The sequence below is a fragment of the Netta rufina genome, assembly GCF_964035555.1.
Source record: "Netta rufina genome assembly, chromosome: 2".
Taxonomy (NCBI): domain Eukaryota; kingdom Metazoa; phylum Chordata; class Aves; order Anseriformes; family Anatidae; genus Netta; species Netta rufina.
Window position 1 is genome coordinate 593,813 of NC_140124.1, and position 132,262 is coordinate 726,074.

Here is a 132,262-nt window from a genome sequence, read left to right on the forward strand (position 1 = left end):
GAGGCTGTGCCAGGCTGTGCACTGCCAGGCAGCACCATGCCATGCTTCACAGAGATGTGCTGTGCCAGGCTGTGCCATGCCAGGCTGTGCCGAGCTGTGCTGTGCCGTGCATCACGGAGGTGTGCCATGCCAGGCTGTGCCATACCAGGCCATTCCAAGCTGTGCTGTGCCAGGCAGCACTGTGCTGTGCATCACGGAGATGTGCCATGCCAGGCTGTGCCGTGCCAGGCTGTGCCGAGCTGTGCCGTGCCAGGCAGCACCGTGCCATGCCTCACAGAGGAGCACCGTGCTGGGCCGGGCCATCCATCCCCGAGCCGCACGGAGCCGTGCAGTGCGCAGCAGCAGGACTACACCTCCCGTGCTGCACTGGTGGCGGCGAGGCCCAGCAGCTGACGCAGCCCCCGGCTCCTGGGGCTGCCTTTGTCCGTGCCCACGGCCGTGCTGGGTGGGAGGCGCAGGTAGGGGCTGCGGGATGGGGCTGGGCAGGGGCACGGGGCTGTGGTGGGGGGCTGAGAGTGGGGCAGATCCCGCTGCACGGGGGGCTCCTGGCCCCGACCCCCCGTGTCTGGCCGGGGAGTGCAGTGGTTGATGGGTGGGCCGGGTGCCGCCTCCCTTTGGTTCCTTAACCAAAATTTCGTGTTTGGCAGAACCCGCGGGGCCGTCTGTCGCTGTGCGCCCTGGGGCTGACCCTCGGCACGGGCCCTCGCCGCAGACCCCGAGCTCCCGACCCGCATGGACCGATGGCTGGGCGCGCTCCCATCCCCCCCCTGAGAGCCTGCAGGCGGCGGCTGCTCGGGCAGGGGTCGGGGGCAGCCGGGGCCGCACCGGTGCTCACGGTAAAGCCGCCCGCTGGCCCCTGAAACGCTCCCATCCCATGGCACCGTGACTCCGCGCCCACCCCTGGGGGTTTGGGTGAAGCCACGGCCGGGATCCCCCCGTCTGTGCTGCGGGGCGCAGGGGCTGGGTCCCTCAATGGCTCCCCCCAAGGGCTGGGACAGCCGGGTCCCCAGCGCTGCTCCTGTGGGACGGGGGCACCCCGCACCCAGGGCGATGCCCTGATGGTGAGAAGCGCTCTGGGACCTGGTCCCGTGCTGGGGATGTTGGTGCCTGGCGCTGAGCTGGGCCCGGTGAGAGTTTCCCCTGCTCTGAGCACTCAGCACCCACCCGCCGTGCCTGGGGCCAAATTTTCCTCCAAGCACAGCGGTGGGGAAGGCGGCGAGGCAGCACGGGTGGCGTTTTGCAGGGCTGCTGGGGACTGGGGTGCTCAGCGACCCCGCTGCACCTCCTGGCTGTGGTACCCGAGCCCCCACAGCCCCCAGGGCTCCTGCAAAGCAGGGCTGGGGCAGGATCATGGCAGGGAGCTGCTTTGCTTCGCCCCCTGCTCCACGGTGCTGCGGCCGTGGGCCGCAGGGCAGCAGCGGCAGGGGTCGTGGGTTTTGGTTTGGCGTGGCGCAGCGTGCCGAGCTCCTGGCCTGTCGCTGCAGATGCCGGTGACGTTCGAGGACGTGGCCATCTACTTCTCCCCCGAGGAGTGGGCAGAGCTGGCGGGCTGGCAGCGGCAGCTGTACCGCGAGGTGATGCTGGAGAACTTTGAGGCGCTCGCCTCGCTGGGTGAGGAGCGCGACGGAGCCGCGGGGCCGGGGCCGAGCCGTGGTTCTCCTCTGATGGAGCTGGGGTCCTGGACACTGCCCCCCTTCCACGCCTGGACGCTGATTTAGTGGTTATACTTCAAGGTTTATAGTGCAGTAATCTGAGGACAGCAGTCCTGGTGGAAAAGCTGGCCAGGAGCAGGTGAAAAACGGGGGCGCAGAGGCGGTGCCGAGGGCAAGGCAAGGAGAGCTGGCAGCGAGGGGACGGGGGCAGGCTGGCAGGGGCTGCCTGGCATCACCACAGGGCCACGCAGCTGGGGCAGAGCAGGAGGAGATGAGGGGGGACACGGGGGGGCTGTGGGACTGGCAGCAGGGTGGGGGCATCGCGCCAGGGGTCCCCTCTGTCTGCCCCACACAGGCTGCCCCGGCGCCAAGCCCGAGATCATCTGCGAGATGGAGCAGGAGGAGATGCGGAGTGCAGGACGGCACCAGGAGCCCGCGGCGGGGAGGAGGCACCCGGCCCCCTGGCCAGGCGGGTACCGGCGGGGGGGGAGCTGGGGGGCAGGCGTGGGGACGGCCCCGTCCCCTGGCCCCCGCACGCCCCGTAAGGTTTGTCTGCGGGGGGCTGCTCCCCGTCAGCCCGGCGGGACGGGGGCTCGGGGCAGGGGGCGCACGCTGTTCCCCCGGGGGTGGGGGCTCCCCTGTGCCACCCCGGGGGTGACACCCGCGCTGCCCTCCCCGCAGACGGTGACGCTGGGGCCAGGCAGGAGGTGGAGGAAGGCGCGGAGCAGCCACGGGCACCCGGCGCCTCCAACCCATGGACACCCCGGCGGTGCCAGGCGGGCAGGAGAGGGGGGGTCCCGGCGGGATGCCCCTGCCCCCAGCCCCTCCCGGCCCCCCCGCTGCAGAGGAAGCCGCCCACGTGCCCGGAGTGTGACAAGAGCTTCAAGAGCAACACGGCGCTGACCATCCACGAGAGGAGCCACACGGGCGAGCGGCCCTTCAAGTGCCCGCGCTGCGGGAAGGGCTTTCCCTCCAAGGGGGACCTCAAGCGGCACCAGAAAACCCACGAGGGCCAAGGGGAGCCCCCCAGCCGCGGGCTCTGCCTCCCAGCCCTGCCTCCACCGCCGCCAGCCCGGCCTCACCGTGGCCCCCCGGGCCCCAAACGCCCCCACGCCTGCGGCGAATGCGGGAAGAGTTTTGGCAAGAGCCGGGACCTGCGGAAGCACCGGCAGACGCACACGGCGGCGCGGCCCTTCTCCTGCCCGCAGTGCGGCAGCAGCTTTCGGCTGAAGCAGATCCTGGTGTCGCACCAGAAGGTGCACGGCAGCGAGAAGCCCTTCGGCTGCGCCGACTGCGGGAAGAGCTTCGGCCAGAAGCACCACCTGCAGAGCCACCGCCGCGTGCACACGGGCGAGAAGCCCTTCGGCTGCGCCGACTGCGGGCAGCGCTTCAGCCAGAAGCACCACCTGGTCAGCCACCAGCGCATCCACACCGGCGAGCGCCCCTTCGCCTGCGCCCGCTGCGCCAAGCACTTCAAGGACAAGAAGACCCTCGCCGTCCACGAGAGGGTGCACACCGGCGAGAAGCCCTACAAGTGCGGCGAGTGCGGCAAGAGCTGCAGCCAGAAGCAGCACCTCAAGAGCCACCAGCGCACCCACCGGGGCCCGCGGGTGCCACAGGACGGGCGGCCGGGCCCCCCGGCTGTGTTTCCGGAGCCCAAACCCTTCCAGTGCGCCGGCTGCGAGAAGCGTTTTCGGGACGAGGGCATCATGTTGGCTCACCAGCGCACCCACGCCGAGCAGGGGCCGCAGCCGGGGTGGGCGCAGGGCTGCGGCGCTCCCCAAAAACTGCCCCCCGCGGCCCCGCAGGCTGCCAGGGGGCCCAGGGCGTGTGGTGACTGCGGGAAGGCGTTCACCCAGGGCCGGTGCCTGCAGCTCCACCACACGTGAGGGGGGAGCACGGCTCCGGGAGCTGCTTTTGCCACCCCAAGGAGCACCCGCAGCCACCTCGCCGTGCTCCTGAAGCAAGCAGGGCAGTGCTCGCCTCTGCGCCGTGTCCCCCTGCCTCCCCGACATCCCCCCCAAAAAAACCAGACTGGGCTGAGGTGCAGCAGCAAAGCCCGGTGCTGTGGGCAGCCGGAGCCCCCCCCCTGTGCCCCTGGGCTGAGCCCCCCCGGCGGTGAGCATTGTGGCAGCTCCTTGTCCCTGCCGTGCTCGAGTCGCACCGCGGTGGCGGCACGCTGCTAGAGGGAGCTGCTGGCTGGCAGCCGGCTGCTTGCGGCAGGAAAACACAAATAAAATTTAAAAATATATATCAAAATCCATCAGGAATGTTTTGTAGGAAAGGAGGGAAGATGCCTCTTTCTCCCCCCCCCACCCAGCACGGGGGGAAGCTGAGGGATTTTTCGGGGCAAAGCCCAGCCTGTCGCCTCCCCGCCCTCTGAACTGTGCGTCCCCACAAATCTCTGTCCCGGACACAAAGCTGCAATTTTCCACAAATGAGTTCTTGGAAATCCCTTATCTGAAGGGGCGTGGAAGAAGCGAGGCTGCTTTATCAGGATGCAAACACCTCGCAGTGTGTGGTGTTTTCTTCTAAAACTTCTAAAAGTGCACACGGAAGGGCAGCGAGCGCGGTGCTGGCGGGGCCCCGGGCTGGCGTGTCCCCCAGGATCATAAATGCTGAAAATCCCATTTGTGCTCGGGGGTTTGCTATATTAACCCCCCCCAAACACCCCCAGACGGAGGGTGGTGGTCGTGTACCCGCTTTGCTGTGGGCTGTGGTGCTCTGGGGGCTGTGCCCCCACCAGCACAGGGTGCCAGCACCACGGGCCGGTGGCTGTCCCCGCTGCCACCCCATATCCCGTGGTGGCTTTTGGGGTGAGGGCAGCAGGTGCCAGGCTCGCCATGGGACAGGGGCTTCACTGGGGGAGCTGTGTGGGGCAGCCCGGAGCCCCCCGGGTCTCGGAGCCTGGCATTGTCTCTGGGGGCACCCGGGGGGCCCGGGGATCTCGGAGGTGCCCAGGACCCTCTGGAGCTCTCCAAGCACCCCAGCCCCTCTCCTTGCAGCCACCCCCATCCCCATTTACCCCCCCGTGCAGCGCCCCGCTCCCTCCCACCCCCCCATTTCCCACTCCCACCAAGGCAGAGGCGAGCCGGGTGTTGTGCTTTTATTGCTGGGCTGGGGGTGCAGGGAACCGGGGAGCCGTGGGGTCCTCCTCCACCACCACACACAGGAGGGGAGCGTCCAGGAGGGGACATCAGCGCTTGGAGAAATCCCCCCCTGCGGGACAGGGCGGTGAGGAGAGGCCGGGGACGGAGCGAGGGGGTCCCGGGGCTGCTCAGGACCCCCACGCCAGCCCCCCCGGCCCCTGCTCACCCTGGCAGCTGCTGCACTCGCAGCTGTGGATGACGGGCAGCACCACGGGCTCCGCCGTGCCGCCGGCGCAGGGCAGGCTGAGGATGCGGACGGGGCTGGCGGGGTCCAGGCGGTAGCTGCAGCACTCGCACAGCGTCTGCAGGTACGGCTCCTGCACGGCCGCACCGTCACCGCGCTGCGCACCACGAGACCCCCCCGGCACCACGAGACCCCCCCGGCACCACGAGACCCCCCCAGCACCAAGAGACCCCCAGCACCAAGAGACCCCCGGTGCCGCGAGACCCCTGGTGCCACAAGACCCCCAGCACCATGAGACCCCCAGCACCCTGAGACCCCCAGCACCATGAGACCCCCAGTGCCACAAGAACCCCAGCACCCCGAGACCCCTGTCATCACGAGACCCCCGGCACCCTGAGACCCCCAGCACCCCGAGACCCCCAGCACCACGAGACCCCCAGCACCACGAGACCCCCGTCACACCAAGACCGCCAGCACCCTGAGACCCCCGGTACCCCAAGACCCCCACTGCCACGAGACCCCCAGCACCATGAGACCCCTGGCACCCTGAGACCCCCGGCACCATGAGTCCCCTGGCATCCCAGGACCCCTGGCACCCCGAGACCCCCAGTACCCTGAGACCCCCAGCACCATGAGACCCCCAGCACCACGAGGGGGGGTGAGGGTAGGGGATGGAGGGGGGGGTCTCACCTCGGGGGTGACGGCGGTGCGGGAGCGGCAGCGCCCGCTGCAGAAGCTGACCTGCACCCCGGGCAGGGAGCAGGGCCCCTTGGTGATGTTGCGCAGCTCGGTGAAGAGCCGGCACATGGAGGATGGCTCCTCTGCAAGGAGAGGGGGGGGAGGCAGAGCTGGAGCACCCCCGTGGCCGCCTGGCCAGCCCCATGTGGGTGGGGGGGTCCCAAGATTTGGGGCAGAGCCTTGAGGGGGGGGGTCTCTGGGAGGACCCTTACCCGGCCACTCCATCCTGCAGACGGGGCAGCAGCGTTCTGGCTCCTTCACCTTCACCTCGCCCTGCAGAGACAGCGGCATCAGCCTCTCCCAGAGCCCCGGGGGGGGCATCTGGGGGGGCTGCTGGGGGGCTGCTGGGTGGGCTGGGGCTGTACCTCGGGGCAGGAGAGCGGGGGGCAGCCGTCCGTGCAGGCAGCCCTGCCCTCCACGCAGCGGCACCTCGCGCACTCCTCCTGCCACTCGCTGCCGGGCTGGGGGGGAGGAAGAGGGTGAGCAGTGCAAGGTGGGGGGGGGTCCCCAGGCTCCCCCAGGCTCCCCCAGGCTCCCCCAGGTACCCGCAAGTGGCCGTGGCCCTGCTCACCTCGTGGATTTGCCCCCGGTGCAGGCACTCGCAGAGCGCGGCGGGCACGCAGCGGCCGCTGCTGTTGCGGTAGCGGCCGGGCTCGCAGGCGCAGCCGGGGGCTGGGGCCGTGCTGCAGCCAGGGGGGGCCTCACCGGGGATGTCCGTGCAGCTCTGATCGCAGCCGGGGGGCACCCCGGGGCCCTGCACCCCGGGGTCCTGCCAGCGCTCACCCTCCGGGCAGGCTGGGGGTGGTGCAGGACACGTCACCGGCACCGGCCACGCACCGGCCGTGCCCTCGGGCATGTGGCAAGCAAGGTGGCTCAGCCGGTGGAGGACAAACCCAGCGGGGTGCTTGGGCACTGCCAGTGCTTCTGAAGCCCCCTCTGGGGCTGGCATCCCACGGGTGACAGCTCTGCCCCTTCCCTCGCTGCCCCCCCGGTGTCCCCAGGGCTGGCTGAGACCTCGTGGAGCGACGTCCCCATAGCCGGACCCACCGTGGTGCCTCGTCCCCCACCGTCCCCAGCCACCTCCCTGGGACATTTGGGGGCACTCACCGCAGTCGGGGAGGCTGCAGGGAGCCCGGCGCAGGGGGGGCCCCAGGCACTCTGCCCCCTCGTAGAGGCGCTGCCGGAGGGGGTGCCTGCGGGAGAGCCGCTCGCCCGCCCCGCACGTCACCGAGCAGGGGGACCAGGGCGACCACGGGGACCACAGGCAGTCCACTGCAGGGAGGGGGGGACACAAGCAGGGCCCGGCTGTGGCACGGGGACCACGGCACGGGCACGGGGACAGGGACGGAGGGTGTTGTCTCACCACTGCAGTCCTCCTGGGAGCAGTTGAAGGCGCCGCGGACACAGACGCTGGGGACAGAGCGCGGCTCAGAGCCCACCCAGACCCCGGCACCCCCCAACGTGGGTCTGGGGGGGTTCCGTGGGGTGGGGGGCACCCACCAGCTGTTGCAGCGGTGCCGCAGGAGGCTGCCTGGTGCGTGCTCCTGCTCCTGCTCCTCCTTGGAGAGGTTGAGTGCCCAGGGCACGGCGGGGGCCAGCACGCAGCGGCACCGCTCGGGGGGCACGCAGGCGCCGTCCTGCAGCACCTGCGGGTGAGGGGGGAACCCTGAGGCCGCTGCCCCGACCCAAACCCACGTCCCCCGTGCCCCCGGGGGCTGCGGCAGGACCCCACCTGTCCGTGAGGGCAGGAGCAGCCGGGCTGGCAGGGCTGCTGCAGGCACTGCGTCCCCGGGCGGAGGTGGGCGCAGGAGCGGGGGCAGGCGTTGGCGCAGTCCCCGTACACCAGGCTGTGGGGGCACCCTGCGGGGCACGGGTGGGGGCTGGAGTCAGCGGGGACGGGCAAATCCCACCGCCCCCAGACCCCTGGGACCCTCCGTGGGGTGCCCACGCTGGGGCTGCCCTACCCGGGGTGCAGTTGTGGGCGTTGCAGACGCGGAGCTGCCGCAGCACCGGGAGCGGGCACGGCTCCTCCTCGCCTCCCTGCAGCTCCCGGCGCCTCTCCGAGCTGCCCCCTCCGCAGCTGGCACTGCAGGGGCTCCAGGGGGACCAGGGGCTCAGCTGGCAGCCGGCTGCGGGGGGCAGAAGGGGGTCAGCGCCACCCCAACACCCTGCCAGGCCCTGCCCGGTGCCGGTGGCGATGCTGGGGGTGCCGGCGGGCGCTCACCGGGGCAGGGCTGGGGGCTGCACTCGGCGGTCTCCCGGGTACCGGTGTCCGTGCAGGGCACCCCCCCGGGGCTCGGCAGGCAGGAGCGGTGCCGGGAGGTGCGGCCGCCCCCGCAGCTGCTGGAGCAGGGGCTCCAGGAAGCCCAGGGCCCGTAGGACGGGCATGGCAGCACCGGGCACGCCAAGGTCCCGTTCACACAGGTGCTGAAACCGGAGAGGGGCTGCGTGAGGAGGGGGCCCCGAGCCCAAGCACAGGGCGGTCGGTGCCCCCCGGGGCTGTGTGACGGGCACAGCACGGTCCTGCCCATGCCCCCCCTGCTGTCCCCTGTCCCCCGGCACCCACCAGTTGTGGCACTCCACCTCGGCCACCTCCCCTGGCCAGAGCTCCTGGCTGCTGTTGGCCCCGGGCAGCCCGCAGCGACATTGGGTGATGGGCACGCACGCCCCGTCCTGCAGCAGCTGCCCCGGGGGGCACCGGCACCCTGCAGGGACAGGAGGAGCCGTGCACCCATGGGCGCTGCATGCACCCAGCGGGAAAGGTGCAGGGAGGCGTGGGTGGGGGGGCCGTACCTGGCTTGCAGCCCCCCTGCACGCACTCCACGTGGGGCCAGAGGTCGGCGCAGGCGCGGGGGCAGCCGTTGGCACAGGGGGCGGCGGGCGCCTTGCCCCGGTCCTCGCACACCTCCCCTGGGGGCAGCAGCAGGGTGCTGGGGGGGGCTGGGGGCAGCCCCCGGATGGGTGGGGGTCTGGGGGTGGGATGGGATGGGATGGGATGGGATGGGATGGGGATGGGGATGGGGATGGGGATGGGATGGGATGGGATGGGATGGGGATGGGGATGGGGATGGGATGGGGATGGGATGGGATGGGATGGGGATGGGGATGGGATGGGGATGGGATGGGGATGGGATGGGGATGGGGATGGGATGGGGATGGGATGGGGATGGGGATGGGATGGGGATGGGATGGGATGGGATGGGGACATTACCAGGGCAGACAGCAGTGTTGCAGCTCTCGCTCTGTGACCATGCCCCCGGGCAGTGCCCGCTGCCCGCCGGGTTCTGGCGGTGTCGGTGGCGCAGGCGGTGTCCCCCGCTGCAGGGCTGCTGGCAGGGTCCCCAGGGCCCCCAGGGGCTCCAGAGGCAGAGCTCTGCGGGACGAGGGCGTCACCCACCTGCAGCGGGGACCCCTCAGCCCCTCACCCCGCAGCACCCCCGGTACCTCGGCACACGTGGGGGTCGGGGCAGAGCCGCTCCTGGCGCAGCTCCGCCGTGCAAGCAGCCGCATCGCCAGCCCAGGGCAGGCCGGTTTCGGGGTCCAGGCAGGCTCGGTAGCGGTGCTGCCGCGAAACCTGGGGCACCACGTCCCCCGGAGCCTCCTCGGGATGGGGCAGGGGCAGGCAGGGGCTGCAGGGTCCCCACTCCGACCAGGGGCTCAGCGGGAGCAGCCCTGCGGGGACACGGAGCTGCTGGGGGGGTGGGAGCCCCCTGGGTGCCCCGCAGGGGTTATGGGACCACGGGCACAGCCCATGGGGCAGGAGGATCCGGGGGTCCCGTCCCAGTATCGGGGGGCACACTCACCCTGGCAGCCCTCGCTGCTGCACCGCAGGGCCCCGTCCTGGCACACGCTGCGAGGAAACGGCGGTGAGCCCCCGGCACCCACGGCCCCCCATGTGTGGGGGCGACCCCCGGCCCCCCCAGCAGCCCCCTCTCACCACTTCTTGCAGCCCAGCAGGACGGTGCTCCCCGCAGGCAGGGCCACGGGGCCGCCGGAGCCGTTGGTGTGCAGGCAGTCGCACTGCTCGGGGGGCACGCAGGCTCCGCGCTGCTCCAGCAACCCCTGCCCGGACAGGGGGATGTGGAGGGGGGCACATGGGGTGTGCCCTCAGCATCCCCATGCAGCATCCCCATAAAGTCCCCGCAAAGTCCCCAGTGTCCCCCCAGCCATCCATTTGCACCCAGGGCACCCTGCGGGCACCAGGCTCTTCCCAAGCCCTCCCTGACCCCACAGAGCCCACCCGGGTGGCCCCCACCCCACAAAACCCACCCCATCCACCCCTTCCTGCCCTTGCCTGGGGGCAGAAGCAGCCGGGCAGGCAGCGGGGCAGGGCCGGGCAGAGCTGCGGGCGCTGCAGGGAGGAGCAGAGCCGGGCACAGGGGGGGGCGCAGGGCTGGAACTCGAAGGGGGGCTCACAGCTGGAGTCTGCGGGGAGAGGGGACGCTTCGGACACCCCCGGAGGCACCAGGACGGGCAGGGGCAGGGCAGGAGGCAGGGGCAGGAAGGTTTGGGGAGGGTGAGGGCACCGGGCAGTGCCAGCACAGGAGGGTCCCCGGCAGCCCCCTCCTCACCCGAGCACCCCGAGGTGTCGCAGTCGCGGAGCTCCCCGTCCAGCCCCACGCAGGTGCCGGGGCCGTGCCGGTGCCGGTGCCGGTGCCGCAGCGGGGAGCTGCAGGAGCAGGGGCTCCAGGGGCTCCAGGGGCTCCAGGAACACTCGTCTGGGGCAGAGAGGGGACGAGGGTGAGGGCTGGGGACGAGCCCACCGCCCCCTGCCCCTGCCCACCCCCCTTACCTGGGCAGGGCTGCAGGTAGCAAGCCTCCAGCTCCCGGCGCAGGCTGGCACCAGCCCCGGCGCTGTCGTTGCAGGGGGCACCGGGGGTCCCGGGGGCTGGGCAGGGGCAGGAACCCTCCCGGGTGGCCAGGCCGGTGCCGCAGGTGTGGGAACAGGGGCTCCACGCGCCCCACGTGCACTGCTCGGGCCCTGGGATGGCGAGGTGGCACGTCACGGGGCACCGTGTCCCCCCCGTCCCCTCCGCCCCCCGCCTGGCCCCAGGAGGCTGGCAGGGGGCTGGGGATTTGCGCCCAGGGGTGCGCAGCACTCACCGGCACAGGGGGTGTCCCTGCAGACCGTGCCCTCCGGGGTGCAGGTGCTGCGGGAGGGGACAGGGAAGAGGGTGCCATGGGGGAAGAGGGTGCCCATGGGGTACGGGGTGCCCATGGGGTAGGGGGTGCCCATAGAGCAGAGGGTGCCCACAAGACAGGGGGTGCCATGGGGTACAGGGTGCCCATGGAGTATGGGGTATCCATGGGGGCAGGGGATGCCCATGGGGCAGGGGGTGCCAACAGGATGGGGGATGCCCATGGGGAAGGGGGTGCCATGGGACAGGGGGTGCCCACGGGACAGGGGGTGCCAGGGGGTGCCCACAGGACAGGGGGTGCCCATGGGGAAGGGGGTGCCATGGGACAGGGGGTGCCCATGGGGTAGGGGATGCTAATGGGGGCAGGGGGGTGCCCACGGGGCAGGGGGTGCCCATGGGACAGCTCATACAGGAGCAGCCCCAGCCCCTCCCGGCCCCCTGCCCACGAGGACACTGACCACTGCTGGCACTCTCCCTGCCTCCACGTGTCCCCCAGCCGCCTCTCCCAGCCCTCCTGGGGGCACAGGGGCGGGCAGGGCCCCTGGGCGCAGCCCCGGCTCTCCGCGTGCTCCCCTTGGCACTCCTCATCCCACGAGCCTGACGTGGGGGTCCTGCCGGGGGACAAAGCAGGGGGGGGGGAAAACGCGTGGGGGGCAGCCCCCCGACACCGCCTTGCGGGGTCCCAGGGGCCGCGTCCCCACCTGAAGCGCGTCTGCTGGCCGTCCCCGCAGGTGACGCTGCAGGGGGGCCCAGCGGGACCAGCGGCTCCAGGAGCAGGGGGGCGGCGGGCAGGGGCGGTGGGTGCAGCGCAGGCGGCCCCCCCGGCACGTGCAGTTGTTGCAGCCGTCGTGGTGGGTGCTGCCCGGCACCCAGCCGTGGCCCTGGGCGTCGGTGCACTCGCAGTGCGCGGGGGGCACGCAGCCCCCGTCCTGCTCCAGCGTGCCTGCGGGTGGGTGGCATCAGTGCGGGGGGCCACGCCGGGCCGGGCAGTGCTCTGTGCGTGTGTGTGTGTGTGTGTGCACACGCGTGTGTGTGAGCGTGAGCTGCGTGTGCACCGTGCACAGCTCAGCCCTCAGCTGGACGTGCCCAGACCCCTCCGTGGGCGCATTCGCGGTGCGCACCCGGCGCTGCCTGCCGGCACCACGCAGGACAGAGCCCCGCTGCCACCCACGTCTCGCAGGCACCCCACAGACCTTGGGGGGCTCAGGCTCTGCCCCCTGGCACCCCCCCAAGTCCAGCACTCACCGTTGGGGCAGCGGCAGCCGGGCTCGCAGCGCTCCTCGTCCCCGCAGGCGATGCCCTCCTGCAGGTCCTCGCAGCGCCGCGGGCAGCGGTTGGCACAAGGCACCAGGGCCATGCCGGGGGGGCAGCCGGCCCCTGGGAGGGGGGCACAAATCAGCACAGCACCAGGGACCCCTTCCCCATCCCCGTCCCCGTCCCCCCGGCTCCCTACCGCAGGGCTGGGGGTTGCAGAGCCGCAGGTGGTGCCGCTCTCCCGGGCAGCGCTGCCCCCCGTTCTTGGGGGGGGGACGGGTGCAGGAGCGGGAGCGCACGGCGCGGCCCCCCCCGCACGTCCTGTCACAGCGGGACCAGGGGCTCCAGGCCGACCAGGCGCCGTCCACTGCCACGGGGGGGGGGGACACGAGGGGGTGGGCGTCACATCCAGGTGCCCAGCCAGGGCCAGGAAAAGCCCCCGGGGTGCTGGGGACCCTCCCTGGGGTGCTGGGGACCCCCTCCCTGGGGTGCTGGGGACCCTCCCTGGGGTGCTGGGGACCCCCTCCCACCTTTACAAGCCTGGAGGTTGCAGAAGCGTCGCTGCACGTAGGCGCTGAGGATGCCCGGGGCACCATCGGCCCCCCGTGCCGGGGGGGCTGTAGGCACGCAGGCGCTGCTGCACCCCCACGCCGCAGCTGCGGGAGCACTCGGCCCACGGACCCCACGGCGTCCACGAGCAGTTCAGGCCGGCACAGTCCTCGCCCTGGCACGGGGGGACGTCTGCGGGGACATGGGGACAAGGCGCATGGCACCACCCGTGGCTGCGCCGCTGGGTGCTGGGTAGGGGCGCAGGGGACGGTGCCCGGCCCCCGGGCAGTGGGGCAGGGCCCCGGCCCCACCTGAGCAGTGGGGCAGGTTGCAGGGCTGCTCCTGGAAGCTCTCCCCGCTGCAGTTGGCGGCCCCGCTGCAGAGGCGCTCGCGGCTCTTGGTGGCCGGGCGCTCGGGGCGGGTGCAGGTTTTGGAGCAGGGGCTCCAGGGGGACCAGGGGCCGAAGCCCTCCTCTTCCTCAGCACCTGCGCAGGGCGGGGGGGTTGGGAGCAGGGCTGGGGCTTGCCAGGAGCACGAGGCTCCCCCGGTCCCAGAGCCCAGCTCCAGGAAGGGGCCCCCATAACACCCAGGGCAGCGAGACCCCCCCATGGCACAGCCCTCACCTGGGACACCGGGGCTGGGCTCCTTCGTGGGGACGGCCACGGCTGCAGGGAGCAGAGCAGGCGGTGACACCCCCGCACCCCCAGCCCCGTGCCCACATGGGTCCGGTCCCCGTGGGGCAGCCGGACCCCCGGCAGGGCGAGGGGAGGGGGCTGTGACCCACCGGGGCACTCGGGGCTCTGGCAGTACTTGCTGTCGGAGCGGGGCCCGGCGCAGTCGCGGCCCCCCCGGGCAGGGGGGGGGCTGGTGCAGCCCCTCTGCCGCGTCCTCACCCCCAGGCCCCCGCAGCTCCGTGAGCAGCTGCTCCAGGGACCCCAGGGCGCGAAGCCCCCGTCCCGCGGGCACAGGGGCTGCGAGCAGTTCAGCCGGCCGTGGAGGCAGGTGCTGGGCGAGAAGGGGCTGGGTGAGACTGGGAAGGGGCAGGGGAAGGGGCTGGGATGGGGATGGGGACGGGGAGGGGAGCAGGGTGCGTGGGGAGGGGTCCCCCGGCGCTCACCAGGTGGTGCAGGAGGAGTGCAGGGTGCTGCCGGGGGGCACCTCCTGGTCCAGCGTCAGGGGCGGCCCCTGGGTGCCCAGGAGGGTGGGGGTCTCCTGGGGGTCCGCGGAGCTGTTCTGGAGCTCCCGCAGGACCTCGGCCGTCAGCACGCAGGGACACTCCTGCACGGGGCATCGGCATCGTGCCCGCAGCCCCAGGGAGCCCCCATGGCACCGGGGGGCACCCAGAGCCCTGCGCACCCACTCCAGGAGCACCCCAGGAGCAGGGCGAGCCCACACCACGAGGCACCCATGGGTGCGCAGGCAGCACAGGGGACGCAGCCAGGGGCTTTTAGGGGAGGGGAAGGGGCACGGGACCCCCGGGTGTGGGGAGGGGGGGTGGGCACTGACCTGCAGGCAGTGCCCGTGGTGCAGCAGGGTGCCGGCGGGGCAGTGGCAGCCCTCCTGGCACCCCCCAGGGAAGCAGGCGATGTGGCCGGCGAGGTGGGCGCAGCTGTAGGGGCAGCCCTCGCCCTGCTGGCACTCGCGGTACAGCCGCCCCCCCGGGCAGCCCGCCTCTGCGTGGGGACGGGGGTGAGGACTGTGCCGTGGGGGTCCTGGAGCCCCTGCGCCCTCCCCACTCCACCAGCAGCCGCAGCCCCGGCTCGTGCGCAGGGACGTGGTTTGGGGGTGCCACCCCGTGCCTCTCCATCCACCCCGTGCCACCCCAAGGACCCCATGTGCCACCCAGTGTCCCTCCATCCACATTGTGTCACCTCTTCCTATTAATGCCACCCCGTGGACCCCATGACACCCTGTGCCACCCCATGCCCCTCTATCCACCCCCTGCCACCCCAAGAACCCCGTGTGCCACCCCATGCCCCTCCATTCACCCCTTGCCACCCCTTCCAATTAATGCCACCCCAAGGACCCCATGTGCCACCCCATGCCCCTCCATAGACCCCTTGCCACCCCATCCACCCCGTGCCACCCAAAAGACCCCAAGTGCCACCCCGTGCCCTTCCATCCACCCTGTGCCAGCCCTTCCCATTAAAGCCACCCCAAGGACCCTGCGCCACCCTACACACCCCACACAGCTCCACCCCCCACCCCACACAGCTCCATCCCCTCCGTGCCACCCCGAGGACCCCCGGGCAGGGCAGGGCACTCACCCCGACACACGTGGGTGTTGCAGGTCTTGCTCTGTAGGGCCAGCCCCGGGCACCCCCCTGGTGGGGGGCAGTCCCGCCGGCGGAGCTGCTCGCCCCCACCGCAGGAGACGCTGCAGGGCCCCCACGGGGACCACTCGCCCCACGGCTCCTCTTCTGCAGCACAGGGGAAGCAACGTGGGGCACGGGGGGACCCCGAGGGATGTGAGCAGCACCCACGGTGGCACCAGCACCCACACCCCGTGGGGAAAGAGCCCTGGGCAGGACCTGCGCTGCCCCAGCTGGATCACCAACACCACACTGCACTGCACCATGTGGCACTGCACAGCACCACGCTGTGCCACGCAGCTCCATGGGGCAAAGACCAGCAGCTCGTGGCACGGCACGGCACGGCACTGCACCAAACTGCACGGCACGGCACGGCACGGCACAGCACCACACTGCATGGCACAGCGCTGCACAGCACCACACTGCATGGCACGGCACGGCACCCCCAGCAGGGCAGCACATGGTGCCACACACCATCCTACAGGCATCCCGTCCCCATGCCACCCCGCACACCCTATGCCATCCTGTGCACCCCATGCACCCCGTGCACCCACCCCATGCACCCCAAGCCCCCCATTCACCCACCCCATGGCCCCGTTCACCCTATGCCCCCCGATCACCCACCCCACGTGCCCCGTGCCCCCCGGCCGTGCCGCTGTCCCCACCTGGGCATCCCTCGGTGGCAGGGCAGGGCCGCTGGCGCTGGCTGTGCCCAGGGCATCCCCGGCCCCCGTGCTGCGGTGCGGGGTTGCTGCAGTGCCGGGAGGATGCCTGGGTGCCGGCACTGCAGCCGGGGGAGCAACGGGACCAGGGCCCCCACGGGCTCCAGCCCCCGTCCACGCGGCACTCGGGGTCGGCGCGGCACCGCAGCGCCCCGGCCTCACACGTGCTGGGGGATAGGGGGACGGGGACAGGGGTCAGGGCTGGTCGGGGGGCTCCTCCTGTGCCACCCCAATGCAAAGGGATGGCCCCGTGGGGTTCCCTGTTGGGGCTGGGTGTGGGGTCGGGGGCACTCACCAGTTCTGGCAGGGTCTCCGCAAGGTCTCACCCGGCTGCAGCTCCTGCTCGGGGTCGGCCCCGTCCCAGCTCCCCTCCTCGGGGGTCCCTGCGGGGGGGCGCAGCCTTTGCCCCCAGCCCCACCCTGCCCAGCACCTCCTGTGCCGTCCCTGTGTCCTTGGCACATCCCTGTTCCTGCGCCCCTGCCACCCCATTAATACCCTACACCCCATCCCTGTCACCCCATTGCACCCTCTAGCCCATCCCCATCACCCTATTACGCCCTGAACCCCATCCCCATCACCCTATTATGCCCTGTACCCCATCCCTGCCACCCCACAGCACCCTGCACCCCATCCCTATCACCCTATTACACCCTGTCCCCTATCCCCACTACCCCAGGCACCCTGCGCCCCATCCCCACCACCCTATTATGCCCTGTACCCCATCCCTTCCACCCCAGGCACCCTGCACCCATCCCCATCACTCTGTTAACACCCTGTACCCCATCCCAAGAACCCCCCAGCACCCTACACCCACCCCCACACCCTATCTCACCCTGTACCCCCTCCCTGCCACCCCGTGCACCCCGCGCCCATCCCCACCACCCAGGGGCACCCAGCGCCCTCCCCCCTTTTCCACCCCGTCCCCGCACCCCGTGGGCAGCGGCAGCGCTCCGGGGGGACGCAGGCACCGTCCTGCAGCAGGCGGCCGGGGGGGCAGGCGCAGGCGGGCTGGCAGCGGGGTCCGTCCAGGCAGGCCGTGTCCTCCCGCAGGTCCGAGCAGGAGCGGGGACAAGGCTTGCCGCAGGACAGGGCCACCAGGTCCCCGCCGCACCCTGCGGGCAGCGGGCACGTCCCAGGGGGCCGGGGATGGGGCACGCATGGCCCCACTGTGCGGGGGGTTGGAGGGGGTTTTGGGGAGGGGTCCATGCGCCCCGGTGCCGTGTGGGCTCACCTTGGCAGCCGGTGGCACCCCGCGGGCAGGGCCGGCTCTGTCGCGCCTCGCCGGCACAGGGCCGGCCACCGGAGCGTGCCGGGGGTCCGGAGCAGGAGCGGGTGCGCACAGCCAGCCCCCCGCAGCCCCCACACGGTGACCACGGCCCCCAGGAGCCCCAGACCCCATCCTCTGAGAGCAGGAGAGAGAGCGAGACGGGCACTGAGCCGTGGGGTCACCCCACACCATGCCCCCTGCGCCCCCCACCCCGATACCCACCGAGGCAGGGGGGGGCGTTGGGGCACTCCTTGCGCTGCAGCTGGGTCCCGGCGGCCCCGAGCCCCTCCTGCCCCCCGGGGCAGCCCGGGCCCCCCTGCTGTGGTGCGGGGCAGGAGCAGGCGCGGTGCCGCGTGGAGCTCTCCTCACCGCACGTCCTCGAGCACGGCGTCCACGGGGACCACTCGCACCAGCCGCCGGGCACTGTGGGGTTATGGGGGGTGTTTGTGGTGTCCCTCACGTGGGGACAGCCCCGTCCCCATCCCTTGCCCCCTTTTGGGCACCCACCAGGGCAGGGCACGCCGGTGCAGAGCAGCTTCCCCTGGGTGCAGGTGCTGTGGGGTAGAGCAGTGATGGGGATGGGATGGGATGGGATGGGATGGGATGGGATGGGGATGGGGATGGGGATGGGGATGGGGATGGGATGGGATGGGGATGGGATGGGATGGGATGGGATGGGATGGGATGGGATGGGATGGGGATGGGGATGGGATGGGGATGGGATGGGGATGGGATGGGATGGGATGGGATGGGATGGGATGGGATGGGATGGGATGGGATGGGATGGGATGGGATGGGGATGGGATGGGGATGGGATGGGGATGGGGATGGGGATGGGATGGGGATGGGATGGGGATGGGGATGGGGATGGGGATGGGGATGGGATGGGATGGGATGGGGATGGGACGAAATGGGGATGGGATGGGATGGGATGGGATGGGATGGGGATGGGATGGGGATGGGATGGGATGGGATGGGATGGGGATGGGGATGGGATGGGATGGGGATGAGGCAGTCAGGCTCCTCGGGTGCCCCTGCCACCCCATCCCATCCCATCCCTGCTGACCAGTTGTTGCAGCCGTCCCCTCGGGGCTCACTGTGGCCGGGCGGGTGCCGCTGCCCGGTGCGGAGGTCGAGGCAGGAGCAGTTCTCGGGGGCCACGCACTCCGTGCCCGCCGCGTCCAGCAGCGCGCCCCCGGTGCAGTAGCAGCCGGGCTGGCAGCGCCAGGCGCAGTGCTGGGACCCGCAGAGGTCAGGGAGCTGGGGACCCCGGCGGGGTTGGGGGGCTCGGGGGATGTTGGCGGGGGGGGGTCAGGGCTCACCGAGATGTCATCGCAGGAGCGGGGACAGGGGGGGCCGCAGGGGCTGAACACCGAGCCCGGCACCGCGGCGCAGTCGGGAGCTGCAGCAGGATGGGGACATCAGCACGGGACCCCCTGTGTCCCCCACGTCCCCCCCCGGCCCCCCAGCTCACCGGGGCACTCCTGGGTGCCGCAGGGCTCCAGCTGCACGGGGGGGCCCTCGCAGAAGTCCCCCTGGCCCTGGGGTGTGGGGTTGGAGCAGGCACGGCTCCGGCTGCGCACGCCGGCCCCGCAGCTCCGGCTGCAGCCGCTCCAGGGGCTCCAGGGGCTCCAGCCACCCGGCCCTGCGGCACGGGGGGGCTGCTCAGCACCTGGAACGTCCCCCCAAGGACCCCAGCCCCCCAGGGGGGGCTACTCACAGGCACAGGGCTGCAGGAGGCAGGGGTGCTCCTGGGACTGCGGCTCGGAGCAGGGTGCCCCGGGGCGCGGGGCGCAGAAGCGGTAGCGGCGCTGCTGGCCCGGCCCGCAGGAGGCCGAGCACTCGCTCCAGGGGGTCCAGGGGGTCCAGGGGGGCTGGGGCTCACCCTCTGCCCCGGGTAGGGGGCATCAGCGTGGGCCCCAGGAGATTTGGGGGCGCTGGTGCAGCCCGGAGCTCGCCTCGGGGCAGGTGTCCCCATTTTGGGGCACATTCTTCCTTTTTGGGGCAAATTCCCTCCTCCCCCCAGTTTGGGGCACATCACTTCCTTTAGGGGCACATCCCCCCATTTCGGATACATCCCTACCTTTTGGGGAACATCCCTCCCTTTTGGAACAGATTCCCTCTTCCCCCTCCCACAGTTTGGGGCACATCCCTCCCTTTTGGGGACAGATTCCCCCCTCCCCTCCATTTTGGGGCAGACCTTCCCTTTTGGGCACATCCCCCCATTTTGGGCACATCCCTCTTTTTTGGGGCACCTCCCTCCCTTCTGGGGTAGATTCCCCCCTCTCCCCCAGTTTGGGATACATCTCCCCCAAATTTTGGGCACATCCCTCCCTTTTTGGACATATTCCCCCCTCCCCTCCATTTTGGGGCAGATCCTCCCTTTTTGAGCACATCCCCCCATTTTGGGCACATCCCATTGTTTTGTGCACACCCCTCCATTTTGGGGCACACCCCTCCAAGTGCCACCATCCTCAGGGGACAGCAGGGTCAGGTCCCCACAGGGCCACCAGGGCAGGGTCGGGGCTGTCCCCGCAGCCACCCCACGCGCGGGGGGCACAGCAGAGGCTGGCGGGGGTCTTACCGTCACCACAAGCCACCCGGGAGCAGTTGGTGACCCGGCCGGCGATGCAGGAGCTGGGGACGGAGGGTGAAGGTTTTTTGGGGGGCAGCAGCAGCCGGGTGTCCCCCCCCCCGGGTGGGCACTGACCAGTTCTGGCAGCCCCGGGGCACGGTGTCCCCGGGCAGGTAGAGCGCGCCGTCCGTGGCACAGGGACATTCCTCCTCCGCCACGCACTCGTCATTCTGTAGGATGTGGCACCGGGATATGGCTTTGGGGGGGTCCCCACCACCCCCGTCCCCACCTCCCCGTCCCCTCTCACCAGCAGCAGGGCCCCCGGGGGGCAGGAGCAGCCGGGGTGGCAGCGCCCACTGGCCGTGGGGGCCGCGCTCAGCTCCGCGCACGAGGCCGGGACGTGGGCGCACGGCTGCCACTGCTTGCCGGGGGGGCAGACACCGGGCTCCTCGCCTGGAAGTGGGGGGGGGGGGACACAGACACCCCCTGAGCACCCCCCCAGCACTGTAGGGGGGTGTCACGGTGTTGGGGGGTGGTGGCATGGGGAGGGGGGGACACGGCTCTGCGCCCCCAGCACGCCTGTGGGGTGCGCCGGGGTGCGGCGCAGCACGGGGTGGGGTGACGAGTGACCAGAGGGTGGGGTGCTGGGGTGGATGGATGGACAGATGGACAGACAGACGGACAGACAGATGGATGGACAGACGGATGGACAGACGGACAGACAGACGGGGCTCACCAGGGCAGGGCGCGGGGTTGCAGGTGCTGAACTCGAGGCCGCGCAGCGGGGACCCCCCCCGCGTGCGGTTCCTGTAGCCGCCCCCGCAGGGCACCGAGCACCCCGACCACGGCCCCCACAGCGCCACGGCCCCTGTGTATGTGGGGGAGGTTTGGGGTGCTGCCCGGTCCTGTACTCCCTCCCCCCGGGGAGCACCCCCCAACAGGGACACCCCCCAGGAGACACCCACCTAGGGCACCCATCCCATGGAAAAGTGTCCTGGGGGGTGTCCTCTCTAGGGGCACCCACCCCAGAGAAGCCACCCCAGGGACACCCACCCCAAGGGACACCCACTCAGGAGCACCAACCCTGGGGGCTTCCCTCTGGGGGCACCCACCCCAGGGACACCCTAGGGACACCCACACCAAAGCCACCCACACACAAGGGACACCCACCCCAAAACACCCACCCGGGGGGGGCACACATCCCTGGGACACCCTCCCCAGGGACACCCCCCTGGGGACACCCCAAAGGGGACACCCCAAAGGGGATCCCCTCCCCATGGCACCTCCCTGGGGACACCCCCCTGGGGACACCCACCCCATGGCACCCTCCCCAGGGACACCCCCTGGGGACACCCCAAAGGGGACCCCCTCCCCATGGCACCCCCCCTGGGGACCCCCACCCCAGGGTCCTGGGTGCCAGGGGCTGCTCACCCCGGCAGGGCTGCAGGCTGCAGAATTCCACCTCCATGCTGGGTCCCTGGCAGGGGGGGCCCCCCTCGGCCTGGGGGGGCACCCCAGGGACCCGGTAGCGCCGCCGCGTCCCCACATCGCAGCTGCGGCTGCAGGAGCTCCAGGCCGTCCAGCTGCTCCAGCCACAGGGCACTAGGGGGGGGGTTTGGGGACTCGTTGCACCCCCCCACCCTCAGCCCTCAGCACCAGGAGGCACTGGGACCCCCCCTCATCTCCGTGACCCCCTCTGGGTCGGTACCTGGGCAGGGCTCCGTGCCGCACACCATCTCCCCGGCCACGCAGGTGCTGCACGAGAGGGGATGTGAGCAAAGAGGGGGGGGCGAAAAGCAGGGCTGGGCCCCCCCAGGACCCCTCCCAGACCCCATCCCCGGTGTGACCCCCACCAGTTGTTGCAGGCGTCGAGGGCGGCGGTGGCACCGGGCGGGTAGAGGTGGCCGCGGTGGTGGCAGGGGCAGCGTCCGGGTGGCACGCAGCTCCCGTCGTCCTGCAGCAGGAGCCCGGCGGGGCAGTGGCAGCCGGGCTGGCAGCGCGTGGCACACACCACGCCGGGCTCCAGGTCCCGGCACAGCCGCGGGCAGGGCCCCCCCTGGCTCCGGCACTCCTCGGCCGTGCGGTACCGCGTGGTGCCGGGGCACTGCGCTGCGGGGACAGCGGGCGGCAGGGCTCGGTATCGGCCCCCCCCCGTGGAGCCACAGCCCCGCATCCCGCCGTGCACGCACCTCCGCAGGGCTGGGCGTTGCAGTCGCGGGTCTGGAGGAGGGGGCCCTCGCATTCGGCCCCCCCAAAAGCCGGGGGGGCACAGGCCCGGCTGCGCGTCTGCACGCCGGCGTCGCAGGGAGCCGAGCACTCGGACCAGGAGGACCAGGGCATCCAGACGCCTGCCACTGCGGGGAGAAGGGCTCGTGACCCCCCCCCCCCCCAAACATCCCGGGACCCCCTCCTGCAGCAGGGGCTCCCCGGTGGGTCCAACCTCCCCCAGACCCATGGCCCTGGTGGCACCAGCAGCCCCCCGCATCCTCAGCGTGCCCCAAGCTGTCCGGGGCACTCACCCGGGCAGGGGGCCGTGTCGCAGGGCTCCTCCTGCGCCCCCACCCCCGGGCAGGTTCCTGCTGGCCCCTCGCAGTGCCGAAATCGCCGCCGCCTCCCGCGGTGGTCCACGTGGTGGAAGCAGCTCCGGGAGCAGGGGGCCCAGGGGGTCCAGGCGCTCCAGCCACTGCTGAGCTCTGCAGGGACAGACGTGGCACCGGAGCAGCCCCCGCGGGCACCCCCACGTCACCCCCACCGGGGGCAGTGTGAGCAGAGGGGACGGCTGCCCTCCTGTCCCCGGGGTGCTGGGGGTCCCCGCAGCAGCCCCCATGTCACTGGGACTGGGGGGTGCACGTACCGGGGGCGCAGGGCGTGTGGCACTCCGCGCACCTCCCGGGCGTCCCCGTCGCAGGGGGCTCCGCCGTGGGCTGAGGCAGGGTTGGAAGGGGACCTGCAGGGATGGAGGTCCCCTTGGTCCCCGTCCTCACCAAGCGCCGTGGGGCCGGGAACCCCTCCCCAGCCCCACACCTGAACCTCTCCTGCGTCCCCACGCCGCAGCTGCGGTCACAGGGGGTCCACGGCGACCAGGCGGACCAGCCGCAGGGGATGGGACAGGACAGCTCCTCGCATGTCACTGCCCCGTCCTGGCACACGCTGGGGACAGAAGCCGGGCTTGGCCATGGGGACAGAGACAAGAAGCAGCCACGGGGCAGCGTGCGGGGCGTCCCCGGGCACAGGCAGGCAGGGGACACGGCGCTGCCGCTCACCACTGGCTGCAGTTGTCCCGCAGGAAGACGTGGCCGGGCAGCCAGCGCTGCTGGCCCAGGTGACAGTGGCACTGGCTGGCGTTGACGCAGGCGCCCTCCTGCAGGAACAGCCCCGGCGGGCACCGGCAGCCTGCCCGGAGGCACCGGCTCAGCCCCGTTGTGCCCTCACCGGCACCCTGTGCCCACCCCGTGCCACCCTGTGCCACCCCGTGCCACCCCGTGCCACCCCTGTGCCACCCCGGCCCCCCACTCACCCTCTTGGCAGGGGCTCTGGCAGCTCGTGGTGGCACTCAGGTCCCCGCAGGCTTGGGGACAGGGGGGCACCAAGCCCCGTGCGCAGTCCTCTGCCCGCACCAGCACCATCCCGGGGCCGCAGTCTGGGGGCACAGGGGATGCTGTGAGGGTGGGGTGCTGCCCGGTGCCCCCCCTGCCCGCAGCACACATCCCCACGCCCCGGCACAGCGTCCCCATCACCCCCCCCAACTCCGTGTCCCCCTCCTGCTGTCCCCCCTGTCCCCTACCTGTGGTGTCCCCGCAGGGCTGCAGGTTGCAGGGCTGGCTCTGCAGGGCCTCCCCGGGGCAGGGCTGGCCCCCGTTTTTGGGCGGGGGGTCGGTGCACCTCCGGCTGCGGCTCCGCACCCCTCCCTGGCACTCGGCGTCGCAGGGGGACCAGGCGCCCCACGCAGCCCAGCCACCGGGCACTGGGGGGGGCAGCGGGACGGGGGCACTGCGGGCACCCCCTGCCCACCCACCCCCATCACCCCGCGGTGTCCCCAGCCCCATTCAGGCTTGGGATGTGACACAACCCCCTCCCCATGTCCCCCCCGTGTCCCCTGCTCCAGCACGATGGCCATGCCTGGGGGGCTGGGGTGTGGGATGCGCCAGCCACCCTCCCGTGCCACCGTGTCCCGTCCCTACGGGGCGCAAGGTGCCCCACCACGGTGCCCCCCGCCACGATGCCCCCAGGACAGAGCCCCCCCAGCAGCGTGGGTCCGGTGGGGGCCGGTACCTGGGCAGGCGCGCAGGAAGCAGGAGCGGGCGTCGAGGTGGGGGCGCGGGCAGGAGCCCCCCGGCAGGGCGCCCCGCAGCAGGACCCGCTGCCGGGCGGTGACCCCCAGCCCGCAGGAGCGGCTGCACTCGCTCCAGCCCCCCCACGGGGACAGGATGCAGTCAACTGGTGGGGACAGAGCGGGGTCAGGGCTGCCCCGGACCCTCCCCACGCCTGGGGCTTGTCCCCACAGGGGTCTCATGGGGACAGAGCCGATGCTCAGCCCTGCTTGGTGTCCCAAGACCAGTGTCACCAGCCCCGGTGTCACCAGACTTGGGGTGTCCTGGGGTCCCCAAAGGGGCAGAGGGCTGGAGCTGGCCGGGCACAGGATGCTCTGGGATGAAGGGAGACCCCGTCCCCATTCCTGCCCACATCCCAGTCCCCAGCCCCATCAATGTCCCTGTCCCCGTCCCTATCCCCTTCCTTGTCCCCATCCCCATCCCAACCCCATCCCCGCCCAATCCCTGTACCCACCCCATCCCATTCCATCCCATCCCCATCCCATCCCCATCCCCATCCCATCCCCATCCCATCCCCATCCCATCCCATCCCATCCCCATCCCATCCCCATCCCATCCCATCCCCATCCCATCCCCATCCCATCCCATCCCCATCCCATCCCCATCCCATCCCCATCCCCATCCCATCCCATCCCCATCCCATCCCATCCCATCCCATCCCCATCCCATCCCATCCCCATCCCATCCCCATCCCATCCCCATCCCATTCCCATCCCATCCCCATCCCATCCCCATCCCCATCCCCATCCCCATCCCCATCCCCATCCCCATCCCCATCCCCATCCCATCCCATCCCCATCCCCATCCCCATCCCCATCCCCATCCCCATCCCCATCCCATCCCCATCCCCATCCCCATCCCCATCCCATTCCCATCCCATCCCCATCCCATCCCCATCCCCATCCCCATCCCCATCCCCATCCCCATCCCCATCCCCATCCCAACCCATCCCCATCCCATCCCATCCCATCCCAACCCATCCCCATCCCATCCCATCCCATCCCATCCCCATCCCATCCCCATCCCCATCCCATCCCATCCCATCCCATCCCCATCCCCATCCCATCCCCATCCCATCCCATCCCATCCCCATCCCATCCCCATCCCATCCCATCCCCATCCCATCCCCATCCCATCCCCATCCCCATCCCCATCCCCATCCCCATCCCCATCCCATCCCATCCCATCCCCATCCCCATCCCATCCCCATCCCATCCCATCCCCATCCCCATCCCATCCCCATCCCATCCCCATCCCATCCCCATCCCCATCCCATCCCCATCCCATCCCATCCCATCCCCATCCCATCCCATCCCATCCCCATCCCCATCCCCATCCCATCCCCATCCCATCCCATCCCACCCCACCCCCCCCACCCCCCGTCCCCCCGCACCGCAGCCGCTCTCGTCGGTGCCGTCGGCGCAGTCCCGGTGCAGGTCGCAGCGCTTGGCCAGGGCCAGGCACTCGCCGGTGCTGCAGGAGAACTGCTTGGGGGAGCAGGTGGGGGGGGGGCCCGGGGGGCCAAACCAGGGGGGCCGGGGGGCTGTTGGAGGCGGGGGGGGTCCCTGTGGGGTGGGCGGGGGGCAGAGCTCAGCCGGGGGTCGCCTGCCCCCTGCCCCCTGCCCCGGGGATGCCATGGGACCCCTGCCCCCATGGCATCCCCCAGCCCCACAGCCCCCCCAGCAGCAAGCCGGGGATCTGTCCCCACATTGCCCCAGGGACACCCGTGTCCCCCCGCGGTGCCAGGGGAGGGGGAGGTTTTGTGTGCCCCCCCCTGGGTCTGGCACTGAGCAGTGCCCCCTTACCTGCCGCTGTCGGGGTGGGGGGCGCGGGCAGAGCAGGCAGTCCCGTGGCAGGGGGGGTGACGGTCACGGCGGCCATACCCGGTACCGGGGGGCTGGCAGGGGATGGCCCCCCGGGGGACACCGCGGTGGCGGGGACAGCCGGTGGCCCGCTCGTTACTGGTCCCAGCACAGTGGGGTGGGGGGGTCTGGTGCTGGTTGCACTGGGGGGCTCCATGGGGGGCTCGGCAGGGAGCAGCCTGGCTCCTGTCCCCGATGTCCCCTGTGCACGGGGAGGTGAGTGTCACCCGCTGCCACCCCCCGTGCCCCATCTTGTCCCCCCCCCATCCCCGGGGCTCACCAGGATGCCAGCGCTGGCGGGGGCCGGGGGGCTGCAAGGAACAGAGCCGGGCAGTGAAGGGTCCCGCACCCCAAACCCCGGCTCCGGTGGGGGCGCAGGCTCCGAGGGGACCCCAGCAGGGTGGGTACCTGGCAGGACGGGTGGGCACCGCGGTGCTGGGGGGCTCGCAGCCGGCCTCGTCGGCACCCCCGGCGCAGTCGGCGACGCCGTCGCACCTCCGGGACGCCCCCCACGCAGCCGTCCCCCGCACCACAACTCGCCCACGCCACAGGGTGGTGGGGTCAGCGTCGCCCCGAGCGTTGCAGGGTGCACTTTGGGGAGGGGGAGAGGTGAGCAGGGGGGTCCTGGCAGCGGGGGGAACCCCCACGGACCCCCCCCCCACTGGCCGCGGTACCTGGCGGGCAGCCCAGCAGCTCGGCGCGGAGGACGATGCGGTTGTGGAAGCGGCGCGGGAGGATGCGCACGTGCTGCGCCTGCACCATGCGCCCCAGCGGCTGCACCGCCGGCGTGACGGCGTCCCAGTTGCCCTGGAAGAGCTGCGGGGAGAGCGGGGGTGCAGGGCTGGGTGTGTGGGGGTGCACCCCCATGCGCACCCGGGGTGCTCCAGCACCCCACATCCAGCCCTGCGCATTCGCGCGGGTGCGTGCCAAAGGTGGAGGGGAGGTGACACGGGGTCACCGCATCCCTGGCCGAAAGGGGACACTCAGAACCAGTCTGGGGGCAGCTGAACAAGCTCTGTTCGGCCCCCCCTGTGCACACTCACACCCTCACACACCCTCACACACACACCCGGCACAGGCAGCACCTTGGGCTCCGGCTGGCTGCCGGCGGAGACCTGTCGGTAGTCGTGCCAGCGCGTCCCGTCGGTGCTGAGCTGCAGCTGGAAGGCGGTGACGAAGGCGTCGCCGGCACCTGCCCCCTGCAGCACCACGCCTGGAGGCAGAGACGTGGCACACGGTGGCACCGGTGCCGGCGCAGTGCCCGGGGCAGCGGTGCTGGTGCCACGCAGCACCCACCGGTGAGGTTGGTGGGCTGCAGCAGGTCCAGCTGCAGGAAGGGCGGCTGCGAGGGCAGCCCAGGGAAGACGTCGGCCGGGGGGGCCCAGCCCTGCAGCTCCTGCCCCGGGGAGACGTGGTGCAGGCGGCCGGCGGGGGCCGGGTGCCCCTCCTGCGAGGCCGAGGCGCTGAAGCTGCTGTCGGGCAGGGAGGCGATGCCCAGGGGGCTGTAGCAGGGGTCTGCAGGCAGCGGGAAGGGGGTTGGGGGGAGCAGATCAGGGTCGGCCCCTCCTGGGAGGCGGTGACACCGCAGGGCTGGTCCCCAAGGGGACACGCTGTGTGAGCGGGGGTCTCACGTACCGCCCGGGGGAGGCAGTGGGAAGGTGGCCAGGGGGCTGCTGGGGGGCTCTGCCGGCACACTGGAGGGGGTGGGCTCCGTCGTCAGCCCCGTGGGGACGGCCGTCACATTGCCACCTGCAGCGGGGACAGACACCGTGTGGCACCCAGGTCCTGGTGGGCACCCGGGGGGAACACAGCCCAGCCCCCGAGCAGCACCCTGAGGACCATGGGGCCGTGCCCCCCCTGCGCCCCCTGCGCCCCGGGCTCACCTGGCCAGGCGCAGAAGCAGCAGGAATCCCCCTGGCCCTCCACCAGCACCTGGCCCTGCACGAGGGGACCCCGTCACCACCGGCACCACGCTGCCACCCGCCGCGCCCCTCCCCTGCCCAGCGAGCCTGGCGCAGCCCCCCCCAGGGACCCTCACCTGCGGGCAGCCCCCGGCGCTGTGTGGGCAGTAGGGCGAGCACCGCACCCGGGGGCCGGGCAGGCACTGGCAGACGCGGCAGGGCCCCGAGCGCCAGCGCTCCCCGAGCGCAACGGGAGCGGCCCTGGTGCTCGCACGCCTGGCACGGCTCCGTCTGGCACCTGCGGGAGGGGACGTGGAGGGGACCTGCTGCTGCCACCACCCTCCCCGTGCCCGCTCACCGTGGCCTCACCTGCGTGCCTTGCGGTAGATGCCGCGGCACTGCCGGCCAGCCCCGCGCGTGCCGGGGTGGCTGGGGCTGCGGAAGGACCACTGGATGCTCTGCACGCCGCAGGGACCCAGGCACTCGCCCCAGGGCGACCAAGGGGACCAGCTGCAGCTCACTGCGGGCACAGAGGGGGGGGTGAGAAGGGGGTCCCGGCACCCTCCCCGAGGTGGGGCGCGGCGCAGGGCGCACCGGTGCAGGCGGGGTTGTGTCGGCAGCGCCGGGGTTGGCCGTCCAGGCAGGTGCAGAGGCGGCAGTTGAGCTTCACGCGCTGCCCCGGCCAGTAGCGCAGCCCCTCCACCTCGCAGCGGCACTCCCGCGGGCGCACGCAGCCCCGCTCGCCGTCCAGCACGAGGCCCTCCGGGCACCAGCACCCTGCGGGAGGGCGGCGGGTGGGTGGGTGGGCACCCACCGCGGAGACCCCCGAGCCCAGGAGGTTGTGGCACATCTGGGGAGGGGGCTGGTGGCCGGGGGTCGGTGCCACCCTGCGGCCCCCGGACTCACCTGGGGTGCACGGCTGCTCCCGGGGGCACTGCGCGCGGCTGGCGAGGTCGGCGCAGGACGCGGGGCAGGGGGAGCAGGGACGGTGCTGCAGCCCCCCGGGGCAGGAGGCGGGGGGGCACCCGTCCTGCTGGCACGGGCCTGGGGTGGAGAAGCGGGGTCAGGGCTGTGGGAGCCCCCGGCAGGAGGAGCTGGGGGCTGGGGGGGGTCATGCACCTATCTCCAGGGTGGCGGGGGCCGTGGCGGGCAGCGCGGCGCAGGGCTGGCCCCCGTCCCGGGGGGGCAGGCAGTGCCGCTGGCGCACCACCACCCCCTCGCAGCCCCCCGTGCAGTTGGACCAGGTCGCCCACTCGCTCCAAACGCCGTCCACTGCGGGCAGAGGGAGGGGTGAGGGCAGGCGGCCCCCCCCGGGGAACCCCAGATTTGGGACTCCCCTCCTCCACAGCCTCCCCCCAGGCAGCCCTGGCTGTGGGAACCCCGCTGGGCGCACCAAGCGACCCCCAAATCCCCTGGGCAGCCCAGGTCATGGGGACCCCCAGGTCCCTTGGGCAGCTGCAGCCATGGGAAGCCCCCCCCCAAGCAGTGCTGGCTGTGGGAGCCCCCCCAGTCCCTGGGGCAGCTCTGGCTGTGGGACCCCCCCAGATCCCCTGTGCACTGGGAACCCCCCGGGTGTTCCCAGCAGCCATGGACACGGGAACCCCCAGACCCCCTGGGCATCCCCGGCCACGGGCACCCCCAGATCCCCCAGACACCCCAGCCACACGGACCCCCCAGCCCCCCCGCCCCACGCGCAGCCCCTTGCCCACTCACCGGGGCAGGCGGTGCTGAAGCAGGGCCGTGCCTGCGTGGCCTCGCCATGGCACTGGTGCAGCACATCGGGGCCCTGCTGGCTGCAGCCCCGTGCACGCAGCTGCTGGCCGGGGCCGCAGGAGCGGCTGCAGGCACCCCAGGGTGCCCAGGGCCCCCAGTGCCCGCAGTCCCTCTCATCCGAGGGCACCCATCCTGAGGCCGCGTCCCCGTCCCCGCAGTCCGGCATCCCGTTGCAGACCTGCGGTGCGCGGCGATGCTGAGCCCCCCCGGCAGGGCAATGGGGAGGACCCCACGGGGCCCCCACCACGGCACAGGGCACGAAGGGGGGGTCCCCGTCCCGTGGCCGTACCTGCTTGAAGGCGACGCACTCGCCGTCCCCGCAGGCGTACTCGGTGCAGGGACCCCCCGTCCGGTTCCTCCCCTCGGTGGGGACGTGGCTCTCTGCGACAGGGACAGGGCTGTGGGCACACACCGGGCCCCCCAGCCCCAATACACCTCCCACCCCCCCTTCCCTCACCACAGGCCAGCTCGTCCTCGCCCTGGGGACAGTCGAGGCTGCCGTCGCACACCCTGGACGCGTTCACGCAGACGCGGTCGTTGCACACGAAGTGCCCCGGGCATGGCGGGATCTGGGTAGAGCCTGCCCCAGGGACACAGCCCCATCAGGTGTCACCGCGCTGGGACGGGTCCCCTGCACCACTCTGGGGACCCTAGGGGGGTGCGGAGCCTCGCTGTGCCCCCCCAGAGGGCGTCCCAGGGGATGGGGACCCTTGGGGACCCGCGGTGCCTCACCGCAGGTGTCGGCGCTCTCGTCGGAGTGGTCAGGGCAGTGGGGGACGCCGTCACAGAGGTGGCCATGGGGGATGCAGTGGGCGCCCAGGGCGCAGGGGAATTGCCCCAGCCCGCAGCTCCGGTTGCAGCCCAGCTCGTCGCTGCCGTCCAGGCAGTCGGCCTCGCCGTCGCACAGCCAGCCCCGCGGCGTGCACTCCCCGCTCCGGCACGGGAACTCGTAGGGACCACAGGCGGGAGCTGGAGGTGGCACCCCGGGGTGCCACAGTGAGCAGGGACCCCGTGCAGCGTCCCCACGCGTCACCCCCCGGAGCTGCAGGGCCTCTCCGTCCCAGCCACAAGTGGGGTGCTCCTGGTGAGCCCCCCAGACACCAGGACATAGCAGGGTGCAGGGGACACTCATGTCCCTCACCTGCTGTGCCGTTGGCAGGCGCCGTGGGCAGCTGGGCAGGCACGGGAGTGGCCCAGGACACGATGCAGCGTGCGGGGCTCTCGTCCCAGCCGTCCCTGCAGTCCCAGACGCCGTCACAGAGCTTTGCCTGGGCCATGCACGAGCCGTCGGGGCACGGGAGCTGTCCTGGGGCGCAGGTCACCCGGCCTGCAGGGAAGGGGACGGTCCCCTGGGGCGATGCCACCACGGCGTGCTCATCCCCGCGGGTGGCACGGCCACGTCCCCTCACCTGGGCAGAACGCCTCGTCCGTGCCAGCCGTGCAGTCCTCCGTCCCATCACAGACAGCAGCCAGGGGCAGGCAGAGGCCGTCGGGGCACTGGAAGCGGCCGGCGGGGCAGACGCAGTCCCGCTCGTCGCTGAAGTCCCCGCAGTCGTCGTGCCCGTCGCAGCGGTGCGGGTAGGGCACGCAGCGCCCTGCTGCGCAGCGGAACTCCCCGGTGCCGCAGGTCGGGCTGCAGCCTGCGGCGACAGCGGGCAGACCCCCACCATGGGGCAAGGACCCCCCCCCAAGGGGGACAGGGGCGTTGGGGCACCCTCACCACAGGGCACGGGAACACGCGGAGCCATCCGCAGCGTGCTGGGGCCGCTCACCTGCCTCATCCGAGTCGTCGGCGAAGCCGCAGTCCAGCTCCCCGTCGCAGACACGTGCCCGGGGGATGCAGCGGCCGCTGGCGCAGCGGAACTCCGGGGGGGCGCAGGCGGGCGGGGGGCAGCCGCCCTCGTCGGAGCCGTCGGCGCAGTCGGGCACGCCGTCGCAGCGGGCGCCCCAGGGCACGCACTGCCCCCCGGCGCAGCGGTGCTGGTGGGGGGCGCAGCGCGGGGCGCAGACCTCGTCCGAGCCGTCCCCGCAGTCGTCCTCGTTGTCGCAGAGCCAGGCGCCCGGCACGCAGCGCCCGCTGGTGCGGCAGGGGAACTCCGAGTCGGGGCAGCGGGGCTGGGGCGGGCAGGGCTGGGCGGTGGGCGCGCATTGCCACAGCCCGGCCGCGCACGTGCTGCGGGGTGGCCAGGGCTCAGTCCTGGTGCGTGGTGCCCGCCTGCCTGCTCTGTACCCGGTGCCGCGGCGGCACCAGGGATGGGGACACCCCCCACCCGCACCCCACTCACCAGTTCTTGCAGCCCTGCTGCACCCCGGCGCCGGGGGGGAAGGCGATGCCCTCCCAGACGCACGGGCACTCGGCGGGGTCGATGCAGCTGCCCTCTGCCCCCAGACAGAGAGGTGTTGGTGAGCACGGCGTGGGCCATCCCCACGGCAGCCCCACGGCGGCCCCACACTCACCGTGCAGCACCTTCCCCTCGGGGCAGAAGCAGCCCTCCAGGCACGACATGGTGTCGCAGTGCTCGGGCAGCTCCAGGCCGAAGTTTTGGCAGGTCTGGGGGCAGGGGGGGCCGCAGGCGCTGTACTCCTGCCCCCCGTCACACTGCATGGCTGTAGAGGCAGGGGGGTAAAGGGGGCTGTATCCTGACAGCCCTGGGGCGAGCAGGACCCCCAGCCCGGACCCCCCCAGCCCATCCCTGGCGCTGGGGACGGGGACTCACGGCACAGGTCCTGGCTCCTCCATCGGATGTGGACGCCGCGCTGGCCGCACTCCTCAGCGTAGGTGGCGATGGCCGTGCACAGGCACTCGCAGTCCCCCCCGGAGTCACAGCTGCCAAAAGGGCACAGCGGGGTGGTGCTGCGGTGGGGACAGGCAGGAGGGGGCTCGGGACCCCTCCCAGGGGGTGTCTGCGGCCCAGCACCTACCCGCAGGCATCGAAGACGCACCAGTCGTAGAAGCGCTGGCACGGCACCTCCTCGTGGCAGGGCGCAAAGAGCCGCTGCGTGAGGACGCTGCAGCGCTTGCGGGCCCACGTTGCCCGGTGTGGGTTCTCCTAGGGGAAAGCTGTCACCACCACGGGAAGGAGCCCCCATTCCCACACCATCACCCCCAAGCACCCTTCCCTCCCCCTCCATCCACCCGCAGCGGGCGCCTCCATCCCGTCCCGCTCCGTACGGTGCAGGGGTGCTGCGTGTCCGCGCCGTCCACCTCGGGGCAGAGCAGGCTGACGCGCCAGGAGTTGCCGAAGAGCTCGGCGGTGGGCTCCAGCACGCCCTGCCGGCTGGCCAGGTCGTTCTCCGCATCACGGTCAAAGTTCCCGCAGAGCCCGGCCACGCGGCCCCGGTGCTGTGGGTGCAGCCGGACGTACACCCGTGTGCCTGGGGATAGGATGGGGCACGGCTCCAAGCAAACTGGGGGCTGCTAAATGTCCCCACACGGTGTCCTGCGTCCCCCCCGGGTCTCACCTCCGTCCCAAAGCACCGTCAGCCCCAGGCGGGACAGCAGGAGCAGGAAGAGGCCGGCGCGCTGCAGCGTCAGCCCGCTCCCGCTGTAGGTTTTGGGGGGCCGCACCGAGACCCCGTTCACCGTCACGTCCCTCCCTGCGGGGCAGCGGGGCTGTGAGGGTGGCCGTGTCCCCCCCCACACACCCTGCATCCACCCCTCCTGCAGCGCGGGGCCGCCCCTCACCTCGCAGCATGTGCACCACGGTGTTGCCCAGCGCCACCACCACCGACTTGGTGCAGGTGACGCCGCTGGAGCCGCAGGGCACGTTCTCGGCGGTGACGGCGAAGAGCCCGCCGGCCTCGCGCACCAGCACGTACTCGCAGTCCCCCAGGAAGGAGAAGGCCTTCCCGTCGAAGGTGATGTAGTGCGGGTCCCCCGTGGCCACGCAGGTCCCCGTGCAGTCCTCGCCGCCGCACCGCCACCGCTGCCGCCGGCACACGCTGGGGGCACGGAGCTGAGCGCGGGGGCCGTGGCAGCCCCGCGCCGCGGTGCTGGGCTGGGGCTCACCAGGTGTTGCAGTCCCGGACGATGGTGTCGTTGGGCTGGTAGAGCCGCCCGTTGTGCTGGCACGGACACTCCTCCGGGGGCACGCAGCGCTCGTCCTGCGGGCGTCAGAGCCGTGTGAGCCCACCCCGGGTGATGCGTGGGGACACCCGGGCACGGGTGCCAGCACACGAGCTGGGAAATGCCCGGCTCCTGCTGCCCCCCACGGCCCTCTCCAGCCCCTTATAGCCCAGCTCTCCAGTGCCCCATGTCCTTAAGACCGAATTCCCCAATGCCACACATTCCCCAGCTCCCCAGCACCCCACATCCCCTGCACCCCTCTCCCCAACATCCCACCTCCCCCAACCACCTCCCCAGTGCCTCCCGTGCCCCATCCCTGAGCCTCCCAGTCCCCAGTGCCCAACCCCTCCCGGTGCCCACCCACGAGGGCAGCAGAGCTGGGGGGGCACCCACCAGGAAGACGGTGCCTGGGGGGCAGACGCAGCCGTCAGCAAGCCCCGGGCAGGTCCCGTTGGGCTCGGTGCTGTCGCAGGTGCGCAGGCAGGACCCGACGGCGTAGACCAGGTCCCCGGGGCAGAAGGCAGCCTCGGGGCAGGGGGCATCGGTGCAGCTCCAGGAGCCCGCGGCGCAGACGCTGGGGTGGGCAGGGGGGGCTGCGGTGAGGGCCAGCACCCCCATGTGGGGCACCAGCCTCAGGGGGGTATGGGGTGGGTGGGATGGATGGGACCCCCCCAGCCAGCCCCGTGCTGGGGTCCACAGCATGCCCAGCGCCCCTGGGGCCCCCCGAAATGCTGCTCGCAAAGGGAGGTGGCCTCCAGCAGCACCCAGGTCCCCACACGGCTATGGGCTTGTCCCTAGCCCCAGGAGGGCAGCTGGAGCCTGGAGTTTGGCCCCCAGCCCCAGCAGGGGTCTGAGGACAGCGTCTTCAGAGGTGACAACGGCGCCACGTGGCAGGGACATTCAATGAAACCCACCTATCCTGCCGCACCGTCACAAACAGGCCATAGGGTGATTTCATCAGGTGTCTCCTGCCACCACCTCACACCTCCGGCACCGTCCTGTCCCCATCCGGTCCCTGCTGCCACCACGTCCCCACAGGCTGTCCCCTGGGGCAGCCCATCGCCCCCCGATGACACCGGAGCCTGGGGACACAGAGCCCGGGGTCCCCGCGGCACGCACCAGGCGTTGCAGCCCTGCCGGATCTTGCTGCCCGCTGGGTAGAGCTCGCCACCGTGCCGGCAGGGACAGACGTCCTTGGGGACACACTGCCCGCCGTCATCCAGCACCAGCCCCTCGGGGCAGTTGCAGCCGGAGACGCAGAGGCCGTCGAGCTCGGGGCAGGAGCCGGCCCCGTCCAGGCGCAGGTCGGCACAGGTCCTGCCGCAGGGGCTGCTGCACTCCTGGAACACCTGGCCCCCGCCGCACTGAGCGCCTGCAGGGATGGATAAGGTGCAGTGACTGAAGGCAGCCGCCCTGCCCTGCCCTGCATCACCATATGAACCCACAGTGCCCGGCCCCAGAATGTCCTGGCCATCTCATGTCCCGTGCCATCCCCATCTCATTCATCCCATCCCCATCTCCATCCCCATCCCATCCCCATCCCATCCCATCCCCATCCCATCCCATCCCATCCCATCCTATCCCCATCCCATCCCCATCCCCATCCCATCCCATTAGTCCCATCCCCATCCCATCCCTATCCCCATCCCATCCCATCCCATCCCATCCCATCCCATCCCATCCCATCCCATTAATCCCATTAATCCCACCTCTTCCCATCCCCAATCCCATCCCATCCCCATCCCATCCCCATCCCATCCCATCCCATCCCCATCCCATCCCATTAATCCCATCCCCATCCCATTCCATTAATCCCATCCCCATCCCATCCCATCCCCATCCCATCCCCATCCCCATCCCCATCTCATCCCCACCCCACCCCACCCCACCCCGCACCACAGAAGCTCTGGTTCCTCCAGGACAGGACCGCTCCGGCGCACTGCCGTGCGTAGGCAGCCAGCGCGGGGCACAGGCACTGCTTGCCGGCCGGGCAGGCGCACACATCGTAGAGGCAGAGCTGGTGGAAGGGCTCCCTGTCCACGAGGTGGTGGCAGGGCTGGGGACACAGGGAGGGGACACATCAGACCGTGCACACCGCGGTGCCGGCTCCTGGCCAGGCGCGGGGCTGCTCGGCACCTGGAAGGGCGCGCCGTGCAGGACGGCGCAGGCGGCGGCCGCGAGCTCCCGGCGCGGGGCGTAGGTGCTGCAGGGCTCGAAGGGGACGGGGCCGAGCACGGGGCAGGCGCTGGACACCCGGTACTTGTTGGCAAAGGCGGCGACGCCGCCCTCCACGTCCCCTGCCGGCGTGGCGAACTCGTCCCCCTGGTCCCAGTTGTAGGTGCCGCAGAGACCCCGCACCTGCGGCACGGGCACAGCGCTCGGGCACGGTCTGGGTGCCTGGCGAGGGTGCGAGGGGGCAGCGGCACCCAGAGGGGCTCACCTTGTTGGCGAAGACAGGCTGGAGGGTGATGTACACCGCGGGGGTCTCCAGCCCCCACAGCACCTGGGTGCCAAAGGCCTGGAGCAGCAGGAAGGAGGAGGACGCTCGGCGCACTGTCAGCGCGGCGCTGGCAAAGGGCAGCGGCACCTCCCGCCCGTTCACCTCCACCTCGCCTGCACGGGGAGAGCAGAGAGGGGGGGTGTGGGTGCGTGGAGCCCCCCCAGCCAGTGCCCGTCACCCTTTTGCCCCCCGTCCTGTGTCACCTGTGCTGCGCAGCCGTGCCGAGGCGCCCTGCACGGTGACGGAGAGCACCCGGAGGCAGCTGAGGGGCTGGCGGCCACCACAGGCCTCCTGCTCCGCCGTGATCAGCAGCGTCCCCTCCACGAAGTCCTGCGGGCAGAGAGCACGCTGAGCACCCCCCCTCACCGTGCACCCCCTCCCCAAACCCCCTCGATCCTGACCTGCACCAGGATGTACTCGCAGGCGCCCGGGAAGGAGAAGCGCCGCTGGTCGAAGGTGACATAGTGCAGGTCCCCCAGCACCGCGCACTCCGCCGCGCACCGGTCCTGGGTGCAGAGCCAGCGGCCCCCCTGGCACGTGCTGCGGGGACAGGGACAGTGCAGGGGACACCGTGTGCCCCCTCACACTGTTTTTTCCCCCTTTCTGCCCCCTCCCCAGCACTCACCACCGGTTGCAGCGCTGGCGGATGCTCTGCCCCGGGGCGTACTGCCGGCGGCTGTGGAGGCAGGGGCAGGCGCTCTGGGGGACGCAGCCCCCCCCGGCCAGGTACAGCCCCGGGGCGCACTCGCAGCCGCTGGCGCAGTCGTCCCGGCAGTGCCCCTCCTCGGCAGCATCCATGGTCACACAGCTGGCAGGGCAGGAGGACACGCAGTCCGAGTACCGCTGCCCGTGGCCGCACTGCCGCTCTGTGGGGCACCGGGGCACAGCTCAGCCACATCCCAACACATCCCAACACATCCCAATACATCCCAACACATCCGTCCCACCATGTCCCACCGTGTCCCACCACATCCCACCGTGTCCCACCACATCCATCCCACCAAGCCCGCCACCCACACAGCCAAGCCATCTGGCTGTGGGTTCAGCTCCGAGGCAGCAGCACCGCTCCCCCCAGCACCCCAGGCCGCAGAGGGAAGGAGGAAGGGGTCGGGGAATGGGATTCACTCGGCTGAAAGCAGCTCCCTTTGCAGGGGTGCTGCCCTGGGCAAGGGGACCATGGGGGACAGGGGCAAGCAAGAGCCACCAGAGCGCACACACACCCCACCAGGGTGCATGCACACCCCATCAGGGTGCCCACGAGCTCCGTGGGTGCTGGCAGCACACAGCGGGGTAGGGGGAGAAAAAGGGGCTGGGGACCCGAGCATCCTTGGGCACGTCCCTACCGCAGAAGCCCGGTCGGCGCCAGTCGATGTAGGCTTGCCGCTGGGCGCAGTCCCGCACGTAGCCCGCAAAGGTGTCGCAGACGGCGGGGGGTGGTGAGGGTCCCGCGCCCCCCTCCCGGCAGTGCACATCCAGGCAGGCCTCGTAGAAGCCGTGGGGCTCGACCTGGTGCAGGAGGCAGTGTCAGGGTGGTGGGGCCGTGCGCCCCCAGCCCCGCGGAGCCGGTGCCACTCACCGCGCCGTGGCACTGGCTGAAGGGCTCGGTGAGCAGCTCCCCGCAGACAGCCTCGGCCGCCCGCCGTGCTGCACTGCCTGCTGCACAGCCTGGGCCGGGCTCCACCGCGTCCCTGCAAGAGAGCTGTGCCCGGGTGGGGGGCATCAGAGCGGGGGCAAACCCATGAGGGCCCCCCCAGCACCCCGCCGTTGGGAATGGGGTTGAGGTGACAGCCCCAAAGAGCCCAGCTGGGTGCTGGGCACGGTGCCCCGCTCTGCTCGGCCACATCCACTTCGTTTCCCAGCTCTGCCCAGCCCCGGTACCTCGGAGCTGGCATCGGGGATCCTCCAGGAGTTCCCAAAGCTGGCAGCAAACGGGGCCACGTCCCCTCCGACCCGCAGGAAGTCATCTGCGGGCAGGGGATGCCACGGATGCACCACCCGTCCTCGGCACGGCCACCCCTGGGACTGCCACTGCTGCGCCATGCAGGGTGCCAGCGAGGGGCCGGCCTTACCGGCAGGGTCGTCGTTGTAGGGGCCGCAGAGCCCCCGCGTGCTGCCCCAAAGCTCGGCGCTGACCGTCACGTAGCTCGTCCCGTGCCCGTCCGCCTTCACGCGCACGCCCAGCCCGCTCTCCACAGCCACGAAGTCCCCGAGCCAGGTGATGCTGATCCCTGTGAGGACAAAACCAGGGTCAGCAGGGCACGGGGACGGGGAGGGGACCCGGTGGGGCTCCGCTGCAGGTGGCCCCCCTGAGCTGGCACTGTCCCCCTGCAGCACCTCGTGCCACAAGGCACCAGGTCCCCAGCGGTGCCACATGGGGACAGGAGAACCCAGCTGCCCCTCACCGCCGTGCAGGTGGGGCTGTCCCTCCGGCACCCCCACGCCGTTCACGGAGACGTTCCGGCCCCGTGCCACCACCGTGTCCAGCCCAAATGTCATGCGCAGCACCTGCGGGACAGAGGCCGTGAGCAGGGGGACAAGGGGGGCATGGCAGGGACCCAGCAGCCACGGATATTGTGGCACAAAGCGGGGCTGGAACCTCTGCCCCCGGGGTGACAATCCATGGCTAACCCCAGCCACCCTCTCCATCCACCCCGTGCACAGCTCCCCGTCGCGTGCAGCCCCGGGGGTGGCCGGTACCTGCGGGCTGCCCATGGCGATGGTGACAGCCCAGGTGCCATCTGCGGAGGCAGCCAGGCTGTAGGCACACTCGCCCTGGAAGTGGAAGTGCCTCCCGTCGAAGCTGCGGTACCGGGAGCCGGCCCAGGCGAGGCAGCTGGCGGCAGGACGCTGGTGCCGTGCGGCCAAGCCCCGCGGAGCTGCGGGCAGGGGCACGTCTCCTGTGCCGGGGGACGAGCACCACTCAGCACGTGCCTGGCAGAGCCCCGCGCCCGTCCCCCTGCAGCTCGGGGCCCCCAGACCCACCGGCGAGGGGCTGGTGGGCGCAGGCGAAGCAGAGCGCCGAGGAGGCGTTCCTCCAGCTGTGCCCCCAGGGCTGGCGGCAGCACTCGGCCATGCTCACGGCGGAGAGGTTGCGGGCGCCCGGCGCGTCCTGGCACTGCCACCCGGCGTAGCAGTGCCCCAGCGAGCCTTCCCCTGCGGCAGAGGGATGCAGCTCGTCCCCGTGGCACTGCAGTGGTCCCCCTGCTGCCCGCTAAGCCCGGCGTGCAGGGGACCACGGTGCCACCACGCCTCTGCCACCCCCTACCCTCGGTGCAGCGGGGGCCGCTCCAGCCGGCGCAGCAGGCGAGCACCGTGCGGTTCCTCACCACCGGCCGCGTCTCCGGGGGTCTGCGGGGCCAGGGGAGCCCTGGAGTCAGGCTGAGAGCGAGGAGCACGGGGACAGGCATCCCCTGGTGCCCCCTGCCCTCCCCGACACCGCGCACCCCCTGGAGCTCACTTGTAGACGTAGCACATGGGGGTGCCGGAGCCGGGCTGGGCGCTGGCAGGGGGGACACCGCGGTCCCCTCCGTAAGCCTGGCGCATGCGGTCCCGGTCGATCCTCCAGCCCGCCAGGCTGTACTGGTACATGCTGGGGCAGGGCACCACGTCCTCACGCCGGGGGGACACCACCTCCTCCTCCGTCACCGGCACCGTCTGCTGGCACCACCGCCTGCCACGGCACCCGGCCACCCGCCGGCGTCACCGGGAGCCTGCGCCAGCCCGGCCCCGCTCTCCCCACGCAGGACTCACCCCTTGGCAGCCTCGGCTGCAGCCCAGAGCAGCAGTGAGGCCAGGATGCCCGTGCCCATGCCACCGGGCTGCTGGGGCCGTGCCATCCCCGCCGTGGCTCGCCGCTCCCTGCGAGCGCCGGCCAACCTTTGGAGAGGAGGATTTGGTGGTGGTGTTGCTGGAGAGCCCACAGAGCCTGGGGAGTGCCCAAACTTTCCCCCCGGGGAGGGTCCCTGCTCTCCTTCACCTCTGCATTCACCTCTCCTTCACCTCCCTCCCCTCCCTGAGGGTCCCGGTGATGGGGACAGGGTCCCAGACCCCATGGGTGTGCCCAGGGGGTGCCCCCTGCTCGGTGGGACTGTGCCGGGGCTGGAGCTTGGGGGACGGTGCCCGATGCCCCCCGCTCCCAGAAGAGCCCCTCACCTGGGGCTGCCCGGACCCGCAGCGCTCCGTCCTCTGTCCCCGGACCTCTCGCAGCCCCAAAATCGCCCCAAGGGGCAGCTTTTTATCAGGTGGGTCCGGCCGGCCAGGGCCAGCTGCGGGGCTGGCGATTGGGCCCAGCTGCCTGCCGTGGGGACCCCCCCGTGGCCCCAGGGGAGGCCGATGCCGTTTCTAGGGCAAAACACTGCGGATTGGTGCCCCTGCAGCAGCTGTGCCCTGCCTGGCATCCTGCCCCACGGCTCCCCTGCCCCAGACACGGATGCTTCTGATCCCCACGTCCTGGTCACGCTCATCCCTGCTAGGAATGCAGGGGGGGGGGAGCACATCTCAGCCCCCAGACCCACAGCAAAAGGGCCCCACAAGGACAGGGACACCTCAGGGCAGCCCCACAAGCCTGTGTCCCTGCCCCACAGCCCTGCGTCCCCCCAAGTCCCCGTGCTCCACAGCCCCAGCCCGGGGGGACCCCAGCCCCACAGCTCCCTGCTGGCTGCTCCCTGCCCCTCGTTGGCCCCCTGCCCATCTCCCAGCCCCAGAGCCACGTCTCCCTGTGTCCCCAGAGCCACGTCCCCATGTCCCCATAGCCATATCCCTGTGTCCCCATAGCTGTGTCCCCCTCTGTGTCCCCATGCCTGTCTCCCTGTGCCGTGTCCCCACGCCCCTGTCCCTGTGCCCCTGTCCCTGTGCCCGTGTCCCCGTGTCCCCACGCCGCTGTCCCCTCCAGTGCCGGGTTCAGCCCCAGGCAGCTGCTCAGCTCAGCACGGCATGGCTTGGCATGGCTCGGCACGGTACAGCATGGCTCATCTGGGATTGGCATGGCACATGACAACACGGCACAGCACGGCATGGCGTGGTATGGCACGGCTGGCACAGGTCAGCTCGGCTTGGCACAGCTTGGCATGGCTCGGCACGGCTCAGCACAGCACGGCCCGGCATGGCTTGGCTCAGCTTGGCATGGCACAGGGCAGCTTGGCACGGCTCGGCACAGCCCGGGACAGTTTTGTTCAGCTTGGTTTGGCACAGCTCAGCACGACCCAGCACAGCTTGGCTCTGCTTGGCATGGCACAGGGCACCTTGGCACAGCTCGGCACATCCCAGGACAGTTCAGTTTGGCACGGCACAGCTTGGCTCAGCTTGGCATGGCACAGGGCAGCTTGGCACAGCTTGGCACAGCCTGGGACAGTTTGGTTCAGCTTGGCTTGGCACAGCTCAGCACGGCTCAGCACGGCCCAGCACAGCTTGGCTCAGTTTTTAATGGCACAGGGCAGCTTGGCACGGCTTGGCACATCCCAGGACAGTTCGTTTTGGCACAGCTCAGCCCGGCACGGCTTGGTACGGCTCAGGACCGCTCGGCACCGCTCAGCTCGGCTCGGCACGGCTTGGCATGTCACAGGGCACCTTGGCACGGCTCGGCACAGCCCGGGACAGTTTGGTTCAGCTTGGCTTGGCACGGCTCAGCACGACCCAGCACAGTTTGGCACAGCTTGGCACATCCCAGGACACCTTGGCACAGCTCGGCACATCCCGGGACAGTTCATTTTGGCACAGCACAGCCCGGCACAGCCCGGCACGGCTCGGCACGGCTCGGCACCGCTCGGCACGGCTCGGCTCGGCTCGGGGCGGCGCCGCTCGGCGGGCGTGCTGCCGGGAGCTGTAGTCCCGCTGCCCGCCTGTGCCGGTGCCCCGGGGCCGGGGCCGCGCGGCGGCGGCGAGGGGGGAAGCGGCGGGGCCCCGGGCGCGCTCCCGGCTCCGTCCCGGTCCCTCCGGGCGGCGGCGGCGGCGGCGGCGGCGGGGGGGACCCCGGCGGGGCGGGGGGGGACCGGCGGCCACCGCGGGCGGGCGGGCGGGCGGCGGGGCCGGGCCCGGTGGCGGCGGCGCAGGTAGGGGCGGCGGAGGGGGCCCGGGGACACGGAGAGGGGCGCGGGGGGGGGAACGGGAACGGGAATGGGAACGGGAACGGGGCCGGGCCCCGCTCGGCGGCGAGCACCGGGGGGCGGGGGGGGGTGGGGGAGGCGCGCCCCCGGGGGCTGGGTGCGGGGCTGAGGGGGCTGGGGGGGGGTTTGGGGGGTTATAGGGGAGGTATAGGGGGTTATGGGGGGTTATAGGGGGGTTATAGGGGTCGTGGGGCTGGGGACAGTGGGGTGGGGGAGCCAGGGGGCAGTGGGGGGCACGGGGGGACATGGGGCAATTGGGGGGGACAGAGCAGGGCTGGGAGGGGCTGGGGGGGCACAGGGGCAGTGGGGGGCAAGGGGGGGACATGGGGCAATGGGGGGGACAGGGCAGGGCTGGGGGGGGCACAGGGGCAGTGGGGGCACGGGGGGGACATGGGGCAATGGGGGGGACAGGGCAGGGCTGGGGGTCGGTGGGGGGCACAGGGGTGGCAGGGGGCACGGCCCCCTCGGGGTGCCCGGGATGGGGCAGCAGTGCTGGTGCCGTGTCCCCGCTGGGGGCGCTGGGGGTGAGGCTCCTGCTCCCCAAGGCCGGGGGGCTCCAGCTGCTCCCCTCTGCTTTTCCCAATGCCCCCTGCAGGGGCTGAGCCCCCCCCTGAGTGCCAACGGGAGCGGCCGCTGAGGACGGCACCATGAGGGAGAGCTTCGACGCCCTGCTCGCCCTGGGTAAGGCACCGGCACCGAAACCCACACCGGAGGCTCTGGGTTTGCGCCCGTGCCCGCTGCAGAGCCACCAGCTCGGGGGCCCGGCCAGGCGGTTGGGTTTTGGTGTGCGGGGCCCGGGGGGGAGCCAGGAGCCGGGATTGGGAGCCAGAGCCACCCCGGTTCATCCCGGTGCTGTCCCACGCAGGCGTCCCCATCACCAAGCCGGAGCCGGTGCCGCACACGGAGCAGGCGGAGGAGCCGCGCACCCAGGCGCCGGTGGAGGAGACGGAGGCAGCGGGCTGCGCCGGCTCAGGTTGGTGCCAAAACCCTGGGACCCCTGGATCTGGAGGGGCCCCCGGCTTTACCACGCTTTCTCCTGGCAGCGAGGCTGCTGGTCCCCAAGGCGGAGGCGCTGCCTGAGGGCGATGGCGAGGAGCAGGCGGGCGGCGGGGACGCGGGGGCCGTGCAGGGGCACGGCAGCCTGGAGCTCGGCTGCTCAGGTGAGGTTCATGTTCCGGCACCGCCAGCTCGTGGCAAACCCTCCAGTTGGCACGGTGCGGGCACGCTGGGGGCACACGGTGAGAATCACTGGGTTCCCATGGCGGTGCCGCCCAGCGCGCCGACCGCGTCCCCACGGCCCCGCTCTGTGCCCCGCAGAGGACTGGCTGGTGCGGAAGGTGAAGGTGGAGGACGAGGACGAGGAGTGGCCGGCCGGCCTCAGCGCCGAGGCCCTGCTGGCGGGGCAGCTCCCAGGCAGCGCCTCCCCGCCCGCCGCGGGCGCCTGCAAGCCGGAGCCCCCCAGCCCCGGGGAGCCGGCGGAGCTGGGCTACGGCGCGCTGCCCGCCTTCGCCTGGCCGCTGCTGGGCGAGGGCTTGGCCGGCCCCGGCGCCTGCCAGCACTGCTGCTGCGCGGCGCAGCCCCGGCCGTGCGGGCAGTGCGGCTCCCCGGGCCCCCCGCGCCCCTTCGCCTGCGCCCAGTGCGGGAAGGGCTTCGGCAAGAAGGCGCACCTCACCCGGCACCTGCGGGTGCACACGGGCGAGCGGCCCTACCCCTGCGCCCAGTGCGGCCGGCGCTTCCGCCAGAAGATCCACCTCCGCTCCCACCAGAAGACGCACACGGGCGAGCGGCCCTTCCCCTGCACCGAGTGCGGCCGCCGCTTCCGCAAGAAGACGCACCTGGTGCGGCACCTGCGCACCCACACCGGCGAGCGCCCCTACGCCTGCGCCTGCTGCGGCCGCAGCTTCGCCCACAAGCAGCACCTCCTGCGACACCAGCAGCTGCACGCCGAGCCGGCCGACGGCGCCGCGCTGCCGCCCGCCGAGCAGAAGCCCTTCCCCTGCCCCGAGTGCGGGAAGAGCTTCAGCTGGAAGAAGAACCTGACGTCCCACCGCCGGCTGCACCTGGAGGGGCGGCCCTTCGCCTGCGCCGAGTGCGGCCGCGGCTTCAGCGACAAGCGGCACCTGACGGCTCACCTGCGCGGCCACATGGGGCTGAAGCCCTACGCCTGCCCCCACTGCGAGAAGACCTTCAGCCACAAGCCCAACCTGACCACGCACCAGCGCACCCACACGGGCGAGCGCCCCTTCGCCTGCCCCGACTGCGGCCGCGGCTTCGCCCACAACCAGCACCTGCTGCGGCACCTGCGGGTGCACACGGGCGAGCGCCCCTTCGCCTGCCCCCAGTGCGGGCGCTGCTTCAGCTCCCGGCCCAACCTGATCGCGCACACCAAGGCGCACGCCGGCGCGCGCCCCTTCACCTGCGAGCAGTGCGGCCGCGGCTTCAGCCGCAAGTCCCACCTGGCGCGGCACCAGGCGGTGCACACCGGCACCCGGCCCCACGGCTGCGCCCAGTGCGGCAAGCGCTTCAGCTCCAAGACCAACCTGGCGCGGCACCAGGCCGTGCACACCGGCCACCGGCCCTACATCTGCACCCAGTGCGGCAAGAGCTTCAGCCGCAAGACCCACCTGCTGCGCCACGAGCGCACCCACGCCACGGCGCCCGCGCCCCGGCAGAGCTGGGCGGCCCCGGCCCCCGCCACCTGAGCGCCGGGAGCTCAGCCCCTGCGCCGGCACCGCGGTCGAGGAGAGGAACCAGCTGCTCCGACGTGGGACGTGCCGCCGGCTGCTGGCCCCCGTTGCAGTGCCCGGCTCCGGGGACCTGTGTGGCATCGGGATGGGGACAGGGACAGAGCTGTGCTCCTGCCGATGGGGACAGTGCAGGGCACCCGACGATGCTCTTGGCCCCGGCACCGGGACGCTGCGTCTGGGCTCGCTGCCCTTCTCCAGGAAGGGCCCAGCAAGGCGGCTCCAGCACCGGAGCACTGGCCTGTGGCAGGGCTGGTGGACCTCGGGCAGCGGGGCCAGCACCTGGGGGAAAAGCTCCCCGCAGCCGCACGGGGGGCACGAGCCCTGCTCCCAGCCCTGCCCAGGCCTGGCAGGCTCCCCTGTGGCAGGAACAATTCGTAAATGCCAATAAACCATCCTTTGCCAAGTGTCCCTGGGGATGTTGTGGGGCTGAGCAGGAGCCAAGGCTGCGCAGCGGGACGGCGTGCGGGGTGCCAGCACCGCGGGGCTGGTGGCATGCAGCAGAGCTTGGGGGCTCCCACCCCAAAACCCCTTGGCTGTAGGCAGGGCTGGGGTTCCCGGCCAGGTAGTGGTGCTGCAGGCTCTCCTGGCGCCGGCCACATGCCTGCGGGTTGTTTTTCCCCGTCCTGCGGCGCGCCGAGCTGAATCCGCGCTTGTTTGCTGCTGGAAGGGGGGAGAAAACACGAGCCTGGGGCCGCCACCGCGGGCGGGAGCCGTGCAGCAGCACACGTAAAAAGGTGCCTGGTGCCGAACCTCGGCGTGGGGCAGGGCAGGACAGGGCTGAGCCGTGCTGGCCGTGCCCTGCCGGCAGCATCCAGCTCCTGCTGGCTCTGGCACGGGAAGGAGACACCGGGCTCCCCACCGGGGATGCTGCCCCCACCCCAAATCTCAGCCGTGCCACGCGTTGCCCCATCCCCATCCCATCTCTCCATCCCTGGCAGCCGGGGACGGTGCCAGGAGGGCAGCAGGACAGCGGGGACGGGGCGAGCTGGCACATCCCCATCCCCTGGGTGCCCCCAGCCCCGGCAGCAGCTGGGGGGGGCTGGCGGTGGTGGTGCTGCATTTTATCTCCCCGCTGCAGCACCGCGGGGCTCCCGGCTGGGTTTCCTGTTATTGCTGCGGCCGGCACGGTGCTGGCAGGGCCGGCACCGCCGCGACGGAAGGGAGGGGGCCGGGGCCCTGCCGCTGCCGCCCTTCCCGTGGCCGCCAGGCACCATCCGGCCCCGGGACGGGGCTGCGGCCCCCCGGAGGGAAGGGTGGTGGGGGGCTGGTGTGGGCATCGGGAAGGGGTTCGTCACCGAGAGGTGGTCACGAATGGGAACAGGATCCCCAGGGGTGCGGCCACGGCACTGAGCCCGAGTTTTAGAAGCGTTTGGGCTCTGCTCTCAGCCACGGGTCTGAATTTTGGGCAGATCTGTGTGGTGCCAGGGGTTGGGCTCGGTGATCCCTGGGGGTCCCTTCCAGCTCGGGATGTCTCTGGGGACAGCGGTCACGGCGGGGCTGCGGCACGGGGGACGTGACCGGGGACACCGGTGGTGGCACAGGGACGTGACTGGGGACACCAGTGGTGGCATGGGGATGTGACTGGGGACACCGGTGAGGGCACGGCGGTGGCACAAGGACATCAGCCCCCGTTGCAGGCAGGGCCGTGGCCCTGTGGGTGCCCGGCAGCCGTGGGAGCAGCCCCGGCCAGTGAGCGGTGTGGGGGCTGGAGGACCCCGTCCATCCCTCTGTGCTGTCCGTCCGTCCGTCTGTCCTCCCCTCTGTCCCACCCATCCGTCCCATCTGTCTGTCCATCCTTCCATCCCGTCATTCCTCTGCCCCATCCGTCTGTCCATCCATCCATCCATCCACCCCCCCACCCACCCATCCATCCATCCATCCCCATCCCCCATCCCTCCGTCCGTCCGTCCATCCGCCCCATCCCATCCCCCCCCCCCCCCCCCTCCCCCCCCCCCCCCGGTGCCCTTCGGTCCCGGTGCTGCTCCCGGTGCCCCTCCCCCTCCATCACCATGGCAACGGGAGGCGGAGCCGAGGGGGCCTCCGGGAGCCGCCGTTTGGTGAGCGCAGGGGGGGTCCGGTGCTTGGAGAGGTGCGGGGGGGGACCCCGGTGTCTCCCCACCGCCCGCCCCGAGCACCCCACGGGGAGCCCTGGGGGGGGGCAGGAGGGGGTCCCACGGGGGGGGTCTGAGCCTCACGGGGGGGATCTGAGCCCCATAGGGGGGTCTTTTGGGGGGGGGGCCGTGCCGGTGCTGACCCTCGGGGTCCCCGCAGGGCGCAGGGCGCGGATGGAGGCGCACGGGGAGAAGGGCGAGGAGGGCGCGGGGCTGCGGATCACGGCGCAGCTGCTGAAGGCCAGAGCGGGCAGTTCGCCCTGGACTCCATCCTGCTGCTGCGGCTGCGGGGGCCGCGGCATCGCCGACCTGGGCTGCCTGGGCGACTGCGCCCACCTGGAGTGGCTGGACCTCTCCGGCAACGCCATCTCGCAGCTGGCCCCGCTGGCCGGCCTCAAGCAGCTGGCCGTCCTCAACCTCTCCCGCAACCGCGTCTCCAGCCTGGAGCCGCTGGGCTCCTGCGAGAGCCTCCAGAGCCTCAACCTGGCGGGCAACCTGGTCAGCAGCCTGCAGCAGCTGCGCTGCCTGGCCGGGCCTGCGGCGCCTGGAGAGCCTGCGGCTGCGCGACCCCCTGGGCCAGCTCAGCAACCCCGTCTGCGCCGCCGCCGCCGCCTACCGCGCCGCGCTGGCCGAGGCGCTGCCCGGCCTCAAGGCCATCGACGGCGAGCGGGTGTCGGGCCGGGGCAGCGAGCTCTTCCAGCTCTGCCGCGACCTCGACGGTTCGCCGGGTGCCGGCCCCGGCCCCGCGCCGCCCCACGCCGCCCAGCCCTGGGTGCAGGCGAGTTTTTGGGAGCCGCCGCCGCCCCGGCGCAGCTCCATCATCGAGGAGGCCTACAAGCAGTTCGGGGAGGCGCTGCAGGAGTGCCGCGAGCTCAGCCGGCGCGCCGACGACACCATCGCCCAGGCGGAGCGGGCGCTGAGCGTCCGCGCGGACCCCGGCTCCTTCGTCTTCTGAGTGCTCCTGGTCCCGGAGCCCCGCGCGCCCCCGGCCCAATTCCAGCCGCCCCCGAGGAGCCACGGGGCCGACCTCGCCTCCGGGCTGCTGCGGTGCCCGAGCCCCACTCCGCTGTGGCTCCTTCATCCGCCTCGTCGTGCTCCGTGCCCTCAGACCCTGGGGCAGATCCGGAGGGTCCCGAGCTCACGGCACCCATGGGTACCCGGGCTCCCCGTCCCTCCCACCGCAGCAGAGGAGCAGCTCACCTCCACGTCTGGCGGATTTTGGAACTGTCCCCGACCCCCCCGGCACGGTGGAGGAGCCGTGCTGCGAGGTGGGGATGGGGGCTGCAGGGTGGGGGGCTGCGGGCAGGGCTGGAGGGGTGTCAGGGGGCGATGGGGGCTGTGCAGTAAAGGTGTGGGGCTGTCCTCGGGGTCCCTGCTGCTTTGTGCTGCGTCCCGGTGCATCCCACATCCCTCCTGAGCCTGCCAGGGTGCAAGACCCACGGAGCAGAGCGTGCCCCGGGCTGGGGGCAGCGTGCGGGGGGGGTGACAGCCTCGGCAGAGCCCCCCCGGGCACCCACAGGAGTGGGGACGTGGAGCCCAGCCCGCCCCAGCAACCCTGAGTGGGAATGAGAGCGGAGACCAGCAGAGGCAGAGCTGGGGTTTACTGGTGCATGCGGACACTGCCTAGGCGTGGGGGGGTGTGTGGGGGGGTGGGGGCCGCCTGCAGGACGCCCCCTCCCTTCATTGCACAGCGCTGGGGGGCAGCAAGCTCGGGGGGCCGGGCTGGCCCCGGATCAGCATCCCTTAGGGCTGGAGGACGCGGCGTCTGGAAAGAGAGAGGGGAACAGGGGGGAGCTGAGAGCTGGCTGCGGGACGAGCCCCCCACCCCAGGCAGGGGCACCCGGGGGGAGGTGGGTGCCCGGGGGGGGCCGTCCCTGTACCCACCGTGGCCGGGGGGGGGCGGCCGCCCTAGGCCTGGTAGGCTCTGGAGAAGGCGAACATGCCGGGCAGGTAGAGCGCATCCGTCGACTTGCCGGCCTCCTCCACGGCCCTGCACTCGGCCTCGTCGCGCTGCTTTATCTCCTGCGGGGGCAGAGGGCGAGGGGGTGGCACCGGGGGGGGGGCACCTCCGGGACCCCTGTGAGTGCCCCGCAGCCCCCCAGAGCCCCCCCCCCCATGGCTCACCTTGACGGCCAGGTGGTGGCTGGGCGCGCAGTTGTGGTACTTGTCCAGCACCTTGGGGACATCGCTGTTGTCAAACTTGTAGCACGCCAGGCAGGCCGGCCTCCTCTGGGGACACAACGGGGTCAGCGGCGCTGCCCCCCAAGCCCCCAGCCCACCCCCGGCTCAGCCCCGATCCCCGCCGGCCCCGAGCCGGCCCCGAAAAAGGGGTTCGCGGGGCCGTTTTTGGGGGGACAAACCCGCAAACCTCACCCGGTTCTCCACCGCCTTGCAGTTCTGCGTCCTCTGCGCCCTCTTCCTGCAGTTGGTCTGCACGAGGTTGACGCGGAGCTGGACGAACGTCCCCGAAGGGTCTTGCTGGTGCGGGAGGGAAACGACCCCATAAGGGGCGGGGAGGGGGACACGGGGGGCACGGGCGGCTGGCTGGGGGGATATTTTGGGGTGCCCATGGGGTGAGAGAGGCAGGATCCGCCCGGGTGCAGCGAGGAAGGACCAGGAGGGACCCGAAAAGTCGGTGCTGCCCCCTCCCACCGCCCCCTGCCCCCTCCTGCTGCCACCGTCCCCGTGGGCGCAGGGACAACGGCCCCAAGGGCAAACCCAGCCCCAAATCAACCCGAGGCCCCGTGAGGGGTGAGCGGCCCCAAGGGGGGCGTCCCTAGGGCCCCCAAACCCCCGTGAGCACCGGGCAGCACCCGGGGGGGGGGGAGCTCCGGGGGGAACGGGACGGAGCCGAACCGGGGCTCCGCGTCCTAACCGGGGACACTGGGACGGGACGGAGCCGGACTGGGCCACCGCGTCCTGCCCCGTGTCCGCTCCCGGTGGTGCCGTGGTTAATGAGTAGCCGAGCCCCGCCAGCGCACCCTGCCCCGTGCCAACGGGCACGGCCGGCCCCACCGGGACACCGCGGGGCACCGCGGGGCACCCCCAACCCCCGGCCCCTACCCCTGCCCAGCGGTTCCCCAGCACGACCCCCGCGGGGTCACGGGGTCACGGGCAGGGTCCCCGTCCCCCCCTCCCCATCCCACGGTGCCGGTAGCGGTAGCCACGGGGCACTCACCCGCTCGAGCACCCCCTCGAGGGATTGCTCCCTGAAGAGGAAGAGCACGTTCCCCCGGCCGTGGAAGTACTCGAGCACCTCCCGCACCACGCGCCGCTGCAGCGGGGGCTGGCTAGCGGCCGCCACGGCCACCAAGCCCACGGCCAGGGCCAGCAGCAGCCGCCCCATCGCCGCCACCGCCACCGCCACCGCCGCTGCTGCTGCTGCTCCGGTCCCGAAACGGCCCCGAAACGGCCCCCGCTCCGCCCCCCCGGGAGGAGGCGCACCCATGGGAGGGGTGGGGGGGTTGGGGGGGTCACGGAGCGGGGCTGGGAGGGAGAGGGCAGCGGGCACGGGGTGGGAAAGGGGGGATGGGAGGGGGTGGGGGGGGGTGAGGGGGGAGGGGGGGAGGGTTTGGGGGGGGAGGGGGGTGAGGGGGGGAATGGGGGGGTAATGGGGGGGTAGTGAGGGAGTAATGGGGGGGTACTGAGGGGTATTGGGGGGGTACTGGGGGGTACTGAATGGGTAGTGGGGGGTAATGGGGGGTACTGGGGGGTACTGGGGGGTAATGGGGGGTAATGGGGGGGGTAACGGGGGGGTAACAGGGGGTACTGGGAAGTAATGGGGGGTAACAGGGGAGTACTGGGGGGGTAATGGGGGGTACCTAGGGGGTAATGGGGGGGTAACGGGGAGTAACGGGGGATAATGGGGGGGTACTGGGGGGTATCCAAGGGGTACCAGGGGGTAATGGGGGGGTTACGGGGAGGCACTGGGGGGTAATGGGGGGTACCCAGGGGGTATTGGGGGGTAACGGGGGAATAACGGGGGGGTTCTGGGGGGGTAATGGGGGTACTGAGGGGTACTGGGGGGTACTGGGGGGGTAACGGGGGATAACTGGGGGTACCCAGGGGGTATTGGGGGGTAACAGGGGAATAATTGGGGGTACCAAAGGGGTAGTGGGGGGTAATGAGGTGGTAATGGGGGGTAACAGGGGAGTACTGGGGGGGTACTGGGGGGTACCCAGGGGGTATTGGGGGGTAATGGGGGAATAACGGGGGGGTTCTGGGGGGTAATGGGGGGTACTGAAGGGGTAGTGGGGGGCAATGGGGGGTAATGGGGGGCACCGGGACGTACTGGGGGGTAACGGGGGATAACGGGGGGTATCTAGGGGGTACTGGGGGTACCGGGGGGGTTACCGGGGGTACCGGGGGTTAACGGGAGGGTGCCGGGGGTCGCCCCCCCGCCCGGGCAGGGGCAGGGGCAGGGGCACGGCGCCCCCGGTACCGCCCGGCCCCGCCCGGGGGGGGTAACGGGGGAGGACTGCGGGGGCCGGCAGGGGGCGCTCTAGCACACAGCGGGCAACTCGATGGTAGCGCCGCTCTAGCCGCGCGCTCTATGGTGCCGCGCGCTACTTCCGGCCCGCCCCTCGGAGGGCAGGGGGGTGCCGCCGCGGGTCACGCGGTGACCCGGAAGTGCTGTGGCGGGCGGGCGGGCGGGAACTACAACTCCCAGCAGCCCCCGCGGCGGGCGCGGCTTTATCCCTCCCCTCCCCTTCCCCCCATCTCACATCCAGCCGGCGTCGCCGCCGCGCTGACGTCATCGTCGCGGCGGCGTCAGCACGCCGCGGCGACGTCAGCACGCCGCGGGACGCCGGCGGCCGTGAGTCCCCCGGGGAGGCGGCCCCGGGGCCTGGGGGGGGGGGGCGAGGAACGGGGCCCGGTGGGGGGGGAGGGGGCGGCGGGGGGAGGGGCCCCGCGCCCCCCGTATCGCGGAGCCGCCGCCCCCGCCCGCCCCGGGAGCCCCCGGGCCTGCGGCTGCCGGAGCGGAGCCCCCGAGGCCCCCCCGCGGCCCCCGTGTGTGGCCGGGGGCGGCCCGGTACCGGCTGGGGGGGGTGGGGGGTGATAGAGGGGGAACGGGGGGCTCGATGTCGTGATAATGGTACCGGGGGTGGCGGTGAGTCAGCTGCTATCGCGATAGCGGGGGCTAATGGTGAATCCCGCGGTGTTGAGGTAGCGGTGGCTGACGGTGGGTCCCTCATATCGCGATAGAGTCACCCAGTGTCATACCAGTGCCTGACGCTGGGTCCCCAGAATCGTGATACCGGTGGCTAATGGGTGCTCAGTGTCGTGATAACAGTAAGTAACGCTGGCTGCTCAGTATCACGATAGCAGTGCCTAACGGTGAGTCACCCAGTATCATGATAGAGTCACCCAGTATCACGATAGAGTCTCCCAGTGTCATACCAGTGCCTAACGCTGGGTCCTGCAGAATCATGATACCGGTGGCTAATGGGTGCTCAATATCGCGATACCAGTGCCTAATGGTGGGTCCCTTGGTGTCACGATACCGGTGGCTAACAGTGAATCGCTCAGTATCACAATACCAGTGCCTAGCAGTGGATCCCTTGGTGTCACGATACCCGTGGCTCACAGTGGGTCCTCGGTGTCACGATACCGATGGCTAACGCTTGGGTGCTCAATATCGCGATACCGCTGGCTAACAGTGAGCCCCTCAATATCACAATACCAGTGCCTAACGATGAGTCTCCCAGTATCACGATACCGGTGGCTAATAGCAGGTGCTCAGTATCGCGATACCAGCACCTAGCAGTGAGTCCCTCGGTGTCGTGACACCAGTAGCTCCCAGTATCGCGATACCGGTGCCTGGCATCACCCCGGGCACACCTCTCCCAGTCCCAGGCCTCGGTCCCGGCGAGCTGCCAGGGGCGGCTCCAACCAGAGCCCCAAAAATGATCCCAAAAGAGGCTGGGGGCTCATCAACCCCCCCCCAAACCACACGGGGAGAGGTCCCCGAGGTCGCTGTGGGGACCCCCGGTGCCACCCCCCCGGTGCCACCCCCCCGGTGTCACCCCCCGGTGTCACCCCCTCCTCCCACAGCTGCTCCCCCAGCTCTCCGCCGGCCGTTTCCACACCAAATCCCGTGGGGGGGCCGATTCCTCGCCCCGTTGTTGCCCGTTGGGGGGGGGTCCCTGCACCCCGGGGTGGCTTTTGGGTTCTGTAGGACCTGTCCCGCCCTGGGCACTGCTTGGGGACACCGCGCTGCCCCCTCGGGTGCTGCGAGGAGTGAATGCCCCGATCTGGTGCTGGCCGCGTCAGTCGGGGCGAATCCGAGCCCTGGCGGCCCTAAAAATGGGGCAGAAAGGAGAAAAAAAAAAAGGGATAGAGAAAAGGGGGGGGCCCTGCTGGGGTGCTGCAGCCATCACACCCCCCACCCTGCAGCCCTCCCCTCGGCAGGGGCACGGACAGGGGCTGCTCCCCCCACGACAGCCACCCCCAACCACCCCAAAACACGCTCAGGGCTGCGGGGCCGGCTCGGGGACCCCCCCCAAACCCCAAATGGGTTTTAACCCGGAGCTGCGGGGCCGCAGTTTCTCCCCCCCCCCCCCCCCACACCCAGCTGCAGGACTACAACTCCCGGCAGCGCTCGGCGCGCGGGCCGCGGGGAGGCTTTCCTGTAAACACAGGCGCTGAACTCGGGCCAGACCCCGGGGCTGGCTCCTTCCTTCCCCCCTCGGAGAGCTCGCAGGAGGAAGAGGAGGAGGAGGAGGAGGAAGAGGAGGAGGTTGGGGGGCTCCCGCCGTGCCCCCCCCCCCGCCGCCGCCGCCGCGCTCACCGCTCCCCTCCGCTCCCGCAGGGCCCCGCAGCAGCCATTTGGAGGAAGTTGGGGAAGAGCCGAGCCCGCCCTGGAAGCTGGAGGGGGAGGACACGGCCGCCGCCCCGCGCCCCACGGCCCCCAGGGGCACCATGTCCGCCGGGGGGGCTCCCCAGGTAGGTTTTGGGGGTGGGGGGGGGGGTGGGGGAAATGAGGGGTCCCCGGGGATCCGCCGTGCCCCGAGGACCACCGCGCGCGGGGCGGGGGGAGCCCGGCCTTGCCTTTTGTGCCGCCCGGCGGCCTCCCGGGGTCCTCCTGGGGGTGGGGAGCTGCCCCCCCCCGGTGCTTTTCTCCTCCTCCTCCGGTCGCCGGGGGCTGCTCTCGGCCCCGCGGACCCCGCGCGAGGTTTTCCTTTTGGGATTGGCACTCGGGGAAGTTGTGACAGGCGCCGGGGCTCGCCGCCGGCTGCCATCTGCTCTCCTCCTGCTCCTGCCAAGCCCACGGGGAGCGCCGGGGGAGGACGAGGGGAGCCCCGTGGGGGGGTGGAAAGGGCGCCAGGATCCCCCAGAGGAGCTGCTCGGGGCTTTCCCTTTTTGGTCCTGGCCCTGGATGGGTGGTCCTGAGCTTTTTGGGGAGTTTTGGGGTGCTAAAAGGGATCCGGGGGGGAGTTGGGGATGGCTCCGGACCGCTGCAACACCTCCCAGCTCCCCGGCCCCGTGGGAGGCAGCGCTGCCGCTCGCCTCCCGCCTGGTGAAAAGCAAAAATAAAAAATAAAAAAAGGAAAAAGTGACCCCAAAACAGCCAGGGCCAGCCGCTGAAACGCTTCCCCTCTCTCCTGGAGCAGCCTGCCCACGTCCTGAACCTGCTCCCTTACCCCAGGCTGAACGAGGTGCCCAGGGCTGGCCACGAGCTGGATGCGGCGGGCGCAGAGATCCCCTCCGACCCCTGCACAGGTGAGGGCCGGGGGCGTCCCCCGGGGGGGTGCAGGATCCGTTCCTAAACCCGTGCAGATGTGGCACGGGGCGGGGGGAGGAGGAGGAGGAGGAGGAGGAGGAGGAAACCCCCCGCCCTCGCCGCAGGCAGGTCGGGCAGCCCGCGCCCTGCTGCAGGTGGAGGCTTTGCTCCTGCTTTGGGGTTGGGGCCGCGCCGGTGGCATTCCTGGGGGAGCCTTTGAAATCCTACCGTGGAAGCGCCGGGCGGGGGCTGAGGGTGCCGGGGTGAGGCGGGGTGGGGGGCTCCGCAGGGGCGCCGCGTTGCAGGGCAGGGTGCTCTCGCTCACCTCTCGCTGGAGAGCACACGCTGCCAGGAGGAGGGAGGCTGGAGCTGGGGTTGCTTTTTATCTTTAATTACACTCCAGGCAGCGGCGGCTTAAAAATAGATGAAAGCAGCGCCCCGAGGCTCGGTTAATTTTAGCTGATTTGTGAATTAACGCAGGCAATCTCCCCGCATAATGATGTGTCTGCCGAATGCATGTTTTGCAGTGTGACAGTTCATGGTGACCAGCTCTTATCCCTTCAACCAGGCTACAGATTTTTCAAGCCCGGTGGCTTGTTCGGTATTAAACAGTCGGAGGAGCCGTTCCCCGAAGGCCAGACAATGCAGGAGGACAGCAAGATCCTCGTGAGCCCGTGTGCAGGTAGGTGCTTCCCCCGGCCCTGCGGGGGCTTCGCAGTGGTTGGCAGTTGGCCTTGGCAGGGAAAGTTGGTCCTGTGGGGCCATCAGCAGCTGTTTTGGGCCGGTTAGGGGAAAATTTTGGCCATTGCCACGGGTGGAAGGGGCTCCGGAAGGGTTCTGCCCCCTCCCCGGGTGGTTAGGGCGCTCTGAACGGCGCCCGAGGCCTCTGAAATGGATGTCTTGAATCTTTTTTGGAATCTAGTTGAGCCCGGGCGAACGAGCAAAGTGGAGCAGCCCGACGAGAAGCCCGGGGTCGCCGCGGGCTCGCTGGAGCTGTACCCGGCGGGCGCCGGCGGCTCGGGCCGCTGGTTCCACGGCGGGCAGCGCGCGCCCGAGCGGGCGGGCGTGGAGCGGGACGGGGCCCCCAGCCTCAGCCCGCTCCCGTCCCGGGTGGCCTGCTGGGCCCCCCAGCTCGGCAACGGCCCCTTCCGCTGCGCCCAGTGCGGGAAGGGCTTCCGCCAGAAGCAGAGCCTCATCACCCACGAGAGGATCCACACCGGGGAGAAGCCCTACCGCTGCGGGGACTGCGGCAAGAGCTTCAGCCAGCGGCCCAACCTGCTGACCCACCGCCGCGTGCACACGGGGGAGCGCCCCTTCCCCTGCACGCAGTGCGGCAAGAGCTTCAGCCAGAAGGCCAACCTGCTGGCCCACCAGCGCATCCACGCCGCCAACGAGAAGGCGCTGGCCGGGGGCGAGCAGGAGGACGGCGCCTCCGGCAAGCCCAAGCTGCGCGCCCCGCCCCGCAGCTACCAGGACGACACCCCCTTCGTCTGCCCCGAGTGCGGCAAGAGCTTCCGCCAGAAGCCCAACCTCATCACCCACCGCCGCATCCACACGGGCGAGCGCCCCTTCACCTGCTTCCTCTGCGGCCGCAGCTTCAACCAGAAGACCAACCTGGTCACCCACTACCGCGTGCACACCGGCGAGCGCCCCTTCGCCTGCACGCAGTGCGGCAAGCGCTTCACCCAGAAGACCAACCTGGTGACCCACCAGAGCACCCACACCGACGTCCGCCCCTACCCCTGCGGGCAGTGCCAGAAGTGCTTCAAGGACAAGGTGTCCCTCAAAGCCCACCAGAAGACCCACGCCCCGCGCCAGCGGAGGTGCCCGGGCCGGGGTCCTGCTCCCACCCTGCCTTTTGGGGCCGCCCCCACCCTGCTGCAGCCCGGAGGCCCCGAGCAGGACGCCGCCTTCAGCCCCATGCCGCCGCTGCCGGTTCCGAAGATCCCCGAAAACCAAGAGCTGTACTCGTGCACCGAGAAGGGCTTCCCCCCGAAGGAGCAGCTCCTGCCCCACCAGCAGGCCCCGCTGGGGGAGCAGGCCTTCCCCTGCGTGCAGTGCGGGGAGGGCTTTTGCCCGAAGGTGGCCCTGCTCCGGCCGCAGCACGGCCCTGGGGCGGAGGCTCCTGCCGGCTGCGCCGCCGGCTTCAGCCCCGGCCCGCACCTCCTGGGGCACCTGGGGGTGCAGCCCGTCCTCGGGGAGGGCGCAGCCCCCGCGCCGCCCACCCCCGGGGCCGAGAAGCCCTTCATCTGCAACCAGTGCGGCAACAGCTTCGGCCTCTGGCTCTCCCTGGTGGCCCACCAGAAGACCCACGTGGGGCAGAAGGCCTTCCAGTGCCCCGAGCACGATAAGAGCTCCGGGGACGAGCTGTCCGCCAAGTCTCCCCAGGAGAAGGATCTGGACGGCAGGGCCTGGCTGTGCCCCGAGTGCGGGAGGAGCTTCGTGCAGTACGAGCGGCTGGTGAAGCACCGCCAGAACCACCGGGGCCGGGGGCCCTACCGCTGCGACGTCTGCGGGAAGCGCTTCAGCCTCAAGACCAACCTGGTGACGCACCAGCGCATCCACACGGGCGAGCGCCCCTTCACCTGCGGCGTCTGCGGCCGCCGCTTCAACCAGAAGGGAAACCTGGTCACCCACTACCGCACCCACACCGGCGAGCGCCCCTTCGCCTGCACCCAGTGCGGCAAGCGCTTCGCCCAGAAGCCCAACCTCATCGCCCACCAGAAGACCCACTCGGGCAGGCAGCCCTTCACCTGCCTCGAGTGCCCCAAGCGCTTCAAGAGCAAGCTCTCCCTCAGGGTCCACCAGCGCGTGCACGTGGTGGAGCAGCCCCAGAGCGAGCCGGGCCCGGGCCAGACGCCCCCCAGCCTGCAGGCGCACCCCGGCAGCCCCTACCCCTGCTCGCTCTGCGGGGAGTCCTTCGAGGAGCACGGGGAGCTGCAGCTGCACCGGCAGGGCCACGCCGGCGAGCGGCCGCACGCCTGCGCCGAGTGCGGGAAGCGCTTCCGCCAGAAGGTGAACCTGGCCGTTCACCAGCGGACCCACACCGGCGAGCGCCCCTTCCACTGCGCCGAGTGCGGCAAGGGCTTCAGCCAGAAGGCGCACCTCCTGCGGCACCGCAGGACGCACACGGGCGGCGTGCCGCCCTCCTGCTGCGAGGGCACCTGCCCCGCGCACCGTGACCAGCCCGACGCCGGCGCTCCCCTGGGGAAGGGCTCGGCGCCACCCGGCGTGCTGCTGCCCCCCTGCTCCCGCGGCGCCGCCCAGGGCTCGCTGCCTCGAGAAGAGCTTCGGCCGGGAGCGCAGCCCCCCAACAGGGCGGAGAGCCCGTCCGGGGCGGCTGACATCCTTCTGCAGCTGATGCAGGAAGACCAGCACCTGGTGCCCGGCTCGCACCACCCGCAGGAGGCTCCCGCGGGGCAGTGCCCCTGTAAGTGCGCCGAGGGCGGGGAAGGGCTGGCCGGGAAGCCGCCCCTGCAGCCGCAGTGCTGCTGCGCCGACTGCGTGAGCCAGAGGCAGCTGCTGCTGAAGCCCCAGCACGACTGCCGCGCCGAGATCTGGTGCAAGTACGGCGGCTGCGGCAGGAGCTTCGAGGACAAGAGAGTGCTGAGAGTGCCTGAGAGAGCGCACGGCGAAGAGAAAACCTCACCGTGCCCCAGCTGCTTGTAACGCGCCCGCGCGGGCTGCCACCAACCCGTCCGAGCGAGGGACTGGGCCTCACTGCTCTGGCACTACGGACACCAAACCTGCACAGGGGGGAGCTCACGCCGGGAGCCGACTGCTGACCAAACGGGGACGGCGCCGAGGCTGAAAGGGGCTGACGCAGGGCGAGCTGCGAGTCGGAACCTGGGGGGGGGCTCCCGGGACGCGGCGGGGGCTCGGGAGAGGATGGCGGCGGCTCACGGCGTCAGGACGCTCGTTGCGAGCACCCCGGAGGTGGCGGTGGGTGCAGCGAACTGGTCAGGAAGCAGTACTGGACTCGGACGCCGCGTGCGCGTTTTCTGTCTTGTGAACATACCAAATGTGTAAAGCGGGTGGAGCTGAGGAGCAGGAGGCACTGCCGGGGCTGCGCTGCCGGGTTCTGCCGGCGGCTGCCTGCCAGGAGTCGGACGGCGAAGGGGCGGCGAGGAGCCGAGGATCCTGCGCGGCGGCTCGGAAGCCGAGCAGGAGGCCGGGCAGAGGCGCGTCTGCTGGGCCCTGCCTCCGGGCTCCCCCGGGGGCTGCAGTCCTGCGACGCGCAGACCCCGGCGCGGGGCACAGAGGGGCCTCGGCGGGCCCAGAGCTTCTGCCGGAGCCCTTTTGGGACTGGGCGTCCTTCCGCGGGACGATTTTGGGACGGGGAGCCGAGCCCCGCTGTCGGCTGCCCGCCGGTGTGGGCAGAGGATCTGCAGCTCGGTGGTGGAGGTGAGCGAGCCGCCGCAGCGCGGTACCGGGTCACTCCCAGCCTCGTGGGGACCCCGCAATGAGGTCCCCGGGTGGCGGGGCTCGGGCCGGAGCCTGCGGCTTCACGGCTGGGGCGGAGGAGCCGGCGGTGGGGAAAGCCTCGGCGCAGCCGGGTGCCGGTGGTCACCGCGGGCCCTGCCTCGCCGCCACCTCCGCAACGGACCGCGGATAAGATAAGCGTCTCCTCCGAGCCCGGAGGGGTCATACAGGGTGATATATGGGGGGGTGGGTCGGGGAATGTAGCTTCTGCTTCTGTTCTTGCTCTGTGGATAACCTTTCTGACTAGCACCTCTTTCTGGTACTCACCTAATTCTGCATAGAGACCCCGGGAGCGCCGGGGTGGCGGGGGGGGGAGCGGTGGCTGCAGCCCACCCGGCGCTGCCCCGCGGCCACGCTCGCGCTCCCGGGCTGCAAGCGGGGCAGCTGCTTGGGCGGGCAGGGCTGCGGGGGCAGAGCTTTCGGGGTGGGAACCGCTGGCCTGCAAGCTGCTCCCGCTTGGAAGCGCGCTTCGCATTCGAAGGGGAAACGAATCTCCGCCCGCTGCGCCCCCTCAGGCGCCACGAGCCGCGTAGTCCTCAGCCCCAGCTATGGCAGTAGAACCCTATCTCGCTTCGCTCGGCTGCAGAGCCTCCTTGCTACAATGGTTTGGCAAAGACCTTCACTGAAAACCTGGGATGCTGTTAGCGGTGCCTGGGGCGCGGTGCCGCGCTCTCCTGGGGGGCTCCTCCCCCTGCGTTTTGGGGGTGCAACCCGGGCCTGCAGCGTCGGGAAACGCCTCTCGCCCTGCGGTGCCCCAGCCTTGGCGCAGGCCACGCAGGGCGTTGGGGGGGTCTCCATCCCCAGAGGTGTTCAAACCGCCTGGACACGGCCCCAGGCAGCCCCGCTGGAGCAGGCGGTGCCCGATCTGCACGGCCCCCGGCCTCTCTGCCCCATAGGGCTTGGGCAGATCCTGCCAGCTGTGGCTGTGCCAGCTCGCCATCACACCGAGGGGACACCGGTACGGTCCCTGCCGGAGCCGCAGCCTCGTTAAGGCACTCTTAATTAACAACGCATCCAGGCAGTGGTGGCGGGGCCGTGCAAGGGGCGGCAGCTGCCGGGCACGGGGTCCCTGGCACCCGAGCCGTCCCCGGGCAGGGGGTGGGCGTCCAGCCCGCAGCGCTCGGCTCTGCTCTCTCCCCTCTGGCAGACAACGCCGCCCTCTCCCCTCCGCCTAGCATCACGCTCCAGCAACATTTCAGGTCCTTGCAATTCTATTTTTTTGAGGTTATTTAAAATAAAAGCTTTCTCACAGCAGGCTCCTGCCTCCTCCTCCTCCTTCCCGGGAAGCGTCGCTGCGGTACCGCGGTCTGCGCTGCGGGGGGGGGGGCCGGGGAAAGGGAGTTGAATTTCTAGCCCAGCCTCGAGCTATTCCCCATCCTCGGGGCGAGAGCTGCTCCCCAGCCTCGTGCCTCCTTCCCCACCAAACCACCGGCACCGAGGCCTTGCAGAGGGGCTGCGGGGCAGAGCTGGGGTCCTGGGGCACCCCTCATACCCTCCGTCCCCTCGTGTGCTCTGCTCCCCGCGGGCTGTTGCAGCTGAACTTGGACTCGTGCTGCCTGCAGCCGACTTCCTGGGTTCTGCAGCTCTCAGCAAAACCCTCGGCAGCGAAAGGGGAAATGCTGGGGGCTGTCGGCAGAGCCCGTGGGGCCACGGGCTGGCCATGCCCGTTAAAGCCAGGATTCTGCCCAGCCCTTTTCTCCCTGCCCTTCGCTGCCTCGTGTTTTGTTCCATTCGTGGGCCCGTTTCCCGGTGACCAGCCAGTTCTGAGACCCCTCTGCTCCTTCCACCGCTGCAGGTTTCAAATCAGTGTGAGAAAACGGTGTGAGAAAAACCAATATTTTGCTCAGACACGACCTTCCGTGAAGCTGTTTTATTCACGATTGCAAAGGCGGGCGTCCTGCAAGCAGGAGCACAGCAAAAGCTCACCATAACCCTATATCCCCTATTTCCCGACACCTGATTTCTCCCATTTCCTCACTGGCTGAGTACTACAGGGTCACAGCCTACTCCACGCCCTTCTATACCTTATAGGTACAATTTTATTTGACCAGCCATGAATTTCTCCTTTTCTTTTTTTTTTTTTTTCCTTCTTCTCTCATGACTAGACTTCTCGTTTTTACCGATTTCGCGCTGCTCATCCTGTTTTCCTCAGCTACCCTCCTTATTTTGGGGCAGCGGGCCCTTCCCCTTATCAGCCTCACATACTCCCCGCCGCCGTGCCGCGCAATCACTTTCGGATACACCACGAGCTCGCTGGAATTTTCCGCCTTCTGCTGCAAAAACACAACTCTGCTCCTCGCGCTGGCCTCCCCCAGGGCCCCACGCCAGGCTGGTGGCGATACCCCCCGACCCCTCCAGCCCCCGATAAACCCCCGTTGTGCCGTGCTGATGCTCAGGGCAGGGTTTGCTCCCATGCACGAGGCGGCTGCCGCACGGCCCAGCCCCGGTGAGGCAGGTCTGGGCAACGGCCCCGTAGGAATCCGCAGCGGCTGCCCCAACCCAACCCAACCCAACCCAACCCACCCACGGCGGTGTGCGCAGCACCAGCAAGCTGCAGCCTGCACCCAGGGCCTGCTCCCAGCCGTGCCGGGACCCCGGGACCCCGAGCAGCGAGACCCCCGGGCACGGCCGGCAGAGCGGGGCTTCCCCCGTTGGGGTCGGGGCTCCCCGCACCCCGCTGCCCTTTGTGCTCCCCGTGGAGGGGCCGGGGTGGCTGCTCTTTGTCCCCGTGCGGGGCTGGCACGTGGTGCCTTGGCTGCTGCAGGGCTTCCACACATCCTCGTGCCCCCGCTGGTCCCACAGAGCCCTTCCGTGGCCACACGCAGTCCCGGGGCTTCCTCCAGGGGTGTGGGGGGGGCCTGGGGGGTTCAGTTTGGCTCCATGCAGCCCCAGGAGGGTTTATGGGGACTGAGGGGGCTAATTTAGCTCCATATAGCCCCGGGGGGTGAGCAGGGGGCTGGTTTGGCTCAATGCAGCCCTGGGGGCGTGAACAGGGACTAGGGGGGCCCAGTTTGGCTCCATGCAGCACTGGGGGTGTGTGTGGGGACTGGGGGGCCTGGTTTAGCTCCATATAGCCCCATGGGGTGAGCGGGGTTCAGTTTGGCTCCATGCAGCCCTTTGGGGGTGAGAGGGGACTGGGGGGCCCAGTTTGGCTCCACGCAGCCCAAGAGGGGTCAGTGGGGACTGAGGGGGGCTGATTTAGCTCCATATAGCCCCATGGGGTGAGAGGGGACCGGGGGGGTTCAGTTCAGCTCCACACAGCCCTGGAGGGGTGAGCAGGGACCGGGGGGGTCCCAATCGGCTCCACGCAGCCCCGGGGGGTCTCAGCGGGATCCCGGGGGTCCCGTGCAGCCCCTACCACGAGCTCCCACAGCCTCCAGTGCCCCCCGGGGGCGCAGCACCGCGAGCCCCGGCCCCTTTGTTCGGGCGGCGAGGCGCGACCCCTTTGTTCCCCGACGGGCCCCGGGGGGACGGGGACGGGGACGGGGACGGGGACCCCGGGACGGAGCCGAGCGGGGGCTGCGGGAGCGGGGCCGGGGCAGGGCCGGGCGGGCCGGGGCAGGAGCGGCGGCGGTGCCTGCGCGTCAGGCGGGCAGGAGGAGCCAGCGGGGCCACAAAGAGCCGGGCGGCGGCGGCGGCGAGCGGCGGAACGGAGCAAAACCCAACGGGGCCGGGCAGGTCGGCGGCGGGGCTGGGCAGGGGGGAAGGAAATCGGGGCGGGGGAGGCCCCTCCGTGTGTGTATGGAGGGGTCCCGGGGGGGTCCGGCACGGCTCGGCACGGCACGGCCCGGGGGGGCGGTGCGGCAGCGCGGCGCCGAGGCGCAATGCGGCGCAGCCCGGCCCCAGCGCGGGGCCGCCTGCTGGGGGGGGGGGGATGGCGTGGGACCCCCCTTATCGTCGAGCTTGGAGCCCCCCCCCTCTCCCTGCACGGTTCCGGGCCCCCCCAGGGCCAGGCGTGGCCCCGCAGCCCCGGGGGGAGCGGGGGAGGCGGGCGGCCCCCCCCCCCAGCCACGAGGGCGCACGGTCCCGGCCCCTTCCGCCGCCCTCGGGTGCGCTCGCAGCGGGCGGTGTCCGGGGGTCCCGGGGGTCCCGGGGGTCTTGGGGGTCTTGGGGGGCGGTGGCAGCCCCGGTGTGGTGCTGGGGAGCCGCAGCCGCCCCTCTCTGTGCCCCCCAGGGCTGCGATGCGGGCGCCGTGAGCCGGGCAGCGCGCGCCCATGACGGACCTGGCCTCGCCCACGGGCGAGAACCCCTTCGCCTTCCCCGGCGGCGAGGAGGGCTTCGGGGACGAGAAGGCGCTGGTGATCCACAGCCAGGCGGAGGAGGAGGAGGCCGGGAAGGAGTTCAAGTGCATCCTGTGCGGGGAATGCTTCGGCCAGCAGCCCAGCCTCGCCCGGCACCAGAAGCACCACGCCGGGGAGCGCGCCTTCATCTGCGCCGAGTGCGGCAAGGCCTTCAGCCTCAAGCACAACCTCATCATCCACCAGCGCATCCACACCGGGGAGCGCCCCTACCAGTGCGGCGTCTGCCAGAAGAGCTTCAGCCTCAAGCAGAACCTGCTCACCCACCAGCGCATCCACAGCGGCGAGAAGCCCTTCTCCTGCGGGCGCTGCGGGAAGCGCTTCCGTGAGCAGCGCTTCCTCCTCAACCACCAGCGCACCCACGCCGAGGACCGGCCCGCTGCGGACGCCGAGGACGGGCCCGGTGCGGCCACCGCCGCCGCCAGCAGCCGCTCGCCGCGGCCGGAGCCGCATGAGGAGGCCGGTGGCCCCGGGGCGGCGAGTGGCCCCTTCGCCTGTGCCCGGTGCGGGAAGGGCTTCAGCTGCCGGAGCAGCCTGGCCACGCACCAGCGCACCCACACCGGCGAGCGGCCCTTCGCCTGCCCCGACTGCGGCAAGAGCTTCAGCCAGAAGGGCTCCCTGAAGATCCACCAGCGCACCCACACGGGCGAGACCCCCTTCTCCTGTGCCCAGTGCGGCAAGAGCTTCGCCCAGAAGGTCAACCTCACCGCGCACCAGCGGAGCCACGGGGCAGAGAACGCCCACACGTGAGCCCCCCGCGCACCGGGACCCCCACCCAGCGCTGCCTGCACCGCTCTCCTGCCCCACGGGGTTCTCCCCACCCTGCGGCCCCCCTCCGGGCACTGCCCTGCACCTGGGGGTGCTGCCTGGGGGGCTCGTAGCCATTAGTGGCCTCTCCAGGGGCTCGGGGCGCGTGCCCATCCCTTGGTGTGAGAAACCACTGGTGAGCCCCTGCGGGGTGATCAGCCCCGACTCTGCGTGGGCACCCCCGGGTGCTTGCTGCGCTCTTCCTGCTGGAGTTCCTCTCCTGACCATCACGAGGCTGCTCCCGCCAGCCCTGGCTGCCTCCGGTGCCCTGCATCAGGCGCTCGCAGGCTGATCTGTGCCTGCCGGATGCCTGTTGCCTCCCAGGGCAGCAGGAGGAGCCAAGAGCTGCGGCCGGCCCTGGAAATGGTGGTGGTGTTCCCTGTGGTGATATTCCCTGAGGTGGTTTTCTCTATGGGGCTTCCTTCCCGTCCATCCTCTGCAGCCTGGTGCACACCAGGGCCACAGGTGAAACCCCTGGGCCAGGGCAAGGAGGAGGAGCGGGGAGGTTTCCCCAGGGCAGGGCTCCCCCGCTGCACGCTCTCCGCGTACCCCTGTGCTCCCCACGCTCCCCGTGCCCCCCCCTGGCCCAGGCTGGTGCTGCTGCTCGCAGGTAACACCTCCGTGTGCTTCTCGCCCAGGGAATGATGGCCACGAGCACCAGAGCAGAGCCGGATCTCGCCCCCTGTGCTCTGCGGGGAAGGAGCCGCAGCGCCGCGTGCTGCCCACCGCGCTGGGGAGAGGGGCTGCAAGAGGAGGCGGCGGAGGCTCGTCCCGGCACTGCGCGGAGCCCCGAGTAGCGCAGAAATAAGGCAAAATAAAAATAAAATAAAACGCAAAGCTCACGGGTGCAGACTGCTTCCCAAGGAGCAGCAGCGGCAGCTCCAGCCTGGAGGAGGGACCGAGGTGGGGGCTGCAGCCGGCTGCGGAGAGGCAGAGACCCCAGCCCGGGCAGCACGGAGGCCCCGGTGTGGAGCCCACAGCCATGGTGGCGGAGCAGGCAGCCAGGAGAGGTGAGCCACAGCCAGGAGGGGAAATCTCTGCCCATGCCCTGCTCTGCCACCCCAGGCACAAGCAGAGGAGCCCCGTGTTTGCCGAGCCCGCCCGTGGCACCAGAGAAGGGGAAGTGGCTGCGCCAGAGCCCTGCGGCACGTGGCACCGTGCAAACCCTGTGTCCCCTCTGAAGCCACGGGGTTTGAGGGCTGATCCCGGGTGCTGCTGGGGGTCAGCGGCCACCCCTGCCCTCCGCAGGGTCCCCGTCTGTGCGCTCCACCCAGCGCCCCAAACTGGGACAGTGCTTGGCAAGCTCTCTGGGGCGAGGCAGGACTCAGCACTGGTGGCTGAATCCAGGGTGGGTGCCCCTCTCCTGCACCAGAAAATCAGCTGCTTCTGCCGTTGCTTGCTGCTGCTGCTGCCCTTCGCACTGCGCCGCTCACCACGGGATGATGCTGGGCTTGCGAGCACTCCCTGCCCTCCTTCACGGGGCGACACCGTGCATCGGGGCAGAGCGAGCGTGCAGCTACCGGGGGGGAGCTGACACCTCTCCCGGCCCCAGCTCCCGGTGACGGCACCGTCCTGGCTGCCACCGGCTCCCGAGGGAGCTGGATCCCCTCCTGCAGTGCCCCGCCGTGCCCCACTGCTCCCTGCTCCCCTCGCACAGGTCCATCCGTGCCCATGGCACCTCCTGCACCCCGCCACACACGGTGCAGTCCCCCCCGGGCAGCCCTTTCCCCGCAGTGCCCCCACCCAGCCCGCTACCACGAGGAGGGTGCTGGGCCCAGCCCCGGTGCCGTGGGGGTGCCGTGCCCCTGCCCGCCGGTGTTTTCTCGCCGTCCTGGCAAAAGGCAAAGCCCCCTGCGAAGAGCTGCACAAAGTGACCCCCGCCCCGTCCTCCGCCCACTCCTCCCTTCGCCACTACGTGTGTGGAAATGCAGGTACCGCTGATGTGTATGAATTAAATTAATTGCGCTTGGAAAACTCCGCGTCTCCATCTTGCTGGGAACCCGGGGAGTTTCGTGAGGGCTCGCCCGCGCCTTCCCGGGGCCCTCCAGAACGTCACTGCCTCTCCTGGCTGCTGCCCGGGGATGCTCACCAAGGACGGAGCTGCTCCAGGGGTGAGCGATGGCCCCAAGTGTGCCGGGGACCCCGTTCCCAGCTCAGCCTTGCCCCTTGCACGTGTTGCCCCCATCCTGCCCTTACCCAGGCCAGCGGCTGTCGCTGCTGCAGGGCTCGGCCGGCCTCGGCACAGCGGTCAGCAGAGCGAGTGCTGCATCCCCAGCTGGCTCCTGCAGATCCTCCACCGCCCCAAAAAATGGATGGATGCTGAGGATGCTGGCCTGGAGCAGGGACACCCCAGCACGTGGGCTTGGCACAGCAGCCAGCACCGCTCCGAGGGCTCATGCCGAGTGTCCTGCCGGGTGCGGTGAGCCCTGGGCTGTGCCAAGAGCATGGGGATAACGTGACAGAGGGCTCCTGGCTCTGCTCCTGTGTCCCCTCCTCATGGCCTCCCCTGCTGCTTATGTGGCCGGGGGCAGGAGCGGATCCGAGGCAGCCACAAATCCCCGAGCGTAGGGGGGGGACGGGCTCACAGCCCCCGCTGCTCCTCTGGTGCTCACCACGAGGCCTGGGTGTGCTGCTTCTACCCTGCGGGGCCGCTCAGCCCCACCACAGCCCCTCTCTCACTCCCCCTCCTCAAAGGGAAAGGGGGAAAATACAACGGAAAGGGCTCAGGGTTTGGGATAAGGGTGGGGAGATCACTCAATAATCATCATTAATCCTGCAGGGGCTCTCCATGGGCCGCAGCCTCCTCCAGGCCACATCCACCTGCTCCACCGGGGGCTCCTCCACCCATGGGGGGGCTGCAGCGTGGAGATCTGCTCCGGGTGGGACCCGTGACCCATTTAATGTCAAGCCTTGCCTTGGCAGCCCCTGGCTCTTGTGCTTGTCCTTGGGTGTCCCCGGGCTTCAGAGGCTGAAGCCTTTGGGGTCCCTCTGGCCACGTTCCCGAGATGTCAGGAGCTCTCCTCCACCTCCCCGAGCTGCCGGCTGGGCAGTCGCTGCCATGGCGCTGCTCCCTGCGGCCAGAGGTTCCTGACACCCGGTGTCCCAGTGCCCCCCCGTCCCACTGTCACAGTGTCCCCATTCCCAATGTCCCTGTGTCACAGGTCCCTGTGTCTCAATGTCCCCAGGTCCCCAGGTCCCTGACACCTGGTGTTGCGATGTCCCCAGTTCCCATGTCCCTGTGTCACAGATCCCTGTGTAGCGATGCCCCCAGGTCCCCATGTCCATGCCACCCAGTGTCCCCATGTCCTGATGTCCCTGCTCTCCATGTCCCTGTGTCACAGGTCCCTGTGTCCCAATGTCCCCATTCCCAATGTCCCCGTGTCACAGGTCCCGGTGTCTCAATGTCCCCAGGTCCCCATGTCCCTGACTCCCAGTGTCCTCGTGTCCCAGCATCCCCAGTCCCCATGTCCCTGTGCCACAGATCCCTGTGTAGCTATGCCCCCAAGTCCCCATGTCCCTGACACCCAGCGTCCCCATGTCCCGATGTCCCCATTCCCAATGTCCCTGTGTCACAGATCCCTGTACCCCAATGTTCCCAGGTCCCCATGTCTCTGACACCCGGTGTCCCCATGTCCTGATGTCCCTGCTCTCCATGTCCCTGTGTCACAGGTCCCTGTGTCCCAATGTCCCCATTCCCAATGTCCCTGTGTCACAGATCCCTGTGTAGCTATGCCCCCAAGTCCCCATGTCCCTGACACCTAGCGTCCCCATGTCCCGATGTCCCCATTCCCAATGTCCCTGTGTCACAGATCCCTGTGTCCTGATGCCCCCAGGTCCCCATGTCCCTGACACCCAGTGTCCCCATGTCCTTATATCCCTGGTCTCCATGTCCCTGTGTCACAGGTCCCTGTATCTCAATGCCCCCAGGTCCCAATGTCCCTGACACCCAGCGTCCCCATGTCCTGATGTCCCCATTCCCAATGTCCCTGTGTCACAGATCCCTGTGTCTCAATGTCCCCAGATCCCAGGTCCCTGACACCTGGTGTAGCAATGTCCCCAGTCTCCATGTCCCTGTGTCACAGGTCCCTGTGTCCCAATGTCCCCATTCCCAATGTCCCTGTGTCACAGGTCCCTGTATCTCAATGCCCCCAGGTCCTCATGTCCCTGACACCCGGTGTCCCCATGCCCCAACGTCTCCAGCCCCATATCCCTGTCACAGATCCCGGTGTCCCAGTGCCCCCAGTGCCCCCAGTGCCCCCGGTGACACGCAGTGCCGCAATGTCCCGGTGACCCGAGGTCCCAGCGCCGGTGTCCCCGACCCCCGGTGTCCCCGACCCCCGGTGCCCGGCTCCCGGTGCCGTTCCCCGCACCGACGCAGGAGGTCGCGGCTCCACTCCGGGAGCTCCGCGGCCGCTGCCGCGCACCCGGGCGCCGCTCCCGGTCCCGGCGGCTTTGGGGGACCGGCGGGTACCGGAGCCAAGCAGGTCAGGGAACCGCCGGGGGACCGGGACCGGGCGGCAGCGGGGTCTGCGGGTTGGACTCCGGTCAGTGGGCGAACACGGGAACGGGACCGGGGCTGCGCCGTGCGTCCCGGAGCGGTGCCCCCCGTGCTGGAGCACCCCTGGGTGAGGCCGGACCCTCGTGGCGGCTGCCCCGTGGCTATGGCACGGCAGCTCTGCGCCAGGACCCCCCCAGAGCCCCCCAGCAGACACCGTGCGGACCCCCCAGCAGCCAGGGGCAGCCCCGCGGGCATCCCGAGCTGGTGGGCTGGGGACGTGAGGCCGAGAGGAAGAGGATGGGGAGGAAGAGTGGAAGAGTGCCCGAGCCCCTGCGGGGATGAGGAGGGGGGCGAGGAGGTGCCTGAAGCAGGAGCACGGGAGGTTCGCGGACAGAGCGAAAGTAAAAGCGTCCCAGGAGGGGGCTGGGGAGCAGGAAGGGGACGTGAAGGAGGCGCGCAGCCCAACGCCAGCAGCAGATCCAGGGGAGCTGCGGGGCAGCGTGCCCGCGGGTGATGGTGAGCAGACAGGCACACCGCGGTGCCACGGGGACTGCACAGCCACAGGGAACCGCAGAGCCATGGGCGGTGGGTGCCCGGGCACCCACAGGGGTCCGGACTTGCCGCCCTGTATGGAGGGCCCCGAGCACAAAGTGGTCAAAGTGGTCCAGGTCCAAAGCACGAGCAGCGTGCTGGGGCTGTGGTATGCAGGGGCTGGAGAAGGGGGCTCCCTGCCTCCTGCGAGGGACCTGGGCTTAGCAGAGGGGCCGGGCAGGGGTTGAACACCGGTTTGTGCTGTGCCACAAAACGTCCCCAGCTCAGGAGACTGCGGCCTCACACACCACAGCCTGGGTGGAAAAGGGAGCCTCCGGCTGTATTTGCAAGAGCACCAGACCAAAACTCCTCTGGTAGGAGGCTGCACCTCATCGTCTCGTCAACCTCATGACCGCTGAGGTTTATTTCCAGGCCATGCGTTCCCTCATTTGCACAGACTGAGCTTTCCCAGTGCTTTTGGAGAGGTCACCGTGGGGCCGAGGGGAGGCAGCCCAGGAGCAGAGCCGGACCCTCGGTGTCTGCAGCTGGGGCTGGGTGTGCCCCGCAGAGCATGCAGCAAACCGCCCCCCACAGCTCCGTGCCTCCCACCAGTGTTTCTGGGCTGTCCTTGCAGAGCCCCCACCCCGTGAACCTTGTGCCCGGCCCTGCTGCACTCAGCTCCCGCCCCCGCAGCCCCAAACTAAAAGCTGGGGCCGAGCACGGGCACCTCCTGCCCAGGGACACTGCTGCACCCGGAGCCGTGGGTAGGTTGCAGGGGCTTGGTGCTCACCGGGTTTGCTCCCCAGTGCGCTGCGCGGCTCCAGAGTCACAGCTCAGCAGCACAGAAACCGTGCAGCAGGTCCCTGGGGGGCTGCTTCTGAACGCAGGGATCGGGAGCAGCCGGCGTTGCTCACCTAGAGGCGAATGGTGCATGGCTAAGCCTGCTGCTGGCTGGGCTGGCGCTGCAGGCTCGGCCTTCTCAAGGGCTTTGTCACAGCCTGCCAGCGCCCTTATCCCCCAAGCCCGGCGGGAAAGCCTTCACCCTGCACGTGTGTTTGCTCTCTGTCCCCCTGCAGCCTGTGACCCAGCTCTGGCATCACCCTTCCTGCACTGACACTGCGGCAGAGCACGATGGCGAGCGGCTCCTGGGAGGATCACGGTAAGGGTGCAAGGGCCGGGCACTGCCCTGCCCCAGAGCCCCCTCGCAGGGGGGATCGGTGTCCTCGTGCCACCGCAGGCACCGCAGGGACCGGGCTCTCTTGGCAATCTCCCTGCTGGGAGGGGGTGGGTTTGGGGACAGAGCAGGCATGTGCCAAGCAGTGCCGTGCACGTGGAGAGGGGACAGGCATCCCTGGGATGGTGCGGGTATTCCTGGGGTGTCACGGGTATCCCTGGGGTGGCACAGGCAGCCCCGGGGTGGCACAGGCAGCTCTGTGCCCCTGTACCGGGCTGTTTCCATGCATGACCCACCCCAGGCAGTGCTTTACACACTGCTGCTCTCTCACTGAGCCTTTCCCCTCACTGATGCCAGCAGGCCAGGGGACCCAGGAGCACACGGGGGAGCCGGAGCTGCGCCTGGTACTCGTCGGGAAGACCGGTGCAGGGAAAAGCGCAACGGGGAACACCATCCTGGGGCGGGTGGCCTTCGAGTCGCGCCTGGCACCACAGGCAATGACACGGACGTGTGCCCGGGAGAGCCGGCTCTGGCAGGGCCGCAGGGTGGTGGTCACCGACACCCCCAACATGTTTGACTCACCGGAGCACAGCGCCCGGTCCTGCTACGAGCTTGCCCGCTGCCTGCTGCTGTCGGCGCCGGGGCCGCACGTGCTGGTGCTGGTGACCCAGCTGGGCCGCTTCACGCAGGAGGACGAGGAGGCCGCCCGGCAAGTGTGGCGGGTGCTGGGGCATGAGGCTGCGAGGCACACCATCGTCCTCTTCACCCGCAAGGAGGACCTGGGGGGCGGCTCACTGCAGCGCTACGTGGCCAGCAATGCCTCCCTGCGGGCGCTGCTGCGGGCGTGCGGGGGACGGTACTGTGCCTTCAGCAACCGGGCGGCCGGCGCCGAGCTCGAAGCCCAGGTCGAGGAGCTGATGGTGCTGGTGCAGCGGGTGCTGGAGGAGAACCGGAGCACCCCTTACACGAGCAAGCTCTACTCCCAGGCCACGCGGCTCCTCAGCCGCAGCAACGTGGATTTCGAAGAGAAGTGCAAGTGCCTCGCGAAGCAAGTGGAGCAGCAGCTGCAGGGCCAACAAGGAGACGGCATCCTGGGGTTGCTCAGACGGTGTGTGCAGGGGCTGTGGTGCATGCGATACATGCGGTGTCTGTGCTGCTGCTGCCACTTCATCATGGCAGCAGTCCGGCGCATTGCGCGCTTTCTGCAGCAGGCGTTCCTCGGTGGTTGGGGGGCAGTTGTCCGTCTGTACAACCGCTTCTTGCGCTAGAAGCAAGAGTAGAACTAGAATACACTGTGCTGTACTACTTCTCTCAAGTAATTGCATTGTGTTGCTTAACAACATGGCAAGCAGCCGATTCCCCCTCTAACAGCACCGCAGTCCCCATATGGGCTGTGCCTCTCGGCACAAAACTGCAGCACAAAGCTTGCGGCTGCTGAGCGGTTTCTGCTTTGTCTCCAGCTCGATGCCAGGGATGTGCCCAGGGCATTGCAGGGACGGCTGCGGACCTGGGGACACGCAGGGCCAGAGCCAGGCGGTGGCTCCCAGGAAATGCCCTCGTCCCCTGCATCGAGCCGTGGGGCAGTCCTGGGTGCTGCCAGGAGAGCGCAGAGCATCCGGGCAGAGGGGAGCAGCACCCAGCAGAGGGGACCCATCCCTGAGCAGCTCTGGTGGCAGCAGGTTGAGGACGGAACTGGTCACATTCCCCTCACTGCCATGGGCTGAGATCACCTCATGTCCCCACAGGCTGGCATGGGATTTGGGGAGCCACCTTGGCCTGGCACGGGGGTGGAGGGGTGAAGGACAAGGGGCACAGGGTGATGGGCCAGTAGGGACACCAAAGGACACTGGCAGGGACACCAAAGGACCCAGCCCTTCTTCCTGCTGCCCCTCAGGTGCTGCTGCTGTTTCTCAGGGGATCGAAGCCACGTGCGCAGGTTCCAGGGGATCCACGTCACCGAGGTAGGACCCAGGGCAAAGAGCATCCTATGGGCAGGTGGGACAGGTCGGTCACACGTACGTGACAGCAGAAATAGCCCTGGTGGCAGCAGTTCTGAGCATCTGAAACCACCAGGAGCTTTGACAGGGAAGTGCCGTGACACAGGATGAGATGCCGTCCCACTGCAGGTGCCCTGACCCCAGGCTCACGTGCTGTGGAGCTGCACACAGGCACAGGCTCCATTTCTCATGCGCACCTCCCTGCCTTCAGGAACACGGGCTGCTCTGCGCTTCTCTGCAGTTTCATGCTTTGCTGTGATCACTGACCCGTGGCGGGGAGACCCCGGGGGGGTGGGAGCAGGGGTCGGAGCTGTCACTGCCAGCTCTGCAGGTGCCTGCGGAGCCAGGGAGCACCATGAGTGTGGGGAGAAAGAAGTACAAGGTACTGGCAGGGAAATTTGCCACTTGCAACCTTTGCAACACTTAAGAGGCGTGCAGGGTCCGTCCCAGCCCCTGACCGTGGTGCAGGCTGCAGCTGCCTCGTCTCCTGCCCCTTCTTCTGTCAGGGCTCTGCCTCCAGTCCCACCAGCAGCAGGAACTGCTTGAAAACTAAGCACAGATCATAGCGGGAGTTAAATAACTCTGAGGCCGGACTGTTTCTGGAGGAAGTACAGGAGGTAGCGTTAGAGCTGTCTGAACCTCCAGGGCTGCACAGAATCGAAACCAAGCTGGGGGCTGGTGCGGGAGGAGCCGGTGCTGCCCTTGTGGCATGAGCACAGTTCTCCAGGCTGACACCGGCCGTCTCTGCTGTCACTTCCTGGTGGCTGTGAGCGTCCCGCGGGGACAAGGCGAACGCCAGCGCAGGACGTGCAGGAAGGTACGGGCGGGAGGCCAGGGGCCGCGAGGCTCCGTGCCGGCGGGGAGGGCTCCGAGGGTGCCTGGGGACCTGGCACAGGGCAGCGGGGCAGGGAAGTGGCTCTTCCCCAGTCCCCTCCTCTCTCTTTCCCTTCTCCCCACTCCTCACTCCCCATGCTCGGCATGGGCACAGCCCGAGCCCAGGAGAGCCCCTGGGCACCGTGCTCAGCCCCACGCGGGGCCGCGGCTGCATGAGTGTCACTGCCCTGAGGGTCCCTGCCACCACACTGCCCCCCCCATGATCCTGCGCACACTGAGGCTGCCTTGCTGCTCTGTTTCCCCGCAGCACCTCGCAGTTCTGGCTTTTATTTTGCTTTTTACTGTTTTCTGCTGCTTTCCAACCCCATTTGTCCCGGTGCCACTGCAGCCTGACCCAGCTGCAGCCCCCGACCCCTTCCCACAGCTGGGGCAAACAGAGCCCCGCAGCCTCCAGCATCTGGGTGCCTGCTGACGGAGCCCTGGGTGTCTGCTTTTGTCTCTGCAGCCAGGCCATGGCCGTCCGTCGTGTGTACATGCAGCCCGGGGTCAGCGGGGGCTTGGAGATGAGGCTGATCCTGGCCGGAAAAGCTGGGGAGGGGAAAAGCGCCACGGGGAACACCCTCCTCGGGAAGCGTGTCTTTGAGTCCAAGCTGTCCACCCAGCCAGTGACCGTGAGCTGTGCGAGTGCACAGGGTCACTGGGATGGCGAGGACTTCACGGTGGTTGACACGGCCGACATTTTCAACCCCGAAGGGGACAGCAGTGAGGTGCACCAAGAAATTATTCAGTGCATCAGCCTGTCCTCCCCAGGCCCCCACGCGCTGCTGCTGGTGACCCAGCTGGGCCGATTCACCCAGGAGAAGGCGAAGGCCGCAGAGAGACTGCAGGACATCTTTGGAGCTGATGTTCTGGGGCACACGATCGTCATATTCACCCGCGCGGAAGAGCTGGGGGAGAGATCTCTGCACGACTACGTGTCCTGTACAGACAACAAAGCTCTCCGTGAGCTGATCAAGAGGTGTGGGAACAGGTACTGCGGCTTCAACAACCGGGCAACTGGAGCCGAACGGGACCGGCAGGTCGCAGAGCTGATGGGGATGGTCCGCTGCATGGTGCAGGCGAATGGGAACAGGTACTACAGCAATGAGATGTACCTGGAGCCCAATTTAACAGAAGAGCAGGTGGAGTATCACATGTGGAGGTACAGTTTAGGCAGGATGAAGAGGGAGTGGTTCAGCTGAAGGACAGCTCTCCTGGCTTGTGGGCTGATAGTCCTCATCATTATTGTGATTACCCTGGGTTTCGTTATTGCACGGCTGCGATGAATCCCAGTGTAATACACAATAAATATTTGTTCATTGTCTTGTATTATAAAAACAAGGAGTTCTGTTTGAGGAGCGGGACTTGCGAAAACTCCCTGCTGAAGTAAGGAGCTGTATAATGCTTGGCTAGACACTATGAAAATTCTTTTGCTTCGTGTAACAAAAAAGAGAACCCCCTCCCCTTCTCTCCTTCTGCATCTCAGTTGCCTCTTTTGTTCAAAGACCCTGCTGCAAAGCTCATGGAACCATCTCCTGGTAAGTTGCTAACCTAGTGTATCAACATCCTGCCTTCCTGTCTCACGCTGGGCCAACATGACCAAATAAAAAAAGAAGTTGAACCAGAACGCCGAGGAAGACTACGGCCTTCATCTTCACGACCACCAGAGGGACAGAGACGACCCCCTAGCAACAGTGCGCGCAGTCGCAGAATATCCCAGGATGTGCTGCGTAATCCCGGAATTACCAAGATATAAAAAGGGACCCTGGCGGGGGTGAGGCACGCGCCGTTGGCGGAGCCGAGACTCCCCGGCCGCCCAGCGCTGTTTTGCTTGCTGTTGCTTGCTCAATAAATTCCTTTCTATTATTAATGCAATGCTCTCTGAAAATTAGTTAAGGGGGCAATTTATAACACCCAGCACCACAGAGCCACTGAATGCCTGGGGCTGGAGGCGCCTCAGGAAACCACTCCAGCTGCCCAGGACCGTGTCCACTGGGTGTTGGACATCTCCAGGGATGGAGACCCCAGCACCGCTCTGGGCAGCCTGTGCCAGCGCTCAGACACCCGCACAGCAAAAAAAGACTTTCCTGATGTCTCAGCGGGCGTCCTTGTGCCTCTAGCAGTGCCCATGCCCTTGTGTCCTGGCTCTGGGCACCCCACCAGGCGTTCACACACACAGACGGGACCCCCAAGTCCCAGTGTAATGGAACCAACTCTCTCTTGGAAATGAAGAGGAATTGTCTATTTTTATTGAGCTTCCCTTTAATCAGTTATCATATATGTAGTAAAGGACAAAAAATATGTTTAACTTGTAACCTAGGCTCCCTTTGTTCAGGGACAGAATGCTCCTTCTGGGAGAAACCAAGGAAAGTTGCCAAGAGCAAGTAGCCTGAGGTTGTGCTTCGGTGACATGTGGCCATCGATGGATAAAAGGGGTTAGGGTGCTTCATCGGGGAACACCACCAAGGACCCCCACAGAAAGGAAGGCATGCGCAGAAGTTCCTGAAAAGCAGCCATTAAGAATGATGCCACATGAGCACAAAACTCAGGTAGATTAGAATGAATTATTATTAGATCGCTGAATAGTCATGAATTTAATGTCTCCATGGAGCCAGGAAGTCGACATTGGCTGTGCTTGATCTGTGGAAACTGCACCGAGCTCTGAGGCCTGAATAAAAGCAATATCTCTCCTGAGTGCGTGCGAATTGGCTTATTGCACACCGGGTGAAGGATCATAGAGTCATAGAATGGTTGGGGTTGGGAGGGACCTTAAAGATCATCTAACTCCAACCCCCCTGAAACAGACAAGGCTGCCTCTCACCGGATTAGGTTGGCCAAGCCCCATTCAGCCCGGCCTTGAACACCTCCAGGGATGGGGCATCCACAGCTTCTCTGGGCAGCCTGTGCCATTGCCTCACTACACTGGCAGTGAAGCGTTTCACAGAATCACAGAATCCCAGAATTTCTAGGTTGGAAGAGACCTCAAGATCACCGAGTCCAACCTCTGACCTAACACTAACAGTCCTCCACTAAACCATATCCCTAAGCTCTACATCTAAACGTCTTTCAAAGACTTCCAGGGATGGTGACTCCACCACTTCCCTGGGCAGCCCGTTCCAGTGCCTCACAACCCTTTCAGTAAAGAAGTTCTTCCTAACATCTAACCTAAACCTCCCCTGGTGCAACTTTAGCCCATTCCCCCTTGTCCTGTCACCAGGCACGTGGGAGAACAGACCAACCCCCACCTCGCTACAGCCTCCTTTAAGGTATCTGTAGAGAGCAATAAGGTCACCCCTGAGCCTCCTCAACTCCAGGCTGAACAAGCCCAGCTCCCTCAGCCGCTCCTCATAGGACTTGTTCTCCAGGCCCCTCACCAGCTTCGTCGCCCTTCTCTGCACCTGCTCAAGCACCTCGATGTCCTTCTTGTAGCGAGGGGCCCAAAACTGAACACAGTACTCGAGGTGCGGCCTCACCAGAGCCAAGTACAAGGGGACGATCACCTCCCTAGCCCTGCTGGCCACACTGCTTCTTATGCAAGCCAGGATGCTGTTGGCCTTCTTGGCCACCTGAGCACACTGCTGGCTCATATTCAGCTGACTATCCACCATCACTCCCAGGTCCTTCTCTGCCTGGCAGCTCTCCAACCACTCATCTCCCAGCCTGTAGCTCTGCTTGGGGTTATTGCGCCCCAGGTGCAGGACCCGGCACTTGGCCTTGTTGAACTTCATGCAGTTGACCTCAGCCCATCGGTGCAGCCTATCCAGATCCTCCTGCAGAGCTTTCCTACCCTCGAGCAGATCGACACACGCACCTAACTTGGTGTCATCTGCAAACTTACTGAGGGTGCACTCGATGCCCTCGTCCAGATCATCGATGAAGATATGAAAGAGGACCGGCCCCAGCACTGAGCCCTGGGGGACGCCACTTGTGACCGGATTCCTCCAAATGTCTAGCCTAAAGCTATTTTCTTTTAGTTTAAGACCATTCCCCCTTGTCCTCCACCACCACCCCAGGTCCTTCTCCTCAGGGCTGCTCTCAATCCACTCCCCACCCAACCTGTATTTGTGCTTGGAATTTCCTCAGCCCAGATTAAGGACCTTGCACTTGGCCTCGTTGAACCTCATGAGGCCCGTACAGGCCCACTTCTCAAGCCTGTCCAGATCCCTCGGGATGGCATCCCTTCCCTCCAGTGTGGGGGCACAGTGTCAAATGCTTTGCACAAGTCCAGGCAGATGATGTCAGTTGCTCTTCCCCAGCCATCACTGCTGCAACCCTGTCATGGGAGCCACCAGATTTGTCAGGCATGATATGCCGGATCTGCTCCATGATCTTGCCAGGCATAGAGGTGAGACTGACTGGCCTGTGGTTAACCAGGTCTTCCTTTTTCCTCTTTGAAAATGCGGGTTTTCTTTCCCCTCTTCCACTTAGTGGGAAGTTCACCGGACGGCCACGACTTCTCAACTATGATGGGCAGTGGCTTAGCAACTCCATCCAGTCTCGGGGCGTGGGGCTGCTCCGCGCCGCTCATGCTTGGGGCAGCAGCAGCACCCTGGAATTTGCTCAGCGTGGTGCTTTTAGTCCCTCTCCCTGGAATAGGGCCATGGGAGCTCAGCGCATTTAAAGGAAAGGCCAGTTTGGCAGAGCTCTGGAGTCTGCAGGCTGCAGAGAGGAAGGGAAGGACACGGGCTGAAGGACACAGGGTCCTTCCGCAGGTGGCTGTGCGAGCAGGGGGTTTGCTGCTCACTCTGTGGATGCCTCTGAGCCACAGAGCGCCCGCCCCGCCTGCAAACACGCTGGGGCTGTGAGCCCAGGGCTGCAGGTCCCCCAGACAGGCTTTTCCCGTAAATGTGCTGAGCTCCGGGCAGTGCAGAGAGTGAAACTCAGAGAAAGGGGAAGCAAAGGTAACCTGAGCTCGGCTCCCTGCTTCCTCTGCCCTGCAGCAGCACTAAGGCTGATTTCCTGAAAAGGGCTGGAGCTGCGCACACACCACACCTCTGCGCACCTGCACAGGCTTTGGGCAGCCCCTCTTCAGGCCGGTTTTGCTGATTACAAAGCTCTTTCTCTCCATCCCTGCCCACCCCGTCCTCACCGGGCTGAATGTCCCTGCCTTCCCCCTGCTCCCAGTTCAAGGTTCCCCTCACTAGCGTTGAGCCTCGTGTGCTATGATGAGGAAGAGGAGCACTTGGAAACGCTTCTTGAGCGCTGGCAGAGCAGGGTCCCCTCCTGCAGGCACAGAGGGGTGCGAGGGTGGGAATCCCATGCAATCCCACAGCAAGGGCCATTTTTGTGGCCCTCCGCTGGACTCTTCCCAGGAGATCCCTGTCTTTCTTGCACTGGGGAGCCCAGAACTGGACACAGTACTCCAGGTGAGGCCTGACCAGGGCAGAGGAGAGGGGAAGGATTACCTCCCTGGACCTGCTGGCCACACTCCTTTTAGTACACGCCAGGATCCCGTTGGCCTTCTTAGCCACAAGGGCACACTGCTGGCTCATGGTCAACCTGTCGTCCACTAAGACCCCCAGGTCCTTCTCCTCAGAGCTCCTCTCCAGCAGGTTGTCCCCCAGCCTGTACTGATACACGCGGTTGTTCCTTCCTAGGTGCATGACTCTACACTTGCTCTTATTAAACCTCATTTGGTTTCTTCCTGCCCATCTCTCCAGCCTGTCCAAGTCTCGCTGAATGGCAGCACAGCCTTCTGGCGTGTCAGCCACTCCTCCCAGCTTCGTGTCATCGGCGTACTTGCTGAGGGCAGACACTATTCCCTTGTCAAGGTTGTCGATGAAGATGTTGAACAAGACCGGACCCAGCACAGACCCCAGGGGAACACCGCTAGTCACAGGCCTCCAGCCGGACTCTGCTCCTCTGATCACCACCCTCTGAGCTCGGCCAGTCAGCCAGTTCTCAACCCACCTTACTGTCCACTCCTCTATCCCAAACTTTCTCAGCTTTGCTATCAGGATGTCATGGGAGACAGTATCGAAAGCCTTGCTAAAGTCAAGGTAGATGACATCCACTGCTCTCCCCACATCTACCCAGCTGGTGATGCCATCATAGAAGGCAACGAGATTGGTCGAGCACGACTTCCCCTTGATGAATTCATGCTGACCACTCCTCTACTTCTTCTCTTCCAATTGCTTGGAGATGGCATCCAGAACAAGCTGCTCCAACACCTTTCCAGGGACAGAGGTGAGACTGACTGGCCTGGAGTTTCACCAGTAGTTTAGAAACCAAATGAGATTTAAGAAGAGCAAGTGTAGAGTCCTGCACCTGGGAAGAAACAACCCGAAGTATCAGTACAGGCTGGGGGATGACCTGCTGGAGAGGAGCTCTGAGGAGAAGGACCTGGGGGTCCTGGTGGACGACAGGTTGACCATGAGCCAGCACTCTGCCCTTGTGGCCAAGAGAGCTGATGGGATCCTAGCGTGCATTAAAAGGAGTGTGGCCAGCAGGTCAAGGGAGGTGATCCTCCCGCTCTATTCTACCCTGGTCAGGCCTCACCTGGAGTACTGTGTCCAGTTCTGGGCTCCCCGGTAGAAGAAAGACAGGGATCTCCTGGGAAGAGTCCAGCGGAGGGCCACAAAGATGATACGGGGCCTGGAGCATCTTCCCTGTGAGGAGAGGCTGAGAGACCTGGGGCTGTTCAGCCTGGAGAAGAGAAGACTGAGAGGGGATCTCCTCAATGTATATAAATATCTGAGGGGGGGGGGGGACAGAAGGATGTAGCCAACCTCTTCTCAGTGGTTTGTGTGGATAGGACAAGGGACTATGGCTGCAAGTTACAGCACAGGACATTCCGTACTGACATGTGAAAGAACTTCTTCATGGTGAGGGTGACGGAGCATTGGAACAGGCTGCCCAGGGAGGTTGTGGAGTTTCCTTCTCTGAAGACATTCAAGGCCCGTCTGGACGCCCACCTGGGCAGCCTGCTCTGAGGAACCTGCTTTAGCAGGAGGGTTGGACCTGATGATCTTTCGAGGTCCCTTCCAACCCCTACAGTTCTGTGATTCTGTGATTCACGGATCCTCCTTCGTACCCTTCTTGAAGACCAGAGTGACGTTGGCTGTCCTCCAGTGTTCAGGCACCTCTCCTGTTCTCTAGGACCTAGTCTTCCTTTTACTGTTTACATACTTTAAACAAACAAACAAACAACTTCTTCGTATCCTTTATCTCTTTTGCAAGCTTCATCTCTAGGTGGGCTTTGGCCTTCCTTGTCGCATCCCTGCAGGCCCTGACAACACTTCTATACTCCTCCCAAGAGGACAGGCCCTTTTTCCACATTTCATAGACCTTCCTCTTCCTTTGGATCTTGTCAATGAGCTCCTTGCTCATCCACATAGGTTTCCTGCCCCTCTTCCCCAATTTCCTACTCTTAGGGATGCACCGATCCTGAGCCTGGAAGAAGTGCTCTTTAAATGTTGCCCAGCTTTCACAAGTACCCTTGCCTTCTAGTATTCTAGAAGAACTGCACACACTTCCCTCAACTGGTGAACAACGCCATGCTTGATGCACCCCAGGGTGCAGTTGGCCCTCCTGGCTGCCAGGGCACACTCTTAACTCACATTCAACTTGCAGTGCACAAGAACCCCCAGGTCCCTTTCTGTGGGGCTGCTCTCCAGCCTCTTTTCGCCCCGTCAGTAAGCGTAGCCACATGCTATTTCTTTCTCAGGTCTATTTCTTTCTCAACTAAAGCTTCCCATAGTTAGAATCATTTACTCCATTCTGTGCTGCTAAACTAATAATAAATTAAATGGTCTTTCTAGGTTGCACACATTGCTCTTGATCCTTTTGTCTATTCACACTGTTTATTTCACTAATTCAATGTTTATGTCACTATTCACAAGTTAGACCTGCAGCTGCGGTTCCTGCTGCTGTTCCTGCTTCCCGCACCCTTTTAAGGGGAGTTCCTCTAATTAGACTGGGGTTGGGGTGATGTCCAAACACAACTTGGCAGGGACCATCCCTTTAAAAGATCAAAACCTGAAAGCTTTTTCATGATGATTTGTAATTGCAAAGTGAGTAACTGGTACATGCTTCACATCCGTGAGTTGTACATTAACTTGGCCATTTGGTTTCATGCTCAGTACATAACCAGTATGTGTGCATTGTTTACTGATAAGCTTTTGCTCAGCCAGGTCCAATGCCTCCCAGGCACACCTTGTTCTGAATTCAGGACTTGCAATTCCTCCCTGAGGGGGAGGAAGGGGCTGCTTTCCTATCTGCACCTGGCAGACTTTGTTATTTACCATCTTAATACTAGCCTACATTGCAGCTACAGTGAAGTTGTCTGAAATCAATACCATGGCAGCCTGTACCAGGGCTTCGGCACCCACCCTGCACAGATGTTAGACCAGGGAGCTGCCTCTTTGAGCGAGAGCTCAGGAGCAGCCCCACGTCCACAGAGCATGGCCCTGGGCTCTGGCAGGGCGATGCTGCTGCATGTCCTGCCCTCATGGCACTGCGCTTCGGGACCTGTCCAGCTCCGGGCATGCGCCAGCAGTAGCCCCAGGCCTGGTGCCCAGCGCAGAGCACGGGCAGGCCGAGAGCCGGCATGGCTCTGCCCTCTGCTGTGCTGCTCCCACTGAGCTGCAGGCCGGGGAGGAAAGCCAAGTGTCCCCTGCCCTGTGGCACCCAGGCAACTCTTGGGGACATTGGCCGTGGGGAAGGGAGCCGGGGCAGGCACCAGCCATAAGGCAGGCACAACTAGGCCCAGAGATCCACTCAGCTCCTGCAGCTGGCATGGCACAGCTTGGCTTGGCACGGCAAGTGGGGCTCTGCCATCCTCCTCTCCTGCCACACACATGGATGCACAGGGACCGAGTGTGAGGCCAAGGGCAGGGCTGTGCATTCCTGCTGGCCACCAGGGGCCCACATCCATGCCTCAGAGCGCGCCATGTGCAGGAGGACAAGGGCACCCGTTCAATTGCTCAGCAAGGACAATGAGGTGCTGGTGTTGACCGAAAAAGTGGATCCTTTCTCCTGTGAAGAAAGGCTGAGAGAGATGGGGGTGTTCAGCCTGCGGAAGAGAAGGCTCTGGGAACACCTCATTGGAACCTTTCAGAGCTTAAAGGGGTTTAATAAAGAGGATGGAGAAAAAAAATTATTCATGTGGATTATGCTGGACAAGGGGTAATGGTCTTAAAATAAAAGAAAATAGCTTTAGGCTAGACATTAGGAGGAAACGCTTCACTGTCAGTGTAGTGAGGCACTGGCACAGGCTGCCCAGAGAAGCTGTGGATGCCCCATCCCTGGAGGTGTTCAAGGCCAGGCTGGATGGGCCTTGGCCAACCTCATCTGGGGGGAGGCAGCCTTGTCTGTTTCAGGGGGGTTGGAGTTAGATGATCTTTAAGGTCCCTCCCAACCCCAACCATTCTATGACTCTATGATCCTTCACCCGGTGTGCAATAAGCCAATTCACACGCACTCAGGAGAGATATTGCTTTTATTCAGGCCTCAGAGCTCGGTGCAGTTTCCACAGATCAAGCACAGCCAATGTCGACTTCCTGGCTCCATGGAGACATTAAATTCATGACTATTCAGCGATCTAATACAAATTCATTCTTAGCTACCTGAGTTTTGTGCTCATGTGGCATCATTCTTAATGGCTGCTTTTCAGGAACTTCTGCGCATGCCTTCCTTTCTGTGGGGGTCCTTGGTGGTGTTCCCCGATGAAGCACCCTAACCCCTTTTATCCATCGATGGCCACATGTCACCGAAGCACAACCTCAGGCTACTTGCTCTTGGCAACTTTCCTTGGTTTCTCCCAGAAGGAGCATTCTGTCCCTGAACAAAGGGAGCCTAGGTTACAAGTTAAACATATTTCTTGTCCTGTACTACATATATGATAACTGATTAAAGGGAAGCTCAATAAAAATAGACAATTCCTCTTCATTTCCAAGAGAGAGTTGGTTCCATTACACTGGGACTTGGGGGTCCCGTCTGTGTGTGTGAACGCCTGGTGGGGTGCCCAGAGTCTGGACACAAAAGTATGGGCACTGCTGGAAGCACAAGGACGCCCGCTGAGACATCAGGAAAGTCTTTTTTTGCTGTGCGGGTGTCTGAGCGCTGGCACAGGCTGCCCAGAGCGGTGCTGGGGTCTCCATCCCTGGAGATGTCCAACACCCAGTGGACACGGTCCTGGGCAGCCAGCGCTGGGGACCCTGCCTGGGCAGGGACAGAACACGCAGGGTGCAGAGGGGCCTCCAGCCCCAGGCGTTCAGTGGCTCTGTGGTGCTGGGATTCATCACAGCCGTGCAATAAGGATACCCAGGGTAATCACAATAATGATGAGGACAATCAGCGCACAAGCCAGGACAATTCTCCGGGATGGCCTCCAGCTGAATCGCGCCCTCTTTATCCTGCCTGCTCTGTACCTCGCCATGTGATACTCCACCTTCTCTTCTGTTAAATTGGGCTCCAGGTACATCTCATTGCTGTAGTACCTATTCCCATTCGCCTGCACCATGCAGCGGACCATCCCCATCAGCTCCATGACCTGGTGGTCCCGTTCGGCTCCAGTTGCCCGGTTGTTGAAGCCGCAGTACCTGTTCCCGCATCTCTCGATCAGCTTGTGGAGAGCTTTGTTGTGAGTACAGGACACATAGTCATGCAGAGATCTCTCCCCCAGCTCTTCCGCACGGGTGAATATGACAATCGTGTGCCCCAGAACATCAGCTCCAAAGATGTCCTGCAGTCTCTCTGCGGCCTCCTCGTCCTCCTGGGTGAATCGGCCCAGCTGGGTCACCAGCAGCAGCGCGTGGGGGCCCGGGGAGGACAGGCTGATGCACTGAATAATTTCTTGGCGCACCTCACTGCTTGCACCTTCGGGGTTGAAAATGTCGGCCGTGTCAACCACCGTGAAGTCCTCGCCATCCCAGTGACCATGTGCACTCGCACAGCTCTCGGTCACTGGCTGGGTGGACAGCTTGGACTCAAAGACGCATTCCCCGAGGAGGGTGTTCCCCGTGGCGCTCTTCCCCCCACCAGCCTTCCCGGCCAGGATCAGCCTCATCTCCAAGCCCCCGCCGACCCCGGGCTGCATGTACACACGACCGACGGCCACGGTCACGCTGTGGAGACAAAAGCAGACACCCAGGGCTCTGTCAGCAGGCACCCAGATGCTGGGAGCATCACTGACAGCAGGAAAAGTGGGGATGGTTTCGAAACCTCGCTGCTGGCAACTGGAGGCTGCGGGGCTCTGTGTGCCCCCGCTGTGGGAAGGGCTCGGGGGCACTGCAGCTGGGTCTGGCTGTGGTGGCACCGGGACAGACTGGGTCCCCCCTACATGCTTGGACATCAGAGCAAGAGCAGCGCAACCAGCATCTGTGGATCGCACTGCCGCGTGTGCAGTCACAGCAGTGCACGGACAGCAGCAAGGAACAGAAATTCAAAATAACAGCTGGAGCTGCGAGGTGCTGCGGGGAAACAGAGCCACTGGTCTGTTTCCTCAGTCTCAGACTCAGTCTGCGCAGGATTACAGGCACGGGGGAAGGCAGCAAGGCGGCAGGGACCCTCAGGTGGTGGCAAGAACCCTCGGGGCAGTGACACTCGTGCAGCCGGGACCCCGCGTGGGGCTGAGCACGGTGCCCAGGGACTCCCCCGGGCTGGTGCTGGGGCTGTGCCAAGCATGGTGAGTGAGGAGTGGGGAGAAGGGAAAGAGAGAGGAGGGGACAGTGGAAAGAGCCACTTCCCTGCCCCGCTGCCCTGCGCCAGGTCCCCAGGCCCCCTCGGAGCCCTCCCCGCCGGCACAGAGCCTCGCAACCCCTGGCCTCCCGCCCGTACCTTCCTGCACGTCCTGTGCTGGCGTTCGCCTTGTCCCCGCGGGACGCTCACAGCCACCAGGAAGTGACAGCAGAGACGGCCGGTGTCAGCCTGGAGATCTGTGCTCATGCCACAAGGGCAGCACCGGCTCCTCCCGCACCAGCCCCCAGCTTGGTTTCGATTCTGTGCAGCCCTGGAGGTTCAGACAGCTCTAACGCTACCTCCTGTACTTCCTCCAGAAACAGTCCGGCCTCAGAGTTATTTAACTCCCGCGATGATCTGTGCTTAGTTTTCAAGCAGTTTCTCCTGCTGCTGGTGGGACTGGAGGCAGAGCCCTGACAGAAGAAGGGGCAGGAGACGAGGCAGCTGCAGCCTGCACCGCGGTCAGGGGCTGGGACGGACCCCGCACACCGCTCAGGGCTGGGACAGACCCCGTACACTGCTCAGGCTCAGGGCTGGAGGTTCAGGTGCCGGATGAGGGCACTGAACTGACGGCGATTCTGGGGGGAGGCTCCTGCTCCAGCCGGGGGCCGTGCACATCCTCTGTGAGCTCGGCAGGTTTCCCAAAGCACTGCAAGGGTTGCCAGTGACTGAGCTGAGTTTCCCTTCCAGCTCCTCGTTCCCCAAGGCGTCGGGACCCCCTCCCAAGGTGGCCACAAGCAGCTGAGGAGGAGCAGCCCTTGCCCGGGCTGTCCCCATCTGCCACCACGGTGCAGCGAGGCCCAGCCACGCTCCCCTGCCCCTGCGGCCCCTGCTCCTGGGCTGTGCGGGGCTGGCAGAAACGTGCCCTGCCCCTGGCACGGGGTGCGGGGCTGCCAAACACTGCTCCCTGCCTCACGGGGTGTGCAGCCATCTTGTGGGTGCGTGTGTGTGTTTACCCTCGGCTATACAACCACTTCCTGCATGCACACAAAGAAGGCAGCATGCATACATACGCCAGGTGTGTTAGTGACCCAACTAAGCGCTTGCCCGTTAGCGACCCGAAGGTTGCACATGCAAAAGACGACCGAAGAGTACTGTGAAATCTATCCCAGCAGATCCAATGGTTATAAAAATGGAGCCGGAGAAGGAGGGAAAAGAGGTGGAACTTATGGTAGATGCACCAGCAACGTACTCAGTTTTAAATAAAGCATTAGTATCAGTGGGGAATGATTACATTGTAGTGAAGAGGGCAACTGGCCAATCTGGAATAGCATATTTCTGCAAACCATTGAAATATAAGTATGGGAAACAGTGGGGCATTCACAAGTTCCTATACATGCTCAACTCTATGGAGTCATGCCTAGGGAGAGATTTATTGGAAAGATTACGAGCGATCATTTCATTTAAAAATGGGGAGATTATTCTGGAGGTAAATGATCAAAGATACGTGGAAGTGTTGAGTTTGATACTGACAGCTATTGAGACCAAAAAGGAAATTAGTGAGGAAATCCTAAGTCAAATGTTTTCCAGAGTATGATCTAATGTACCAGGGAAGGCGAAAAATGCACTTCAACAGTACCCCTTGAAAAAGGAAGATAGAGAAGGCATTAGCCCGATAATTGATTAACATACTTAACACCAGAGCTAACTTGGTTTACCAGTTTAGACCTGAAGGATGCCTTCTTTTGCCTCCCTCTCCATGAAGCCAGTCAGAAAATCTTTGCATTTGATTGGAAAGGCCCTAGGAGTGGGCACAAAACACAGCTCACATGGACAAGGTTGCCTCAGGGCTTTAAGAACTCTCCCACCTTGTTCGGAGATGGACTTGCAAAGGACTTGGAGACCTGGGAAGCCCCATCAGGAGAAGGAAGGCTGTTGCAGTACGTAGATAACCTCCTAATAGCCACCCAGACAGAAGCATGTGTGGCCTGGACGGTAAGCCTCCTAAACTTTCTGGGACTACAGGGGTACAGGGTATCGAAGCAGAAGGCTCAGGTGGTTATGTTGATCTACGTGGGTTATGAGGTTAGTGCCGGACAAGAGACCTTGAGGCAAGATTGTAAAGAAGCGATATGTTAAACCCCAAAACCTGAGACAATAAAAGAACTGCGAACCTTTTTGGGAATGACAGGGTGGTGCAGATTGTGGATCTATAATTACAGATCGCTTGTAAAACCGCTGTATGTGCTCATTGCAAATGGGAACGGGGAACTCCAATGGACAAAGGAGGCCACACAAGCTTAGGACCAACTAAAGAAGGCCCTCATGTCAGCTCCAGCTCTGGGACTTCCAGATGTAAATAAACCATTCTTCCTTTTCTCCCATGAGAAACAAGGGATTGCCCTGGGAACACTAGCACAGGACCTGGGCCCATATCGAAGGGCAGTTGCTTATTTTTCTACGCAGTTGGATGCTACCGCCAAGGTATGGCTGGGAAGCCTCAGAGCTGTTGCAGCAGTGGTGCTAAATATCCAGGAAGCACGCAAGTTCACCTTGGGACAGAAGACAACTGTGCTAGTGTCTCACACAGTGTCCACAGTGCTGGAAGTGGAAGGCGGTCACTGGCTTTCCCCACAAAGGTTCCTGAAATCAGCAGAAACCAAGGGGAGCCAGTACACCGTGACTGCCTGGAGACCATTGAAGCTGCCTACTCCAGCCGTCCAGATCTGAAGGACACTCCTTTTGATGATGTGGGAATATGGGAGCAGCTACGTCATCAGTGGAAAATGACATGCTGGGTATGCAGTTACCACTTGCAAAGACGTAATAGAATTTGGAAAATAAACATCTATAGGGACTAAATAATGAGATTATTGGAAGCAGTTCAGCTGCCTGAAAAGGTAGCAATCATGTACATTAAGGCACACCAGAAGGTGAGCTGAGAATTGGAGGAAGGAAATGATCTGGCAGACAGAGAGGCAAGAGAAGCAGCAGAAGGTGAGGTGGCAACTGAGGGAGCCCTGATTCCAGACAGGCAAATTCTCCTCGAGGGTAAGCTTGTATATAACAAAAAGGATAGAAAATTAATTGAAAGTCAGAAGGGAAAATATAACCAAGAGGGATGGACTATTACCAAAGACGGGAAGGGGAAGCTAGTCATTCCCTCCAATTTACTGTGGTCACTGGTAAAGAAAGAACACCGGAAAACACATTGGAGAATAGATGCTTTGTATAACTATCTAATTGAAAAAAAAATATTGCCAGGAACTTATATGCTACCATCACCCAAATAACTGAACAATGTGATCTTTGTCTCCAGACTAACCCCAAAAATGTCCCCAAACCAAAACTGTGTCAAATTGGAAAAGGCCATGGGCCCGGGCAACAGTGGCAAATTGACTTTTCTGAACTTCCAAGAAAAGGGGGGGATGTCGATATTTACTGGTGTTAACAGACAGATACCTTTTCAGGATGGCCAGAGGCTTTCCCCACTAGGACTGCCAAAGCCTGAGAGGTAACTAAGTCTCTTGTAGAGAAAACTTTGAAGCCACAGTGGCAAGGACTATACCAGGTGCTCCTTACAGCCCTCACCACAATTAAGATCAAGGAACGGAGTGCCTGGATTCACCATTCTCAAGTGAAGAAAGCTCCAGAACCCCCTGGAAAGTAATGCCAGGTAATGGTGAACTGAAAGTAAAGCTCAGTCGAGTAAAATGAGGACATTATGGTCAGGCGTAGTTAGTAACATAGTCAGCAGGAGTCTAGTTAACAGAATTGTTTTATTTCTATGGCTTATAAATTGTAGTTGTGATTCAAGAAGGTGCCTCTAGGATAATAGAGAATGGTTAGCGGCCTTGGTCTGAAGCTGTAACAACAGAGGATAGAGCATTAATGGAAAGTTAGCAGTTGTGGTTATTTGGCGAACAAATGGTGACCTTTTATATACATTATAAGAATGGCAAAAAATAGGGAAAGAATGGACACACCAAAGAACCGTAGGGGACGAAATTAAAATAGGGTGCTGAATGATTAATGGAACGACCCACGAGAAAGTAACGGGGATTTTAGTAAAACCGATTTCCAAAAGTGGCCAACAAGAAGGTTGCATCTGCCCAGGTAAATCAGATTGCTGGTATAATTTTATATTAACACAGACTGTAGTCATTAGCTGTTTGTTTTTGGCTGTACTTCCTACAACAGTGAGACAAAACTAAAACAGCCCCTACAATCATCCTTAATGGCATTGGGAACTAGCCAATGGCAAATTTCAAAGGTGTTACCGAGATGGGAAAAGGCTGAAAACCAAGACCACAAACTAATAATAGATGCACTTAGTATGGTTCAAGATAATGCATCTTTAGCTCTTAGTTGTTTACAAGCACAGTTATGGATTCAGGCAACAGCCGCCTTGATCATTAGGGAAGGAAGTGAAGGCATTTTTCCGGCTGAAGTCCAAAAGACAGTTTGGGACAATGCCAATGATTTTGAGAAGTTTCAGTCTTGGTGGACTCTGGTAAATTTTACCTATGACCCCATTGTTAACATGGCTACTGCCTTTGTGCTTACTATATGTAATGCCACAGTTTATGTTATCCACCCCATCATTGCACTAGGATTAAACCATGAGGAGACAGTGCTCTGTCCTTCAGAGCATAGAACATGGGCACGGATGGAGAATGGGAGATGGCAGTCTGTAAATCTAGAATCATGTGTTACCTGGAAACAGCAAGGATTTATTTGTGAAAGCAATACAATTGATGCTCAGGATGTATGTCTTGACACGGAACAAGGTGTCTGCCACTTTGAAATTCATCCAAATACTAGTCAAAAGACTGTGCTTGTATATATCGGTCAAGGCTGTGTGTGTTTAAGAACTGCTTGTGATTTTGTAGAAGTAGATAAGGAGAACATAACTCTCCCTAGAAAAATCATTCTAACATTTGTATTTGTAACTATGTTAGAATCGTCGGGTGTCATTTTCTATATTTGGCACCAGTGGTATCCCACCAGTTGATCAAGTCTAACAACACAATGTACACTCTAATCACTGTCCATCATGATACAAAGGCAAAGAGCAAAACAGGACACAAATCACAACTGGTGGGATACACGCTTTGGATGGTCGCCAACTGCAACTGGGATTTTGAACACATTGTGTCACCCAATTATTGGTTTATAGATATTAGTTGGTATAAGTTTGATATTGTCTTTGTAATATTTGTTTGGAATTGGAAATCGTTACAACGAATGTCTATATTATCTTCCTTGACAAAAGTGCATGGCAAGGCATTGAGGGGTACATACCATAGAGACTGAGAAGAAGAATTTTTGTATTAACTAAAAGAATTTACTAGATTTTCCAGAAAAGGGAGGACTGAATCATTGGGATTAGAAATTAGAGAGTGATCGATTAAGAATGAATAGGTGCTATATTTGCGATGTACTGCGCCTGTGCTGCGCTTAGGCCTCCAGATAACAGGAGCCCTTCGGACCCCAAGAAGCAGATCAAAACAACCTTATGGCCCAGATTGTGACCAAGGCCTCAGAGAGCACACGCAAAGAGATGAGGTGAAAAGTTCAACCCTGATGAAGACATCTTACTTCATCCCCACGACCCTCAACGCCCACCACCACAAGGCACTGAGCAAGCACAGACAAGAGGAATGTATGGAAATGACTTCTTGTAGCTAATTATAATACTAAGTGGGGACAGGTTATGCATATGTATAGGTGTATTGGGAATCTTCATGCATATGTAACTCTTTACTGCATATAACCACGGCAAATTGCCACATCAGGGGTGCACGACTTTTTTGGGACTACCCCCCGTGCTGCCCAGCACTGAATAAACATACCTACTGTACAATCTTAGTGACTGTGGAGTCAGCTTTCCGTGAGTCAGCTGTGAGGTCTCCCCACAGCCTTCTCCTTTAGCAGCCTCCTCATTCAGTCAGCCGGGTGCAGTGCTGCTGAGGGTGAGGCTGGGTTTGCGTCCTCGTACAGCCTCACGCATGCTTGTGCACGCGGTGCACGGGCCCTCTAGGGAGGCCACGGGCTCGAGGATTTCCCGAGGCTGCCTCTCCTCTTCCCACTCCTTAGGCTGTGCTGTGCCAGGCTCAGGGCAGATGGGGCAGCAGCCGTTGGTTACAGCTGGAGGCACAGCGCAGGGTGCAAAGTCCTGCCCCAAAACCTCGCTATCTGTGTGCCTGAGCCAGCTCTGGCCCTGCTGGGGCCGTGCAGGGCAGGCCGAGGGCCTGCGGTGATCCACCACAGAATCCAGTGGGTGTTTTTTGCTCAGCACGTGACTTCTTGTAAACGGAGTGCTTCAACCTGGCCATTTGAGCACTCTGTGCATTCCTGGGCTGCTGGGGAGCTGTGGCATGCACTTCTACTTTCTTTTTCTGCCTTTGGAAGAGGTCTGGGTGCTGGCCCTCTGAGGCAACCTTCTCCAGACTCCCCTGGGGTTCCTCGTGTTGCTCCTGATGGTCCCTGGGGACCACTGCTGGGGCCGGTAACCCTAATTCCCGTGTTTTTGCAGTAAAAAGCCTTTCCTTTTCACCCCCGGGAGCATGGCGTGCAGGGGATGTCCCGGCACCACAGGGCTGTGGGGTTCAGACACGTGTCTCTGGTTGTTCCCCCAGGACCCAAGCTGAACATCCTGCTCGTGGGCAAAACTGGAAGTGGGAAGAGTGCGACAGGGAACACCATCCTTGGGAAGAAAGCATTTGAATCTATGGTGTCAGCAGATTCAGTGACCAAGAGCTACAGTTCAGCCACTGCCTCATTCCGTGGAAGAGAAATTGCCGTTATCGACACTCCTGGCCTTTTTGACACCCAGAGAGCCAATAAGGAAACAGCTGAACTGATTGGAAATGCTCTTCGTCACTTCTATGGAGGGGTGCATGCTATCATCCTGGTGATGCAACTGGCCCACATCAGTAAAGAAGAGGTGGAAGTGGCTGAGTGGGTGACAAAGATTTTCCATACTGAAGCACAGAAGTACATGATCCTGTTATTCACCCGAGCAGAAGATCTTCGGAGTCCAGATGATATCCACGATTTTGTGGAATCAAACAAATTCATCAGCGGGATGGCAGGAAAATGTGGAAATAGGTACATTGCTTTCAGCAACATAGCAGCAGAGCAGACAAGGAAACAGCAGGTTGCAGACCTCATTAAAATTATTGATGAGATGGTAAAGAAGAACAAAGATGCTCCGTGTTACACGCGAGAAATGCTGGAGAAAGATACAGAATCACAGAATCACAGAACTTCTAGGTTGGAAGAGACCTCAAGATCATCAAGTCCAACCTCTGACCTAACGCTAACAGTCCCCACTAAACCATATCCCTAAGCTCTACATCTAAACGTCTTTTAAAGACCTCCAGGGATGGTGACTCCACCACTTCCCTGGGCAGCCCATTCCAATGCCTCACAACCCTCTCAGTAAAGAAGTTCTTCCTAACATCCAACCTAAAACTCCCCTGGTGCAACTTTAGCCCATTCCCCCTCGTCCTGTCACCAGGCACGTGGGAGAACAGGCCAACACCCACCTCACTACAGCCTCCTTTAAGGTACCTGTAGAGAGCAATAAGGTCACCCCTGAGCCTCCTCAACTCCAGGCTGAACAAGCCCAGCTCCCTCAGCCGCTCCTCATAGGACTTGTTCTCCAGACCCCTCACCAGCTTCAACGCCCTTCTCTGGACTCGAACGGCTTTTGAAAAGTATTGTACTATACTCTAACCAACAAGGCTTTGGTCAGACGGGCGATGTTTCCTCTCTTGTGCCTTTCCTGCCGCGCTCTGAAGATCACTCTCTCCTTCCTCTCTTGATGTTTCCTCCTGTCCTGTCACTGACCTACCTTTTCCCCTGGCCCGTGCCATCGCTCTCCTGACAGGCTGCGAGAGTGAAATGGGTGTCTGGCGACGTGTAATTCTCCTCTGCTGCTCTGTTGTGCTGGCAAGCCGGAGACCTTGGCTGGGTGGCAGAGAGCTGCACTGCCCTGCTGGCAGCACCACTGCGCTGACTCTCTCCTCCCTGGTCTGAAGACACGGCAAGCTGAAAGCAACGGGAACATCAGGACTGTGAGATGTGCCCCTTCAGAGCAGAGGTCAGCCTGGAGTACTGCTTCCGAGATCAAAGCCACTTGTCCTCCCCGTGGCAGCCAGGGCTCTAGCAACTTCTCTGGGCTTTGGGAGGGTTCGTGGTGCCAGCCTTGGTCCCTCTGCAGTGGGATGCTGCTGGTGTCGCTGGCTGTGCTGCCCCTGCCTTCTCTGGGCAATGCGAGTAATTGTATGTGATCACTGGGTCTACAGAAGCTCATCTAATAAATGCTAATCTGATACTCATCTAATAAATGCTAATAAATGCCCATAAATGCCCATAAATGCTGAGCCTTGCTGTGTGGAGAGGCGCCCTTCAGTGCACTGTGACCCGCAGTGCTGAAACAGCCGTTTGGGAGGGTGGAGAATGGTCCAGGTGCATTCAGGATCAGGCCCAAGCTGCAGCTCCCCCCAGGCTGGTGTTTGGTGGTGGCCATGAGCTGTGCAAGGGCGCGAGGTCTCACTGCTTGCCAGGCGAGTGCAGCAGGCAGGGGAAGATCTGTGGCCAGTCCTGAGCGTGGGGCTGGGGGAGTGCTCGGGGGGGCTGCCTGACTCATCCCAGGTTCTTCTCCCACCCAGAAAGGCTGCGGAAAGCAGCCTAGGAGGAGGGAGGAATCCCAGAACGCCAGGCTGACCTCTTCCTCAAGCGAAGGAGGTAGAAGGAAGTACGGGAAGGGAACCGGGGCAGGCACCCGCACTACGGCAGGCACCACTTGGCCCAGAGATCCACTCTGCTCCTGAACCTGGAACGACATGGCTTGGCTTGGCACAGCAAGAAGGGTTTTGCCATCCTCCGCTCACACCACACATGTGGATGCACAAGGACCAAGTGCCAGGCATGATTGTAATGTGTCATGATGTAAGTTTGTAGATGGCACCAAGCTAAGTGGTGCAGTCAGCACAAGAGAAGGAAGGGATGCCATCCAAAGAAGGCTCCGTGGAGACCTCATTGTGGCCTTTCAGTGCTCGAAGGGTTCTTATAAAAAGGATGGAGAGGGACTCTTTAATTATGTAGATCATGGTAGGACAAGGGGAAATGTTTTTAAACTGAAAGAGGGGAGATTTAGATTGGATGTTAGGAAGAAATTCTTCACTCAGACGGTGGTGAGGCACATGTTGCCAAGAGAAGCTGTGGATGCCCCATCCCTGGAGGTGATCAAGGCCAGGCTGGATGGGCCTTGGCCAACCTCATCTTGGGGGGAGGCAGCCTTGTCTGTTTCAGGAGGGGTAGAGTTGGATGATCTTTAAGGTCCCTCCCAACCCCAACCATTCTATGACTCTATGATCCTTCACCCGGTGTGCAATAAGCCAATTCACACGCACTCAGGAGAGATATTGCTTTTATTCAGGCCTCAGAGCTCGGTGCAGTTTCCACAGATCAAGCACAGCTGATGTCGACTTCCTGGCTCCATGGAGACATTAAATTCATAACTATTCAGCGATCTAATACAAATTCATTCTAATCTACCTGAGTTTTGTGCTCATGTGGCATCATTCTTAATGGCTCCTTTTCAGGAACTTCTGCGCATGCCTTCCTTTCTTTGGGGGTCCTTGGCGGTGTTCCCTGATGAAGCACCCTAACCCATTTTATCTATTGATGGAGTGATAATAATCTCAATAATTTTCTTAGATGGGACCTTCCATGAAGCTATTTTAATCGCGATTGCAATGGTGGGCATCCTTGTGAGAAAAATCTCAAATAATTTTCTTCAGACAGGATGTTCTGTGAAGCTATTTTATTCATGATTGCAGTGGCAGGCGTCCTGCCAGTTAGGAGCGCATTATAGTAAACACATCATAACCTTTTATTCCCTATTACCCGACACCTCATTGCCTCCCCTGTTTCCTCATTCTCTGAGTACTACAGGTTCACAAGCTACTCAACACTCCTTTATACTATACGCGTACAATTTTTCTTTCTTTGAACCCTTTAATTTCTCCCTTTTCCTTTTTTTTTTTTTTCTTATGTTTTAAGAACCGGTGATCTTTGTTTTACTATTCCCACACTGCTCATCCTGTTTTTCTCAAGCTTCCACCTCATTTTGGAACAGTGCAGCCTTCTACTGTCCACTTACCTACTGTGCATTTCTCCTTATTATGACCACACAACTACCTTGGAATACAGAAAAGTAATTCTCTACTGCAAAAGCACAACTTAGTTTCTCACATCCTGCAAGCAGCAGCGCACAGCACAAGTTTTCAATAACCCTGAATCCCCTATTACCCAACACCTGTTTTCTCTCTGTTTCCTCACTAGTTGAGTACTACAGGTTCACAACTTACTTGACGCACTTCTATACCATATAGGTACAATTTTATTTGACCAGCCATTGATTTCTCCTTTTCCTTTTTTTTTTTTTTTTTTTTTTTTCCTTCTTCTCTGTGATTAGAGGGCCTGTGACTCTTGTTTTTACTTATTTTGCACTACTCCTCCCATTTTTCTTAGCTATGCTTCTTATGTTGGGACAGTGGGACCTTCCCCTTTATCTGCTTAACTAGTGCTATGCTGCTGTCATGGCTGCACAATCACATTTGAATATGCAATGTTAGTGGATATTCCACTGCAAAAGCAACTTCTATTGCAAAAATAAAACCTTGTTTCTCAAAATCGTCACGTCACCTAAGCACAACCTCAGGCTACTTGCTATTGGCAACTTTCCTTTGTTTCTCCCAGAAGGAGCATTCTGTCCCTGATGAAAGGGAGCCTAAGTTAAAAGGTAAACATATTTTTTGTCCTGTACTGCATATATGATAACTGATTAAAGGGAAGCTCAATAAAAATAGAAAAATTCCTCTTCTTGTCCAAGGGATACATGGTTCCATTGCACCAGGACAAGGAGTCATCTGCAAGATGGGCAGAGGCTGGGAGCTGGGGCTGCTCAGCCTGGGGAAGGGGGTTCGGGGGTTCCGTCTGTGTGTGTGAACGCCTGGTGGGGTGCCCAGAGCCAGGACACAAGAGTATGGGCACTGCTGGAGGCACAAGGACGCCCGCTGAGACATCAGGAAAGTCTTTTTTTGCTGTGCGGGTGTCTGAGCGCTGGCACAGGCTGCCCAGAGCGGTGCTGGGGTCTCCATCCCTGGAGATGTCCAACACCCAGTGGACACGGTCCTGGGCAGCTGGAGCGGTGTCCAGAGGTGCCTCCAGCCCCAGGTGTTCAGTGGCTTTGTGGTGCTGGGATTCATCACTTCCACCAAATAAGAAAAATAATGACAACCACTGCAATGGCAAGGAGAATCATCCCACAAATCACAATAGGTCTCCTGTAAGACAGATTGAAAAACCCAATACTTTTCCTGCCTGCTCTGTACATCGCCATGTGATACTCCACCTTCTCTTCTGTTAAAATGGGCTCCAGGTACATCTCATTGCTGTAGTACCTGTCCCCATTCACCCGCACCATGCAGCGGACCAACCCCATCAGCTCCGTGACCTGTCTGTCCCTTTCGGCTCCAACTGCCCGGTTGTTAAAGCCACAGTACCTGTTCCCGCACCTCTCGATCAGCTCACGGAGAGCCCTGTTTTTGGAATACTTCACATAATCTTGCAGTGACCCACGCACAAGCTCTTCCGCACGGGTGAATATGACAATCGTGTGCCCCAGAACATCAGCTCCAAAGATGTCCTGCAGTCTCTCTGCGGCCTCCTCGTCCTCCTGGGTGAATCGGCCCAGCTGGGTCACCAGCAGCAGCGCGTGGGGGCCCGGGGAGGACAGGCTGATGCACTGAATAATTTCTTGGTGCACCTCACTGCTGGCACCTCCAGGGTTGAAAATGTCGGCCGTGTCAACCACCGTGAAGTCCTCGCCATCCCAGTGACCCTGTGCACTCGCACAGCTCACGGTCACTGGCTGGGTGGACAGCTTGGACTCAAAGACACGCTTCCCAAGGAGGGTGTTCCCCGTGGCGCTTTTCCCCCCACCAGCCTTCCCGGCCAGGATCAGCCTCATCTCCAAGCCCCCGCCGACCCCGGGCTGCATGTAGACACGACGGACGGCCACGGTCACACTGCGGAGACAAAAGCAGACACCCAGGGCTCCGTCAGCAGGCACCCAGATGCTGGGAGCATCACTGACAGCAGAAGGGATTTTCACTAAAAGCGGGGATGGTTCTGAAGCCTCGTTGCTGGCGACTGGAGGCTACGGGTCTCTGTGTGCCCCCGCTGTGGGAAGGGCTCGGGGGCACTGCAGCTGGGTCTGGCTGTGGTGGCACCGGGACAGACTGGGTCCCCTGTATCGCGCTGCCACGTGTGCAGCCACAGCAGTGCACAGACAGCAGCAAGGAACAGAAATTCAAAATAAAAGCTGTAGCCGTGAGGTGCTGCGGCTCTGTTTCCTCAGTCTCAGTCTCAGGAATTGCAGGCACAGGATTACAGGCACGGGGGAAGGCAGCAAGGCGGCAGGGACCCTCAGGTGGTGGCAGGAACCCTCAGGGCAGTGACACCCGTGCAGCCGCGTCCCCGCGTGGGGCTGAGCACGGTTCCCAGGGACTCCCCTGGGCTGGGGCTGTGCCCATGCCGAGCATGGGGAGTGAGGAGTGGGGAGAAGGGAAAGAGAGAGGAGGGGACAAGGGGAATAGCCATTTTCCTGCACCGCTACACTGCGCCAGGTCCCCAGGCACCCTCGGAGCCCTCCCGCCGGCACGGAGCCTTGCAGCCCTACCCTCCCGCCCGTACCTTCCTGCACGTCCTGCGCTGGCGTTCGCCTTGTCCCCACGGGACGCTCACAGCCACCAGGAAGTGACAGCGGAGATGGCCGGTGTCAGCCTGGAGAACTGTGCTCATGCCACAAGGGCAGCACCGGCTCCTCCCGCACCAGCCCCCAGCTTGGTTTCGATTCTGTGCAGCCCTGGAGGTTCAGACAGCTCTAACGCTACCTCCTGTACTTCCTCCAGAAACAGTCCGGCCTCAGAGTTATTTAACTCCCGCGATGATCTGTGCTTAGTTTTCAAGCAGTTTCTCCTGCTGCTGGTGGGACTGGAGGCAGAGCCCTGACAGAAGAAGGGGCAGGAGACGAGGCAGCTGCAGCCTGCACCGCGGTCAGGGGCTAGGATTTCCCGAGGCTGCCTCTCCTCTTCCCACTCCTTAGGCTGTGCTGTGCCAGGCTCAGGGCAGATGGGGCAGCAGCCGTTGGTTACAGCCGGAGGCACAGCACAGGGTGCAAAGTCCTGCCCCAAAACCTCGCTATCTGTGTGCCTGAGCCAGCTCTGGCCCTGCTGGGGCTGTGCAGGGCAGGCCGATAGCCTGCGGTGATCCACCACAGAATCCAGTGAGTGTTTTTTGCTCAACATGTGACTTCTTGTAAAGGGAGTGCTTCAGCCCAGCCATTTGAGCACTCCGTGCATTCCTGGGCTGCTGGGGGGCTGCCACATGCACTTCTACTTTCTTTTTCTGCCTTCATGCTGCTCCTGATGGTCCCCGGGGACTGCTGCTGGGGCCTTGGGGCAGTGGGCTGCCCACACCGTGGTGTCGAGGCCTGGCGGGGAAGCCAGAGCTAGTCTTGGGGCTAGGGGGGCACACCGACAGCTGTCTGACACCGAGCCCAGACGAGCTGCTCCCGGCTCTGCGCAGGCTGCATTAGAGTTGAAGCTGCCCAGCAGCATGGGGGACAATAAAAAAGGCTTTTTGAAGTAGATTAATGGGAAAAGGAGGAGCAGAGGAAACGTTGGTCTGATAGATGATGAGCACGGTCGCCTCACAATGAGGGACATATTCAAAGCAGAGACATTGAACGCATTTTTCACCTCTGCCTCTGTCTTGAACACCAATGATGGGCTCTGAGGCCCCAGCTACCCACAGCTGGGGGATGTCGAGAGCCAGCATGACAAATTCCCAGTTAACCCTCAACCTGTGCAGACTGGCTGCTCCACATGGATGCATACAAGCCAATGGGGCCTGATGGGATTCGTCCCAAAGTCCTCTGAGAACTAGCTGGTGTCAGCTAGATCATTGTCATTGCCATTCAACAATATGAAGTTTAACAAGAGTTTGACATTTTTGGTCTGTTCTCCCACGTGCCTGCTGACAGGATGAGGGGGAAAGGGCTTAAGTTGTGCCAGGGGAGTTTTAGGTTGGATCTTAGGAAGAACTTCTTTACCGAGAGGGTTGTTAGACATTGGAACAGGCTGCCCAGGGAAGTGGTGGAGTCACTATCCCTCGAAGTCTTTAAAAGACGTTTAGATGTAGAGCTTAGGGATATGGGTTAGTGGGGACTGTTCGTGTTAGGTCAGAGGTTGGACTCGATGATCTTGAGGTCTCTTCCAACCTAGAAATTCTGTGTGTGTGTGAAGAGCAAGTGTCGGATTCTGCACCTGGGAAAGGGCAACAGAGCAACCCTGGTTATACAGACTGGGGGACGAGACGCTGGAGAGCAGCCAGAAGAAAGGGTTCTGGGGGTTTGGATCGACAGCAAACTGAGCACAAGCCAGCAGCGTGCCTTGGTGGCCAAGAGGGCCAACCATATCCTGGGCTGCATCAAGGACAGCACTGTAGGTCAAAGGAAGTGATCGTCCTGCTCTGCTCTGCGCTGGTGCGGCCCCACCTCGAGTACTGAGTGCAGCTCTGAGCACCACAGTACAAGAAAGATAAAAAAATGTTAGAGAGCGTCCGAAGAAGGGCAACAAAGGTGGTGAAGGGTCTAGAGGAGAAGACATATGAGGAGCGGCTGAAGTTGGTTGGATTGTTCAGCATGGAGAAGAGACGAGGGGAGGCCTCATGGCGGCCTGCAGCTCCCTCACGAGGGGAGCGGAGGGGCAGGCGCTGAGCTCTGCTCTCTGGGGACAGCAACAGGACCCGAGGGAACGGCATGGAGCTGGGACAGGGAGGGTCAGGCTGGGGGTTAGGGAAAGGGTCTGCACCCAGAGGTGGTCGGGCACTGGGACAGGCTGCCCAGGGACGTGGGCACGGCCCCGAGATTGATGGAGCTCAAGGAGCGTTTGGACACCGCTGTCACACACAGGGGCTGGTCCTTTGGGGACCCAGGAGTTGGACTCGATGATCCTTGTGGGTCCCTTCTAACTCAGATATTCGATCATTCCGTGATCAGCATGTTTTTCATGTCTGAGAGTCATAAATTAACATAGCAGTTTGGTTTAAAGTTCAGTAGGTAATCAGAATGTGCATCACATCTAGGAGTCCTAAAAAGACTTTGTCAATTGTCCTTAAGGACCAACTGGAATTAAAATATTGACATATACGTATACATTCACACATACATGCATATCTATACGTTTATAGACCATTTCTGGGATGGTAAATAACAAGGTCTGCCAGGTGCAGATAGGAAAGCAGCCCCTTCCTCCCCCTCAGGGAGGAACTGCAAGTCCTGAAGTCAGAACAAGGGGTGTCCGGGAGGCGTTGGACCTGGCTGAGCAAAAGCTTATCAGTAAACAATGAGCACATACTGGTTATGTACTGAGCGTGAAACCAAACTGCTAAATTAATTTATGACTCACAGATGTGAAGCACTTACCAGTTACTCGCTTTGCAAATCACCATGAAAAAGGTTTCGGGTTTTGATCTTTTAAAGGGATGGCCTCTACACCAGGTCCCTGGGTGGCTGCAGGAGAAAGCAGCACCCTCCCCGTGAGGCTCAAGCGGCACCCAGGCACACGCATGCCCTGGGCCACCTCGAAACCTTTGGGGTTAGTTGTCCACTTCGCTGTCTGCATTTCAGCATTAGCCTCGCAGTGCTGCTCTGCTTCTAACCCAGCGTGCTTCCCCCAGCCCCCTTGCCTGTGCTCCAGTGTTTGAATGCAAAAATTGGCTGGAAATGAGAAGTGTGGCAGAGGAGGGGAGCAGGCGCAACCTTGGCTTGTTCTTGTGGCGACCCCCCCTACCCACAGCACTGCTGCTGCTCTTAACACAGCAACGGACACGCCCCGGGTGGAGGTGCTCACAGGGCCTGCATTTTGCCTTAATCCTAACGTTAAATGCTCATTTTCTTGCCATTCTAAGCAAGCAGTGCAGAATTATTACAGGGCTGCTTGCATTTCAAGCTTTCTTCCAGGTCAGCAGAAGTATTCTGTACCCCCAGGAAATGTGTTGGGGCCCTCAGAGTCTCCAGCAGTTTGTGGCACACAGCCCCCAACCCCTCCAACACACTTCTTCTGCCCCTTCCCTTTGAGGAGCGGCTGAGGGAGCTGGAGTTGCTCAGCCTGGAGATGAAGAGGCTCAGGGGCGACCTTATCGTTCTCTACAGGTTCCTTAAAGGAGGCTGTAGCGAGATGGGGTTGGTCTGTTTTCCCACATACCTGGTGACAGGATGAGGGGGAACAGGCTAAAGTTGTACCAGGGGTGCTTTAGGTTGGCTATTAGGGAGAACTTCTTTACCGAGAGGGTTGTGAGGCATTGGGATGGGCTGCCCAGGGAAGTGGTGGTGTCACCATCCCTGGAGGTGTTTAAAAGACGTTTAGATGTAGAGCTCAGTGATATGGTTTAGTGCAGATCAGAGGATGGACTGGGTGATCCTGGAGGGCTCTTCCAGTCTAGATGGTTCTGGGATTCTGTGATTCCTCTTGTCATGCAAGGGATGGGGACAGCCAGGAGTCAGCGCTGGATGCCTTCAGGACATGCTGGGATGGTTTTAGGATAGCAATGATACTGCTTATGCCACTGGAGGTCAGTGGTACATTTACACACACGGATACCCATACAGCACTACCTACAACGCAGCTATTACACTCACTCTGGTATTTCCTCCAGTAACAATTCAACTTCAGAGTTATTTAATTGCATAGATGCACGGTCTGTGTTTAGCTCTGAAGCAGTTTCTCTCGCTGTGATCGCTTGAGGAAGAGGTCAGCCTGGCGTTCTGGGATTCCTCCCCCCTCCTAGGCTGCTTTCCGCAGCCTTTCTGGGTGGGAGAAGAACCTGGGGTGAGTCAGGCAGCCCCCTCCGAGCACTCCCCCAGCCCCACGCTCAGGTATGGCCACAGAGCTTCCCCTGCCTGCTGCACTCGCCTGGCAAGCAGTGAGACCTCGCACCCTTGCACAGCTCATGGCCACCACCAAACACCAGCCTGGGGGGAGCTGCAGCTTGGGCCTGATCCTGAATGCACCTGGACCATTCTCCACCCTCCCAAACGGCTGTTTCAGCACTGCAGGTAACAGTGCACTGAAAGGTGCCTCTCCAGACAGCAAGGCTCAGCATTTATGGGCATTTATGGGCATTTATTAGCATTTATTAGGTGAGCATTTATTAGATGAGCTTCTGTAGACCCAGCGATCACATACAATTACTCGCATTGCCCAGCGAAGGCAGGGGCAGCACAGCCAGCGATACCAGCAGCATCCCACTTCAGAGGGACCAAGGCTGGCACCACGAACCCTCCCAAAGCCTGGAGAAGTTCCAGAGCCCTGGCTGCCACGGGGAGGACAAGTGCCTTTGATCTCAGAAGCAGCGCTCCAGACTGACCTCTGCTCTGAGGGGGCACATCTCACAGCCCTGATGTTCCCGTTGCTTTCAGCTTGCCGTGTCTTCAGACCAGGGAGGAGAGAGTCAGCGCAGTGGTGCTGCCAGAAGGGCAGTGCAGCTCTGTGCCACCCAGCCAAGGTCTCCGGCTTCCCAGCACAATGGGTGGTGACAGAGCAATGCAGAGACAGAGCAGCAGAGGAGAATTACACGTCGCCAGACACCCATTGCACTCTCGCAGCCTGTCAGGAGAGCAAAGGCACGGGCCAGGGGAAAAGGTAGGTCAGTGACGGGACAGGAGGAAACATCAAGAGAGGAAGGAGAGAGTGATCTTCAGAGCATGGCAGGAAAGGCACAAGAGAGGAAACATCGCCCGTCTGCCCAAACCCTTGTTGGCTAGAGTATAGTACAATACTTTTCAAAAGCCGTCCGTGTGTCTTTCTCCAGCATTTCTCGCGTGTAACACGGAGCATCTTTGTTCTTCTTTACCATCGCATCAATAATTTTAATGAGGTCTGCAACCTGCTGTTTCCTTGTCTGCTCTGCTGCTATGTTGCTGAAAGCAATGTACCTATTTCCACATTTTCCTGCCATCCCGCTGATGAATTTGTTTGATTCCACAAAATCATGGATATCATCTGGACTCCCAAGTTCTTCTGCTCGGGTGAATAACAGGATCGTGTACTTCTGTGCTTCAGTATGGAAAATCTTTGTCACCCACTCAGCCACTTCCACCTCTTCTTTACTGATGTGGGCCAGTTGCATCACCAGGATGATAGCATGCACCCCTCCATAGAAGTGACGAAGAGCATTTCCAATCAGTTCAGCTGTTTCCTTATTGGCTCTCTGGGTGTCAAAAAGGCCAGGAGTGTCGATAACGGCAATTTCTCTTCCACGGAATGAGGCAGTGGCTGAACTGTAGCTCTTGGTCACTGAATCTGCTGACACCATAGATTCAAATGCTTTCTTCCCAAGGATGGTGTTCCCTGTCGCACTCTTCCCACTTCCAGTTTTGCCCACGAGCAGGATGTTCAGCTTGGGTCCTGGGGGAACAACCAGAGACACGTGTCTGAACCCCACAGCCCTGTGGTGCCGGGACATCCCCTGCACGCCATGCTCCCAGAGGTGACAAGGAAAGGCTTTTTACTGCAAAAACACGGGAATTAGGGTTAGCGGCCCCAGCAGCGGTCCCCAGGGACCATCAGGAGCAACACGAGGAACCCCAGAGGAGTATGGACAAGGTTGCCTCAGAGGGCCAGCACCCAGACCTCTTCCAAAGGCAGAAAGAGAAAGTAGAAGTGCATGTGGCAGCCCCCCAGCAGCCCAGGAATGCACAGAGTGCTCAAACGGCCAGACTGAAGCACTCCCTTTACAAGAAGTCACATGTTGAGCAAAAAACACCCACTGGATTCTGTGGTGGATCACCCCAGGCCCTCGGCCTGCCCTGTACGGCCCCAGCAGGGCCAGAGCTGGCTCAGGCACACAGATAGCGAGGTTTTGGGGCAGGATTTTGCACCCTGCGCTGTGCCTCAGGCTGTAACCAAGGGCTGCTGCCCCATCTGCCCTGAGCCTGGCACAGCACAGCCTAAGGAGTGGGAAGAGGAGAGGCAGCCTCGGGAAATCCTCGAGCCCGTGGCCTCCCCAGAGGGCCCGTGCACCGCGTGCACAAGCGTGCGTGAGGCTGCACGAGGACGCAAACCCAGCCTCACCCTCAGCAGCACTGCACCCAGCTGACTGAATGAGGAGGCTGCTAAAGGAGAAGGCTGTGGGGAGACCTCACAGTGGCCCTCGGTGCCTGCAGGGGCTGCAGGAGGGCTGGGAGGGAGTCTTGGGCAGGGGGTGTAGGGATAGGACACAGGGTGATGGCTCTAAGGTAGAAGAGGGCAGATTTAGGTTAGAAATTCAAAATCTTTCACAGTGAGGGATTTGAGGCCTGGCGCAGGCTGCCCCCAGGATCTGTGGGTGCCCCATCCCTGGCAGTGCCCAAGGCCAGGCTGGATGGGGCTGGCGGCAGCCACTCTGTGGCTCTGTGACCATGGGACTCTAAGCTGCTGCGTGCAGTGGGTAAGGCGCTCACCTTCCATCTTAGCATCTGCCATTTTGAGCCCACTCCGAGGGGAAGCCTGAAAGAAGAATAAGGGATTTTGAGCGAGGTTTGCCAAAGTCTCCCGTGCTCCCCCCACGACAGTAACAAGGCCGATGATGGTCACCAGGCCGTCGGGTCGCTAACACACCTGTTGTGTGCATGCTGCCTGCTGTGTGTGCATGCAGGAAGTGGTTGTATAGCCAAGGGTAAACGCACGCACGCACGCACCCACAAGATGGCTGCGCACCCCGTGAGGCAGAGAGCAGCGTTTGGCAGCCCCGCACCCCGTGCCAAGGGCAGGGCACGTTTCTGCCAGCCCCGCACAGCCCAGGAGCAGGGGCCGCAGGAGCAGGGGAGCGTGGCTGGGCCTCGCTGCACCGTGGTGGCAGATGGGGACAGCCCGGGCAAGGGCTGCTCCTCCTCAGCTTGGGAGGGGATCCCGATGCCTTGGGGAACGAGGAGCTGGCAGGGGAACTCAGCTCGGTCACTGGCAACCCTTGCAGTGCTTTGGGAAACCTGCCGAGCTCACAGAGGATGTGCACAGCTACCAACTGGAGCAGGGGCCTCCCCCCAGAATCGCCGTCAGTTCAGTGCCCTCATCTGCCCCTGTTTCAGCTCTGGACTCTGCCTCGAGTGATTTCAGCAAGATAAACTGCTCCAAAACTAAGCACAGACTATACACTACTCGAAGTAAACTCAAATCACGTCACTAAATAATTCAGTCATTACTGGAGGAATTACTCCATCCACAGCAAAGCCACACCAATTCTCGGCTGTCTTTCCTCTGCCTCCCTGCCAGCTAGCTCAGGCTTAGCAGTTCCTAAAGTACCCCCAAATGCCGAGACCCTTCAGAGCCACCCCGTGCACAGACCGCTCACTTCGCATGGCTCCAGCAGCGGCTGCTGTGCTTGCCTCTTACCTCGTCAGGTCGCAGTGCTTGGGCCAGGTGCAATACAGTTCACGTCTTGCCCCTGACCGTGTCCTCAGCTCTCTGCTTTCTGTTCCTTGCCAGCACGAGAACGATGCTTTATCACCTAACCACACGTGGCAGCCCCAGCCCAGGCAGACAATCCACCCAGACCCATGGGTACCCACGCCCTTCATTTGAGCTGAGAGATGCTCGTGCCCTGCCGAGCCCTGGGTTGCACCAACCAGCCTCCGTTTGAGCCTCCGGGGCTCGGCATCACGGTAAGAAAGAGATGTGCAATGAAACAACTAGAACCCGTGTCAGCTGGGAAATCCCACAACAGAACCGGCATGAAGAACAAACCACAGCTAAAACAAAAAGCTGGGACAGGTACTACATTTTAACACCCCCAAGAAGACTGTTCTGTCCACAAAACAAGCAAAAAATTAAGAATGGCTTCAGTAATCAGAAGGTATGTGAAAGGTTCATATGGCACGCTTAGGGGGAAATATATTTAAAAACTTGATTGTAACTTAAATGAGTCAATTTCTTCCTAGAAACTTTAAGGCAGGTCAGAGAACTTTTTCACCCTTTTGATATTCCTATGGTGCAGACACCCTTGTGAAGTTAACACTCCTGTGAGGACCCAGCGAGTGCTACCAGAACAGACACTCCTGAAGACAAGGAGTTTGTTAAATCACCCTTACAGAAATGCAATCAGGATTTCCATTCTCCAGGGACTTTCTGTTCTCACTTGGAAACAAATACTGGCTGAACTTTACTTAAGGAAGTAATAACCCCCTCCCTGAAAGCAGGCATTACAACCTTTTTTTCTTTGTTCTCCCTGGAATGACAGTAGCAGCATTTCAGACAACTCACCAGAGGTACCTGTGCGCTTTTGTCCCCAAGTCTGAACTTTGCAGCTTCTGACGGTGACAGGTCTTCTTCTGTAGGTGCAGTGGCTGAAGTGTGGCAGCTGCCTGTGAAGTTCGGCAGCATTTAGCGGGAGCGGGAGTAGGAGGGGATTTCGGTGACATGCAAACCAGCTCTGTTGAACAAATGACCGTGTATGAGCTGGTTAGGAGCTAGATCATGTGCAAAGTCATTGGTCGCCAAGAACAGAAACAGAAAGTTTCTGAACTGAGCAAGTAAGGCAAAAAACGCTCCTCCCAATGAAGGGCGTTTTAGTTTGTATACTTCTCACCACCGCTCCTTTCTCACAAACAAACCGTCCGCGCTGTCTTCCTCCCCCAGACAAGAGCAGGGCTCATCAGGCTCAGGAGGCTTTTCCTGGAGCCAGGCTGGGTGTTATAAATGAAGTCTCAACTCTGAATTTAGTAACGTAAAAGAATATTTATAAAAGGCAAGTAAACAGCGCTGGGTGCGCGGGGAGTCTATGCTCTACCAACACGCACACACGAACATCAAACATTCTAAATACATGTATACAGAACGTTGCTTTACATAATAACCCGAGTATGCCTATACATACATACAATCAGGATAGGTAACCAAGTAAACGATCCTTTAAGTTCAATAACTTAACAGTCTCCATTTTCCGTTCCTTTTGAACAATGTCTTGCTTTAAGTTGTCTCCTTTTCAAGGCAATAGGCCTGGGTCAAAAGGCACATCCAGGTCAACAGGGGGTGTAACAGCAAAGGCCTTTGATGGCTGTAGCAGCAGAGGGGCCCATGGTAATGGCGTAGCAGTCAGATCACTAAAGGAGCCCGCAGCTCCCTCACTATCTAGCAAGCCACATGCTTCTGACTGTGGTCCCACAGGGCTCTTTAAGGCCTCAGAGATTGCTCACCAGCTGCCGAGCAATCCCACTGCAACCTTGTCGTTTTTAGTTGCAAAGTCCCACACCTTCACCTCAGTTTGGTCCCATATTTCAGGCTCATAAACTGTCCCATTGTTAATAAGGAGAATAAGCTGTAAGATTACCAGGACAGCCTTTGTTCCTAAGGACAGATTCCACATAATGCACAACTGCTTACCAGCGAGAGGCAGTTGTGTGCACAGGTCCGCTTCTCTCAGCTCGAGCTTCTCTCCAGCTCCAGTGCACCTGTTTCCAGCAACTTTCTGTACGAGCTTCTCTGAGCGGTTCGCTGAGTCTGGCTGAACTTATCTTCATGAGGCAATCAATGTGCCTGCTCCCGTCCTGGTCTCCATTCTGCCAGTTTTTAAATGTATGGGGTGGCTGCGCCTCCAGCACCAAGGGTGCTGGAAAACGCTCCCGTTGCCCACGAGAGCACATGGTGAATCCCGAGGTCCATCTAGTGGCTGCTCCTCGGAGGCAGAGCTGTGGCAATCACGATGTTGGGGACCCCTGGAAGGTGGGCATGGGGTGAGATGGGAAGAAGAACGAGCACCCATTAAACGCCTTCCCCCCGGAGCCGGGGCTGGAGCTCTGCACTGCTGGGACGCTCCCGTCCCCTGCCACCCCCACGCAGTCACGGTCCCACTGCGGCATGAACAACGAGCAGCCACACAGCAGGGACTGCAGGCAGACGGGGCTAGAGGTGTAAGCAGGAAACCTCTGGCCCAATTCCTGCTGCTGACGGAGGGGGAGGATGACCGGAACATTTCCACCACCTCCATCATAACCGGACGATGCTGCAAAAACATCCCCAGGTGGGGAGATGACCACAATCCGTGTAAGCCCTACCAGAAAAGAAGTAACCAGAAAACTTGGTGGAGGAGGTAGAGGGCTCTGTGTTCATGTATGTACCGCCATCCTGACCCAAAACAGAACACCAGTGTTATAAACCAGGTCTCAATTCAATCTGAATTTTGTAATATTTATAAAACAAATATTTCTAAAAGGTATAAAAGCTATAAAAGGATAAAAAGGTATAAAAGGCAAGTAAACAGCGCTGGGTGTGCGGGGAGTCTACACTCCACCAACACGCACACACAAACATCAAACATTCTAAATATACAGAACATTGCTTTACACACTAAACACAAGTATGCCTATACATATGTACAATCAGGAAAGGTAACAAACAATCCTTTAAGTTCCATAACTTAACAGTCTCCATATTCCATTCTACAGGCCTTATGTATCCCGTTCTTCCCAGATCAAAAGATCAAAGAAAAGCATATCCAAAGATCAAAAGATCAAAGAAAAGCATATCCATCTCCTTGTGAAGGCCAAGAGGCCTGGGTCAAAAGGCACGTCCAGGTCAACAGGGGGCGTAACAGCAAAGGCCTTCGATGGCTGCAGCAGCAGAGGGGCCCATGGCATAGCAGTCGGATCAGTAAAGGAGCCCACAGCTCCCTCAGTATCTAGCAAGCCCCACGTTTCTGACTGTGGCTCCACATGGCTCTTTAAGGCCTCAGAGACTGCTCGCCAGGTGCCGAGCAATCCCACCGCAACCTTGTCGTTTTTAGTTGCAGAGTCCCACACCTTCACCTCAGTTTGGTCCCATATTTCAGGCTCATAAGCTGTCCGATTGTTAATAAGGAGAATAAGCTGTAAGGTTACCAGGAGAGTCTTTGTTCCTAAGGACGTATGATTCCCCATAATGTGCAGCTGCTTACCAGCGAGGGGCAGTTGTGTGCACAGGTCCGCTTCTCTCAGCTCGAGCTTCTCTCCAGCTCCAGTGCACCTGTTTCCAGCAACTTTCTGTACGAGCTTCTCTGAGCGGTTTGCTGAGTCTGGCCGAACCTATCTTCATGAGGCAATCAATGTGCCTGCTCCCGTCCTGGTCTCCATTCTGCCAGCCTGTTCCTCTTCACTTCTTTTTCCTGCTTCTTTATTGATGTAACTTCATGTTGCCTTCTTTTTTTTTATCTTGAGGGCAGGCTCCCCTCTTATAGCCTTCTCTCCACAGCAGTTCTTTTCCAAACAACTTTTCATTGGTCAGACAACTTTGAATGTAACAACAACAGCAAGCACACAGAAACATCCATGCCTTAACAGCTGGAGAACAAGAGAACCAGCTGGAGAACAAGAAACCCCAGACTGCATGGAGTCTCCTGAACCACCCTTCTTTGGTCCCTCTAAACTCTTTTATATTCCTGATGGCCTCGGCGTTAAGAGTCTAATGTTATCTCAGTCACAGGGTTTTCCAACCCCCATGGCCACATTCCAAAATCTCCCCCTTCTTTATTAATATCAACCATTTTCTTGATATGAATTACCACTCCATATATAACACCAGTGTCCACACATGAGACACAGAATGTACCTGGCAGCATGGCACTTCTGGGCAGATGAATCACAGAGTGAATCCTACAATGGTTTGGGTTGGAAGGGACCTCAAAAATTAGGTTTCAGTGTTTAATTTTGAACCAGTTTCTCTTGGTGCAATCGCTCCAGGGAGTGCCCAGAGCTGGCGTAGGGGCAGGAGATGAGGCAGCTGCCACCTGCATTACAGTCAGGGGCTGGGACGGACCCTGCTCACCACTCAGGGCTATCCTATCCCTACACCCTCCCACCCAAGAGTGCCTCCCCAGCCCTCCTGCACCCCCTGCAGGCCCTGAAGGCTGCTGTGAGGTCTCCCCTAGGCCTTCTCCTCTCCAGGCTGAGTGTTATAAGTTTACCAGATGGTATTCAGCCACTGTGTGATGGGTATACATATACTCTTCAGTGTGGTATAGAATCCTTGGTATAATGACCACCTGTACACAAAAATCATGAGATGTGTTAAACAATTTTAAAGATAGGTAAGGAGTGACTCCCAACAATGAACATACCTACCTAGTGTTATTTGCAGGAATTAACCATTTGTGTGTTTGGTACATTTTTTTTTCAGTGGCATGGCACAGATAATTTTTATCTCTTGGAACTGTGCCAATACATTTACCTTTTCCCGTAATTTGGGTCAAAGTTATCCCGATTTCCTGACCCCAACTGCACTTGGAAGAATTTGAATATGGGGGCTTAACACTTACACATAGCCAGCACCCTTCAGTTATCTCCTCGGGTACAACCCCTTTCTTTTTTCACAATACTTGGAAGCCGTGTGGGAAAGGATAACTCTGTCAACTTATTAGAAAACACTGTAGTAGGTTGGGCAGTCCCAGGTATCTTTACAGTCTGGACAACCAAACCTTCCCCTATTAACTCTTTATTAGGCCCGACTACCTTGGAAGTCTCGGGTTTTTCCTTCTTTATTAGTATGAGTCCTCCCCTATCTGTTCCGTGTTCGTAAAATCTGACATGTTTCCTAGTACCCAGCTAGTATCGTCCAAGTTTGTTATATTTATATATAGAACCTTGCATATTTCTTTATTTCCGTGGAAGGTTCCTGTATACCCTATACCATGCCCTCGCCACCTGTAACAAGGATCCAATTGTCAGTTACAACCTTACAGCCCATATCCCACTTGTAAGAATTTATCCCGACCAGCCCCGAGTGTCCAGTCTGTAGCAATGGTTTCACACCCCTGGTATGCACAATAATACATGTTCAGGCGTTTACAGTACCCCTTTCCCGGGTTAGAACTTGGGCTGAAATAAAATCCCATATATTCCCAGCATCGGGGCCTCGAGATCAGCTGACATAGTGTAGAAGTAAAGCTTGGCCCCCCGATGTTATCTGGGTTGCAATAACCTGTTGATCTTCGAATCGACTTAAAGTCCATTTAAAAGGTTGGTGGGGGTGGTGTTGAGTCGCTATGCAGGATGAAATCACTGCGAGAACCCCCAAATACCGATAGGAATGGCTGAGGCCCATTTCTTTCCCCACTTATTCACTCCTCTGCCTCACTCGTCAGTTGGGTTGCAGCCAACTACGAGGTTTTAGTTCTTCTGGGCAGCAGCAGTGTTCTTCAGGGGAGAGCCTCTACCTTAACCCACAGTACCTATTGAGTTCGTCACAATGTGAGCTTCAGGTCTTTGTTTCCTGGAGCGATCTCCCACTTCTCGTCACAGATGGGTCCATCCTTTCTCCGCAGTCCGGACGACTGTTTCTGTAGTAAGCAAAACAACATAGGGGCCTTCCCCATCGTGGTGTTAAAACAAAAGTCTCTTTCCAAGTCTTAATTAGAATTGAGGGTGATCAAGTGGCAATTCCAAGTCATAGGGCATACCATATAGCATTTCAAAAGGAGAAATTCCTACATCAGTTCTGGGCTGCGTCCATATGTTTAACAGTGCAAGGGGTAAGCATTTTACCCAACAAGCCTTAGTTTCCAGCATAAGTTTTGTTAATTGTTTCTTAATTTCACCATTCATTCTCTCTACCTTTCCAGAAGAGGAGGGGTGCCAGGGGCTGTGAAAATCCCACTCAATCTCTAAGGCCTGCTTTAATCCTTGCAGTAAAGCTTTACACCCATTCAGTCACGTGGTCAATTAGGACAAACAAGTAACTCAGTAAAGTCTACCTGTATGCTTTGGAAAGGTCAAAGCCCTGGCTCCCGTCCCCCTCTAGATAGGTTACAGAAGACCTTTTTATTTACCCTTTGACATATAGTACATCCTCTGCATGTGTGCTTCCCTAAAGTATATATTCCTACACAGACATGCTTTCTTAGAACAACATCACACATTGCTTGCACCTCCCAATGACTCTTCTGATGTAAAACAGTTAATATTTGCCTCATCATCACTTTATTCAGCATTTCTCTCCCATCACGGAGTATCGATTTTCCTTAAAATGATCCACATATTTGTAAATTTAATACCTCCTTGGGAGGTTGTAATTGCTCCAAAATCTTTTTTAGAATTTACCCAAATAGATAGGTGGCCCTGTAAACCCCTGAGGTAAAATTGTCCACCTATATTGTTGCTTCCGCCCCCATTTCAGGGTCTTTCCAGTCAGAGGTGAATATACATGTATGTTTGCTCTCAGGGCCAGAGAGCACTCCATTCATAACACTGTTATTCCAGTCTAACAATTTACTATTTGAATGCCCAATTTAATCATCAAATCCCTTCCCAACAAGTTAGTCTCTGCCTTGGATACATACAATAATTGCCCAGTAATCATTTTATCCCCTGGTCTCAGCTTGGTATTCCCCAAAAGTGGCACTGTTATCCCAGTCCCTTCTACCCCTATCACATTTAGGGTTTCATTAGTTAATTTAATCCCTGATACTTTACAAGTCAGTAATGACTTAGCTGCCCCAGTGTATTGGGTTTGATGGCAAGGTTCGGGGGGGGGGGTGTGAGAGGTGTGGGGGTGGGAAACTGCAGTGAGAAAACTGCCCCCGTGAGAAAAACCCAGAAACCTCCCCATGGCAGATAAGGGACAATTTCATCTGACCCCAAAGGGGCCCACTGCTGCCCAGAGCCAAGCCATAACAACACAGTCCGTGCCTCTGTGAGAGCACATCCACGAAAACAAACAAAGAAACAAACAAAAACCTGCTGCTCAACAGCAGTTGGGAGAGCGAGAAACCCCCCCGCAGACACCAAAGTCAGTGCAGAAGGAGGGGGAGGAGGCGCTCCAGGTGCTGAAGCCGAAACCCCCTGCGGCCGCTGGAGAGGCCCCGGTGGAGCAGGCTGTTCCCCCACCGTCCCCCTCCCCGATGCTTGGGAAAATGACCAAACACCACAGCAAATATGCAAATATACCAAAACTTCTAGACTGTTACTTAGATAATGCCTACATCACCTTTCCCTGCTCATTCATTTTCAAACAGCTCTATTAAATACTACATGCCACACCTTTAACACCTTCAGCAACCCTTTTAACACTTCCTTTATCTTTCTCCAGCCCGTACTTTTCTAATACCAGCACCAAAGGCTCAGTCAGAGTCCAACTTAATTCCATACCTTTTCCCTCCAAGATACTGAAACAACATATCAATCAATATACCATATTTCATCCCATTTTCCTTCTTTCCACAAAAACAACATTGACTGTAAGATGGTGTTGTAATTAGTAGTTCCATTTAGGGGCCACTCCGCTCCATCCTCTAGTTTATAAAGTGGCCACCATTGATTACAATATTTGATAAGAGTTCTTTACTTTCTGTACCCTCTCACCCCACTATATCCCTCCAATGTGTTAGTATACATCCTAGGGCGCTTTTCCTTGGGATTTCTTTGCTTTGAACTTTTCCTATTGTAATCTACAGTGGTTAATATTCCACTGTTTTCCTAGAAGCTCTTTACTAGTCAATCCCAATCCCTCCAAAATCCACAATATATAGATACACAAGTAAAATCAGACCACTGTAAATTAACTGCCTGTTGACAATTACACTGAGGACATTTAAACCTGATGAGCTGATAATATGCCTGGGCAAATTTTGTTCCCTTAGACATACACCTCAATGGCAGTTCTTATATTTATATATTTACATATTAACATATGTATAAAAGAATACTTTAACAAAAATGCCTGGGCTTTTATATATACAATATACAATGTACAGTTATTATTCCAGTTAGAATTATTCCTCAGCAGCTGGAAACATTATGCCAGTTGCCCTTAAAGCTCGCTTACCCTCCTCCTGTCCTTTTCTTAAAATCTCGGGCATCCCCGGAGTTAATGGGGATGGCCACATATTACGTTCCTGGCTGGGGTCCCCCCATTGCTATTTCTCGTAAGGGATATAATCCCTCCCTTAAAGCAGATTTCTGATTTCTTGCCCTGCTTCTGGTTACCGGCCCCTGTGTTTCATGATCCAATTCCAATTCTCCTGGGTTAGCTAATTCGTGGAGTCCATTAAGGACGGGAGCCGTTGATGCAGTCGGTGGAATATAGGGCGGGGGCAGTGTTGAGACTTCCAAGTCCTTTCTCTTTTTATCCTGCCCTCCTTTTTCTTTTAGAGGATATAGATGCATCCTCGTATCTGAATTTATCCAGAGGTGCGCATATTCACTTTCTTCCAAACTAAAGGGTTCCTATGAGTTTACATAAATATTTAGGGCCTGACAAACCCAATCTTCAAAGGACCCAAATACAGGCCAGTAAAGGTGGTCTCCTTGAATCTGTTTACCACCCCAAACTTCAACACAATAATGTATCATTTTTACTTTATTCCTTCCCCGCCTAAAAGGGGAATCCTGCCAATTTTTAATCATTAATGCCAGGTTAACCTAACATCAGACGTTACCCCACCCATGGGACCAGAAGGCTTACTCTTCTTCTGTCCCATCTTCCGGAACACCTTCACACACACACACATGGATCACTTCCCCCTTTTCGTGGCCCAGTCCCTCGCGGGATGTGGGAACCGCACTACCGAGGGGTCCACACTCGCTTCGTCCACAATTGGACGTCTCGTTTGTTGTGTTCCAGGATACCCAACCCCAACCGAACGGATCACCGGCCTATACTTACCCACCCCGTGGGTCTTCGTTCGGGCTTCGTGCACAAAGGTTGCCTGGGGTTTACCGGTTTTATTTGCTTGTGTCTAATTTTGGGTTCGTCGGTGAAGGATTTGAATGAAAGTAGTCCTAGCGAAGGCCGCTGAAATCAGCGGGGCGCCCCCTCCGAAGGTCTTTCAATCAGATTGCCTTCATCCGAGTCACGGCACCAAATTGTTATATGTTAGACCACACAATTTACTGGTCTCTTGAAATTATTTTATTAATCAAGTAAGCAGACACAAGCAAAACAGCGCTGGGCGGCTGAGGAGTCTCCGCTCCACCACGGCACGCAACTTCCCCTTTCCAGTGTCGTTGTTTTATAGCATTGAAGTTCCGGCTTGTCGAGACCTGTCGAGACCTGTCAAGACCTGTCCTGAGACTGCACAGTCTGTTGTTGGGGGTTGTTATTCTTCCTCCGGTGATCATGCGTTGTGCTTATGTTCAGGTGGGGGCAAAACAGGATGTCTTGCGGTGGGTGGGTGGTATCTTACAAAATCTTTCTTTTAACAAGGATGTTCACCCAACCCCCCTTCCCCATTTGTCCCCATGTTACAATGCCGTGAGTTGTTCGCGTTGTCCCCATGAGATGCTCACAGCCACCAGGAAGTGACAGCGGAGATGGCCGGTGTCAGCCTGCAGAACTGTGCTCATGCCACAAGGGCAGCACCGGCTCCTCCCACACCAGCCCCCAGCTTGGTTTCGATTCTGTGCAGCCCTGGAGGTTCAGACAGCTCTAACGCTACCTCCTGTACTTCCTCCAGAAACAGTCCGGCCTCAGAGTTATTTAACTCCCGCGATGATCTGTGCTTAGTTTTCAAGCAGTTCCTGCTGCTGGTGGGACTGGAGGCAGAGCCCTGACAGAAGAAGGGGCAGGAGACGAGGCAGCTGCAGCCTGCACCGCGGTCAGGGGCTAGGATTTCCCGAGGCTGCCTCTCCTCTTCCCACTCCTTAGGCTGTGCTGTGCCAGGCTCAGGGCAGATGGGGCAGCAGCCGCTGGTTACAGCCGGAGGCACAGCACAGGGTGCAAAGTCCTGCCCCAAAACCTCGCTATCTGTGTGCCTGAGCCAGCTCTGGCCCTGCTGGGGCCGTGCAGGGCAGGCCGATAGCCTGCGGTGATCCACCACAGAATCCAGTGAGTGTTTTTTGCTCAACATGTGACTTCTTGTAAAGGGAGTGCTTCAGCCCAGCCATTTGAGCACTCCGTGCATTCCTGGGCTGCTGGGGGGCTGCCACATGCACTTCTACTTTCTTTTTCTGCCTTCATGCTGCTCCTGATGGTCCCCGGGGACTGCTGCTGGGGCCTTGGGGCAGTGGGCTGCCCACACCGTGGTGTCGAGGCCTGGCGGGGAAGCCAGAGCTAGTCTTGGGGCTAGGGGGGCACACCGACAGCTGTCTGACACCGAGCCCAGACGAGCTGCTCCCGGCTCTGCGCAGGCTGCATTAGAGTTGAAGCTGCCCAGCAGCATGGGGGACAATAAAAAAGGCTTTTTGAAGTAGATTAATGGGAAAAGGAGGAGCAGAGCAAACGTTGGTCTGATAGATGATGAGCACGGTCGCCTCACAATGAGGGACATATTCAAAGCAGAGACATTGAACGCATTTTTCACCTCTGCCTCTGTCTTGAACACCAATGATGGGCTCTGAGGCCCCAGCTACCCACAGCTGGGGGATGGCGAGAGCCAGCATGACAAATTCCCAGTTAACCCTCAACCTGTGCAGACTGGCTGCTCCACATGGATGCATACAAGCCAATGGGGCCTGATGGGATTCGTCCCAAAGTCCTCTGAGAACTAGCTGGTGTCAGCTAGATCATTGTCATTGCCATTCAACAATATGAAGTTTAACAAGAGTTTGACATTTTTGGTCTGTTCTCCCACGTGCCTGGTGACAGGACGAGGGGGAATGGGCTTAAGTTGAGCCAGGGGAGTTTTAGGTTAGATATTAGGAAGAACTTCTTCACTGAAAGGGTTGTGAGACATTGGAACAGGCTGCCCAGGGAAGTGGTGGAGTCACCATCCCTGGAGGTCTTTAAAAGACGTTTAGATTTAGAGCTCAGTGATATGGTTTAGTGGAGGACTGGTTAGTGGTAGATCAGAGAATGGACTGGGTGATCCTGGAGGGCTCTTCCAGTCTAGATGGTTCTGGGATTCTGTGATTCCTCTCATCATGCAGAGGGATGGGGACAGCCAGGAGTCAGCACTGGATGCCTTCAGGACACGCTGGGATGGTTTTAGGATAGCAATAATACTGCTTATGCCACTGGAGGTCACTGGTACATTTACACACACGGATACCCATACAGCACTACCTACAACGCAGCTATTACACTCACTCTGGCATTTCCTCCAGTAACAATTCAACCTCAGAGTTATTTAATTGAAGAGATGCATGGTCTGTGTTTAGCTCTGAAGCAGTTTCTCTCGCTGTGATCGCTTGAAGAAGAGGTCAGCCTGGCGTTCTGGGATTCCTCCCCCTTCCTAGGCTGCTTTCCGCAGCCTTTCTGGGTGGGAGAAGAACCTGGGGTGAGTCAGGCAGCCCCCTCCGAGCACTCCCCCAGCCCCACGCTCAGGTATGGCCACAGAGCTTCCCCTGCCTGCTGCACTCGCCTGGCAAGCAGTGAGACCTCGCGCCCTTGCACAGCTCATGGCCACCACCAAACACCAGCCTGGGGGGAGCTGCAGCTTGGGCCTGATCCTGAATGCACCTGGACCATTCTCCACCCTCCCAAACGGCTGTTTCAGCACTGCGGGTCACAGTGCACTGAAGGGCGCCTCTCCACACAGCAAGGCTCAGCATTTATGGGCATTTATTAGCATTTATTAGCATTTATTAGGTGAGCACTTATTAGATGAGCTTCTGTAGACCCAGCGATCACATACAATTACTCGCATTGCCCAGCGAAGGCAGGGGCAGCACAGCCAGCGACACCAGCAGCATCCCACTGCAGAGGGACCAAGGCTGGCACCACGAACCCTCCCAAAGCCCAGAGAAGTTCCTAGAGCCCTGGCTGCCACGGGGAGTACAAGTGGCTTTGATCTTGGAAGCAGTGCTCCAGGCTGACCTCTGCTCTGAGGGGGCACATCTCACAGTCCTGATGTTCCCGTTCCTTTCAGCTTGCCGTGTCTTCAGACCAGGGAGGAGAGAGTCAGCGCAGTGGTGCTGCCAGCAGGGCAGTGCAGCTCTCTGCCACCCAGCCAAGGTCTCCGGCTTCCCAGCACAATGGGTGGTGACAGAGCAATGCAGAGACAGAGCAGCAGAGGAGAATTACACGTCGCCAGACACCCATTGCACTCTCGCAGCCTGTCAGGAGAGCAAAGGCACGGGCCAGGGGAAAAGGTAGGTCAGTGATGGGACAGGAGGAAACATCAAGAGAGGAAGGAGAGAGTGACCTTCAGAGCGCAGCAGGAAAGGCACAAGAGAGGAAACATCGCCCGTCTGACCAAAGCCTTGTTGGCTAGAGTATAGTACAATACTTTTCAAAAGCCGTCCGTGTGTCTTTCTCCAGCATTTCTCGCGTGTAACACGGAGCATCTTTGTTCTTCTTTACCATCGCATCAATCATTTTAATGAGGTCTGCAACCTGCTGTTTCCTTGTCTGCTCTGCTGCTATGTTGCTGAAAGCAATGTACCTATTTCCACATTTTCCGGCCATCCCCTTGAGGTATGTGCTTGTTTCCACGAAATCGCGGATATCATCTGGACTCCCAAGATCTTCTGCTCGGGTGAATAACAGGATTGTGTACTTCTGTGCTTCAGTATGGAAAATCTTTGTCACCCACTCAGCCACTTCCACCTCTTCTTTACTGATGTGGGCCAGTTGCATCACCAGGATGATAGCATGCACCCCGTCATAGAAGTGATGAAGAGCATTTCCAATCAGTTTAGCTGTTTCCTTATTGGCTCTCTGGGTGTCAAAAAGGCCAGGAGTGTCGATAACGGCAATTTCTCTTCCACGGAATGAGGCAGTGGCTGAACTGTAGTTCTTGGTCACTGAATCTGCTGACACCATAGATTCAAATGCTTTCTTCCCAAGGATGGTGTTCCCTGTCGCACTCTTCCCACTTCCAGTTTTGCCCACGAGCAGGACGTTCAGCTTGGGTTCTGGGGGAACAACCAGAGACACGTGTCTGAACCCCACAGCCCTGTGGTGCCGGGACATCCCATGCACGCCATGCTCCCAGGGGTGACAAGGAAAGGCTTTTTACTTCAAAAACACAGGAATTAGGGTTAGCGGCCCCAGCAGAGGTCCCCAGGGACCATCAGGAGCAACATGAGGGACCCCAGGGGAGTCTGGACAAGGCTGCCTCAGAGGGCCAGCACCCAGATCTCTTCCAAAGGCAGAAAAAGAAAGTAGAAGTGCATGTGGCAGCCCCCCAGCAGCCCAGGAATGCACAGAGTGCTCAAACGGCCGGGCTGAAGCACTCTGTTTACAAGAAGTCACGTGTTGAGCAAAAAACACCCACTGGATTCTGTGGTGGATCACCCCAGGCCCTCGGCCTGCCCTGTACGGCCCCAGCAGGGCCAGAGCTGGCTCAGGCACACAGATAGCAAGGTTTTGGGGCAGGACTTTGCACCCTGCGCTGTGCCTCCAGCTGTAACCAACGGCTGCTGTCCCGTCTGCCCTGAGCCTGGCACAGCACAGCCTAAGGAGTGGGAAGAGGAGAGGCAGCCTCGGGAAATCCTCGAGCCCGTGGCCTCCCTAGAGGGCCCGTGCACCGCGTGCACAAGCGTGCGTGAGGCTGCACGAGGACGCAAACCCAGCCTCACCCTCAGCAGCACTGCACCCAGCTGACTGAATGAGGAGGCTGCTAAAGGAGAAGGCTGTTTGCACCAGGGGAGTTTTAGGTTGGATGTTAGGAAGAACTTTACCGAAAGGGTTGTTCGACATTGGAACAGGCTGCCCAGGGAAGTGGTGGAGTCACCATCCCTGGAGGTCTTTGAAAGATATTTAGCTTTAGAGCTTAGGGATAGGGGTTAGTGGGGATTGTTAGTGTTACATCAGAAGTTGGATTCGATGATCCTGAGGTCTCTTCCAAGCTAGAAATTCTGTGAAATTCTGCTGTGGGGAGACCTCACAGAGGCCCTCAGTGCCTGCAAGGGCTGCAGGAGGGCTGGAAGGGACTCTTGGGCAGGGGGTGTAGGGATAGGACACGGGGTGACGGCTTTAAGGTAGAAGAGGGTGGGTTTGGGTTAGATCCGAGGCAGAAATTCTTTACTATGAGGGTGGTGATGCCTGGTGCAGGCTGCCCCCAGGAGCTGTGGGTGCCCCATCCCTGGCAGTGCCCAAGGCCAGGCTGGATGGGGCTGGCGGCAGCCACTCTGTGGCTCTGTGACCATGGGACTCTAAGCTGCTGCACGCAGTGGGTAAGGCGCTCACCTTCCATCTTAGCATCTGCCATTTTGAGCCCACTCCGAGGGAAAGCCTGAAACAAGAATAAGGGATTTTGAGCGAGGTTTGCCAAAGTCTCCCGTGCTCCCCCCACAGTGGTAACAAGGCCGATGATGGTCACCAGGCTGTCGGGTCGCTAACACACGCGGTGTGTGTGTGCTGCCTGCTGTGTGTGCATGCAGGAAGTGGTTGTATAGCCGAGGGTAAACACACACAAGCACCCACAAGATGGCTGCACACCCCGTGAGGCAGGGAGCCCCGCACCCCGTTTGGCAGCCCCGCACCCCGTGCCAGGGGCAGGGCACGTTTCTGCCAGCCCCGCACAGCCCAGGAGCAGGGGCCGCAGGGGCAGGGGAGAGTGGCTGGGCCTCGCTGCACCGTGGTGGCAGATGGGGACAGCCCAGGCAAGGGCTGCTCCTCCTCAGCTTGGGAGGGGATCCCGATGCTTTGGGGAACGAGGAGCTGGCAGGGGAACTCAGATCGGTCACTGGCAACCCTTGCAGTGCTTTGGGAAACCTGCCGAGCTCGCAGAGGATGTGCACAGCCCCCAACTGGAGCAGGAGCCTCCCCCCAGAATCGCCGTCAGTTCAGTGCCCTCATCCGGCACCTGAACCTCCAGCCCTGAGCCTGAGCGGTGTGCGGGGTCCGTCTCAGCCCCGAGTGGTGTGCGGGGTCCGGCCCAGCCACTGATCGTGCCATGGGTGCCAGCTGTCACGTCTCCTGCCCCTGTTTCAGCTCTGGACTCTGCCTCGAGTGATTTCAGCTCTCTTAGTATTGGAGCAGATAAACTGCTCCAATACTAAGCACAGACTATACACTACTCAAAGTAAACTAAAATCATGTCACTAAATAATTCAGTCATTACTGGAGGAATTACCCCATCCACAGCAAAGCCACACCAATTCTCGGCTGTCTTTCCTCTGCCTCCCTGCCAGCTAGCTCAGGCTTAGCAGTTCCTAAAGTACCCCCAAATGCCGAGACCCTTCAGAGCCACCCGGTGCACAGACCGCTCACTTCGCATGGCTCCAGCAGCGGCTGCTGTGCTTGCCTCTTACCTCCTCAGGTCGCAGTGATCGGGCCAGGTGCAATACAGTTCACGTCTTGCCCCTGACCGTGTCCTCAGCTCTCTGCTTTCTGTTCCTTGCCAGCACGAGAACGATGCTTTATCACCTAACCACACGTGGCCGCCCCAGCCCAGGCAGACAATCCACCCAGACCCATGGGTACCCATGCCCTTCATTTGAGCTGGGAGATGCTCGTGCCCTGCCAAGCCCTGGGTTGCACCAACCAGCCTCCGTTTGAGCCTCCGGGGCTCGGCATCACGGTAAGAAACAGATGTGCAATGAAACAACTAGAACCCGTGTCAGCTGGGAAATCAAAAAACAAAAAGCTCAGACAGGTACTACATTTTAACACCCCCAAGAAGACTGTTCTGTCCACAAAACAAGCAAAAAATTAAGAATGGCTTCAGTAATCAGAAAGTATGTGAAAGGTTCATATGGCACGCTTAGGGGGAAATATATTTAAAAGCTTGATTTTAACTTAAATGAGTCAATTTCTTCCTAGAAACTTTAAGGCAGGTCAGAGAACTTTTTCACCCTTTTGATATTCCTATGGTGCAGACACCCTTGTGAAGTCAACGCTCCTGTGAGGACCCAGCGAGTGCTACCAGAACAGACACTCCTGAAGACAAGGAGTTTGTTAAATCACCCTTACAGAAATGCAATCAGGATTTCCATTCTCCAGGGACTTTCTGTTCTCACTTGGAAACAAATACTGGCTGAACTTTACTTAAGGAAGTAATAACCCCCTCCCTGAAAGCAGGCATTACAACCTTTTTTTCTTTGTTCTCCCTGGAATGACAGTAGCAGCATTTCAGACAACTCACCAGAGGTACCTGTGCGCTTTTGTCCCCAAGTCTGAACTTTGCAGCTTCTGACGGTGACAGGTCTTCTTCTGTAGGTGCAGTGGCTGAAGTGTGGCAGCTGCCTGTGAAGTTCGGCAGCATTTAGCGGGAGTGGGAGTAGGAGGGGATTTCGGTGACATGCAAACCAGCTCTGTTGAACAAATGACCGTGTATGAGCCGGTTAGGAGCTAGATCATGTGCAAAGTCATTGGTCGCCAAGAACAGAAACAGAAAGTTTCTGAACTGAGCAAGTAAGGCAAAAAAAGCTCCTCCCGATGAAGGGCGTTTTAGTTTGTATACTTCTCACCACCGCTCCTTTCTCACAAACAAACCGTCCGCGCTGTCTTCCTCCCCCAGACAAGAGCAGGGCTCATCAGGCTCAGGAGGCTTTTCCTGGAGCCAGGCTGGGTGTCCACAAACCGAAATGTAATGGCTCAGTTTTTAAATGCATGGGGTGGCTGTGCCTCCAGCACCAAGGGTGCTGGAAAACGCTCCCGTTGCCCACGAGAGCACATGGTGAATCCCGAGGTCCATCTAGTGGCTGCTCCTCGGAGGCAGAGCTGTGGCAATCACGATGTTGGGGACCCCTGGAAGGTGGGCATGGGGCGAGATGGGAAGAAGAACGAGCAGCCATTAAACGCCTTCCGCCCCGGAGCCGAGGCTGGAGCTCTGCACTGCTGGGATGCTCCCGTCCCCTGCCACCCCCACGCAGTCACGGTCCCACTGCGGCATGAACAACGAGCAGCCACACAGCAGGGACTGCAGGCAGACGGGGCTAGAGGTGTAAGCAGGAAACCTCTGGCCCAATTCCTGCAGCTGACGGAGGGGGAGGATGACCGGAACATTTCCACCCCCTCCATCGTAACCGGACAATGCTGCAAAAACATCCCCAGGTGGGGAGATGACCACAATCCGTGTAAGCCCTACCAGAAAAGAAGTAACCAGAAAACCTGGTGGAGGAGGTAGAGGGCTCTGTGTTCATGTATGTACTGCCATCCTGACCCAAAACAGAACACCAGTGTCCAGGCATGAGACACAGAATGTACCTGGCAGCATGGCACTTCTGGGCAGATGAATCACAGAGTGAATCCTACAATGGTTTGGGTTGGAAGGGACCTCAAAATTTAGGTTTCAGTGTTTAATTTTGAATCAGTTTCTCTTGGTGCAATTGCTCCAGGGAGCGCCCAGAGCTGGAGCAGGGGCAGGAGATGAGGCAGCTGCCACTTGCCTGTAGGGTCCTATTCCTACACCCCCTGCCCAAGAGTCCCTCCCCAGCTGGTTTCTGGCCCACCAGCATCCCAAGTCCTTCCCTCAGGGCTGCTCTCAATCCACTCCCCACCCAACCTTTATTTGTGCTTGGGATTGCCCCAGCCCAGCTGCAGGACATTGCCCTTGGCCTTGTTGAACCCCCTGAGGCTGGCACAGGCCCACCTCTCAGCCTGCCCAGGTCCCTCTGGATGGCATCCCGTCCCTGCAGGGTGGCAGCTGCACCACCCAGCTCAGTGTCGTCAGCAAACTTGCCGGGGGTGCCTCAATTTCACTGTCTGTGTCACTGATAAAGATGTTTAAATAGTACCGGTCCCACTACTGACCCACTCGTTACCAGTATCCACCAGGACATTGGGCCGTTGAGCACAACTCTCTGAGTACCACCACCCAGCCAATTCCTCACCCACGCAGTGCTGCACCCATCACATCCGTGTCTCTCCAGTTTAGAGACAAGGACACCAAGGGGGACAGGGCCAAATGCTTTGCACAAGCCCAGGTGGATGCTGTCAGTTGCTCTTCCTCTACCCACCAGTGCTGTAACCCTGCTGTAGAAGGCCACCAGATTTGTCAGGCACGATTTCCCCCTGGTGAAGCCATGCTGGCTGTCACCAGTCACCTCCTTGTTTGCCATGTGCCTTAGCAGAGTTTCCAGGAGGATTTGCTCCATGATCTCACCGGGCACAGTGTTGAGACTGACTGGCTTGAGCCTCCAATGTACCCTCACTTTGTAGCCTTGCTTCAGACTGCTGTGTGAATGAGCTTGGAGCTGAAGAAAGAAAAAAATTAGACAATGCAGCAGCACTGCTGAGATGGGATCTTTGAGAAAGCAAGGACTCGGGAAAGGAAGTACCACTGTGTGAATATACAAAATCCTACAGAAAGACAAGCAGGCAAGGAAGGTGGCCATGCGGATAAGGAGGTAGTCAGGAACCTCTGGGCCAAGATGTCGGCAGTGCTGACAGCCGGGGCAGGCAGCAGCTCAGCAGCTCCGAGAGTTTAATCCAGGGAGATGCAGACACCAATTTAGGAGAATTTAGGGCAGAGCAAACACCAACAACCACCTTGTGGCGAGACCTAAAGGGTCACCCAGCCTGCAGGTACGTGGAGTTTGCAGGAGTGCATTCATAGGATTCCGTAATACACAAGCACAGAGACTTTATTTTCTACAACTTCTGTTTATTACAGATGACCACAAACCACCACTAGCAAGCAGTGATTAATCACAGTGAACCACTGTGGCTAAAAAGGCAAGTAGATATAGACGGATGGATAATAAACATTACAGATCTTACAGGAAAGCAATGGTATATGCAGCATTGAGGAATCGCACCACTTAATAACGGGGGCCAGACCAAGCTCAAATAGGGTCCAATTTTAAAAAGCAGCCTTAGCAGAGATAAGCCCCCAGGAATGGGGCCCATAAAAGGGCCAGCGTTAGGTAACAGTCGCTATAGTAGTCGCTGATTCCCACTGTCTCTGGCTGTCTCCTTTTTTCAGACTGTTCTTTTCTGTCTCAGATGGGAAGTTCTTCCCCGTTCTCCTGTTTTCGATGGCATCTCAGCATGTTTCCAGTGCTCAGGATGCCAGAGGTGATGCACCCCTCAAGGCTACCTCTGGTAGTCAGATTACCTCTGTAACTGTCCCTGTCACCTTCACAAAAAACTGGTGCAGTGAGGAAGGGACAGAGGGGACAAATCAGGTGGCAGTGTTTGCTCTCACAGGACCACAGAATCGTTTAGGTTCGAGCACCACAATGTCCTTCTTGTAGCGAGGGGCCCAAAACTGAACACAGTACTCAAGGTGCGGCCTCACCAGAGCCGAGTACAGGGGGACGATCACCTCCCTAGCCCTGCTGGTCACACTGTTCCTGATACAAGCCAGGATGCCGTTGGCCTTCTTGGCCACCTGAGCACACTGCTGGCTCATATTCAGCCGACTATCCACCATCACTCCCAGGTCCTTCTCTGCCTGGCAGCTCTCCAACCACTCATCTCCCAGCCTGTAGCTCTGCTTGGGGTTATTGCGCCCCAGGTGCAGGACCCGGCACTTGGCCTTGTTGAACTTCATGCAGTTAATAAAGAAGTTAAAGCTTTATTGTGTTATGGCAAGTAATGGTGTTAAGGTAACAAAGCTTTGTTTTTGGGTTAGATCCGAGGCAGAAATTCTTTACTATGAGGGTAGTGAGGCCTGGCGCAGGCTGCCCCCAGGAGCTGTGGGTGCCCCACCCCTGGCAGTGCCCAAGGCCAGGCTGGATGGGGCTGGGGGGGCGCTGGGAGTAGGGGGCGGCCATGGGGGGGCTTTAGGGCCCGTTCCCCCCCTGCCCCGGCCGTGAGCCAATGGCAGGCTCCCCTGCGGTCACGTGGGCAGCGGCAGGGCTCAAAATGGCGGCGCCGGCCCCGCCTCCATGTCCCCGGGGTTCCACGTGACGTCCCAGCCACACTTCCGCTGGGGGGCGGGGCTCCGGCCGGAAGCGCGCGAAGGAGGGGAAGAGAGGAGGTGCCGGCGGGACAGGATGTGGGTGCGCACGGCCTACTTCCGGCGCGGAGCCCAACTTCCGGCGAGCGCACCGGAAGTGGCCGGAACACCGGAAGCGGCGCACCGGGACCCCGCGTGGCGCCCCGCAGGGCCATGGCCGGGCGGCCGCAGGTAGGAACCGGGCCCTGCCCGTGCCCCTCGACGCCCCAGGCCCACCCCAACGCCCCTGTGGGGCCGGGGACCCCGGGCTGAGCCCCGCGCGCTGCTTCCCGCAGGAGCTGCCGGCGTTCGAGGACGTGGCCGTGTTCCTGAGCCGCGCCGAGTGGGAGCTGGCAGCGGAGGAGCAGCGGGAGCTGTACCGCGCCGTCATGTTGGACAACTTCGCGCTCCTGGCATCGTTGGGTGAGGCGGGGCGCGCGGCACCGGGGCTGGGTGCCTCGCGGGGGGGCTGTCACAAGGCATTGGGGGTGCTCTGGGGTGGGGGGGGTTGGGGAGGATTCACCCCGGTGGCTCTGCGGCCTCTCCCCGTGTTCTGGTCTGGTTCTGCCTGGGTTTGTTTGACAAAAAAAGGACAAAATGCGTTGAGTTTGCCACGCTAACCCTTTATTCTTGCAGCCACTGTTTTGTAACAGAACGCCGCTCTTGTCTCCGCCCCGCAGGGTATGCAGGGCCCAAACCCGACCTCTTGTATCGGCTGGAGCACGGAGAAGAGCCGTGGGTCTGCACGCCGCAGGGCTCGGAGACGTGGGACGGACCCGACAGCCCCTCCCTGGGTGAGAGCCGCAGCCCAGCCCTCGGTGCCGTGCACCAGGCCCTTCCTCCTGCCCAGCATTGGGCAGCACGACCCCGTGCTCCCTCTTGTCCCCTGTCCTGCTCCTTCCCCTGCTCGCTGCCTGCACCCAGAGCATCCCCCAAGATGCTCCGTGAGGGGCACAGCTCAGCCCAAGGGGAATCTCCCCCAGCTGGTGCCTGTGTGCGGGGCGATCGCTGCCCCATGGAGTGCCCTCATGGTACATCTCCTGTACACAGCAACTGTATGGGCTTAAGTTGTACCAGGGGTGGTTTAGGTTGGATGTTAGGAAGAACTTCTTTACCGAGAGGGTTGTGAGGCATTGGAACGGGCTGCCCAGGGAAGTGGTGGAGTCACCATCCCTGGAGGTGTTTAAAAGACGTTTGGATGTAGAGCTCAGTGATATGGGTTAGTGGGGACTGTTAGTGTTAGGTCAGAGGTTGCGCTGGGTGATCTTGAGGTCTCTTCCAACCTAGAAATTCTGTGATTCTGTGATTATTTCCAGCAGCCGCTGGGCACCAGCTCTGGAGCAGGGCTGGGGCTCTGCAGGGCCTCCTCCTCCTCTGGGGGGCTGTAGAGTGCAGGGGATCCCCTCCCGGGAAGGTGACATCCCTCCGGTGTCCCCGCAGGATGCAACGGGGACGGGAGGTGCCCAGAGGAGCCCGGCTTCACCTGGTGGCCGAGCCCTGGCAGGCAGCAGGCGCTGGAGGAGAGCACGGAGCCCCCCGGCCACGCTGAGCGCTGCGACAGCCCCAGCCCTGGGCTCTGCGGCGCGGGGCCCGAGGGACAGGGGCGGGCTGGCCCCGCCACGCTGTCGGCAGGAGGACGGAGCGAGCCGTGGCAGCTGCGCTGCAGCAGGCTGCTGAAGAAATTCAGCGATCCCGGGGGCGAGGAGCACACAGAGGCGGCCAGCGGCCAAACCCCACCTGCAGAAAGCCCCGAGCAGGCAGAGGCCGGCTCCCAGAGTGGGAAAGACGAAGTGGAGGATGAAGAAGGGGCGAGTCCAAGCCTCAACGGAGGCACAGAGCTCCCGCTTGACCCAGAGCCACAGCCACAGCCCCGATCAGAGGATCCCTGCAAGCCCCTGGGGGCTGAGAGCCCGGAGACGCCCCAGGGCAGCGTGCAGGAATTGCAGCACACCGAGGAGGACGGGAGCCTTCCTCCGGCAGCAGGGGACGTGGACGGGGCCCCGCTGGGAGACCACTGCTACTACACGAGGCAGGGGGCGGCGCTGCAGCCTGCCCTGAGGGAACACGACTACTGCGGGGACAGCGGGAGCGGGGCCCTGGTGCTGAGGGAACACGACTACTGCCAGGAGCAAACATCGCCCCGGCAGGGCTGCGGCCACAAAGGCTCCTGCCCCGTGTGCCGGGCTCACGCCGCGCTGCGCAAGAGGAAGCTGCGGAAAGGGGGAGCCAACGGGAAGGGCACGCGGGTGAAGCAGCGTCTGGGGCCTTTCTTCAAGAGCTTGCGGATCTCCCGGGGGTATTTCTGTGCAGACTGCCTCTTCGCGCCCACCGTGCCGGCGGTTGTCCAGCCCGCTGAGGCAGAGCACACCACGAAGGACGCTTCTGGGGTATTTAATTTGCCTGCGGAGTGGCAGACTGTGATCCTGCAGCCTCAAGAGGAGGGGAACTCCCTGGGGGGGACACCGGAGGCGCCCCGTGGCCCTGCAGCCCCTCCCGAGCCATCAGCAGGGGAGGCGTGGGGCGGAGCGGCACAACCCAAGGTGTGGGTGCGCTACAGGGCGCGGGGCTGGCGGCCCCCCAGGCTTTGGTGGGACCTCGCCAGACAGGAACTCGTTGCCCCAAGCCAGGCATCGCTGTGCAACGCCTGCGACGGGGCCCTGCGCACCAGGAACTGGGCGCTGTGCACCGCCTGTCTGTGCTCGGTTGTGTGTGGGGTGCAGAGGCACCGCCCCCACGTGTCCCAACCAGCGCCTGAGCACCGCAGCCCCGTCAGCTCTGCCCCGAGGGGGCTGCACAGGAGGTTCTCCGAGAGTTGCAGCGAGGGGAGCGGTGCCTGAGGGGGGGCAGGCGGTGGAGGGGAGGTGGAGTGGGCAGGGAAGGGCCGGAGGGGTGCAGAGCAGAGGAAGAGGAATGGGAGAACAGAAATGGGAGAGCGAGGGCGGCTGCGTGTCGCCGGGTTCGCTCTGTGCTCCTGGGCACCGCGGTGTTCCCGTGGAGCAGCTGAGCACCCCGTGAGCAGCTTCCCCCTCGGCTCGTTTAGGCAGTACAAACGGGGAGATGTTTTGGGGGGGGTTGATAATCTCATTTCTTATAACGAGCCCCTGTGTTTAGCACTTTTAAAGGTGCTGGGGGCTGTGCAGAGCCCTGCAGCACTGCTGGAGGAGGGGGGGGGAGCAGCACCACTGCCGGGTGGGCTGCGGGGGGCACCCTGAGGAGAGGCTGGGGCACAACAACCCGGGGGGTGGGGGGCACCTCAGGGAGACGTTTCAGCAGAAATACGGAACTGCAGAGACCGCAGAGAGCAGGGGGAGGAGAAAAGCAGGCGGGGGAAGAGGCAGCAGCAGGGTTAGAGGCGCGGAGGAGGTGCTGTGGGGGCGGGGTCCCCCAGGACCATCCGGAGCTCACCCTGGGGCAGGGGGGGCAGCAAGAGGAGCCCCGGGGGGCGCCCCCGACCCCCGTGCGGCACCGGGAGGGGTTCAGAGGGGGGCGGAAAGGGGCTGTGGGGAGGGGCCGGGTGCACGTTCCTCCCCCCCCCGTGTATTTTACCTGCCAATAAAGCCGTTTCCCCTCAGCCCGAGTCCGTTTTGCCTTGGGAACGGGGCGGGGGGGGGGTGGCGGAACCCCCGTGAGCCCCGCGGCCTCCCCTCCCCCCTGCAGCCCGTCCCGTGAGGGAGGCCCCGGGGGGGCTCCCGGTGCGGCCCGGCCCGGCCCCGGCTGCCACTGACCTGCCTGAGGCGGCCCCGGGAGCGCGGCCGCGGCCTCGGGGAGACCCCGGGGGGGCTCTGAGGGCTCCAGGCCCGGCCCCGCGCTCCCCCCGTTCCCCTCCCGTCGTCCCCGGTAATGGCGGCGGCGGCGGGGCCAATGGCTGAGCGCCTCCGCGGTCACGTGAGCCGCCGCGGGCCAATGGCGGCAGCCTCCGGTCGGCCGCGCCGCGAGCGGCCGCCGCAAAATGGCGCCGCCGGGCGGAGCAGCCAATCGCGCGGCCGGTAGCCCGTCACGTGGCCGGGCGGCGCTCACCATCTTGCCGGCGCATGGGGTTGTGGGTTGTAGCGTCACTTCCGGGTTGCGGGGCGGGGCGTGCGGCGAGGAGCGGGAGGCGGGGTTGAAGCCGGAAGTGTACGAACGGAAGTGACGCTCCGCGTGCCTGTTGCCATGGCAACGCGGGAGGGTGGGGCCTAGCGCTCCAGGAACGGCGCTGAAGCCGGGGATGGGGGAACGGGGGATGCGTAATCGCGTTAATTATGTCGAAATAAAGCAATTGTAATTATTAAAGCCAAGAATGGAGGCTCGCTTATTCACATTAAAATTGATATTGCTGAGTGTCTTTGCTTACTGCTCTGCAAATTAACCCAAAAAAAGGGGTCTCAGGGTCTCTCATGGAGGGTATTTCCTTACAAAATCGGGGATCCTTCCCCAAAAACCAGCTGAGAGCGACCAAGGGTTGGGCATGTTGTAAGTGAATTCTCAACTCCCTCTGAATTTAGTAACATAAAAGAATATTTATAAATGGCGCTGGGTGCGCGGGGAGTCTGTGCTCTACCACCACACACACCCAACCGTTGAATTTCCCAAATACATATAGGACATTGCTGTTACATATTTACAAGAAACCCAAGTACGCCTATACATATGTCTATCCTATCCCTGCTTCATGTTATAATTCTCTCTGTGGTGGTTGCTGTGGGTGAAAGGCTCACGGTTTCCCCATCACCATTAGCAACCTTTTGTTCCAGACTGCAGGAGGCTTCAGCTGTCTCCCTCTTCTTCTGCGCATGCTCTGCCCACCGCGAGGTTCCTGAAAGCAACAAAATGTGATTGCTTTTCCCGCGTTTCATTCACCCTTGAAACCACACTAATGATATTATTATCATATAACATTAAACAATAAATGTTAACAGTTCTAACCAGCAACCCCCCCAGCAACTTCGGTGCCTTAACAGAGGGGAAAACAAGCAACCCCAGATGGCATCACCTCAATTCCCCTTATTTATTTCCTCTAAACTCTTTACATTCCTGATGACCTCATCGTTAAGAGTCTGATGTTATCACCAACCACGAGGCTTTCTGACTAACATTGCTACATTCCCAAATCTCCCCCTTCTTTATTAATATCAACCATATTTCTGACACAAATTACCACTCCATATATAACAGGCAAGAGCCAACTGGTCAGGAGCTGCCTCAACAAGAGGCAACCAGTGGTGATGAAGAGGAGTCCCCGACCTTCATCCCCACAGCCCCCAGCAACCACCAGCGGGAGGAGTTTGTGGAAACGGCTTCTGGGCCTAATTTTAATACAAAGCGGGGACAGGTTCTGTGTATGTGCAGGCGTATTGGGGAACTTCATGCATATATAACATTTTACTGCACATAACCAGGGCCAGCTGCCACACTGGGGCACGCATGCCTCTGGGAGCTATCCCACATGCACCCAGCGCCGAAATAAACCACATTTATAAACCTACCTTATAACTCGTTTGCTTTGAGTTGCAGAGTTCTTCACGAATCATAGAGGGAAGGAATGTCATATTGGGATATGCTTGCTGTGATAACAACACCTAACAGATGCCTTGTAAAATGCAGACAACCAGAATCCTGGGAGCAATGAGGTGGAATTCATGGTGTAAGAAACATTACCACCTCAAAGAGTCAAAAAGTCAAAAGAAATTTAATTTATAATAGGTTGGCAACTGAAAGCCGTGCTTTGTCTGTGAAGCACCAGGTTGGTTGTGAACCTGGATTACCCAGTCATGGGGAAACAGTCAAGAAAATCCCAGTCAAGAAAAAAAAATGTATATAAACTGTGTTTTGGAACTAGTAGGCGCGCTCCTGCTTGTGGCACGCCCGTCATCGCAAACACAAATAAAAATGCTGCTTCACTGAGATCCTGGCCTGAGCCCACATTATTGGCTACAGTGAGAAACAAAGCGGTGTTTGTGCACAGAAAGGTGGATTGTGGTGTGAATCCTCTCACCTCCTGCTGAAATAAACCACATCCCTATTTTATAGCTCATTTGCTTTGAGTTGTAGAGTCCTTCCACAAATCACTGTTTCCAGCAGTGACTGCGCAGCACAGCACCGGGGAGGGCATTAGGCAGGTAAGGGGAAGGCCCCAAAATAAGGAGGATAGCTCAGAAAAACAGGATGAGCAGTGCAAAATCAGTAATTATGTTTAACTTTTAACCCAGGCTCCCTTTGATCAGGGACAAAATGCTCCTTCTGGGAGAAACAAAGGAAAGTTACCAATAGCAAGTAGCCTTAGGTTGTGGCCATTTTGAGAAACAAAGTTGTATTTTAGCAATAGAAGTTGTTTTTGCAGTGGAATATCCACTAACCTTGCATCATGCAGGCATGACAGCAGCATAGCACTAGTTAAGCAGATAAGGGGAAGGTCCCACTGTCCCAACATAAGGAGAATAGCTAAAAAAAAAAACAAACCAAACCAAAAAAAAAAAAAAAAAAAAGCAGAATGAGCAACATGAAATCAGTAAAAACAAGAACCATGGGCCCTCTAGTCACACAAGAAGGAAAAAA

General features: G+C 62.8%; 12 protein-coding genes across 14 annotated transcripts; 7 read left to right on the forward strand and 5 right to left on the reverse strand.

The window, feature by feature from the left end:
- Positions 1 to 4,848: 4,848 nt before the first annotated feature.
- On the reverse strand, positions 4,849 to 39,809 carry LOC311207101 (SCO-spondin-like; the record flags this gene model as incomplete). Its single annotated transcript, XM_084283000.1, is given in 107 exon segments — positions 4,849 to 4,871; positions 4,968 to 5,118; positions 5,676 to 5,806; positions 5,936 to 5,996; positions 6,089 to 6,184; positions 6,295 to 6,518; positions 6,831 to 6,995; positions 7,087 to 7,133; positions 7,224 to 7,369; positions 7,456 to 7,583; positions 7,688 to 7,852; positions 7,948 to 8,150; positions 8,290 to 8,428; positions 8,517 to 8,633; positions 8,935 to 9,096; positions 9,168 to 9,395; positions 9,527 to 9,573; positions 9,661 to 9,785; positions 10,018 to 10,148; positions 10,295 to 10,441; positions 10,516 to 10,704; positions 10,827 to 10,873; positions 11,320 to 11,472; positions 11,563 to 11,606; positions 11,608 to 11,804; positions 12,107 to 12,238; positions 12,315 to 12,482; positions 12,646 to 12,703; positions 12,705 to 12,856; positions 12,976 to 13,179; positions 13,449 to 13,669; positions 13,782 to 13,942; positions 14,171 to 14,337; positions 14,932 to 15,084; positions 15,642 to 15,865; positions 15,994 to 16,081; positions 16,628 to 16,810; positions 16,930 to 17,100; positions 17,188 to 17,388; positions 17,473 to 17,519; positions 18,032 to 18,201; positions 18,288 to 18,367; positions 18,686 to 18,851; positions 19,560 to 19,602; positions 19,676 to 19,770; positions 19,848 to 19,993; positions 20,277 to 20,408; positions 20,972 to 21,142; positions 21,249 to 21,295; positions 21,394 to 21,649; positions 21,730 to 21,894; positions 22,060 to 22,226; positions 22,373 to 22,419; positions 22,421 to 22,487; positions 22,565 to 22,690; positions 22,804 to 22,933; positions 23,058 to 23,180; positions 23,325 to 23,504; positions 23,813 to 23,977; positions 25,265 to 25,414; positions 25,677 to 25,935; positions 26,014 to 26,044; positions 26,142 to 26,268; positions 26,408 to 26,549; positions 26,849 to 26,946; positions 27,030 to 27,248; positions 27,369 to 27,482; positions 27,617 to 27,671; positions 27,772 to 27,882; positions 27,884 to 27,932; positions 28,004 to 28,154; positions 28,229 to 28,411; positions 28,541 to 28,678; positions 28,754 to 28,906; positions 29,348 to 29,585; positions 29,697 to 29,788; positions 29,865 to 29,987; positions 30,140 to 30,376; positions 30,549 to 30,734; positions 30,817 to 31,047; positions 31,180 to 31,580; positions 31,693 to 31,786; positions 31,865 to 32,014; positions 32,125 to 32,234; positions 32,330 to 32,457; positions 32,580 to 32,782; positions 32,870 to 33,004; positions 33,093 to 33,349; positions 33,417 to 33,511; positions 33,867 to 34,047; positions 34,593 to 34,845; positions 35,370 to 35,529; positions 35,610 to 35,831; positions 35,914 to 36,086; positions 36,177 to 36,303; positions 36,375 to 36,513; positions 36,599 to 36,839; positions 37,317 to 37,479; positions 37,550 to 37,672; positions 37,852 to 37,937; positions 38,043 to 38,201; positions 38,376 to 38,478; positions 38,671 to 38,870; positions 38,956 to 39,126; positions 39,239 to 39,321; positions 39,431 to 39,643; positions 39,724 to 39,809. Coding segments are annotated over 107 exon segments (15,615 nt in total).
- A 2,181-nt stretch (positions 39,810 to 41,990) lies between these two features.
- ZNF467 (zinc finger protein 467) lies at positions 41,991 to 45,206 on the forward strand. 2 transcript variants are annotated; one of them, XM_084283067.1, is made up of 5 exons: positions 41,991 to 42,020; positions 42,670 to 42,755; positions 42,940 to 43,047; positions 43,118 to 43,234; positions 43,350 to 45,206. In XM_084283067.1, exons 2-5 carry the CDS (start codon positions 42,722 to 42,724, stop codon positions 44,774 to 44,776), a joined length of 1,686 nt encoding a protein of 561 aa, XP_084139193.1. In that variant the 5' UTR covers positions 41,991 to 42,020; positions 42,670 to 42,721; the 3' UTR covers positions 44,777 to 45,206. The 2 variants fall into 2 exon arrangements, with proteins under 2 accessions (XP_084139193.1, XP_084139194.1); XM_084283068.1 differs by having other exon boundaries at positions 43,392 to 45,206.
- A 1,900-nt stretch (positions 45,207 to 47,106) lies between these two features.
- On the forward strand, positions 47,107 to 47,887 carry LRRC61 (leucine rich repeat containing 61; the record flags this gene model as incomplete). Its single annotated transcript, XM_084306626.1, is given in 4 exon segments — positions 47,107 to 47,173; positions 47,176 to 47,222; positions 47,224 to 47,463; positions 47,465 to 47,887. Coding segments are annotated over 4 exon segments (777 nt in total).
- A 637-nt stretch (positions 47,888 to 48,524) lies between these two features.
- RARRES2 (retinoic acid receptor responder 2) lies at positions 48,525 to 50,328 on the reverse strand. 2 transcript variants are annotated; one of them, XM_084282174.1, is made up of 5 exons: positions 50,111 to 50,328; positions 49,306 to 49,410; positions 49,057 to 49,161; positions 48,817 to 48,954; positions 48,525 to 48,697 (listed from the first exon to the last, which is right to left on the reverse strand). In XM_084282174.1, exons 1-4 carry the CDS (start codon positions 50,276 to 50,278, stop codon positions 48,841 to 48,843), a joined length of 492 nt encoding a protein of 163 aa, XP_084138300.1. In that variant the 5' UTR covers positions 50,279 to 50,328; the 3' UTR covers positions 48,525 to 48,697; positions 48,817 to 48,840. The 2 variants fall into 2 exon arrangements, with proteins under 2 accessions (XP_084138300.1, XP_084138301.1); XM_084282175.1 differs by having other exon boundaries at positions 48,813 to 48,954.
- An 833-nt stretch (positions 50,329 to 51,161) lies between these two features.
- LOC311207102 (uncharacterized protein) lies at positions 51,162 to 60,393 on the forward strand (the record flags this gene model as incomplete). The annotated part of the gene is made up of 6 exons (XM_084283001.1): positions 51,162 to 51,199; positions 51,663 to 51,748; positions 53,744 to 53,877; positions 54,546 to 54,654; positions 55,224 to 55,337; positions 55,578 to 60,393. 6 exons carry the CDS (start codon positions 51,162 to 51,164, stop codon positions 58,322 to 58,324), a joined length of 3,228 nt encoding a protein of 1,075 aa, XP_084139127.1. The 3' UTR covers positions 58,325 to 60,393.
- A 2,337-nt stretch (positions 60,394 to 62,730) lies between these two features.
- On the forward strand, positions 62,731 to 66,165 carry LOC311206150 (uncharacterized protein). Its single transcript, XM_084281372.1, has 3 exons — positions 62,731 to 62,815; positions 63,312 to 64,181; positions 64,881 to 66,165. The coding sequence occupies exons 2-3, from the start codon at positions 63,352 to 63,354 to the stop codon at positions 64,885 to 64,887; spliced, it is 837 nt and encodes a 278-aa protein (XP_084137498.1). The 5' UTR covers positions 62,731 to 62,815; positions 63,312 to 63,351; the 3' UTR covers positions 64,888 to 66,165.
- A 4,237-nt stretch (positions 66,166 to 70,402) lies between these two features.
- On the forward strand, positions 70,403 to 74,714 carry LOC311207103 (GTPase IMAP family member 8-like; the record flags this gene model as incomplete). Its single annotated transcript, XM_084283002.1, has 5 exons — positions 70,403 to 70,430; positions 70,806 to 71,553; positions 72,340 to 72,440; positions 73,214 to 73,259; positions 73,782 to 74,714. The coding sequence occupies 5 exons, from the start codon at positions 70,403 to 70,405 to the stop codon at positions 74,515 to 74,517; spliced, it is 1,659 nt and encodes a 552-aa protein (XP_084139128.1). The 3' UTR covers positions 74,518 to 74,714.
- Positions 74,715 to 83,555: 8,841 nt separating this feature from the next.
- Positions 83,556 to 84,353, reverse strand: LOC311207104 (GTPase IMAP family member 1-like; the record flags this gene model as incomplete). The annotated part of the gene is made up of 1 exon (XM_084283003.1): positions 83,556 to 84,353. One exon carries the CDS (start codon positions 84,351 to 84,353, stop codon positions 83,556 to 83,558), a length of 798 nt encoding a protein of 265 aa, XP_084139129.1.
- Positions 84,354 to 90,520: 6,167 nt separating this feature from the next.
- LOC311207105 (GTPase IMAP family member 7-like) lies at positions 90,521 to 93,022 on the forward strand (the record flags this gene model as incomplete). The annotated part of the gene is given in 4 exon segments (XM_084283004.1): positions 90,521 to 90,599; positions 91,473 to 91,570; positions 91,572 to 92,212; positions 92,983 to 93,022. Coding segments are annotated over 4 exon segments (858 nt in total).
- Positions 93,023 to 93,352: 330 nt separating this feature from the next.
- Positions 93,353 to 96,983, reverse strand: LOC311207106 (GTPase IMAP family member 6-like; the record flags this gene model as incomplete). The annotated part of the gene is made up of 2 exons (XM_084283005.1): positions 93,353 to 93,375; positions 96,326 to 96,983. 2 exons carry the CDS (start codon positions 96,981 to 96,983, stop codon positions 93,353 to 93,355), a joined length of 681 nt encoding a protein of 226 aa, XP_084139131.1.
- Positions 96,984 to 102,838: 5,855 nt separating this feature from the next.
- On the reverse strand, positions 102,839 to 122,078 carry LOC311207107 (GTPase IMAP family member 8-like; the record flags this gene model as incomplete). The annotated part of the gene is made up of 7 exons (XM_084283006.1): positions 121,988 to 122,078; positions 120,088 to 120,133; positions 118,184 to 118,811; positions 117,596 to 117,651; positions 107,853 to 108,052; positions 104,520 to 104,565; positions 102,839 to 103,485 (listed from the first exon to the last, which is right to left on the reverse strand). The coding sequence occupies exons 2-7, from the start codon at positions 120,107 to 120,109 to the stop codon at positions 102,839 to 102,841; spliced, it is 1,599 nt and encodes a 532-aa protein (XP_084139132.1). The 5' UTR covers positions 120,110 to 120,133; positions 121,988 to 122,078.
- A 3,600-nt stretch (positions 122,079 to 125,678) lies between these two features.
- On the forward strand, positions 125,679 to 128,784 carry LOC311207108 (uncharacterized protein; the record flags this gene model as incomplete). Its single annotated transcript, XM_084283007.1, has 4 exons — positions 125,679 to 125,831; positions 126,025 to 126,151; positions 126,409 to 126,522; positions 127,169 to 128,784. 4 exons carry the CDS (start codon positions 125,679 to 125,681, stop codon positions 128,563 to 128,565), a joined length of 1,791 nt encoding a protein of 596 aa, XP_084139133.1. The 3' UTR covers positions 128,566 to 128,784.
- Positions 128,785 to 132,262: the final 3,478 nt, after the last annotated feature.

What these genes read in the sequence shown, in the direction of transcription:
- ZNF467 (XM_084283067.1), top strand. Translation starts at nt 42,722, where the DNA reads ATGAGGGAGAGCTTCGACGCCCTGCTCGCCCTGG. An exon ending in CGACGCCCTGCTCGCCCTGG is followed by an intron (nt 42,756 to 42,939) that starts GTAAGGCACCGG and finishes TGTCCCACGCAG; the next exon opens with GCGTCCCCATCACCAAGCCG. An exon ending in AGCGGGCTGCGCCGGCTCAG is followed by an intron (nt 43,048 to 43,117) that starts GTTGGTGCCAAA and finishes TTCTCCTGGCAG; the next exon opens with CGAGGCTGCTGGTCCCCAAG.
- LOC311206150 (XM_084281372.1), top strand. Translation starts at nt 63,352, where the DNA reads ATGACGGACCTGGCCTCGCCCACGGGCGAGAACCCCTTCGCCTTCCCC.
- RARRES2 (XM_084282174.1), bottom strand. Translation starts at nt 50,278, where the DNA reads ATGGGGCGGCTGCTGCTGGCCCTGGCCGTGGGCTTGGTGGCCGTGGCG. An exon ending in GCAAGGCGGTGGAGAACCGG is followed by an intron (nt 49,162 to 49,305) that starts GTGAGGTTTGCG and finishes TTGTGTCCCCAG; the next exon opens with AGGAGGCCGGCCTGCCTGGC. An exon ending in GCCACCACCTGGCCGTCAAG is followed by an intron (nt 48,955 to 49,056) that starts GTGAGCCATGGG and finishes CTGCCCCCGCAG; the next exon opens with GAGATAAAGCAGCGCGACGA.